Source organism: Ahaetulla prasina, chromosome 7, assembly GCF_028640845.1.
Source record: "Ahaetulla prasina isolate Xishuangbanna chromosome 7, ASM2864084v1, whole genome shotgun sequence".
NCBI classification, from domain to species: Eukaryota; Metazoa; Chordata; class Lepidosauria; order Squamata; family Colubridae; genus Ahaetulla; species Ahaetulla prasina.
In genome coordinates this window covers 66048925-66186471 of record NC_080545.1, presented here as the reverse complement: position 1 = coordinate 66186471, position 137547 = coordinate 66048925, and the positions used below count along the sequence as shown (strand labels likewise).

Sequence of the window (137547 nt, the reverse complement as noted above, 5' to 3'; positions counted from 1 at the left end):
ATACAAACTTAAAGTGAACCGTTCCAAATTCAATTGCAGAAAATATGACTTCAGTAACAGAGTTGTTAATGCCTGGAATGTACTACCAGACTCTGTTGTCTCATCCCAAAACCCCCAAAATTTTAAACTAAGACTGTCTACTGTTGACTTCACCCCATTCCTAAGTGGCGTGCATAAGCGCACTAAGGTGCCTACCATCCTTATCCTAATGTTCCCTTTAATTGTATTCATTTTATGTATTCAGTTCATGCTTATATATATTATCTAATATGTAGTTGACAAAAACAAAAAAATTAAAAAAAAAAGTGATTGAGATCTTCTTCACCTGGTCTCATAATTGCTACTGACAAGGATAGTGATGATCTTGGTGGATTTGAAGAGAATCACAGAAGTATAGGTAGGATTGCCTATCTTCTAGCATCCTTCTAGAACCTAGCATTTCTTGCAGATGTTGGATTAGATAGATGAATGGATTCCAGGAGTTATGAAGATTTGGACAGGGAGTTTCATTCCCTGAATGGATGGTATTTTTATCATTGGAATCATTTTATATTTATTACTGTTTTAATTTTATAAACCCACCCAGAGTCACCTGGATTGAGGCAGTTTACAACTTCAATAAGCAAGTAAACAAATACATGTGGCAACACTCTAAGTCTATTCACCCAGTTTGGTTAACCAGAAAAAAGGCTGCATATATTTTACACAACAGTGCAATCCTGATGATTTAATCAAGAAAGCTGACTTTTAGCCTGAGATGCAAAATCTAGTTAAATTCTATCTGAAAACCAGACAGAAATATTGAAGGGGAATATTGGAGTCACAAATACATCTAGTACTGATATTTATGTTGCAATATAAATTGTTTATTATATTAAATATATAATAAGGCCATACGGGTCTGGATGGGGAGAAACAGGCTCAGGCTCAATCCCTCCAAAACCGAGTGGCTGTGGATGCCGGCAGCCCGGTACAGTCAGCTGATTCCATCGCTGACTGTTGGGGGCAAGTCGTTGGCCCCCATGGAGAGGGCTCGCAATCTGGGCGTCCCCTTGGATGCACGGCTGTCTTTAGAAGAACATATGACGGCCGTCGCTAGGGGAGCTTTTTATCAGGTTCGCCTGATACACCAGTTCTGGACTGGGTCTCCCTTTGCACGGTCACTCATGCCCTTGTTACATCCCGCCTGGACTACTGCAATGCGCTCTACATGGGGCTCCCCTTGAAGGGTACCCGGAAGCTCCAACTGGTCCAGAATGCGGCTGCGTGGGTGATAGAGGGAGCACCTCGTGGCTCCCATGTGACACCCCTCCTGCGCAGTCTGCACTGGCTTCCGGTGGTCTTCCGGGTCCAATTCAAGGTGCTGGTTATCACCTTTATAGCGCTCCATGGCTTAGGACCAGGTTACTTACGGGACCGCCTACTGCCACCAGTAGCCTCCCACCGACCTGTGCGCTCCCACAGAGAGGGCCTCCTCCCGGTACCATTGGCCAAACAATGTCGGCCCCCACAGAGAGCCTTCTCTGTGGGGGCTCCTGCCCTCTGGAATGAGCTACCTCCGGGGCTTCATCAACTCCCTGACCTCCGGACCTTTCGCCGCGAGCTGAAGACGCTTTTGTTTCAGCGTGCAGGGCTAGCTTAAATATAGTTTTAATTGGGGTTTTTAATTGGGGTTTTTTAAATGGTGTTTTAATTGTATTCAAATTTTTAGGCCATATATGGAATTAGTTTTTTATACTGTTTTTAACTTGTGTTATATGTATTTGTATTTTATTGGCTGTGAACCGCCCTGAGTCCTTCGGGAGAAGGGCGGCATACAAATTTAATAAATAAATAAATAAATAAATAAATAAATAAATAAATAAATAAATAAATAAATAAATAAATAAATAAATAAATAAATAAATAAAATATATAACAAATAGATAATACATTATATTACAACATAAGGGCCAAAGTTGTTCAATGAGGGAGATGAGCCTCTAAATATTTATATGTATGGCTAGGAGGGATGTAAGGGGTATATCTAATGAGGCACCATTGAGGCAGCATCCTAGATCCTAATTGGGTGCTGCCCAGAGTTGGCTGTTAGATAGATGGCTGCATAAATTTTTTAATAAATGAACAAATAAATGCTTGATTCCTGGGATAGAGAAAATTATTTTGTAACCAAAGTTCAATTTCTCCAAATATCATCAAGAGAACAGCCAAACATTTATGAAAAGGCGAAAGAGAAACACTAGAATGTAAATTCTGGAGCACAGATCTATATAAATCTGGGCTTGTTTGCATTGCAGAGGGAAAATTGTCTACTTTGTATAGGGCTTCATTGTTTGCAATAAAGATTCTAATATACCATTTCTGATAATCTTCTGCCATACTAAACCAATTTCTGAATAGGGCTTAAATGTTTGGAGAGCTGATATTTACTTCTATGTCCCCATGTGAAATTTGATAATGCATCTTCAGAAGGTCTTCTCTTGCATGTTCATTATGGGAAAAACCAGTCCCTTAGAAAATCTGGACAAAAACCATGTAGATCAGCACCAAAACCTTGAAACTATTCTTAGCAGACAACTGGCAACAGTACAGATCTTTCAATACAATCATCATGTGATTTCTGTTCCTTGCAACCTACCTATCTTACTTATTGCAATAAGTAAGACATTTTTCAAACATAGCTCCACATGATAAAGATCAGAGTAGTCAAGACAGAATGCCTTAAACAACTGGTGCTGTGTCTATCCCTAGGCTTAGGAAAGATCATAGCTGCCACACTAGTAGCGACTGTGCCAAATTTTACATTTCTTATATCATGTTTGTATTTTAACTCTTTTACTGTAAGAACGGAATGTAACTTGCTAAGAGTCCCATTGGACTGGAATGACATATGCATGGAAGGAAGGAAGGAAGGAAGGAAGGAAGGAAGGAAGGAAGGAAGGAAGGAAGGAAGGAAGGAAGGAAGGAATCATCGCTACTACCTGTCAATCAACTTATAGCTGAAGTCCATTCCTCTTTTGTAGACCTGCTCTTTCATGATGGGTACAGTCTTACCAAAACCAACTTTCTCATTGACTTCCCATATTCAACCCATTATTGGAGTTAAATGGTAAAGAGTAGTAGAATTGTATGTTATCAGTGCACTGGTGGCATCCAGGATCTCGCTTAGTAGCATGTAAATGTAAGAATAAAATAAGTCTTCACTGTGAGATTTCATAGGTCACTGGTGTAAGTGCTGAACAGTATTCCCTTAGTACTAAATTGTGATTGTAGCTCAGCAATGAAGATGAGACCTACTGCAAAATGCTGCCCCCAAAATCCAAACCCATCAGACAGTTCAGGAGGGATGTATGGTCAATGTTATTGAAAGCCAGTGGGATATATTGTAGAATTAGCAGATTACATTCCTCTAGTTTAATTTCCAGCAAAAGTTATCTATCAAGGCAATGAAAGCAGTTACATTAGGATAATCCATCCCTGACTGAAATAGGTCCAGAAAATCTCTTTCACCTCAGTACCTCTGGAACTGTTTCTTTTACAACTGCAGGGATGATGTAATCTCCTGGAGAATGGCTTCATGGATCTAGGAGAATGTTAGATCGGGCAATGGAGGAGGCATGAGACTAAGCTAGTGACAACAGCTCTTATATTTAGTGTGAGACTTCAGCAAAGAGTACTGGCAGAAGGTGCCCCTTTTATACACACCTGGCTCAGGTACCAGCCAATGAGATTTGAATGTTTTCCTGCCGAAATTCCCACCAATAGGATTGTACACAACACTCTTCCCCTGCCAGAAGGCATTGTCATGTCCCACTCCTCCGCTGACGACCGGGTCAGGGAAATCCGAATCAGGCGTGCCTCTGCAGCTCTGCCAAAGTCCTAGCAAAGTTCTCAAGGCAGGCAGGAGACCAGAAAGTGATTTCAGCAAGATAAGGTAGACTTTGCCTGACTCAGAGAATGCCAGAAAGCAGATCCTTTATATAGGCCATGGGGTGTGGCTCCATGACTCAGCACTTATCCAGGCCTGCCCCTCCTTTCCTTCTTTTGACGCCGTTTATCAATTCTCCTGAAGAGAGGGTCACTCCAGTCTGCAGCTGTTGGTAATTGACCTTCCTCAGGCTCACATGCTGTGGGGGAGGGGGAGGGGTCTAGTTGCTCCGTTTGCCTGGGCATGGAGCCAGGGCTGGGGCCGGGAGGCATGCTAGGACATTCCTCAGCATTCGGAAGCAGATAAGAAGGCCCCGGCTGCGGGGAAAGCGGACGAGGCACAACAGGCACTTCGCCCAGCTTATGCATTTTATTTGCATATGTAATCGTGCAAGTAGGCAGGGCGTTCCCTGTGCCTACTTGACTTGTGCAGTTCAGTTTTGGCGGGGAATGCATGCTGGTTGGAGGTGCTTTCTGTTCCTCCCAGCTCTTCCATTGGGGCCCTTTTTTGTGGATTATTTGCTGTTGGTTCTTCACTCCCTTGTGGATTACTTGCTGTTTGGTCATCGCAGGGAATTGTTGGCGGTTCCGAGCAGCGCTGGACACCGAAGTTTTCAGCCTCCGGTTCCCTCGGGCTTGAGCTAGCTGTCGGAAGGATTGGATTGTAGTTAGGGCCTGGCTTTTGTGGTGTTTGTGTTACTCTTTTGCAGAGTTGGTCCATGTGTTTCCTTTTGATTCTGCCTTTGCCCATGTCAACGGTATAGGACTTTGGCCCGGTTATCCCTGTCACCTTGCTGGCCACCCATGTGGTGCCCTTGGCGAAATTCTTTGTCAACACCGGTGCCCCTATTGGGAATTCCCTTGTGCCTTCCACTCCCCTTTGGTATTTGTCGGGAGAATTGTTGGGGTTAAGTTGATCCAGGGTACACTGCAGCTTACAACCCATCAAGAGTTTGGCTGGGCTTAGGCCCGTGGCCACGCAGGGTATCCCATGCTGGGCTGTCAAAAAAACATCGATCCGCTCCTGCCAATCTCCCGGGTCTAGGCATGCCATTGCTTCCTTTGTGGATCTAACAAATCTCTCTGCTAATCCATTCGTGGCCGGGTGATAGGGGGCAGAGAGAGCATGGCAGATCCCCAATTCAGCTAAGTAGCCTTCGAAAAAGTTAGCGGTAAATTGGGGGCCATTGTTGGACACCAAGGTGTCGGGAAGCCCGTGGTTGGAAAATAATTTCCGGAGCACCTTAATTACGGCTTCTGCAGTGGTCGATTTCATCAATATGACTTCCAGCCATTTGGAAAATGCATCTACCACAATTAAGAATGTTTGGCCATGAAAAGGGCCCACAAAATTCAACATATCCTGCTGCGCCGGTTGGAGGGATTGGGAGTGGGAGGCACCGTTTATCGGTGGTTCTCCTCCTATCTCTCCGACCGGTCGCAGTCTGTGTTGACAGGGGGGCAGAGGTCGGCTCTGAGGCGCCTCACTTGTGGGGTGCCGCAGGGGTCGATCCTCTCGCCCCTTCTGTTTAACATCTATATGAAGCCGCTGGGTGAGATCATCAGTGGTTTCGGTGTGAAGTACCAGCTGTATGCGGATGACACCCAGCTGTACTTTTCTACACCGGACCACCCCAACGAAGCTATCGAAGTGCTGTCCCGGTGTCTGGAGGCCGTACGGGTCTGGATGGGGAGAAACAGGCTCAAGCTCAATCCCGCCAAGACAGAGTGGCTGTGGATGCCGGCATCCCGGTACAGTCAGCTTAATCCGTGGCTGACCATCGGTGGCGAGTCATTGGCCCCGATGGAGAGGGTTCGCAACTTAGGCGTCCTCCTGGACGAACGGCTGTCTCTAGAAGACCATTTGACGGCCGTCTCCAGGAGAGCGTTTTACCAGGTTCGCCTGGTACGCCAGTTGCGTCCCTTTCTGGACCGGGATGCCCTATGCACGGTCACTCACGCACTCGTGACGTCTCGCCTGGATTACTGCAATGCTCTCTACATGGGGCTCCCCTTGAAGGGCATCCGGAGGCTGCAGTTAGTCCAGAATGCGGCTGCGTGGGTGATAGATGGAGCCCCTTGTGGCTCCCGTGTAACACCCATCCTGCGCAGGCTGCACTGGCTACCTGTGGCCTTCCGGGTGCGCTTCAAGGTCTTGGTGACCACCTTTAAAGCGCTCCATGGCATTGGGCCGGGTTATTTACGGGACCGCCTACTGCTACCGAATACCTCTCACCGACCCGTGCGCTCTCACAGAGAGGGTCTCCTCAGGGTGCCGTCAGTGAGGCAATGTCGTCTGGCGACGCCCAGGGGAAGGGCCTTCTCTGTGGGGGCTCCCACCCTTTGGAACGAACTACCCCCCGGACTCCGTCAGCTTCCGGACCTTCGGACCTTCCGCCGCGGGCTTAAAACGTACTTATTTAATTGTGCAGGACTGAGCTAGATTTTAAATTTATGGGTTTTAATTGGGTTTTATTTGTATATTTTAATTAACGGGCTTTAAAATAAGTTTTTTAATTGTTTTTATTCCGTATTTATGTGTTTTTTAATCGCCTGTGAACCGCCCTGAGTCCTTCGGGAGATAGGGCGGTATATAAATATGATTAATAAATAAATAAAATAAATAAACATGGATACGGGACCAGGGGCTTCGGGATCGGTCCCATTCCTGCACTGGGGCTGTGGGAGGGTTGGGTCTGGACTCCTGGCACTGAGGGCAACGGGCTACCCAGTTGCCTATATCCGTATCCATCTTTGGCCACCATACATAGCTCCTGGCCACACCCTTCATTCGAACAATCCCCAGGTGCCCTTCATGCAGCATTTTTAAAACCTTGGTATGCAAACAAATGGTACAACAACCCAATCGCCCTATAGCAAACAACCCCCTTGTGCAGACAGCTTGTTTTGCCTTGTTTCGAATTGTTTGAACTCCTCTGCCACCCATTCCCTGGGCCAACCCCTCTGAACCCAATCTAGTACGGTCCTAATAGTCCTGTCTCTTCATGAAGCCCTAGCCACCTCCGCTGACATTAGCGGCCCAGAGTTTAGAGAGTTAATCAGCAGCGCTGGTTTCCCCGGAGTTGGGTCCTGTACCAGCTTTGGGAGTGGGCACCTGCTCAGAGCATCGGCATGGCTCAAGTCTTTGCTGGGGCAGTGGACCGGGGTGTAATTGTACGGCGCCAGGAATAATGCCCATCTTGTCAACTTTGGTGACATGGCAATGGGTGTGGGTCAGTCCCCTGCCAACAATCCTAACAGTGGTTGGTGGTCATTGATGAGTTCGAATTTCCTCCCGAAAACGTATTTATGAATTTTTTTTACGCCTGCGACTGCAGCCAGGGCTTCCCTGTCCAGTTGGCTGTAGTTCCGTTCGGTGCTGGACAGGGTTCGGGAGAAATAGGCGACTGGCACTTCGGAGCCATTGGGCAGTCTGTGGCTTAGGACGGTGCCCACTCCGAAGGGGGAGGCATCGCAGACCAGGACAAGGGGGAGGGTGTGGTTGTATTGGATCAAGAGTCTATCTTCTGTCAGCAGTTTCTTGACCCCTGCGAATGCTGCGCTTTCTTCTTTTCCCCAGACCCAGGGAGCTTTCTTCCCCAACAGCCTATGGAATGGCTCTGCTATGGTGGCCTTTTGTTTGAGGAAGATGGCATAAATGTTCAGTAGTCCCAAGAATGCCTGTAGCTCGGTTTTGTCCTGTGGGGTGAGAGCCTCTCGTATTGCCCTGATCTTAGACTCAGTGGGGAGTATGCCTGCGTGGTCAATGCGGTAGCCCAAGAATTTGATGGGACTCCAATCTGGCATTTCCCTAGCTTAAGTTGCAGTCCTGCATTCCCAAAGATGGTTAGGACTTTGCGCAACCTGTCCTTTAGTTGCTGGTGGTTTTCAGCGGACACCAGGACATAGTCGAAGTAGGGCACCACCTCGGGGATCCCTTGTAGTAGCCTCTCCATTACGTTTTGGAATAATCCGGGGGCGACGCTGACCCCGAATTGAAGTCGGGTGCACTTAAAAGCCCCCCCCCCCCCCCGGTGTGTGACGATTGTTTTTGCCTCTGCAGTGGCATTGTTCACAGGCAACTATTGGTATGCCTGTGCTAGGTCCAGTTTTGCAAAAAAAATTCCGGATCCCAGGGAGTGCAGTAGATGCTGCACGATCGGCACCTGTTCTGTTTCCCTTCCCCCAAAACTCCCAGCAAAGAGTCAGTCAGAGGCCTCTTTTCTGATTTATTAACATATATATAAATGTCCTGGCTACGTCTACCCACGGGCCTGCCAAGTTTCTGGAGATAACAAGGAAATTACAGATAAGGCCAGAATTACTCACGAATATATTCTTTCCTCCGTTGATACAGATTGCCCGCGCAAATTCATTACTTTGTCCAAGACAAAAAACCAGGAAGTCCCGCCTCCTATTTATAGTCTCTGCAGATGTCACTGCATGACAATTATGACTTGGCTTTGTCCCAACTCTTCCGCTGCTGCGCACGCCGGTCACGTCTTCGTAATCTTGCATCACTCCAAAACTGTTCTTGGGGCGTTGCCAAATCAGAAGGAGGCTCCAAGGAATCAGGCTTTGCCGGCCCCTCCTCTTCCCTTTGAGTGGGTGCCAGGGAGGGAAAGGGCTCACGAGAAGCAGGGCTGGCCAGGTCTTCTCCTTCACTTTCTGAATCATCCGAGTCCAGGAGTCCGGGTCCAGGAACTTGGGTCACAACAGCACCGGATAGGCGCTCTTCTGTAGGCCCTTATTAAGGGTTGCTTTGTAGTCCACACAGATGTAGATGGATCCGTCGGATTTAATGGGGGTTACTATGGGGGTCTCCCATCTGGCGTGGTCGATGGGAATGAGGATCCCTTGCTGGACTTGTTTGTCCAGCTCCTTGTCTATTTTCGGCTTGAGGGCATAGGGAACCTGTCTGGCTTTTAGTCTTATAGGGGCTATCCCAGGGTCGAGGTTGAAGGTGATAGGGGTCCCCACGTACTTGCCCAGAGTTCCAGCGAAGACATCCTGGAATTTGCGCAGCAGGTCGTCCTTCATGCTCCCACAGCCAGTGCGAATCTCCCTGACTCCGTAGAGACCCATCCCCAGGGCTTGGATCCAGTCCCAGCCCAGGAGGCTCGGGAGATGTCCCCGGACAATGGTGACTGGTAGCTTCTTTTGGTAGGATCCGGACGTAGCGATGCCTTCCACTGGGACCCTGTTCCCTTGGAAATCACGTACTTGGAGTCGCTAGGGCTCCAGCTGTTTTTTTCGGATGTGCGGGAGTGACTCTTGGACTGTGTTCCAGGAGATGATCGTGATGGACAATCCGGTGTCAATCTCCATCTCGATCTGTTGTCCATCAATGCTGACCATCGTGAACATTTTGTCCTCGTGGCTTGTGTTTACCTGGCCGATCCTGACTTGGTTTGAATTTCCGCTCTTTTTGGGGCAGCCATTTTGGCTGCATCTGCGCAAAGATGGCTGCTGACTGGTTGGCTTCCCTTCTGCGTTGTCTCTCTGGAGGGAAGGTTGAATTGCTCTGCGCACACGGGCCAAGTGGCCCTTCTTCTCGCACCGGCAGCATATGGCGTTGCGGAAACGGCAGTTGTTCCAATGATGGTCACCCCCGCAGCTGGGACATTCGTTCTCGCTGTTGCAGCTGGACTGATCCGTCTGGAAAACTGCCTCTTCTCCGACCTCCTCGTCCCTGTCCCCAACTTGGGCGATCCCTTGGTGGATTGGCATTGCGATGGCTGGGGTGTTGTTTGCCCCTGGGCACTGCATAGTTTTGGCGGCCTTACTGGACAGTTCGTGCCCCTTGGCTTCATCGATTGCTGCTTGCCATGATAGATTGTGCTTGGAGAGCAGCTGCTGCAGCAGCTGGGTATCTTGTACCCCGCATATAAATTGTTCGAGTAGGGCATCGTCTAGGTGGTCCCGGTACTTGCAATGGGTAGCCGCTTTCCACAAGGCAGCAATGTAGGTGCAGATGGGTTCTCCCTTGCGCTGCAGCCGCTGGCGGAACTCGAACCGCTGGGTGAATTTGGATGGGTTGGCGCATAGTGAGCCTTGAGCATTTCCTTCAGGACGTTCCAGGGCACCGTTTGCACCGGGGTTGGATCGAAGAGTGATTTCGCCACGTTGAAAACAGCTGGCCTGCAGTGATGGAGAAAAACGGCTCTTTTCCGATTGTCTGGCAAACCGTGGAGGTCGTTAGCTTCAAGGAAACAATTGAATCTTGCCATGAACATTCCTCATTTCTAAGCAGCTGGGTCGAAAGGCGTTACGGAGTTGGTGGGGTTGGCCATTCTGTCAGTCTGTGCAGTCGTCGGTCTCTCATCGTTGGTTCGTTCAGCTTGCTCGTGCCGGCCTCAATCCCACCTTCGTTGCCAATGTTAGATCGGGCAATGGAGGAAGCACGAGACCAAGCTAGTGACAACAGCTCTTTTATTTAGTGTGAGACTTCAGCAAGGGGCACCAGCAGAAGGTGCCCCTTTTATACACACCTGGCTCAGGTACCAGCCAATGAGATAGAATAGAATAGAATAGAATAGAATAGAATAGAATAGAATTTTATTGGCCAAGTGTGATTGGACACGCAAGGAATTTGTTTTAGTGCATATGCTCTCAGTGTACATAAAAGAAAGAGAGAAAAAACCTTCATCAAAGATACAACATTTACAACACAAATGATGGTCATAGGTTGCAATTTAACCCTTAATGATAGCAACAAAAAGTTACAGTCATACAGTCATAAGTGGAAAGAGATTGGTGAAGGAAATGATGAGAAGATTAATAGTAGTGTAGATTTAGTAAATAGTTTGACATTGTTGAGGGAATTATTTGTTTAGCAGAGTGATGTCCTTCGGGAAAAAGCTGTTCTTGTGTCTAGTTGTTCTGGTGTTCAATGCTCTATAGCGTCGTTTTGATGGTAGGAGTTGAAACTGTTAGATTCTGGAAGTAACGAGGCTGGAGACCAGGGTAGTGACAACAGCTCTTTAATATAGGGTGAACCCAGCAACAGGCTGGGGGAAAAACCTCTCCTTTTATACAGTTCTACTGGAGGCTTCGTCCAATCAGCAACGTGCTGATTTCCCGCTCAAATATTTAAAGGTACAAACATGAATACATAACACTCCTCCCCTCCCAGAAAACACTTTGCCTCTATTTACATATTTATTTACATGTTATTTTTCGACGTAGTCACGCAAATAACCTGGGCGTCTCCTAGTTCTTTCTGACCTGCGCGGTTCAGTTCTGGGTGGTGTTTTGAGCTGGTCGGAGGGGCTGTTTTCTCCTCCCAGCTCTTTCTCTGAGCCAACGGGCTCCGGATTATTGGCCGACTCTTTTTCTTGGCCATCCGGCCTTGGATTACTTTTGAAACTTTCCCTGCTGTTTCCCTCGGGAACCTGATGGCGTCGCTGGAACTCTGGGACCTCAGCTAAGTCTTGCGCCTCCCCCGGGTCATTGTCAGCTGTGAATTCAAATTGGTATTGGTCATGATCTGTTTCATTTGGTTGGTTTGATCAGTTATTCGTTTCCTTATCTGATCTATGTGGCGCCTCCACACTCGGTTGTCTGGTAGCTCTACCACGTCGATTTTGGGCGGTTATCTTTATTATTTGTCCTGCGAACCAACTAGGGCCGTCCCCATAGTTTCGGCCCACACCCGTCGCCTATGCTCATTTCCTTGTCTTTTCTAGTTCCCCTTGTAACCCTCTGGTGTGTAATGGGGATTCAAACAGTCAAGTGGGCATCGGAGTTTCCGTCCCATTAGTAATTCGGCTGGGCTTTTCCCGGTGGCCGTGCTTGGGGTTCTGTGCTGAACGGCTAGGAAAAAGTCTATCTTTGTTTGCCAGTCACCTGGCTTGAGCCTGGACAATGCCTCCTTAGCGCTCCGGACGGAACGCTCTGCAAGGCCATTCGACGCAGGGTGGAAAGGCGCAGAGAGGGCATGTCGGATGCCCTCCTCTGCCAGGTATTCTTCAAACTGGGCTGCCGTGAATTGAGGCCCATTGTCGGACACCAGAGTGTCCGGCAACCCGTGAGTTGCGAATAGGTGGCGCAGGGCTGCGATTACTGCTTCGGCCGTGGTGGATTTCATGAGTATGATCTCCAACCATTTAGAGAATGCATCAACAACCACTAGGAACGTTTGGCGTGGAAAGGGCCAGCAAAATCAATGTGGATTCTTGACCAGGGCCCTTGGGGCTTTTCCCATTCCCTGACTGGGGCCGTTGGGGGTAGAGGTCTGGACTCTTGGCAAGCCTGGCATTTCCCTACCCTCTCAGCAATCTCTGCGTCCATGAGTGGCCACCACACATAGCTTCTAGCTAACCCCTTCATCCTTACGATCCCTGGGTGACCCTCGTGGAGGAGGTCCAATACCTTTCCCCTTAATTTATCAGGAATTATTACACGATCACCCCATAACAGGCACCCCCCTTGAGCCGAGAGCTCATCTCGTTTTTTAACAAATTCTTTGAACCGTTCGCCCGGCGCAGCGGGCCACCCTCTCTGTACCCAACTGAGTACAGTCCTTAACACAATGTCCCGGTATGATGCCCGAGCCACTTCCTTAGATGTGACTGGGCCAGAGTCCAAAGAGTCAATAAGTAGGATGGGCGTCCCCGGAGTGGGGTCTTCGGTCGCCCCTGGTAGTGGGCATCGGCTTAACGCGTCTGCATGCCCCACTTCTTTTCCTGGTCGATGCTGCAGCTTGTACGAATAAGCGGCTAAGAATATAGTCCATCGGGTCAAGCGTGGCGAAAGTGCCACAGGCGTTGGTGATCGCCAGCCAGTATCCCTAGTAGCGGTCTGTGGTCAGTCACGATTTCAAAATTCCGCCCAAAGACATATTCGTGGAATTTTTTAACCCCTGACACAATGGCTAGTGCTTCTTTATCTAATTGGCTGTAGTTTCTCTCTGGGAGGACATCGTTCTAGAGTAAAAGCTATAGGGGCTTCTGTGCCGTTTGGAAGTCTATGGCTGAGTACAGCCCCACCCCATAAGGAGGCATCGCAAACCAACACTAGGGGTAATGAGTTGTGATATTGTATGAGCAGGCTATCACTTGAGAGCAGGTTCTTTACTGCTTCGAAAGCCCTATTTTCTGTCTTTCCCCAAGACCAAACAGTATTTTTCCCTTAGAGCCTATGCAGCGGTTCCATAGCAGTTGCTTTGTTCTTTAAAAGACCGCATAGAAATTCACCAACCCCAGGAATGCCTGCAGCTCTGCTTTATTTTTAGGCGCTGGAGCCTTCCTAATTGCCTTGACCTTGCTCTCAGTAGGGTGAATTCCTTTCTTGTCTATCCGGTAGCCCAAGAAATCGACGGATTCGACCCCTATCTGGCATTTGTTTGCCTTGACTTTTAATCCGCTGTCCGGAAAATCCCCAAAACCTTTCTTAACGCTCCCCAATTCCTCCATGTTTCCCGTGAAATTGGGACGTCATCAAAGTAGGGGACTACCCCTGGGAGCCCCTGCAGTAGTCGTTCCATTAGGTTTTGGAACAACCCTGGTGCCACACTGACCCCAAATTGCAATCGGGTGCACTTGAATGCCCCCCTGTGCGTTACAATCGTTTGGGCTTCGGCTGTGTGGGCGTCTACGGGCAGTTGCTGGTTGGCTTGGGCCAAGTCTAACTTCGCAAAGACTTGCCCTTGCCCCAAAGAGTGCAATAAGTGTTGCACCACGGAACCGGTAAGCGCTTTTCTGTAAGGCTTTGTTAAGCGTCGCCTTGTAGTCAGCGCAAATTCTAATTGACCCGTCCGACTTTATTGGGGTGACGATTGGCGTCTCCCACTTTGCGTGATCGACTGGCACCAAAATCCCCTGATTTATGAGCTTGTCCAGCTCCTTATCGATTTTTGGTTTTAGGGCAAAAGGGACTCTCCTCGCCTTAAGCCTAATGGGGGCTACCTGGGGGTCTAAGTTGAAGGAAATAGGGGTCCCCTTGTACTTGCCCAGGCAGTCCTTGAAGACATCTTCGAACTCGTTAAAGAGAATGTCTTTCAGGTTACAGTCACTTCTGTAGATGCCAGTCACTCCCATGCCCAGGGCACGAAACCAGTCTAGTCCCAACAGACTGGGCAGAGTTCCTTCGACGATCGTGATGGGCAGGGTCTTCTTGTGTGGACCGTACTCGACTCGGACGGAGGTGGTCCCTCGAACAGGGATGCGATTCCCCTGGTAGTCGTGGACTCGTAGCCGTTGTGCTTGCAGGTGGCGCTTCACGACGGACGGCAGTGACTTTGCCAAAGTGTCCCAGGACATGATGGTGATCGCTGATCCCGTGTCTACTTCAAGCCGGCACCGTACTCCCTCTATTTTTGGTTTGGTGAAGATCTTCTTCTCCACTTGGGTCGAGGCGCGGCCTATGACCACAGTTGTTTGGTTGGAATCCGCGCCTTTTTTGTTTGAGCCAATCGTGGGTCGCCTTGCCGATTCCGCGCTCTGATTGGCCGATTTGAATTTTCGGCGGGAAGGTTGGGCCGCTCGACAAACTTGAGCTAGGTGCCCTTTCTTCCCACACCGCCGACATGTCGCGTCTTTAAACTTGCAGCGTTGGCGCTGGTGTTGACCCCCGCAGCTTCCGCATTCGTCTCGGTCCCCTTTGTCGCGTTTCTCGGTGCGGCAGACCCCTTCCTCATCTTCACCGTCGGATTCGGTCTGAACCTCCTCCTGGTGCACCGGAGTTGCCTTCGCGCTCGCCTTTTGTGGGACCGGCTTCTGCAGTGTCTCTGCCGCTTGGGAGGACATTTCATGTGCTCTGGCTTCGTCCAGAGCGTTGGCCAGCGTTAGGTTGCTCTTTGCTAGCAGCCGTCGCCGCAAACGGATGTCTTTGACCCCTCGGATGAGTTGCTCGAGGAGCACCTCGTCTAGGTCACGGTATCCGCAGTCCTTGGACGCTTTTCTTAGGGCGGCCATGTAGTCACCGATGGATTCGCCCTCCATCTGCCTTCGCTCTCCGAATTCAAACCGCCGCACGTATTTGGACGGCGTTGGTGCGAAGTGGTTTTTCAGTAAAGTCTGTAAAGTTGGCCACGACACTGACTGCAACGGCGTTGGCTCTGCCAGGGCTTCCGCGATATCAATGACCTCCGGACCACAGTGGCTTAAAAAATAAGCCCTTTTTCGGTTATCTGGAACTCCTTGCAGTTCGTTGGCTTCTAGAAAGCTTTCGAAACGGGTCATATACGTTCCCCATTTCTCTTTAGCCGGGTCAAACGGTGCGGGCGGAGTGTAACTGGCCATCTCCGCTTTTCTGCCCTGGGTTTGCTGGGTTCGGGTCTATCGTGCTTCAGCTCGGTTCTGGTTCTCCTTAGCCTCGAGATCCCACCTTCGTCGCCAATGTTAGGTTCTGGAAGTAACGAGGCTGGAGACCAGGGTAGTGACAACAGCTCTTTAATATAGGGTGAACCCAGCAACAGGCTGGGGGAAAAACCTCTCCTTTTATACAGTTCTACTGGAGGCTTCGTCCAATCAGCAACGTGCTGATTTCCCGCTCAAATATTTAAAGGTACAAACATGAATACATAACAGAAACAGTTTATGTCCAGGATGTGAGGGATCTGTAAATATTTTCACAGCCCTCTTCTTGATTCGTGCAGTATACAGGTCCTCAATGGAAGGCAGGTCCTCAATGGAAGGCAGGCTGGTAGCAATTATTTTTTCTGCAGTTCTAATTATCCTCTGAAGTCTGTGTCTGTCTTGTTGGGTTGCAGAACCAAACCAGACAGTTATAGAGGTGCAAATGACAGACTCAATAATTCCTCTGTAGAACTGGATCAGCAGCTCCTTGGACAGTTTGAGCTTTCTGAGTTGGCGCAGAAAGAACATTCTTTGTTGTCCTTTTTTGATGATGTTTTTGATGTTAGCTGTCCATTTTAGATCTTGCGATATGATAGAACCTAGAAATTTGAAGGTTTTTACTGTTGATACTGTGTTGTTAAGTATTGTGAGAGGTGGAAGTAGGTTTCTCCTAAAGTCCACCACCATTTCTACAGTTTTGAGTGTGTTCAGTTCCAGATTGTTACGGTCGCACCACAAGGCTAGTCGTTCGACCTCACGTCTATTTGCGGATTCGTCATTGTCTCGAATGAGACCGATCACTGTTGTGTCATCTGCGAACTTCAGTAGTTTAACAGATGGATCATTGGATTTGAATGTTTTCCCGCTGAAATTCCCACCAATAGGATTGTACACAAGAGAGAAATTTAGGCGGTCTGAAAAAAGACTGGAAGAAATTTAGGGCCTGCAAAAAGACTATGTTACCCAAGCAGCAGTTGGTAAAGAGACTCTCAGATAGTTATACCCTATTTCCCGGTATTATAAAACCTCTCCATTCTGTCTCATGATGTCTGCCTAGAAAGACAACATTGTTTTCCTATAGCTTCTTTTACAGTGAATACTGTAAATCCCAGAAGACTATTATGCTTTAAGGCAGTGTTTCTCAACCTTAGCAATTCTAAGATGTGTGGACATTGACTCCCAGAATTCCCTAGCCAATATGTTCAGGAATTCTGAGAGTTAAAATCCACATATCTTAGAGTTGCTAAGGCTGACAGAGATATTGCTTTATGAGATAAACTTAGCTGGCTTTATTTAAAAAAAACAAATTACATATAAGAAACATAATACATCTAATTCTTTTGCTTATTTCTTTGGCTTTTTTGTTTCATATGTGACAAACACTTGCCCTTCATTTCTACAACACGATTTACAACATCTAGAAAAAAGGCAATACAAATGATATAACTAAAAACAAAACAAATCTGAAAAATTAATATTGACTAATTACCTATATGTAGTTCAGCGGTCCCCGACCCTTCTGGCACTAGGGACCGGTTTTGGAAGAAAAATTGTCTTCTGTGGACAGGGGCGGGGAGAATGTGCACAACCTAGATCCCATACATGTGCAGTTGAAGCTTCGCTTGTTTACCCGCCACTTGCAAGGCACAGTTCCAGGGGTTGGAGATTCCTGCTGTAGTTAGATGTAAGTTTTTCTATAAATAACTGAATAATATCTCCTACTGATTCCACAGTTTTTGAAATGTCAGAAATTGCTTTGGTTAAAAAAATGCAAAAATAAAATTTTTAAAAATCTTACAAAGGATACAGTACATTTATTTAAACCTGGTCATTATTCATTGGCTTTATTAACAAAAAAGTTTGCGATAGTATGATTCTTGCCTGAACTTGTTGTTTTGAACATATATTATTAAATGTAAATTTTAATGGTATTTTTTTAAGATCACCTATTTATTTATGTAATTTTTGAATTCTATAGCTGCCCAACTCAACAAGTGATTCTGGGCAGTGTACATCACAAAACTTAAAAACAATTAAATTAACATGTATTTAAGTAAAAATATACTGCTAATTTTAATTCTCTTTTTCCATTGCCCTTGATTCATTTCCTTTAACTCTCATATTTCTTTTCCCTTCTGTTTTGTTTTTCTTCTTCAATAATAATAATAATAATAATAATATATTATATTAATATAATGTAATGTAATATGACATAATGTAGTATAAAATAACACAATATAATATAATGTATAATATATATGTAAAACATAATAATATAAAGAAGACTAGAAGAATAATTTCTTATTTGAAATGCTGTTATAACCTGCTCTAATTTGCTCAGCATTGTTCAGTTTATACTGAATCCAATCTATTACATAATAAAGTAAAGCTTGTAGGAAGAAAATCTACAAGAAGGTCAATGATTCCCTTCCTTTTTTAAAATTAAAACAGTATTACATGTATATCACTTTGTGTGTGTATTTGTAGGCATTCCAATTTGTATAGAAAACTGATGCAATGTTTAGTTATCAAAAAGAGCACATCCATCACTTAAGCTTATGGCTTTCTGCTTACTGAACAACATAATTGCTTGAATATAAACACAATGGACAAGGATGACATGTGGAAAAAATAAGCACCTCTAATATTGACTGAGTGGTAAAGGCTTAGATGAGAAGATCTAACCGAATAAAGAAAAGTAATTAGTATGGAAAATTTACTGTTAATGCTATTATTTTACCCTGTTGAAGAACACTGGGCTTTGGGAATAGGTTAATTATTGACTTTTGTTTGTGCAAATACTGAGCAGTTATGAAGGCATGTGCTTCTCTTTTTAACAAGGTAAAGAGATGAAACAAGCATGAGCAACTTCAGATAGCTGGAAAAGCAGAAGGGCAGGCCAGCCTACAGAGAATTTTCTTTTGCTTGAAGTGAATCACAGCCTGCTATACAACACCTTTGCTTTGCTTTACTGCTGTGTTGCCCCGTATATAGGAGGATCGATTTGTTTTTTCAGATAAATAATTGTCAGGCACCAGACCACGTAAAATTATTTTCTTGGGAAGGGACAGCATGCAAGCTATGTGGTATTAGTTATGAGCAATTAACAACTGTTAAATGGTTTGCTTAAATGGTGATTAAAAATATTGATTAGGAGTATAATTGCTATTACAGGCTTAAAGATTGAGTTAACATAGTTTAGGAACAAAACTTTACTTGAGGTCATGTTTGTGGTGGAATCCAAAACGACTACTGCACTAGTGTACGTTTGTAGAAACAGGTTTGAAACCTGTAAGTGATTTGAAATGCTGATTTCTGAAAATCTAAAGTAATAAAATTCATACATTTAGGCAATGCATTCATTTCTGTAAGCTTAATATATTGTTATTGAATTTATTAAGCAGAATTTTCTGGGGGAGGAAAAGGGGAGACAAATCATAAACATAGCATTGTGTCCTCATGATCTAAGTTTGCCTCTTTTGTGCACACACACAAACACAGACATGTACATACCGTATGCACACACATACACAAATACACATGCATTCAGTGCATACAGATAACAGGATCGAGCTAGCATTGTGATGGCACAATACTGCTTTCCCCGTTTTGACAAAAGCTTGCAAACATTTTTGTTCTCAATAATAATTTAGTTGTGGCTATTTCTACTTCCATCATCTAATGCAGGGTTGTCAAACTCTATTTCATTGAGGGACGCATCAGGGTTGTATTTGACCTCAGGGGGCTGGGGTGGGCACGGCCAGGGCTCCCAAGCTCTGTTTTCAGTTGCAATGTTCTCCTGCAACTCTCTGCCAGTGAAAATGGAGCTTGGGAGGGCCGCACAAGCTGGTCCTATGCTGTTTCCAGGTCAGCCCCAAGGGCCAGATCTAAGCACCCTGTGGGCCCAATCCACCCCCCCCCCCGGGCCTTGAGTTTGACATCCCTGCTCTAATGTCTATGACTCACATTTATTCTGAAGTGCTATTGGATTGTATGCGATTCAGCCATATCAGTGGTATATCTTCAATAGGTCATAGTGTATTAATGGAAGAGCTACATATTTTGTTATGATTTACTTTTAAAGTTAGTATTATAGGTGAATTTACCCTTCACTAAGCTAGTGAATCATCTGCAGGAATCATTTGGCTCCTGGTCAGCAAGAGCTAAGAGTGCAGAGAATGGTCAGTGCAGTTCTTTGTGCAAAGAACAGATCCTTGAGAGGAATACAAGCATTGTCAGACAATTAGTTTATAGCTAAATAAGAATGCAGATAGAGTTCTCCAAGGATTTTTGTCCCTGTGTTCAGGATAACAACATTCTGTATTCTTGGGGCCCATTTATCAAAAACAAAAATGGTCATTTATTACTGTTAGATAATTAATTGCCATTTATTACTATTTTAAAGTCTGACCTTCATCCCACCTCAAAGAGGGGAAGCTGTAAAGATATTAATTATGTGCATTCTTGAAGAGGTTACAGTAGTGAAAACATGTAGTTTCTAAATCAAAGCCCTATATGATTTTGGGTGAATTTATTTATTTATGTATTTATTTTGTCGAGTACGTATTAGATAATATATATAAGTATAAGCATGAACTGAATACATAAAATGAATACAATTAAAGGAAACATTAGGACAGGGACGGTAGGCACACTAGTGTGCTTATGCACGCCCCCTACAGACCTCTTAGGAATGGGGTAAGGTCAACAATAGCTAGTCTAAGGTTAAAATTGTGGTGGGGGGTTTGGGGATGAAATCACAGAGTCAGATAGTGCATTCCAGGCATCGACCACTCTGTTGCTGAAGTCATATTTTCTGCAATCGAGTTTGGAGCGGTTCATTTTAAGTTTGTATCTATTGTGTGCTCATGTATTGTTGTGGTTGAAATTGAAGTAGTAATTGACAGGTAAGACATTGTAGCAGATGATTTTATGAGCTATGCTTAGGTCATACCAAAGGCGGTGTAGTTCTAAGTTTTCTAAGCCCAAATTTCAAGTCTGGTGGCATAAGGTATTTTGTTGTGAGCAAAGGAGTGGAGGACTCTTCTTGTGAAATATTTCTGGACACATTCAATTGTATTAATGTCCAATATCTGGTTCTAGACAGATGAGCTGTATTCGAGAATTGGTCTAGGAAATGTTTTGTATGCTCTGGTTAGTAGTGTAATATTACCGGAGATGAAGCTATGCAATATTAGGTTTACAACCGTTAATGCCTTTTTGGCGATGTTGTTACAGTGGGTTTTGGCACTTAGATCATTTTATATGAGTACTCCAAAGTCCTTGACAGTGTGAGAGTCATCTGCAAGGTCAGCTTGTATTTTGTGTTCTGATTCTTTTTACCAATGTGTAAGACAGAGCATTTGTTGGTTGAGATTTGGAGTTGCCAATTTTTTAACCATTCTGACACAAAGTCAAGGTCTTTTTGAAGGATAGCAGCATTGTTGGTGGTGTTAAATAGTTTTACATCATCGGTGAAGAGAATGCAGTTACTTATAATATGATCACAAAGGTCATTTATGTATAGTATGAAGAGTGTTGGTCCTAGAACGCTGCCTTGGGGGAGACCGCTATTAACAGGTGCAGTATTTGATAGAGCGCTCCCTATTTTGACCACTTGTTGTTTGTTTGACAGGAATGCAGTTATCCAATTTTGGAGGGGTCCGGAGATGCCATAGGATTTTAGTTTTAGAAGTTATTTGTCATGTACCACTGAATCAAAGGCTTTACAGAAGTCTATATAAATTGCATCTATTGCTTTGCCCTGATCAAGATTTGTAGTCCATATGTTTTTGCAGTGTAGAAGTTGTAGATTACAGGATAATTTTTTTCTGAAACCAAATTGTTTATTAGAGAGTAGGTTGTTTCTAGGTGGAGGGTAATGTATTGGTTGATGACTGATTCCATGACTTTGCAGGTGATGAAGCATAAAGAGATTGGTCTGTAATTTTTGACTAGGCTGGGATCTCCCTTTTTGAAGATAGGGATGACTGTGACTAGTGACCATAGCTTGGGCAGGGAGCTGGTCCTGAAAGATTTTTCAAAGATTATGCTTAGGGGTTCTGCTATAGCAGTGGAAAGCTTTTTTAAGAAGTATGCACATAGTCCATCAGGTCCAATAGATAGAGATGGTTTCAGTCTACAAAGTGCCTTTTCAACGTTATCTTCTGTGAAATCTATTTGTGTTAGATCATTGTAGTTATTAGTGGTACAACTAGGGAATGTTGGGCATAAGCCATTGCTGTTTACAAAGACTGAGCCAAAGAATGTGTTAAAGAGGTTTGCTTTAACTGCTTCATCATTGCATTCTTTACTGTTAGGTCCTTTTAAGGGTGGGATGGATCTCAAGTCTTTAAGTTTATTGTTTACAAAACTATAGAAGGTAGGGTTGGATTTTGTGCACAGAAGGTTTTCTTGTTTGAAGTGGTAATTGGTGCATTTAGTCTTTATTTGGCGGCATATATTTTTGTAGCGGCTTTTAAAGTTAGCTACATAGCCAGTTTTGTCTTTTCGCTAAAGGGATTTTTTTTTTTGATTGGAGCTTTTTTATTGATATGGGTAATTTGTTTTTCCTGGTTTGGTGGTGATTAGTGGTACATATCGTTTAATAATTCTATTGACTTCGAGCAAGAAAATGTTATAATGGTCTTCGGCAGTGTTACAGTCAGAGAATAGAATTTGCCAATCAAGAGATGAGAGGTCGGTGTCTATGAGATCATAGTTGGCTTTTTTGAAGTTGTAGTTGGGTATCCCATTATTATGCTGATTTTTGTAAGGGCGTATATTGAGACAAAAGTCAATCATGCTGTGGTCACTGTTGGAAAAGGGTTCTTTTATTTGTAGTCCATAAATTGAGTTTAAGCTGTTGCAGAAGATGAGGTCGAGGTAGTTGTTGAATCTAATGTTGCGAGTTACTGGTTGATCTAGACCTAGATTCATAACAGCATTATATAGGATTGTATGGATGGATTCAGTTGTACATTTGTTTATTGTCCAACTAATAAGAGGTAGGTTGAGGTCACCAAGAAGGATGAGAGGGTATGGGCAAGAGTTACTCATGTTAGTAGTGTGGTTAACTTGTTCACATGTGCAATGTCATGGTCAGGGGCTCTGTAACATAGTAAAAAGCAAAGTGTGGTGTTTAAGGACAGTTCGCAGACAATAGTTTCTGGAAGATTGAATATTTTTTAGGTGTAGTGACTTTTTGTAGAAGATAGCCACTCCACCACTTCTGCGAGTTTCGCGATCAGACTGGTAAACATGATATTCTCTTACTGTGATAATGGAGTCAGGGAGGGATGAGTTTAGCCATGTTTCAGAATCAAATATAATGTCAAATATAACAGTATTTAATAAGTGGAGGAGTTCGGGTATTTCATTTATGATGCTTCTTGTGTTTATTAGTTTACATTTAAGGTCTGTAGTGGTTGGTATTGAGGAAGTAAGGGGCGTGTGTACCTAGTTTTGGATGAAGGATGGTTGGATGTTCTGGATGATGGATGGTTGGATGTTTTAGGTGATGGGGGGTAGAATGTTGGGTGATTGATTGTAGGTTTTACTTTGACACAGTCAGCATGGTAGTCAACGTATAGGTTAGATTCGCCTTGGTCTTGGCGTCTTTTGAGTTCTGTGTGGATGCTTAATGTATACTTAATGTATGCTTAAATGAACTGGTTTTGAATGTATAGAAGGAGATTGTCACAATTAAATCTATTGTGATTGACCTCTCAGATATAGGAAATAGAAATAAATTTAGAATCTTAATAATAATAAATGGCATAAAAACATTAGGTGAACTAAAATATAAAATCACAACTTTGTCTCCACAGAACATCCCACAAATATATTATTTATGCTATGCCAATAATATGCTTTATAATTTAGATTATTCATTTTAAATCATCATAGATGGCCTGGAAGAAAAGAATCTTCTTGTAACAAGTGAGAATGAGTAATAAAATGATGGATTTACCTTCTATAACAGAGGTGTGACTAAATTAGAATTTACACTGGAACATCTTTCGTTTTTCAGTTCGTGCTATGCTATTTTTAACTTACAATTATTGCTCTGAAATTACATATTAATAAATACTATGCAGCAACATCCACTATTACACAATCAAGTACCATGCATGATGGCATAATATTGTATGAGAGAAGCAATAGCAATTTAATGTCACATACTCTGAGACCAAACAAGGAAGTCCATTGCAGAAGCCTTCACATGGTCCCAAAGAAAGGGCCATGATGGTCCAAGCTTTTGGTTCAGTCACTTGTGTTTTAGATGCATACTCTTCTGGAGATGTCAAAGCCTTCAGGGAAGGTGTATGTTTGGGTATCCAGGCTCTGGTGACTGCTTCTTTGAGAGAGGGGATAGTCTCGCCAGCTCTGAAAGAGGCATTGCTTGATCCCATACAAAACTGGACAGTTTTCATCCAGCCATTCAAATTTACCTTCTTGGTTATGGAGGAGATAGTTGGGTATAAGTTCCAAAGGATCCTGGAGTCATTGGAAATGAGCAGCATGCCCATTTTAACAAAGAATAACAACAATTATAAATCAACTTGAGCTCTCCTAGGTAAGTTTCAGACCAAGATAGATTTGCTTTTGCCTGTAAAGGACCTGTTTAGATGCAGGCACAGTGCATCTAAATTGATCTTCCTTGATCTTTCAGAAGCATTTGGTATCATTGATCTCGGTATCCTTTTGGGAAGTTTAAGAGTAGAAGGCATTGTTTTGCATTTTCCCCTTCCTCCAGGGTCAATTCCATTTAGAGATGATGATGGGTGAGTGGTCCAGTCCTAGACTCCTGCTTTACAGAGTACCTTAGTGTTCTTCACTCTTTCCTTTCTTTTTTACATCTAGATGAAGCCGCTGTAGGGACCTGGATGGGGAGGAACAGGTAACATCTGAACCCTTCCAAGGACATATGGTTGGGAGTTTGGTCAACAAATTCTAGAACTAGAGATATTTCATCTTTGATTCTGTGCAGGGTTACAGTACCCCACTCAAACAGAGTGCATAGTACTAACAAGAATAATATTCACTGGAATATCTGTCAAAATTATTATGTGCCAGTAATTCAAAATTGAAGGTAACATTTAGTTGAAAAAGTAATAAAAATGAGGAGGTTAAAATATTATGGAGTTTCAGAATACAAAGTGATAAAATCTTGGCACATAACAATCCAGATTTAACTGTTGCTCAAAAGAAGAAAATGTGGATAATTTAGGTGGCAATACCAGGAGTTAGTAGAATAGGGTAGTCCTTGACCACAACTAGGGCTGGAATTTTGGTTTGCTAAGCAATGTCATAAAATGAAACTTCATGTAACCACGTTGCTTAGTGACAGCAATACCACAATCCCTGTTGTCATTCTTAAGCAAATTTTACCAGTTGTTAGCCAAGAACCCATCCTAATCCAAGCCATTCTGGACTTGTTTTCTCTCAACCTCAAGTCTCAGTAAGGTAAGTGACTGTCTCCAAATTACCCCATCCACCTATTGTTATGTATTTATTTATTTATTTATTTATTGTTTATATTTATATACCGCCCTATCTCCCAAAGGACTCAGGGCGGTTTACAGGCATTTAAAAGCAAGAAATACAATAAATACAATTCTAAAAACAATTAAAAAACTTATTCAAAAGCCTTAATTAAAAATATAAAAATTAAAACCCAAGATAAAACCCATAAACTAAAATCTAACTCAGTCCTGCGCAATTAAATAGATATGTTTTAAGCTCGCGGCGGAAGGTCCGAAGGTCCGGAAGCTGACGAAGTCCTGGGGGCAGTTCATTCCAGAGGGTGGGAGCCCCCACAGAGAAGGCCCTTCCCCTGGGCGCCGCCAGACGACATTGCCTCGCTGACGGCACCCTGAGGAGTCCCTCTCTGTGAGAGCGCACGGGTCGGTGAGAGGTATTCGGTAGCAGCAGGCGGTCCCGTAGATAACCCGGCCCTATGCCATGGAGCGCTTTAAAGGTGGTCACCAAAACCTTGAAGCGCACCCGAAGGCCACAGGCAGCCAGTGCAGTCTGCGCAGGATAGGTGTTATCACGGAGCCACGAGGGCTCCTCTATCACCCGCGCAGCCGCATTCTGGACTAACTGCAGCCTCGGATGCCCTTCAAGGGAGCCCCATGTGAGAGCATTGCAGTAATCCAGGCGAGGCGTCACGAGTGCGTGGGTGACTGTGCACAGGGCATCCCGGTCCAGAAAGGCGCAACTGGCGCACCAGGCGAACCTGGTAAACCCTCTCCTGGAGCCGGCCGTCAAATGATCTTCCAAAGACAGCCGTTCATCCAGGAGGACGCCTAAGTTGCGCACCCCCTCCATCGGGGCCAATGACTCGCCACCGATGGTCAGCCGCGGATTTAGCTGACTGTACCGGGATGCCGCATCCACAGCCACTCTGTCTTGGAGGATTGAGCTTGAGCCTGTTTCTCCCCATCCAGACCCGTACAGCCTCCAGACACCGGGACAGCACTTGATAGCTTCGTTGGGGTGGTCCGGTGTGAAAGGTACAGCTGGGTGTCATCCGCATACAGCTGATACCTCACGCGAAACCACTGATGATCTCACCCAGCGGCTTCATGTAGATGTTAAACAGAAGGCGAGAGGATCGACCCTGCGGCACCCCACAAGTGAGGCGCCTCGGGGTCGACCTCTGCCCCCCTGTCAACACCGACTGCGACCGGTCGGAGAGATAGGAGGAGAACCACCGATAAACGGTGCCTCCCACTCCCAATCCCTCCAGCCGGCGCAGCAGGATACCATGGTCGATGGTATCGAAAGCCGCTGAGAGGTCTAATAGGACCAGGGCAGAGGAACAACCCCTATCCCTGGCCCTCCAGAGATCATCCACCAACGCGACCAAAGCCGTCTCTGTGCTGTAACCGGGCCGGAAACCGGACTGGAACGGGTCTAGATAGACGGTTTCATCCAGGTGCAGGGGAAACTGATATGCCACCATACTCTCTACAACCTTCGCCGCGAAGCGAAGGTTGGAGACTGGACGATAATTACCTAAAACAGCCGGGTCCAGGGAAGGCTTCTTAAGGAGGGGTCTCACCACCGCCTCTTTCAAGGCGGCCGGAAAGACACCCTCCACCAAAGAAGCGATCGTAATCGCCTGGAGCCAGCCTCGTGTCACCTCCTGAGTGGCCAGCACCAGCCAGGAGGGGCACGGGTCCAGTAAACACGTGGTGGCATTCAGTCTACTCAACAACCTGTCCATGTCCTCGGGAGCCACAGGGTCAAACTCATCCCAGACAATGTCACCAAGACCACCCTCGGACGCCTCACCTGAGTCACTGCAATCTTGGTCCAACCCGTCCCGGAGCTGAACGATTTTATCGTATAGATAACCGTTAAACTCCTCAGCACGTCCCTGCAGCGGGTCATCCCGCTCCCCCTGGTGAAGAAGGGCAGGTCACCCGGAACAGGGCGGCTGGGCGGTTATCTGCCGACGCAATGAGGGAGGAGGCGAGCAACGCCGCTTCCTCAATGCCACTAGGTAAGTCCTTGTATAGGACTTCACTAGTGTCCGATCAGCCTCTGAACGGCTAGACCTCCAGGAACTCTCTAGGCGTCTTCTCCGGCGCTTCATCCCCCTCAGCTCCTCGGAGAACCAGGGAGCCGGTTGGGACCTGCGCCGGGTCAGAGGCCGCAAAGGCACGACACGATCTAAGGCCCCCGCCGCGGCCCGTTCCCAGGCCGCAACAAGTTCCTCAGACGTGCCGTGAGCCAGACCCTCAGGGAATGGCCCAAGCTCCGTCCGGAACCTCTCCGGGTCCATCAGGCGCCTGGGACGGAACCAACGCATCGGCTCCGTCTCCCTGCGGTGTTGGGTGGCGGTCAGAAAGTCTAGGCGAAGGAGAGAGTGATCTGACCATGACAAAGGTTCGGTGACTATTTCCTTTAAGTCCAGATCTCTCGACCACTGACCAGAGACAAAAATCAAATCGAGTGTACCACCCCCGGTGTGGGTAGGGCCATCAACTACTTGCGTCAGGTCTAAGGCCGTCATGGAAGCCATGAACTCCCGAGCTGCTGTCGATGACGAGCCGGAAGAAGGCAAGTTAAAGTCCCCCATGACTAAAAGTCTGGGGGTTTCAACTGCCACCCCAGCAAGCACCTCCAGGAGCTCGGGCAGGGCAGCTGTCACGTAGCAAGGAGCCAGGTGCGACCAGCAAGCCCATCTGACATCTATGGCCCCACTTCACAAGGAGGGATTCACACCCGACAATCTGAGGTACAGTGGTCTCCCTCGGCTCCAGACTCTCTCTAATCACAACCGCCACCCCCCCACCCCTACCCCGGGCTCTCCGCTGGTGGAATGCACGGAAACCTGGTGGGCACATCTGCACCAGGGGCACGCCCCCTTCTGCGCCCAACCAGGTTTCCGTAATGCCTATAAAGTCCGCGGCACCCCCCTGAATAAGGTCGTAAATTAGGGGGGCCTTATTGGCCACGGACCGTGCATTACATAACATCAGCCGAAGGCCCAGGCTCTGAGGGTCTTGGCTATCCGGGGAACGGGAGAAGTCTGGGGGCTCGGGGCGCGCGATCGCCTGCAAATATCGAGCGCGTGCCCCCTTAACACGATCCGAGCCCCCGCTTCCGCCAAATCTGCCCCTCCCCCAAACCGTGCAAATAACGCCACCCTCCACCAATGGAACCTGAACTCCCCCCATAACCTTCGGACCTATTAGCTCACCGCCACGAGCATGCGCAGGAACTGATACCCCACCCGGCGGGTTTCCCCCAACACCCGCCCTACCCCTCCCACCCCTTAAAAATGCCCTATCTAAAAACCCCCAAAGGCTCTTCCTCTTCGCATGCCACCTCTGTGGATCCCAAGATCCGTCATTGAGGCCGGCCCTTGGTAATAAAACGGGCCATTCCTGCGAGGCGGGGGCACCTCGCAGGCGCAAGAGTTCCTGTACTGAATAACATAGGCGAATCGTGAAATAATACTACTTCGCTAGGGGAAAACAGTCGCCGGGAGATGATCATTGTCCAGGATGGCAGAATATTAGTCCATAGTGCTTCACACGGATACCCATCGTCCGATGGTGGCTAATAATGATAATAAATAGGCTAAAGATGGAAAGATGGAAAAAATAGCCCAGTCCAAAAATCCATGGGGGAAAACGAGGTGGGTGGGTAGATCTTCTACCACCCTCGGCACTGTCTACAGCTGTTCCTGGGTATATCCACTGCTAGATCTCAACTCGGTCTCCAAGTCTCTTCCACAATAATTCCAAAGAGCAATCCTGGCCAAGGTCCCAAAAGGCCAGATAAGTGCAGATGACAGTGCACAAATAATAGTGAGAGAAACAGGTCTCAAATGGTCGAGACACCTCCCATAATCACCACGCCAATTCCCTTCATTAAGATGGTTCCCTTCGTTAGGATGGTTAAGATGGTTAAGATGGTTCAAAGATAAAAATCCTCAGGCAAGCCCCAGGCGAGCCCCACATTCCAAAGGCCTGGCCACTCCTCAGATCCAGGGCCTTTCCCAGAAACCGGGCCAGGCCCCTCTGAGGAAGGCCGGCCAGATGTAATAGGCCGTAAATCCCGGATACGGCATAAGTGGGGTAAAAACGTCCTCAGAGCCCCTCCCTGCAGGAAGGCAGTGGGAAAGCCGCAACGGAAAAGCCGGTAGTGGAGAAGCCGGTGAAGTCATAACCCCCTTCGTCCCGAAATAACCAGGCTGGGGGGAGAAAACGTACCCAAAGTAGCCAGCGCTCAGCAATCGCAGTCCACAGGCCATGATGGACTGACAGGCCTACGATCCGCGACTGCGGCCTCGCCCCGCACCACGGCCCAGGAAATGGCCGCCGTTCGCCGCTCCCTCACCCGGCCTCGCTCTCGGCAGCCGTGTCACCGAAAAGGCCCGCAGACCTCTCCCACGGCTGCCGAGAAGCTGGCAAAGCGGGCCGGGGGGTACAGGCGGCTCGGCTAGCCGTCTGGGTAATGCCATCCCGCGTCGATCATCCCGTCGGCGGCTCCGTTCACCTAGCGAGCCGCCATCTTGCGCATGCGCAGAGCCATTCCCCCGCAGTTTGCACTTCAGTATTGAATGCATATAGTTGTGTTAAGCCCTGCTAAAGTGAAACTAATCTTTAGATGACCCTAACCGTTAACATCAACTGTTTTGGAGGGAAACTTAGAATATTCATATTTGGCTGGGGTTTTTCAGATATTATGATTGGTTGAGGCCCTGTGGGCCTCGAGTACAGGAATTTGCCTGTTGTTTGGCATTAGTTCTAGTTGTGTCAATAAATGCTGTTTTATCTATGCTGTCTGTTCTTGCCTACCACAGCCCACAACATAATAGTGGTGACGAAGATGGGATACTGTAGAGGAGAGAGCTGCTGCTAACCAAGAGACTGAACAGACCAGGTAAAGAGCTCTGGTGGGACCATGCTCCCCACTCTGCCTGCCAGTAAGACACACTGGAGGCACAGACGTACCTGAGGTACCCATCTCCAGGACTCCTAAGTGCAGCTCAGTTCCAACCACAATTGTATAGGCATTACCAGTACCATAGGGGCCTTCTCAAAATGGTTAAACTGGGAAGGCTAAACAAGTTCGACATTACCTACCTGGAACAGTGGAACTCATATGTCTCCTGCGTAGACAACTATCTCAGGGCTAACCAGGTCACGGACGACAGCCTGAAAGTGGCAACCCTACTATGTGTCTGTGGACAAGCCACGTTTGACATTGCTGAAAACTTGATAGCATGGGCAAGCGTAGAGACAGTGGCCTATGCAGACCTCAAGAAAAAATTAAGCGAACATTTTGAGCCCAAACTCTTGGTCATCCCCCGGCGCTATGCATTCAAGCAACATGAACAGAAATCCAGGGAATCTGCACAAGAGTTTGTGGCAGGCCTTCACCAAGTGTTGCACCAATGTGAGTTCCCACATCTGGAAGACTGTCTCAGAAACAGGCTTGTTTGCAGCCTGCATAATAGTGAATTACAGCAGCACCTATTTGCAAAGAAGAAAGTGACCTGCCAAGACACATTGAAGGAACTCATGGCAAATGAGGCTGCGGAGGGGCCATGAAGACTCTCTGGCCACAAAATACATACACTTGCCCCCCAGCAATCCACCAAGAAACCACCAAAGGCTCGGAAAAGGTCAGTGAGATCGAAGAAATTGATTGATTGAGAAGAGAGCCACCCAGAAGGCCACTCTCCACAGAGCAAGCAACTCCCTCACAGAGCTGTGCAAACTGCGGGGGAACAACATGAAAGAGTGCAGATTCTGCACAGCAGTATGCTGTGGCTGTGGAAAGCAAGGGCACATTGCTGGAGTTTGCAGAAGTCATCAGTGGAAAATGAAACCTGTGACACAGCAGCACAATGGGAAAAGGCCCCCAGGACAGAACATAGTTGAATACTGTTCAGGAAGTATCCAACACATAGACACCCCACCAAAGAAAAGATAAGACTACACTAAAACTTTAAGGGGTCCCATGCTCCATGAAGCTAGATATTGGATCGGCCCTATCAATTATCTCCTCCATGACTTTCGACCACATTCACAAATGTAGCCGACAACAGATCCCGCTTAAATCATTGAGCTTAGTGCTAACAGATTTTCAAAATTGCTCTGTTCCTGTAAGGGGCAAAGCTACCATTAGGGTAGTTCAGAGAGTTCGAGGGTTCCCTCAGAGTAGTGGTCATAGAGGGGCCGCACCCAGCCTCATAGGACTGGACTGGTTTGAGGCCCTGGGCATCAGGGTACCAGGCATCCATCAAACCCAAATAGCCAATCTAGAAGCAATATGCCAACAATACGCTGCCTTTTTCAGCACTGAACTGGGACAATACAAAGGGGCACCCATTGCACTCAACCTTGATCCAGCAGTAACCCTAATCCGATTAAAACCATGCAGGGTTCCCTTTGCATTGAAAATTGATGCAGAAGTAGACAAGCAGGATACAGCAGAAGTAGACAACCTGGTACAGCAGGGAGTGCTCCAACCCACACTGTAGTTGTTGGGAGACTTCCATTTTGACCCCAGTTAAGCCTAACAGGAACGTTCACATTTGCGCAGACTACAAGTGCACCATAAATAAGGCACTACAGCGGCATACTTACCCTGAACCAGTGGTAAGCCACATCCTCGCCTCACTCCAGAGAGGCCAAATCTTTGCTAAGCTAGACCTTGCCCAGGCCTACCTGCAGCTACTGGTAGACGATGCTACCACAGAAGCACAAATAATATTCACACACAGAGGTTCATTCCGAGTGCACCGAGTGCAGTTTGGGGCAACCAAAGTATTATGGAAGGAACACTGAAGAACATTCCCAGTGTCTGCCTGTACTTTGATGATGTCCTGATCAAGGGCCGGATCAAAGGGCCGGATAGCTCAAGCTGGTAATAGCCTGTTATTAAGAACACCGAAGCCTGCAATTATTGCAGGTTCGAGCCCGGCCCAAGGTTGACTCAGCCTTCCATCCTTTATAAGGTAGGTAAAATGAGGACCCAGATTGTTGGGGGGGCAATAAGTTGACTTTGTAAAAAAATATACAAATAGAATGAGACTATTGCCTTATACACTGTAAGCCGCCCTGAGTCTTCGGAGAAGGGCGGGGTATAAATGTAAACAAAAAAAAAAAAAAATCAAGGGGAAATCAATGGCAGTCCTGGCAGAACATCTCCATGCAGTACTCCAATGCTTCCATGAGGCAGGCCTAAAACTCAAGAGGGAAAAGTGCCAGATCAGCATGGAAACCACAGAATTCCTGGGTTTCCGCATTGTTGCTGCCAGAATCCATCCATCTGAAGCAAAGCTAAAGGCAATTCAGCAAGCCCTCCCCCCTCCAAAATCCAAGGGGGAGCTCCAAGCATTCCTGGACTTGCTCAATTTTTACCACTCCTTCTTACCGCATAAGGCTGCCCTGGCAGAACTGCTACACTGTCTACTGGACAAACAAGCACCCTGGGTCTGGTCGAGCACTCAAGACAAAGCATTCAAGGTGGTAAAATCATTGCTATCCTCTGACTCTGTTCTTGCTCATTTCAACGAAACCCTACCAGTAACACTAGCCTGTGATGCTTCTCCATATGGCATTGGGGCAGTACTAAGCCACAGGATGCCAGATGGTACTGAGGCTTCCATCGCATACTATTCTTGAGCGTTATCACTGGCTGAAAGGAACTATGCCCATATAGACAAGGTCATAGTGGCTGGCATTAAGAAGCTTCACAACTTTTTATATGGATGAACCTTCACCATCTTTACAGACCATAAACCTTGGTTTGGTCTCTTCGCTGCTGACAGACACCACAGATCCTATTGCCGCAAATGTTACAATGGTTCATTGTATGGTTCATGGTTCATGGTTCATGGTTCATCATGGCCACATATTCATACTGGCTAGTCCACAAGCCGGGCAAGGAAATGAGCCACGCTGACACTTTTAGCCAAGTGCCTCTACTGCAGACTGAGCTGGATCCAGTCCCAGCTTGTCGTATTCTGGAGATCCAGGACTTGTCTGATGCACCCCTGTATGCAGGGATGTTGCAGCAGAAAGCTCCATGGACAGAACACTTAGCCGCATTCTCAACTGGGTATTAAGGGGATGGCCAGAGACCTGGCAGGCTCTGAGTTCCAACACTACGCTTCTCAAAAAAATGAACTGTCGGCCCACAAAAGATGTGTGTTGTGGGGCAGCAGGGTCATTATTCCACCCAGTCTTTGCTCCAAGGTGCTGGATTCCCTATATGAGAGGCACCCAGGAATTCTTCGGATTAAGGCTCTAGCCAGGAGCTACTTGTAGTGGCTAGGCCTGGACAAAGATATAGAGAATCAAGTAAGGAGTTGCCAGGTCTGCCAAGAAACCTGACCAGAGATGCCACAAGCACCAGTGCACCACTGGGAGATCACACATACCCCATCGTCTTGCATGCATGAGGTGTTCCTGATAGTAGTGGATAGTTATTCCAAGTGGTTGGAAGTGATACCGGTCTCATTGATGACAATGACCAGGATCATCCGAGAGTTGTGTCAGCTACCAGATGTAATTGTGTCCGACAATGAGGCACAATTCACAGCAGCAGAGTTTCAGTCATTCCTCAACGCCAACATGATTCAGCATGTAACATCTGCTCCATTCCACCCTGCAACCAACGGTCAGATTGAACAAATGGTGAGGATCACAAAGGAGGCACTCAAGTGGATGACAAATGGGGACCACCTGGCAAATTTCCTCCTGTGTCAACACACAACACCTAGTATAGCAACAGGTCGCAGCCTAGTGGAGCTGAGGTGGGGCCGCCGGCTCATAACAAAGCTCGACTGACTTCACCCAGACAGAATAGCGGTGGAGACGGCTCAGCCAAATCCCCCCCACCCCCAGGAACCTACAGCCAGGTGAATTGGTCTGGGCCAGGAACTATGGGAGTGGGGCACCTTGGGTGGCAGCCAGGGTAACTAAGGTAACAGGCCCATTGTCATACAAGGCTACTCAGGGGGATGACCGTACAATCAGACACCACATTGATCAGTTAAAGTATTTGCAGGCCGGATAAGTGCCGGTTGAGGATCCCAAGGCTTTATCAGACCTACTAGAGAACTGTTTTCCTCCAAGTTTGCCAACACCACCCATGGCCATCTCCGGAGAAACGGAGGTACCAAGGGCCGTAGAGCCACCGCCACTCAAGGGCAACCAAAACGGCCATCAAGACTCTATCCAAATGGAGATGGACAATACTCCTCTTAAACAGGACTCTCCAGTAACCTTACGGCGGTTCACCAGGAACTGGGGCCCCCCAGCCTATCTTAAAGATAATGAATATTGAACAGATTGAGGGTAAGAACTATCATAGGGGGGAGGGATGTTATCAGGGGTGAAATCTACTTACCTTCCTTACCGGTTCAGAAGTGCACACACTGCACGTGACACAAGTGCATGCGCACCTTTTGCACATGCGCAAAACCTTCTGTGCATGCACAGAAGGTAAAAAACATTACTTCCTGGTTAAAACCACCCGGCCAGGTGGGAGGAGCTTTCCTCCGCCACTGCTACTGGATTGCTAAACCATTGACCACAATCGCTACCGGATCACTAGATCCGGTCAGAACCGTGGGCCGTGGTGGCTCAGGCTGTAAGATAGCCTATTATTAAAACACAGCAACCTGCAATTACTGCAGGCTCGAATCCCACCAGGCCCAAGGTTGAGACAGCCTTCCATCCTTTATAAGGTAGGTAAAATGAGGACCCAGATTGTTGGGGGGGCAATAAGTTGACTTTGTAAATATACAAATAGAATGAGACTATTGCCTTACACACTGTAAGCCGCCCTGAGTCTTCGGAGAAGGGCGGGATATACATGTAAATAAATAAAAAAAAAACAACCCGGGAGTATTTCACCCCTGGGTGTTATTATTAAATATATATAGTTGTGTTAAGCCCTGCTAAAGTGAAACTAACTTTTAAATGACCCTAACTGTTAACGTCAACTGTTTTGAAGGGAAACTTAGAACATTCATATCTGAGTGGGCTTTTTCAAGTATTATTATTGGTTGATGCCCTGTGGGCCCAGAATATAAATTATAGGAATTTGCCTGTTGTTCGGCAACAGTTCTAGTTGAGTCAATAAATGCTGTTGTATCTATGCTGTCTGTTCTTGCCTACCGCAACTCATAACATAATACCTATCTCTCCCCATCTTTGGCCTTTTAGCCTCCCAGCACCCTGCCTTGTGGGTGCAGCCCCAAAACCATGCAGCTCTGGGACTGTTTGCCGTACCTTGGAAGTTGTAACCACCCATCCCAATCCCAGTCACCCTTGCCACTCAGAGACTCACCACTGCCCCAAGGTGACATTTGTGACCATCTTCTTGCTCCTGCTGCTGACAAGGTATCAGCAAAAAAAAAAAGGGGGGGGGAAGCATGCAGCTTAAAGAGGACGGCATGCACCACAACATCACTTTACACTTTGCTCCTAGGGCATTGGTAATTGATTTGCACTGCAAAAAAAGGGGGGAAAGTGCAAAGCAGCCACTCTCTGTGTCAAGGTATGCCAAAACACCCCTTTTTGTCATACCTCTGAGTCAGATAGGCTGGCTATGTGCTATAAAAAAAAAAAGGAGGGGTAGCAAAAAGCAGCCCTTCCCTGAGCCAGAGTGTGCCCAAACACCTTTTTCTCATTGTGCTCCTGGGCCATATAAGGCTGTTTTTTTGCTGTGAAAAATGGGGGGGAAGCTAAAAGCAGCCTTTCTTCTCTTTTTCACAGAGCAAAGCCAGTGCTGTTTTTGTTCAGGAGCTCTTTGCAAACTTTGGCCATGACTTGCAGGCCTTTACAACAGTGGTTAAACCTGTCATTTTCCCTGGACATTTATAAATAGTTATAATAACTTTTAGTCTTGATTGTCATTTAATTGTTTTAGTTTGCTTAGTAGTGTACGTCATTCTTCTTTTGTATTTTTGTTTAATGATTTTGTATACTGCCCAATGCAGCATAGTTTGAGTTGGATGGTCAAATAAATGTTCTAAATAAATAAATGAAGAAATAACTATTTTTCTGCAACTGCTGGGAAATGCTTCTCTTTTATAAGGTCAACAAGACCTTTCAAACTTTTTCTATTTCTCCTGTAATTACAAAACCATGTGTGTATTCGTTGGTGCAATGCTTCAAGCCGTTTTGTAAAGAATTATAAAGCATGCATATGCTGCCATCTTACTCTTTCTGTCATACATGCTAAGAAAGGGCAAATCAGGTTTATTAGGCAACTCAGATCATATGCAGAGATTGCTCTAGAAGTGGACAAACTTCTTTTGCCCAGGTTCCCATAATGGATGGTGCCTCCAATTTTGGCACAATATCAGCAAATGGAAAAAAGGTAGTTGAAGGATCTGCTTTCCCTTAGTTAGGCAGCCAGCTGCACCAATGTATTTGCATATAACAGTTTGTAGAGCCTATTTTTAGTAAGAAAATTTTCAGTCAATAGATTAGTGATGACCTCAATTGATAATAAAATTGAAAAAGACCAACATTATGATGGTTTTATTGAGGACTTTTCACCCAAAAGGTTTAACTTCAATAAATTCTAGCTATGTCATAAAGTCAACAATTTGTATTTCTTATATCAGAGGAAGGTATATGAAGGTGGAATGAATTCATCATATATACGTACAGGTAATCCTTGACTTACAACTATTCGTTAAGTGACCATATGAGGTTATGACAGCATTGAAAAGAGCGACTTATGATTATTTTTCACATTTATGACCATCACATTTTATGATCAAAATTTGGACACTTGGCAACTGGCATGTATTTATGATGGCTACAATGTCCCAGGATCATGTGATCCTTTTGTGACCTTCTAACAAGCAAAGTCAATGGTGAAGCCAGATACACTTAACAATTGTGTTAGTAATTTAACAACTGCAGTGATTCACTTAACAACTGTGGCAAGAAAGGTCATAAAATAAAGAATTCACTTAACATTTCTCTTGCCTAGCAGTGGAAATTTTGAGCTCAATTGTATTCATAAGTCAAGACTACCTGTAATAAAGAACAGAATTTAGGTTGTTTGGTTTCATTTATGAATTAAAATAACTGTTTTTTTACAGCTTCATCAAAGTTGATAAAATACCACTGATAAGCTGTTGAAGTGTTATAGAAACCATTGGGGAGTTGGAAAGAATTACATTTTTAGCTAGAATCCCAGAAATTTAATGGCCATCACTAAGTATGTACTGTTTTGAATTGGTGGAAATAAACCTTAAATTGTATTTGGCATAGCACAATTTGTAGAAATATATGTGATATAGAAATCTTAGAGAAACTTGTTTTGAAAGTAAAAATAGAAATTATGCTAATAGTAAATACTAAAAGAAAAGATGTCAATCTATGTGTCAACAAACATACAAATGAAATTCAAGAAAGCACAGGCAGTAGATAGTTCTGTTTTCTTTGGCTTGAGAACAAATCTCTTATATTTAGTATTAGAAATATTGGCCTTGTCAATTGCTGTCATGTCATATAAGCAGTTGGAATTGCAATTAATATGGGCTATCTTATTGATAAATTATGAACATTTAAACAAAAACATTTAAACAAAAATCTGTACTGTATTATCAATACAAAAGTTTAATAAATTGTCAGCTTATTCAGCTAACTGTGGTAAATTTCATATGCTTCTTATAGGCTCTAATGTTTCTCTGGATATCTGTAAAATGTAAGACTTGGTGTTTGAATTCTTTAGGCTTGGAAAAATGATCCCAAGAATAACATCTTTATTTTTAAGTGTAAATATTTTAAATTATTTACCTCAGATTAATATTGCTATAAAAATATGATTATTAACATGTCTAGGAAAACAAAATTTTTGAAAAATGAATATTACTTCATGTCTGTGTGTATATAGGTGAAGGACAGACAGACAGACAATTTATGGTAGGGATTTGCATGCCAATTTCTTTAAGGCATTTTTTAAATTATTAAAATCAATGGGAATAGTTACCATACAGTTATAGGATTTTAAATATTTCCTGACTTTCCTGCATGTAGACTTTATTTCTACAGTATATGAATCTAAAAAATCAATTCCAAACCCTATTATGCATACAGTTCACAATTATTATATGATCTCTCTGTTATCATGGCAGGGACATAGTTGTTTTTTTAGACATAATTTCATATATTTCTAGAATGAAAGGCTGCAAGATATATTTGAAAGATTTAAAAAGAAAATGAAATTTTAATCCTTATTTATATGATAAATTTATCTTTAGACATAATTTCAATTTGAAAATAGCATTTAAAACAGGGGTGAAATGCTACCGGTTTGGACTGATTCAGGTGAACCGGCAGCAGAGATTGGGGATGGTTTGCTGAACTGGTAGCAACCGCTGGCTGGCCATGCCCCTGAACTGCTCCATGGCCCGCAATCCTGCCATGCTTCCCTGCCTTCCACGCAGCCTTCCTGGCATCCCCATGGCCAGCTTGCGAAGGGAGGCAAGTGAAGGCCATGTGGAAGGCAGGCAAGCATGGTAGGGCTGCGGGGAAGGGAACTAGCAGCCTACTCCCCCTCCTTTGGGCGACTTCCGTCCACTTGCTTTTCCCTCTGCCTTGGGTCCCATTGCCTGCATTCTGCCCATGATGGGGGACATGTTGCCTCTGGGCTAGGCCGCCCGCCCTCCCGGAGTACTTTCTTCCTTCTCCCACAGCAGCCACTGCTCAGACCAGGTGTGTGTGTGTGTGTGTGTGAGAGAGAGAGAGAGAGAGAGAGAGAGAGAGAGAGAGAGTCTGTGTGTGTGTGTGAGAGAGAGAGAGAGAGCGAGAGCGAGAAAAGAAAGAGAAGGTGGCCTCTAGTGGCTCAACAGACTAATGCAGTCTGTTATTAACAGCAGCTGCTTGCAATTACTGCAGGTTCAAGTCCCACCAGGCCCAAGGTTGACTCAGCCTTCCATCCTTTATAAGGTAGGTAAAATGAGGACCCAGATTGTTGGGGGCAATAAGTTGACTTGGTATATAATATACAAATGGATGAAGACTATTGCTTGACATAGTGTAAGCTGCCCTGAGTCTTCGGAGAAGGGCGGGATATAAATGCAAATAAAAAAGAAAGAAAGAAAGAAAGAAAGAAAGAAAGAAAGAAAGAAAGAGGAAGGGAGAGAGAGAGAGAGAGAAGAAAGAGTGACGTGAGTGACGTCATGTTGGCCATGCCCACCCCGTCACATGACTGTCAAGCCACGTCCACTAAGCCACCCCCACAGAACCGGTGGTGAAAATTTTTAGAGTTCACCACTGGCATTTGTTTTTTTTTAAATTTTGGGCTAATGGGATATTAATATTTTAAATCAACTTATTGCCAATCAATTTTTTTAAACATATTGGGATTTTGGATTGTCTAAAACTGTGGAATGGCAGTATTATATGTCCAAGTAAAACATATTTTCATTTTAGAATCTGGCCTAGACCCATCTAAGTTAAAGAAAGGCCTGTTGGACTTTAGAATTCCACTTAAAGGGAATCACAATGTAACCAATGCAATGAAATTAGGAATATATGTTAAAAATTGACACAGCTTCCAAACCTTTGGGAGTAGTATGGGAACTTCCAGGTCAGTTTACAGTCCACTATAGCTGGATCCATCTGAAATTCTTTTAAGAAAATATGCTGCCTAATAGTCTAACCCAAGAAGGTCAAAATCACATTTTTCTAGCCTATCTTGATGAAGAATTGATTGAATCTAATCGTCATGAAGAAAAGGATCACTACAAGAAATCAGTATCAAGAACATGTTCAGAACATTATGAAAATATTCAAAATCTTTTGAAATGTCACGGGGCTGTTCTCAAATACAAGTAGTACCAGACTTTCCATAGAGAGAATCAAAGCAGTTAAACATTCGTGTCTTTCTGTCCATCATACCAAGCATAGCAATAAATCTCAGCCCTCCAGATATTTAACTTTGTATTTAAGAACTTGCTTACAAAAGAAGCTTACAGATTTGACGTGGCTAAATTAGTTATTTTATTGCAGATGAGAATGAAGCAATAGGTTACTTTTTCATAGTTTTGATATTGGAAGACATACCTGATCATTGTTTATACTGTTTCTGTTTTGTCTGGGAAAGGCTAGTTACTGTCTTGCCATATTAATTCCTTAAATAGTACCTCAGCCAGGGGTGGGATTCTGCTGGTTTGGACCAGCTCCGATGATCAGCTGAGAGACGATCAGCTGGGCCTGCCTGCCCACCTCTGCACTATACCTATCTTTATTTCCTTTGTTTGAAGTCCAGCTGATCAGCGTGGCAGCATGAATTGCTGCACCCCAGCTGTTTTATTCACCAGAGCTGCAGTAGAAGGTGCTGTTTTCAAATGTACTGCACATACATGGATTGCCCATTTGGCACACATGAAGCGCATGCGAAGCGAACTGGTTGTTACATTGGTTGAATCCCACCACTGCCTCTAGCAGATACCATATTCCTCCATTTTAAACCATCAGCATTAGTTGCCACTTGCTTTCCAAGTCCAATTCAAAATGTTCACTTTGGTATAAAACTTTACCTGGCTTAGGAACAAATTACGGTACTTGAATCCAGCAGAGTCTGTCTCACATTGTTAGGTCCTGAATGGGGCACCTTTTGTAGGTTTATTGATAGAACCATTAGCTTAGGAAAGCAAAACAATGTATAAATAAATAAACAAGTGGAAAGAAAGGAAAACAGGTAAGTTGCATATCTCTGTTATTCAGAGAAAAGGGAAGAATCTAATAGAACTGAATTAAGGTAGTGTGGGTTTTCTGAAGGAACAGTGATGAATATAAGCATGGCACTAAAAGTATGTGTTTTGCTATGAATTAAGTGGTAAAAATTTATATCACAAAGTGTTGCATTTTGAATTGTGGTAGAGGCATAGGAACATGAGAATTTTAGGTTAGTGATAGTTAGATATGATGCTCTAGCAAATGATGATAATAAAGACCATGGTTGAGTTTTAGGGGAAATTGTGTAACATACCTAAATGAATTTGACCAGGAGGAAAAATATTTTGTTAGGTGACATGAATATGGGAACAAAGAGACCCAAGGATGAATGAAAATGGTATTTGATCAGTATCTGATTAGAAAAATGATGGCTTGTTTTTGAACTTGAGATTTAAAAAGACAAAGTAATTAAAACCATGACTGTTTTGATTATAAGTGATGAAAGACTAACAAAAGATACAAGTCTGAGGAAAGATCATGAATATGGACCAGACTTTAAGTGTAAATCATGGGGGGAAAGAACTTGAAAATAGCAAAAATAGAATAACTGCAGAAATAAAAAATATTAGTCTATATGAAAAAACATGTCATCTCATCCCAGAATGAATAGAAAGTGGACATAAGAAAGCAGATGTGGAATCATCCTGGATCAGAGTGACAACAATTATTTTTGAGTATGTGAAATAGAAATATGTGAAGTTATACTACTGTAGTGGGAAGTATGAAAAATAATACTAGGCAGAATGAAGTGAAAAAAGTTATGGGTTAGAAAACAACCTGTACACACAAAACAATGGTTTATGGAAAAAATGTGGACAAGAGAAATACATTGTATAACTGTAGAGAAAAAAGAGTTGAATGTATTCCAAAGCAGTAATTAAGATTAGGTAGAGGCAGAGAAATGGCAGAATGGTGTTAATGGAAATATAATAAAATAAATGCCTTTGGAAGTGTGCAAAACCTGCTGAAGAAGGGCCTCCAACAGAATGAATGGAATTAAAAATAAAAATAATCAAATGATTTGTGATGAGAGAATACTTGAAGGAATATTTTAAAGGTTTGTATGGGAATCATAGGGGTAGATTGAAGAGAGGAACTGAAATTAATGAATGCTTTAAACATCAATGTCTAGGAAAAGAAAGGATGAAAAAGTTAATACTATGAGTGGATCAAAATGGTTAGCCTGAAAGCATACATGTGATGAGAGATATGTTAATATATAGATATGAAATAATTTAACATGTCCTTAGAGATTGAGATGGGTAGTTTCTAATTTGATAAATAAATGTGCATAAGGACTATAAAAATGATTAAGAATGACTTACAAAGGAAAAAATAAGGAGGATGAATGCAAGCATTACAGTGAAAATTTGTTGAAAACCCTTGAGTTAGTATTCTGCAGAATTCTGTCTGAAAGGGTAAGAGAGGTAATAAATAAAATTTAGGATATGTAGTGCAGCATTATGCTGAATAGCAAATTGTGTATATTTTTGTTTTTTAGTAAGTTATTGAAAAAATGATGTGTGAGAAAGCAAAGTATTTTATGTTGTTGATTTAGATAAAGTGCAATAAAATAAATTGACCAATTATGGAAAATGTTGCACAAACATGGAAGTTGGTTACAGAGTATGATAAGGGAGATATATGATGTAAATACAGCATGAAAGAAAATGGAATACTTGGCAAATAATCATTAAGCAGGGAGGAAGCTGAGGATGCATCTATGATTACTATGATTACTTCCTGATTATGTTACAGATTTATAAGATCTGAAGAGAAATCCAAATCATACAAATCTGTAACATCTCAACCTTTTGGTTAAGATCAAGTGCAGATATGATGAATACTTTGATTGGAGGTATGAATATGTATATTTTTATATGCAGTGAACTCATTTTATTGGTCGAGAAGCCAAATATCTTATACCGAATGTTAAATATAATTTATAATATAAAAAGATAGGTAAATTAATATATTGATAATCGATATAACTTTGTTGGACAGAAAAGATAGAGAAAACAATTGCAAATTGTACATAAACACTATGAAACACTAGAGCATATAGATGAATTTGTGTAGCTAGAGGAATGTGTATTAAAAATAAAAAATGGAGAAATTTTGAAACAAACAAAAACTCTTCGAAAGTTAGAAGGTTTGCAAAATAAGACTATGTTGAGAGAAATAGAAATGTCTAAACAGAAATGTGCTTCTGTTCATTTTGTTACCTGGATGTGAGAATTAGATATGCCAGGAGAAATATAAGAGTAAGCTGTATTTAGAGGGAATAGTATTTAGTAAATAGTATTTACATGGTAAAACTAAAATAGGGTAAAAATGAATAGTGCTGAATGAATGTGGTTTGAAATCAGATTTGAATGAATAGTATGAAAGTAAATTGAGATAGTTTGGTGATAGAAAGAATCAAATTGTAAAAATATATATGAAGGAAGGCTGAGTAGGAGAAGAAAAAGAGAGAGAAAACAAAGACTGAGAAAATTGGAATTGGGTGGAATTCATGAGATCTTCCAAAAGAGAATTTAAACAACAAAAGGCAATGTATGTATGAAGTAATAAATTGCCCTAATGAAAGGACTGATTGACAAATATGAAGCTTTATAGTGTTGGCCTAAACTATGTTTAGCTTTCATTTTCTGGTTTAATCTCAGGCTTTTAATTTATTTTGCATAAAAGTGTTTACCCTGAAAAGGAATAATAGCATGATGTTAGAATGTAAAATTAATACATAGTCATGTATCTGGATACTCTGTATCCATTGTATGATGTAAAAGTCAAAGCATTCTAATGCATCCAGAACAGTATTCTTAAAAAGTGTTTGGTTAAAAACAAGAATTTGAAAAAGTAATAGATGCCGAATGAATGTGAACATAAAGAGTGAATGACCAATGAGAAAGACTTTTATATAGTTTAGACATAGAAAATGAGAAACAAATCACAAAATGAAAATATGTAGGAAGAATGGAAAAGACTGAAAAAACTCTGATTGGATGGAGTTGAAAAGATTCTCAAAAGAAAGAAATGAGACCTTTAAAGAACAAAAGGTAATGCAGAATCAGTGAATAATATACATAATGGAAGCAAGGATGATTGGAAAAGAAAATTTACATAAATATAATTTACACAAATTACTAGATGTCTCTGTACAGTAGAGATATCTTGAATTGCATTTGTACAAACTAGGTTTTTGTAGATTTCTTTTATTCTCTTTTATTTATTCTCACCACCACTTTATACCTTTTCTAGTCTTTGCCCAGCTTTGCTTAGCCTGAAAGTGAATATCAATGAAGGGTAATAGGTACGTTCAAATGACCAGGCAGTTTTAATTACTGACTAGAAGGAGGCCACGTAGCCTACAGTTTAATGAACTGGTTCCTCATCTCCCGTGATAAGGATCTAGGAGAGAAACAGTGGAATCCTCACGTTTCACAAATACAAATGTACGGCAGGGGAAAGGGCTGCTATTTATGCTTAGGGGCTTCCCAAGAGAACGGTCCGTTCACAGAGAACTGAAGGGCAAGTGGCAAGCATTGCTTATCTATATACATCCCGCCACTCCACGGAGGGTTCCACAGAGCCCGATTTTTGTAGGAAGTCGCGGGCACCGAGAGAGCAGTTCGGCTCATGGCACTACAGGAAACGCACATCAATTCAGCCACAACCAAGTCCCACGTCCTCCTGCGTAATAAAAACCTCTTCTTCGCTCAGCTGAGTTTCCTTTTCCTTTGGGAGCGTCAGACATTGATTTTGACAGGAAAGCGACCATTCCGTGTTGGGCAACGCGGATTGTTCGATAAAAGTCCTTCCCAACCCCGCCTTGAGCCCGTATCTTGACTGGGGTCTCTCGGCCATACTATCATACGGAACGGCTAACAGTAACGATTTATACATTGGCGGACACAGGCGCACAGCGGCGGCGTCCTCTGTATATTTGTGTATACGTGAGAAACTGTCTGGCTGACCAAATCGTTGGCCACTACGTCTAGGTTGAGGTGTTAAGGCAAGTGGGTAAAGGAGAGGAGGAGGCCCCGCTTCACACAAATAGCGTCTGATGCGCATTTCGGCCACGGTCGGTTCCAGGATACACAACCTCTCCCCCCCCCACCTTTGGGTTATAATAGGACTGGCCTAAGGAACAACCTCACGGCACATTTTGGCCGACTGAAAAACAGTAAGGAGAGGAGGAAAAAAAAAGACAAGTTCTCCTGCCCCTTTAAGAAATCTAGGCGAGAGAGTTTGCGGAAGGGATCACTTAAGGATCGCAAGCCGAATGGGTGAGCTAGTCTCGTGATCGGAGCTGGCCCCGCCTCGGGATCTCCCCCCCTCCTAGCCCTCCGCGTTCCATTGTGTGTGCGAGCTGCGTGCGTCCCCGCCTCTCCTTTTCTGGACACGCCCTTTTTTCTCTTGGCTCATTTCCGGCGCGGCCGCTCGCTTCCCTCTGAGGAATCGGGAGAGTGAAGAAACAACAGCCGCCATTTTGTTGGTGTGTGAGCGATTGAGGGGAGGGAGCGAACGAAAAGCACCGAGCTAGGCGGGTACAGCCCTGGAGGTGGAAAACAGCGGCAGAGACCTTCGGCAACTCAGGGCCCCCGGCCGGCCAGACCCGAGACAACCTGAAACCTCCGTGATATACCCACTGTACTAGCCTCGTAGCCAGTAGGGGAGTACGCACTCCCGGTTTCGGCTAGAAACTCGGGACCCCGGGTGGACTCCACCCCAATTCCTTCTGGCAATTGAGCACGTTCGCGGGTCTAGGAGACCGTTTCGCCTCGATTTGGAGAGCTGCTGCTTCTTCTCTGAACATCTCCTTTCCTGTGGGTCTATATGGTGGAGAGGAGACGGGGCCGCTGCTGAAACGCCTGAGGCACGGCGTCTCCAGTGCCGAGGAGAGCCTTATCCTTTCCATAGATCAAGCGCTCGTAACCATCCGTATCCTCCGGGGAGGGGGGAGAGGCTGAGAGAAGGGGGGAGGGGCCGCTCCTGCCGCTTCCTCCTCCTCCTCCTCCTCTCCTTGCTTTGGGATCGATCCCGTCGTCTCACCAGAAAGGGGTACCCTGCCGGAGAGAGAGAAAGAAAGGAAAGAAAAGGAGGGGTGGCAGGCGCGCGTCCTGAAGCCCACCCTCTCCAGCTCCCATCCCGGGATCTCTGCTGCCTCCATCGGGACAACAAATCTCTCCTCCGCCTCCTTGTTCCTGCACAACAAGATGTGAAGCGGAGACTCCTGGGACTTAGCTTCATCCTCCTCCTCCTCCACGGCTCCCTTTTCTGCAGCCATTAGTGATTAGCAGGGACGGCGCAGGGGGAGTTGGGGGGACCCTCGGTACGTTCCGTCTGCTATCCCCTTCCCCAGCCCCTTGTTCACCAGTGTAGGCATTTTCCTCCGTTGCAGGCTGGTTTTGGAAGGAGTAGGAAAGAACGAGCAAAGAAAAACGATTCTTTCTCTCTTCGCCTCTCCTCCTTCGCCCGCCTCCTTGTGGCGATGAGGAGGAGGAGGACGACGCCGAGGAGGAAGAGGTTGATGGCGGCGAAGAGGCAGCAGCAGGAGGAAAAGACGACGACCCCCCGGAGGATGAAGATGGTGGTATTGGCGGCGGCGGCGAGGAAGCACCAACTGTTCTACGGCCGGATTTAATTCGATTTGTAAATTTACCGAGCCCCTTTAATTGATTTTAGGAAGGGTTTGTTCTGTTCTTTTCATCCTTGTTTTTCCCTGTGGCCCGGAGAAAAGACTGCTTCCACACCCTGTTTCCCATCTCTGTTCCCCCTTACTCACTGCTATCCAACAGAAATCGATCTCGAGGAGCGGAAAAAGAGGAACTTTGTCTATTTCTTCAGTCCATTTCCATACTGCTCTTCGGTTGATTTTGGATCACAGAAAACGGCTGAGGGCATTGGGGATCCCCATCTTCAATTTGGGCTCTGTTTGTCTAAAAAGAATTAAAAATGGCCGAGAATGTGGTGGAGTCGGGCCCGCCTTCAGCCAAGAGGCCTAAACTCTCTTCACCGGCGCTCTCTGTCTCTGCAAGCGATGGCACAGGTCAGTCTTGGGCATAGATCCCTTAATTTTACCTTATCACAAATGGACTCTCTTTTTGGGCAGTCTTTTTGCCAGTCTGATATATTTATTTCCCCTGTCTATCTACTTGTTTTTAGCCTATATTTTGAAATATTACTTTGGATATTTAATTGACATTAAGCTTTCTTTCTTTTGAAGAGGCTGTAAATGAGTTGATGCTTACCTCTGAGTGCTTGCAGCTCTTGAAATCTTGTGAAAAGTGATCTTTATTGCATAGTTATTATCTGTATGTTGATATAGAGTCTTTTCTTTAAATCTTAAACTCATTTAATCTGAAGAGTCCTTATTTTTCATCTTACCAGTGTTCTGATGGCTAAGTTTTAATTGCCTTTATTTCCATCAATTATTTAATACTAATATTGTTTCATAAAGAGGTGATTACAGTTGCTGATAGAATTCATTTTGATGCTTTTGTTAAGACAGCTTCATTAGATCAATACTGAATATAGACTTGGTCATCTGCTTTTGTTCAGAGACTAAAATGTCTGAATTTCTCCTGAAGTCATGCCTTATTTGTAAAGATGAGTACAGTAACACTTGTTTACATATTTATTTATTTATTGAACAAATCAACTAGATAGAAATACTACAACTCTTTTGAAATTAGGGATGCATGTTACAGGTGTTCATTTGGTAACAACTGTTTATAGGTTCTGTTGGAAGTTCAGGCAACTGTACCCCTGTAAAGAATTAATTCGCTGCAAAAGAAAAAATGTGTTTCCTGAGATTTCTGATTAGTATAGGATTAGTCTGTGCAATAATTATTTTAATTCATCTTATTAGAATAAATAAACTGGAATCCTTCAGCCAAAAATATAGACATTCTGAATATTAATGGTAGCTAGACTTGTTCATTGAATTTGTTTCGTACTGCATATATAAATGCAAGGGAAAATGGCTGATTGTATTTGATAGATAGGCTGTGTGTGTGTGTGTGTGTGTGTGTGTGTGTGTGTTTGTCTGAATAGTGACTGTTTAGATACATTAGGTAATTTGGAATGCTGCTTGTGTTTAGTATTTACTTCCGAACAATGTTTCTATTTGAATCTGCAGTCTATCTTGGTATCTCCTGCAACTTTAAAGATATTTGCTACCAAGAGCATTAGTTTCACTATTTGTAGGCCTAATATAATGCTTACCTGAAAATCAACAAGTTCCATTTTGCTAATAGGAAAGCAAAATTGGAATCTGCCTTCAGAATTCTTTGGGATATACCAAACAAATGCTAGAAAATAATACTTACTTTTTCAGATTTATGCTATAGAATAACCCTTATTAACATTGTACTCCTTTCCTATGCAGACAATTGAAAATAGGCATCCTGATTTAAAGTTGCAAGTCTGTGCACTTTTCTGAGACTATAGTCCATTGAATGAATTCATAGTCATATAAGTATATTGTGAATAAATACAACCCAATGTATATATACTCAGATATAAATTTTACTGGATTCAATGAACTTTTTCAATGAATGCTTCTTTTGCCAATGAAAATGGTACAATTTTATTCTCCTCAAAAAACCATAGTCTTTGCCTTTATAAACCATTACATCTTTCCAATTTAGAAATATAAATCAAATTAAGTTTGTTGTATTGACTGTTTTAATTTGTTACCATCATTTCCAAATAGTTGCTAAATGTTTCTACCATCACTATGAATACAAATTTTATTTTTGTTGGTTGAATCCTCTTTGAAATAATAGAGATTTTAAAATATAGTAAGCTTATAAATATTAAATTCTTTCAATATATTGCAACTAGTGAATTGCTAGTTTGACTTTGTTTTAATATTCAGTTTTCTAAAGGTGTGAAGATATCTGTGATTTAGTGTGTTCTGATAAAAGCTATGCAGAAAAATGTTACATATGTAAGAATAGTAAACCTCATAGTTGCAACAAATTACATCTTTCCCATAATGCTGTGTCACAGTGCTGCATCTTTTTTCTAGCTATTACATGCTCTAGATTCATTTTTCTGTTCTGTTGTAGTTTTTTTGTTTACTCTAGTTCTCTATAATATGCACAGGTGTAAATGCTAAATTTATTTGGGAGCTATGGGAAAAGAGCCAGGAATCCATATCTGTTGGCAAATTGGAAATGCATCTACATTATGTAATTACAATAAAAATTATTGTTCAGTCACTAAGTCAGGCCCGACTCTTCGGGACCCCATGGACCACAGCATGCCAAACCCCCTGTCCTTCACTCCTCCACTGTCTCCTGGAGTTTCCCCAAATTCATTTTCATTGTGTTGATGACACTAACTATCTCATTCTCTGCCATGCCATTTTTCTTTTGCCTTCAATACCAGAAAAATAAGGAAGATTAATAGATATAATTCTGTCTTTATCCCCAAAAGTAGCTTTATTCCTTAGAATTTCTACAGATGATTGTCTATTAATACAGTTCTCCCTGGAACATTTTGCCATAGTTATCAAGAATACCTTGTATACTGAGCATTTTTCATGTGGGATTTTAATGTTTCATTGTTTGAAGATAACCAAGCTCACTCCAAATGAACTAAAGGAGAGGCAAAAAAATTATCTGCTTAACAACATAAGCATGAAGTGAATCAAAGAACACAGCTATAGTTATTTACTGAGGTAGTGTTTTTTGCTTATAATCCTGCTCACAATATTTTGAATCTGTTTTTTCACATAGATTTTTGACTAAAGTCATCTTAGAATGCATTTCATTTTAGTTGTATTTCTGCAGCTAAGGTATGCAAGTCCTCTTATGCCTGATAGTAAACTGTAGTTGTTCTTCAGTTTAATGATACTACATGTACAAGTTCTTTTTTTCCTTTCCAGAAATGAGTTATTTTTGTCATCTTGCCTATTTTGTGACTACAGAAAAACCTGTAAATATGTGTACTGTATACTAAACAGCTTGGCAGGTACCAAATTATTTGGACTCAATAAGTAAGGTCTAGGAATTCTGAAAGGAGTATTTGACTGTTTCCTCTATCCTTCAAGCATATGTTTTAAAGTCATCACAGTTTTGAATCATTGTACTTGTTTCAGAATTTTGAAATTCCTCTATTTTTGACAAAATTTATTCCAAATGTCGGAAGAATTATAATATTTGATATGTATATATAAAGTCTGAAATAGAGTTTCTACAAAAATGAGAATATTACATTAATAGTTTAGCATTTTATATAGGCATTTATAAAAAATAATGATGTGAGTGGAACTTACTATCTTTCGGTGTACGTAAGGAAAAAGGTAGTTGAAGTAAGAAACTCTTACAATGCTCCTTGTTTCTGGTTTGTCATTTCATGGCAGAAGTGATTATCACTTTCCTAGGATTCAGAAACACGAAGGAAGTGGTAGCAGGTGTTTTTGCTTTGATGTACTATAGGATCCTGTGGATCTCAGATCCCAGAGGGAGTTCTGGCAAAGAAGCATGCCAAAGAAGTTTCCATCTGTGTTTTATACGTGGTTGCCATTGGCTCTTTAAGAAGCCATAAGATAAACTTCTGAGAGTGTGTAGAATATATAGTCTCTTGTTTTTTCCTTCCATAGAGAAGAAGTTTGTTCAAATTCTCACTTACAGCAGTTATTACTTATAGCAGTTATGTCATCTGCTGTAATTGTATTTTAGGCAAGTTTTAATAAACATATAATATAGCGGTAGGTGCTTGCTTTTCTGCAATCTCTATCAAAATGCTTTCTCCATCAACTAATGCCAATAGCTTCTGATTTTTAAAATAGAAATTACTTATTGAAAAATATATTTCTTAAAAGATCATTAAATGAAGTTTGTTTTGTATGTCAGATTTTAATTTCCAATGAACATGCAAACTAAATTTCAAAAGTTATCTTTGAAGTGGAAATATACTTACTGCTTTAATAGTTGTAGATAAATTACATGGCCTTAAAATTGGAAAAGTGAAAGTTCTGAAAAGTATTCAGTTACATATGTATACATGATATCTCTGAATACCAGCCAATGTAATGTAGTTGTTAAACAATATGCAATAATATTAGTGTTAGTTCCAAAGGTGTGCTCTGTACAATTCTGAATTGAATAATCCCATGAAAGAAGGGGATGATTATGTTGATTCACCTTTCTGTAATACAGCTTGTTAAATTCCCCCAAATGTGCTCTGTTAATGAGCTGTGTGAGGAGGTAGCAATAAATTGATTCCCTGCCTCCTTTCTCTAAGAGGAAGAGGACATGTTGAATTTTTGTAGCTTTCAACAATACAGAGTACACGTTGGTATACCTCTGGAACCATTATGAAGGCTTTACTTGCAAGTAAATACAATGATTATACTATCAAATGATAACTGAATTTAAGAACTTAACTGTCAAATTTAGCTCCTCTTTAAGGAGTAAATCATAAAATTAGATGAAAACTACATTAATAGCCTATTAATATTTATGCTTACCATTAATATCTGCACCATCAGAATATTTTCTTCAAATAAGTTGAAAATTGTTCATTTATATTACTTAAGTGTATAGAGTCAACCGTGTGGCATCATGCACCTTTTTCCACATATAATAGTGGCAAAGAATATCATTTTTTAAATAGGTATAGTTCTTGATTGCCAGGTTGTTTTATCAACTGTCCTAGAAATACTTTAGTTTTGAAAAATGGCACATATCTGATTTAAAAATAGCAACAAATATTGAATGTCTTGAATATTTTGCTAAAATCCACTGTTTTGATCTGATCTGCCTTGTCACTAGAAGAAGCTGCTACATTTGTTTGCAAATGTTATGTTTGAGGTATATTAACACACTTTAAAGTAGTATGGTAAGCTATTAAACTTGTTGGATAGGAGAATTTGTGCCTCTTGGAGCGATATTTTATTAATAATTTTAAAAATAAAGTCACCTTAGAATTTTTGAAACTAATTTTAAGAGAAACTGCTTATAGGCATTGGTAGTCTTCCTTTAGGTTTTTCCTTCAGCAGGTCTTAAAGCTGTCTTGGGGGAGGCGGGGGTTGTGGGGGAGATTCTGGAATTTTAGAAAGCTGTTAAAGCAGTTCAAGACTTCATTGCAGGAAGCTTCTGAAAGGCAAATAGTATAAAATCCAAAGGACTTGGCTCAGTTTTGTATTTCTTTTATGATTTTTATTGAATATCTTGAAATAAAAACTGTAGAATTAGAAAAATTCATCTTTCTAGCATATTGTGTCTGGGCTATATTATGTTCACACATTGAATAAATTGGGCAATAGAACCAAAATGAGATTGCAGTTGACTTTTTTGATCATTCAGAAACATGGAATAAGTTGATCTCATATTTCTATATCTTCTAATTACACAATCTTACTTGTAAATTTTGTAGGGCAGTTTCAGCAAAATAGAACAATTTGGCTATTTAGTTTTCACCTGGTAAACTTTCCTAACTAAATGTGATGGATCATGTTAGCTGACAAGTTATAGAATTAATATAAAAATTAGGCAAGTAAAGAATTGAATTGCTGAATTGTGTTTAGATAACATATGTTAATGTTATCTATTTCCCAGCAAAGTCTTGCTGAAACAATGGTGTATAGGCATGTGCACTGATTTGCTGCTCTTAGTTTTTAAAGCACTGAGGTTAGTAGCAACTGTAAGATGTCACATTTAACATTTGAGAGATATTTAAAAGCTTATAAACCTGGAACTAATGTGAGTTAATTGATAGTGTTGCACAGCTGAACTGGGTATATTAAAAATATTATTTAACAAAATTTGAGAGGGTTGTTGAGGTGACATTTTATTTTTTAAAAAAATAGTCTAAAGCAAATTAGATCGATATTGAAGAAAAATCATTCAGCTGAAATATTTGCTGAAGTGCTCTAAATCATTTTTTTTTACCTTTCTCTCCAGATTTTGGATCTCTTTTTGATTTGGAACATGACCTACCAGATGAACTTATCAGCTCTACGGAACTGGGACTTACTAATGGTGGTGACATTAATCAACTGCAGACTAGCCTTGGTATGGCACAAGATGCTGCTTCTAAACACAAACAGTTGTCAGAACTGCTACGAGCTGGCAGCTCGCCAAACCTTAATATGGGAGTTGCTGGGCCAGCACAAAATATGGCCAGTCAACCACAACAGAACAATCCTGGAATGGGAATCTTAAACAGTATGGTCAAAAGTCCCATGGCACAGGCTGCACTGACATCTCCAAATTTGGGGATGGGTACAGGTGGGCCAAATCAAGGTCCATCAACTCAGTCCACTGCAGGAATGATGCCAACAGTAAATAGTCCAGTAAATCAGCCCGGAATGGGAATGAATGCAGGAATAAATGCTGGCATGAATCCTGGTATGTTGTCTGCAGGAAATGGGCAAGGAATGATGCAAGGACAAGTTATGAACGGTTCAATTGGAGCTGGAAGAGGACGTTCCAATATGTCATATCCAAACCCAGGAATGGGAAATGCTGGTACTCTAATTGCAGAGACATTACAGCAAGGTTCTCCTCAAATGGGAGGGCAGGCAAGCCTGAGAGGTCCACAGCCTGGAGCAATGAACAAGGTATGTCAACCATTTTATTTTGAATATTGACAATGAAAAATACAGTTTCAAAGTGCCACCCTTTAGGGATTTTTGGGGTGTTTTGCCAGATGCCTCCAACATGTTTGCAGATGAAACATACATATAACACAAACATATACATAATCTTACCAATATCTATTAAGGATAAATTTTAATGGATGTGAACTGTATAATAACCATGGAGTCTATTGGAGTCTAGGTATAGTACATTATTCAAAACAGTTGCTTGAATTTATAAATATTGGAAGGTTTTCCATATGTAGAGTGATTGTGCATGACATAATAAGTTAATAATTTTTCTAATTGCAAGTGTTAAAAACTACTCCAAAAGCTAATAATTACCATTCTTAAGAATAGCATTAATAATAGATTATGTGAGAGAAAATTATATTGGCTTTGTGCCTTGAATTTGAAATGCTACTTTTCAAGACCCAGATGATCACATTGAATGTAAAATATTTATTTTGCAGATTAAAAATGAAGTTTTCAATCATTTTGAAAGTGTTTTGAATGAAAAGAGCAATTTTAAACTTGAAATGGCATTTTGAATTCAAATTAGTTCAAATTCAAAACATTTTGCATGCCACTACTTCAAGGGGTATGTTATTGTATATTCCTTTGTTGAAAAGTGGTCAGAAAAATAAAATTTTCAAGTATTTTCTCTTTTCATGTGAATGATGGCTTTCATACACTGGTTATACAATCCTTGTGGGAACATTCATGAACTATTTCTAGAAACTAGAAATGGCTGGGGTTAAATTTGAATTTATAGATTAATTGAATAAACTGTTAATATAAAATAAGTAATAAAATGATTGAGTTCAAACTTGTTAAATCAGAAATTATTTTAATCCAGTTTGATGGATAAACCATAGTAGACAGGTTATTACTATAGAAACCCGTTTCCAAATTACAGTGGCTGAGTTTACGCATCACATCACATAACTTTGATACAAAGCATATTATATTGTCCTCTGTTTGTCTCTCTGATGAAACACAGGATGGGCTTATGCTAAAGCATAGTGATATGTTTAATTTTGATTTTTCAGACAATTCTAATATGGTATATTCAATGAACCATGGTTAAAACTAACTGTGATTTAGTAATTCAACATGCTAATTTTTTCATTGGTGAAATCAGAGGAAGAGGGACAAATATTGAATAAAATGTATATTGATAATGCTAGCTTACCACTCTAATTGGGAATGGCAGCACCATGTGACTGGTCATTAAGCAAATGAGCCATGGTCGTTAATAAAGATATCACATGACCAAAACGTAACTTCCTGGGATTCCCCATTGACTTTGCTTTTCAGAAGCCCTCTGGGATGGTTGCAAATGGTGGTCATGTGATCATTGTAAATGCACAGTGGTTAACAAACATCTGAATTGCAATCATGTGGCCGCAGGAATGATCTTAAATGTGTACATCACTTTTCTCATTGTTCTGTATATCTGCTATTGACAGCTATTCTAGCAGGTAGAACATACTATGGGAACAGTGCAATAAAAAGAATCTGTAACATGAACAGTGGGAGCAGAGTAACTCTTGGTTTTTTTGTGGAATTCGGCTGTTTCTGGATGCATTTTAGCAGAATAACAAAATACTAATTTAAATTCTTAATATGTTTGGTATATTTAAAGTACATTTAAGATGCTTTCAGATTGCTTTTTAGTGTTTAACTGAAACCATCTCAAAAATAGCAGTATCAAAATTTGTTTAATTATCTATTAAACAAAGCAGATAGCATATTTCAGAACATTAAAACTTTAAAAAGTTTCAAAAATCATTGGTAATACATAAGCTGGTTCATATAGTGCATTACACCAAAACTGGTTTCTGACTTAATGTCTTCTATAAACGCAATTGTTGTAGTTGATTTAGTATATAATGTTTAAAAGCTATGTTATAGCACTTACAAAGCCTATAGGTGGCTTGATTTCCATTAATTCTTAGATAATATTAAATTCTCTCGGTAAAATATTAGATATGAAATTATGTATTAGGATATTTTATTCTGTATGATCATGATATTTGTCTAGCCAAGGGGAAAAGATTACAGTAGATCGGGGTTAACATGGGTATGGATGAATATTAATTTTATTTTTTTCTCTATTCAAAGATAGTATTAATCTAACCTGATTTATTAAGTACCAGAAAGACCCTGGGATCATTTTTATTTTGAGTAGGTGTTTAATTGTAACATTTCTGATTTTAGTTAGCTTAAATTTGGGTATGTGAGTAATGTACTTTTTGTTATCATATTGCTTTAATTGCTCTGCCCACAGTTATCTTCCCAAATCCTAGCTGTTTTATGAAAAATAACTCGAGAATTTTTAAATGAGAGTGCAATATTATTGAATAAATTTTGTTCGTTCTACCTATAGAATAGAAGATACGTTCATCAAGAATCATAAGATACAACACTTAATGATAGTCATGGTGTAAAAAAATAAGCAATCAGGAAACAATATCAATATAAGTCGTAAGGATACTATCAGAGTTTTTAAAGAACATGGCTCTGATATGGAAACATACTCCTGAATTCAACCATTATATTGTGAGGTTGTGTTACTAATTATACAGTTTACTGGTTTAGAGAAAAGTTATTTGCCTTAAGTTTCCAGTTTTTTTGAACCAAGAAAATAAATCATTTTGTAATGAAGATTTGTTCTAATTTTTTCAGATGTTGCTTTTATATTTCTAAGTATCACAACTGCAGATACAGTATGTTAGTTATCTGTATGGCAAATAAGATTGCTACAGAATGCTGCAAAATTGAATAATTCAAACCTGCAATTTTAGAAATATTACCTAAATTACCAGAATTGTTAGGAATAACTTGGATCACATATTCTAGTAAAATTAATTTGCCTTTGTAAATCTATAAGATTGCAGGGGGAAAAAAACCTTAATTATCACTGCTTTCAAATAAATTATATGAGTGTAATTTGTCACAGGTTAATTTGGAAGATTTATTTAATAAAGTTATTTCTCAAATATATCAGCAAAATTGTATTATTTACTCAGTTTTGTCAGTTTCTGAATTGTCTTATTATTAACTTAAGATGAGGATTTTTGCTAACATTGTTGGCAGTGTCTTAAATTGTATTATCAAAGGTACTTTTGAAAAAATAATCAGTGTTCTATCAGTTATATAAATCTCATTGTCTAATTAATCTATGAATAAGAATCTCTTGATTCATCAAAATCTAGCATCCTTGTAGGCGTTATTTTGTAAGAATAATATAATGGACACCACTCTTACTGTAGTTGCTGGAAGTGGATGATATGTGATTACCCCCCCCCCCCAAAAAAAAAAAAAAAGGCCTCATGGCTATTCTTATATAAAGTTTCTGCTTTCTTCTCAGAGAATAAAAAAATGACTAAACAACTGAGCAGTGTTTGGATTCTGAAAAAGTGATATAAAATAAATTCAGACTAAGCTACCATGAAAAATGGCATTGTGTAAAAAAGTATCCTAGACCATAAGGGTGAATCTAGGAAGATTCTTAGAGAAAGAAAGAAAATTATTTTTTGTTTGAAATAACAAAGTTAAGGATATTGTAGAATTCGTTTATGATGGAATTATGAGCTTAACTGATACTGAAGCCCATGAATGGCTCTAGTTAGTGTAGTGAAATCTTTATTTCACTATACCTAGATCAGTTTGGGGAAGAGAGTCTGTTTCTCTAATGTCCAATAAATATAAATAATGACATTTTACTTTATTAAGCAAATAAAGTAAAATGATTTACTGTATTTGCTTAATACGTTCATGATGCTGTTAATGTCATTTATCATTTGTATATAATATGAATTTAACTACTTTGTAATATAAGTTATTTGTGGGAGAGACTTAAGTTTCATTGTACTTGGATGAATTTGACACAACTGTATCTAATCATAGTTAGGCAAATTAAATATTCAATTCAGTTCAATTTCACTTTTGAATTCCAAGGTATTGGTTAATCTGGGCCAAAAAATCTCAAAAGGGCATACCAAACCTTTTCCATAATAATTCTAAGAAAACTATATGAGCATATAGTTGCCAGAAATTTAGACTAGTCACTTTAAAAGAATTTGATGGGTGGTGGCATCTTGCCATTTGACTGATTTGGAAAATTAAGCATTGTGTTTATTTCAGAGCTATATGTCAAAAAATTTCCTGCAAGAAGCTAAAGGCAAGCCTCTGTAAGGCTGCTGAAAGATTGTATAGGAATGGTCCAAGAGTGACTTTTATTTTAGCTGTGATGCCATCTCTGTTTATGGTGGCTAGGCTATGTTTTGGAAATGGTTGCGAATTACATTTGATTGAATTGGATAGACCAATGAAGGCTAATCTTTTTGCCATTGCATGCCAGGAGGGCAGGGTGCGGGAGGGTCGCACACATGCGTGCCTACACCTATAATCCTATGTGCCCTGCCCCCGTGCATGTGCATGTGAGCCCCCTCCCCCCGCTCCTGGCACGTGATGGCCCAGTAGGCCCGTTTTTCTCTCTCACCTGGCTCCAGAGCCTCTCTATAAGTCTGGGGAGAGTGAAAATGGACTTCCCCATCTCCCCCCTCGGCTCCCTGGAGGCCAGAAATGGCCCATTTCCCAACTTCTGGCTCGAGAGGAAGTTATGTTTTTTGCTGTCCCCAGCTCCAGGGACTCCTAGAGAGGCTCTGGAGGCTGGGGACAGCAAAAAACATAACTTCCTCTCGAGCCAGAAGTTGGGAAATGGGCCATTTCTGGCCTCCAGAGGGCCTCGGGGAGTGTGTGGGGAAGGCCATTTTTGCCCTCCTCAGACTCCTAGAGAGGCTCTGGAACCAGGCAAAAGAAAAACGGCCCTTCCCCACCCCCACCAGCCCCTCCGGAGGCAGGAAACAGCCTGTTTCCCTTCTACTGGTGGGCCCAGAAGACCCGAAAATCAGCTGGCTGGTACGCACCGGAGCTGAGCTTGCGTGCCCACTGGCTATGTGTGCCATAGGATCGCCATCACGGGAATAGATCTTTTGCAAAAAACTTAACATTTGACAGTTAAATGTAAATTTGCAGTTGGAAGTAAAGGAAACAAGGATGGTTACAAAGTTTCATCTCATCAGTAATAGTTCAGTAAGAGTTTACTAAGTATCATTGGGAAACTATAGAATTTTTTTTTTTATTGGCCAAGTGTGATTGGACACACAAGGAATTTGTCTTGGTGCATATGCTCTCAGTGTACATAAAAGAAAAGATACGTTCATCAAAGTACAACATTTACAACACAATTGATGGTCAATATATCAATATAAATCATAAGGATTGCCAGCAACAAGTTATAGTCATACAGTCATAAGTGGAAAGAGATTGGTGATGGGAACTATGAGAAGATTAATAGTAGTGCAGATTCAGTAAATAGTTTGACAGTGTTGATGGAATTATTTGTTTAGCAGAGTGATGGCCTTCGGGAAAAAACTGTTCTTGTGTCTAGTTGTTCTGGTGTGCAGTGCTCTATAATATATTAATGAATCAGGAAACAAATATTTCATGGGTCAAAAAAAGCACTGTCCCTTGAAGGCCTCCTTTAAATGAGAATGGATTAATTAATGCAATAATTAGTAGTGGTTATACTATAATTTTTTGTCTTCATTATACTGCCAAAATGTAAACTTGTTAGCATGTTTCTGGCTAGAGGATGGTAGTCTTTTGTTTGACAGATTCCCCCAGTGCACTTATGCACCAGATAACCCATAGATGTTCTCTGTTCTTCAACTTCTGAAAATTCTGAGTTTTCAGCAGCATAAGGGAAATTACTTTATGAAAAACTTATAGCTTCAGAACAATGCATTAATATAATTTGGGCATCCAACTGCAAATGCATAGGTTCTTTTTTTATATATAGTTACTGGAATATTTATTTTTTTTGGTATTCTCTTTAGGATATGAGCAAAGCCTGGAGTTTTATAATTTAAGTAAATATGTGCCCTAATGTTTAGGACCAACTTTTTTGGAAGGTTAGGTTGATTTGGAGTTTCATGAAAATCAGGGTTATTTTAATTCAGACATAGGTTAATACAGGCAAAAATTGCTAGTTTTATAAATTATCTGATTTTTTAACACCTCACTGAGTTGTAAACTTAATGAATACTTAAGTACAGATAGTCCTTGACTTACATCCACAATTGGGACTGGATTTTCCGTCTTAAGTCATTGCAATCGTATCAGATTTTATGACGGTTGTTATGACAGTCATTAAGCAAATCACTGCAGTAAAAAGGATCCAGTTTCCCTAATGGATGGGACTTTTTTTTTTTTTTTGCCAGAAATCAGAAAAAAAGGTTGCATTGCAAAGCATCATTCCATGACCAACTATAAGACTGCAATTTGTCAAAAATTTAAATCAGTTTCCAATTGCCAAAATTGTAATCCCATGACTGCGGGGCTATTGCAATAGTTCCAAATGCAAGTACAGGTCATAAGTCACTTTTTCCAAGGTTGTTGTAACTTTGAACGATTGTTAAACAAATGATCGTAAATTGTGGACTATCTCTATATCTTCTGATGGAGATTAGTGAAATGAGTAGATGTTATCTAGCTTAACTTGAAAATGCTGGATACAAATAGGTTTTTAATATATATTTCACTATGTAAAATGTAGTAACCAATGATACTGTGAATTGTAAACCAAGAGTAGTAAATGAATAAAACAACCTGAACTTAAGCATTTGATGAAATATAGTTCAGACTTCATTTCAGGACCCGAGCAAGTTATTTTGAAAGTTTATTATCTTAAAGCACTATATTAGGTAGATAAACTAAGATACACTAAACTTGCTGTTCTGATGACAAACATAATCTGGCCCATACTCTTGGTTCATCTTAAACCAACATATCTGGAATACCAAAAGCTGTGCTTTCAGCTTCAGTAAAGTAACTTCCAGAAAAATCATTAAATTATCCCAGATGATTTTGTAATGGTGTATTATATATACTAGCATGGTCTGAAGAATAGTCTCCAGAACACTCCAACCCGCATCTGAGTATTTTAGCCCATTGTAAATTATATAAACTATTTGAATTAATTCTTTACTACAAAATTCTGTTACAATGCAAAATATAACATGAGAATTTATAAACTGTAAAAATTATAAAGTATAAAATCTATATAGTCTGAGGAATATCCAGCTGTTTTTTGTCAGTTTCCTAACACATTTTGTAAAATTGCAAGCTTTTTATGAACAGTTTGTGGGAAAACATTACAGATTACAGCTTCTTTGTCAAGAGTAAGCAATTAGCGTCTTCTGAGATTACACCAAGTAAAAAAGATGTATAAAGAAACTAAAATGAATTATAGTTCTGTTCTTTTTTTTAGATGTATTAATCTGGTTTTGCTTTTTACTCAAAATTTCCATTGAACAAAGTAGAATATACTGCTTGTTTTGATAATTACAGTGTGTATTATTATTATCTGACATTTTTTAAATAGTCAAGGATGCTTATTTTGGAATAACAGTAATTTATTAGGATTCTTTTTAGTTTTTATGTTGCATGCAAAAAAAAAAAGAAAAGGTTGATTTTCCCTTATGTCACTTAGATAAACATCAATCCTTTACATTAACTATATGTGAGACTGCACCTTTAGGCCTGCCTTAGGTATGAACGCCACACATTTTGTTTTCAGATTTCTAATTAGCCCCTTAACTGTAAAATGCTTAGAAATTTGAAATAAAATGTGTTTATAGGCTACTGCAATCAAAATATTCTATTGAGTGGCGTACAATTCCATAATCTATGAATTAAAATAAAAATGAAATAACCAAAGAATCCAGTTTTGGTCACCATGATGTTGAAATTCTAGACAGAATGCAGAGAAGAGCAACAAAGATGATTAGGGGACTGGAGGCTAAAACATATGAAGAATGGTTGCAGGAACTGGGTATGTCTAGTTTAATGAAAAAAAGGACTAGGGGTGACATGATAGCAGTGTTCCAATATCTCAGGGGTTTCCACAAAGAAGAGGGAGTCAAGCTAATCTCCAAAGCACCTGAGGGCAGGACAAGAAGCAATGGGTGGAAACTAATCAAGGAGAGAAGCAACCTAGAACTAAACAGAAATTTCCTGACAGAACAATTATTCAATAGAATAACTTGCCTCCAGAAGTTGTGAATGATCCAACACTGGAAGTTTTTAAGAAGATATTGGATATCATTTGTCTGAGGTGGTGTAGGGTTTCCTGCCTAAGCAGGGGGTTGGACTAGAAGACCTCCAAGGTCTCTTCCAGTAAATATTCCATCAATATAGAGTGAATAATGACTTATTTAGCCATTACATACCATATTTTTCAGTCTATAAGACACACTTTTTTCCACCCCAAAAGTGGGTGGAAATGTCTGTGTGTCTTATACAGGGAATGTTGCTGAAGCCCTGTCACCCACTGGCCCCCACTTTTCAACTGTTTTTGGCCTCTCTGCGCCGTGTTTTCGGCCCATTCCAGGCAACGGGGATAGATGGTGGTAGCGGCAATCTGCAACGGGCCAAAAACAGGGACGCATGGAGGCCAAAAATGGAGCGCGTAGAGGCCAAAAACGGGATGCATGGAGGCGGTGGTAGGCGGCGGCGATCCCTGCAGCCTGGAACAGCTGATCAGCGTTAAATGAACAGTCTGAATTGAGCTGAACAGTCACTAGATGAACTGTTGTAAATCGAAGACTACCTGTATATATTCTCACTGAAAAGCTAGGTAAATATTCAGTAGGTATCAAACAATCTGTCCAAGTGCTCTCCTTTAGGTCTGGATAGGGAGAACAGGCTAAGATTGAATCCTAGCAAATGGAGCAGCTCTTGGTTCAAAGGCCTGTGGTTTCCAGAGATACATGTTTAGTTCTGAAAGGAGTTGCACTTCTGTTTACAGATGGTCCTCTTGGACTCAACTCTTGTTCAAGGAGCAGGTAGCTGTGGCCAAGAGGCCTTTGCACAGTTCCATATTGTGTGCCACTCATATTTTTTGAAATATAACAACAGAATTAACAACAGTAACAGAGTTGGAAGGCACCTTGGAGGTCATCTGGTCCAAACCCCTGCTTATGCAGGAGACCTATACTAGAGATTCAAGCCGACCTTTCTGATTGACAAGCTCAACGTCTTAGCCACTGAGCCACCTAGCCAGGCCATATGAAAATATGAAGCTTTACTTGCTGTCATTCATACATTAGCCACTTTTTGATGGGCTACTCCAATATGTTTTACATGGGATTGCCATGAAAAGCACTTGGAAACTATAGCTGGTCAAAAATGCAGTAGCTCAAGAGGTTATAGGCACACTACTTGGGGTGTCCATATAACACTTCTTCTTGAAGTGCTGCATTAGTTGCTGTTGACTTCCAGGTGCAACTCAGTGTGCTGATTACTAGTTTTCTGTTGGATTGCCTTCTCTCAAAAATACCTTGCTACTTGGTAAGATCAAATAGGGTGGATTCTTTATGTATTCACTCAGAGATTGCCAGCTAAAGGGGCCTGAAACGTATCTTTTTAGTTGTTGTCTCCATCTTCTGGAATGCTGTAGCCCAGCCATTTAGATAAGCCCCTTCCTCCTGACCTTCAAAATGTCAGTAAAGATTTGGCTAAACAGACACAGGTTTACTATGACTCTCTCTCTGGATAAGTAATTATTATTGTGTTAAAAGGATTATTGATTCCCAATATAAATTGATATTTTATAATATATGGACTTGATTTTAATCTTTAGTTATTTTATTTTTATTTTAACTCATAGATTGGGAAATTGTATGCCACTCAGTAGAATATTTTGATTGGATAGCCTGTAAACTCAGTAAAGTAAATGGGCACATGTTGAATTGAACTTAAACTTTAAATCTCTAAAACTGTTACACAGCTGTCAAAGTGATCTGTGTTTATTTGCATGCTTGACTATTTAATATAGTGTATTATAAAAAAACAGTTTATAAACAGTTTTCAATACCTTATATACGTAAAATTAGTGCTTCTTAAATCATTAACTGTATTTCTTAGATTCAGCTTGTAGTTTATTATTTAGTTTATTTACATTTAGTAAGTTGTCATTCTCTGAGAAATTGAACATTTTTACTGAATTGAATGAAATAGTAATTCTGAAGGGTCCTGAGGCACCGGTACGTAAACAAACTGATGAAGTGAAAAAACTTGCTGAAAGAATTCTATAAAACTTGGGGCACAGTAAGTCCAAATGCCAGCACATTTACTTGGTTCCAGCACAATAAAATAATAATTGCACAAAAGACAAACTGAAAAAGTATAGATATGTGATATGTGATGCACAGAAACTGCAGATATGTGTATACAGAGGAAGAAACACGAAATCACAAACTGTCAAGTTGCTCCTTAAAACTTTCTGTTTTAGGATTCTTCCTGCCACTTTCTTGATTCACTATCTCTAACTTATGCATTCTTTGGTTTCTGAGATGGCTGAACATGATTCAAAACAGAAAGCTATCCTCTGCCGCATGCCATTTTTATAGTTTCATCCTAGCTCTGAGGCTTAGAGGCATTTTCGAAATAAAATAGGCAATGGAAATCAGCAGTGTGATTTATAACATCACAGTTAAATTATAGACAGTAATAAGTATTGGACCAGTCTTTTGACTTGGAATATGTGAGCCTCCTTTATTTCATACTTTTTACTATTTAAACAATACACATAAATTCAATTAATGCTTTTATTTAGTTGTGTTAAATAGAACTTTTTTCTTAAATTGATGCACATTGACTGAGAAACTGAAAAATATCTGGAAGATCTATTTTCAGCTGCTTCTGCCTTTCAGAAGGCAGGCAAAATTGGAGCTAACTTAAGTTCAGCAGAAAACCATTCCAATGGACTGGGAATACTACAAAAAACAGTGCCTCTGTCCCTCAGCCTCCCACACTAGTAAAAGTGGTAAACTATTAACTGCTTTCTCTGAGCAAGATTGAATATGTTGGGCCAATTCTAGTGGGTGAATGAAGTCCTGAATACCAAACCATAAAGAGCTTTGTAGATTAACACTACTAGGACTAAATACTACTAGGAAGTTAGTGCAGGGTCCATAACACAGATATAATGTGCTGCCCCTGACAATATACTAATTGGGCTGCTCTATTTTTGACTAACTGAGACTCCCAAGTAGTCTTGAAAGTGATAGCAAAAGACTTATTAATATGGTATTAACATGCAGTTATGCTTGAATAAATATGGTTACAGTTGTGAATCAAACATATAATTTGATCTTCACAAAAGGGAAGCAATTATTGTTAATCTTATAATCAGGCAACAAGTTATATAATATGTGCATGCTTGAAAAGTGTTCATAAAAGTGCATTTGTACACATTGTACTGTCTTTTTGCGGTTAGGGAATACTTTTTTCAGTTCGATTATATTGGAATAGTGATGGAAAAAATTTTATATAAACTTTTGTTTCATTTGATTTTAATATTAAAAAATAGAGGAGTCTACATTTCCATGTTTTAAGAATCACGTAACAATATAGTTGGCTGCCTTCTAAAACATTTGAATTCTACTTTGTTGTTTGTCGTTAAATTTAAAGCTTTTCACCAATGGTGGTCATGCCCTTGCTGTGATTACAGTTGTACATTTTACTTCCAACAAATTTCCAGGTCCCATCTGTTCTTCTGAGGTAGTGGATTAGTAAGTCACTCCTGAATTTACACTGTTCTTTGGGAGGGTTCTCAGTAATCTTGCAAAATGCAGTACAACTGCAGGAATGCTCCCTTTCTAGAAATCTTAAACAAAATGAAATCTCAAAAGTAAATTTGCAAATTATCTATTATGCAGAACTTTTCATAATTTATGATGAAATATTGGATAACAAAACTGCTTTATTTTTGGGATTTGGGGTATAATTAATTTCTATTGTAATAGTACAATTATCCTTGCCACTCAATAGCATCTGTTGCTGCACCTGCCCTCTTTCATGTTGTGAGTTGATTATTCCTTGTAATCTTTCTATTGTTTCTGTAACAGCAGCCTATCTCTATAATATCAAGGATAAAAAAATGCCAAAGAGCACCTTAATCTATCACACTAGAAACTGTAAAGTATGTTTTATGGATCATAATTTGGTCTGTAAAAATAATTGTTTGGGCAAATAGGGATAAGATCTAAAGATCGTGCATTATATTCCATTTATATACTGGAGCTTTCCTGATGTTCTCTCTGCTACTCTGCTGCTGCAGATGTTCATGCTTCTTCCATTTGCTTCTGAAAGTGGATGGCAGGATTGAGCATGATGCCAAAAGTTGTAGTAAAATTTAACTTGACAATCTTTTCTTATTTATTCATGCAGTTATCTACTTGCTCTGGTTGTGAACAGAGCTATAGTATTTTAGCTATTTTGCCTTCATCCATGAGAGCTATTTTAGCCCCATCTATTATCAAATAATATTTTATCTTATTTAATTTGTTTAAGAAATTTATATGGTCATACAACTCACTTTCAGTGATTCTGGATGGCTTACAAAGATAAAAATCTCATATAAAAACAATAAAAAGTGATACCCCACCCCTGTGACAACATAAGCAGTCATACAAGCCACTTAATTGGTTCCTCAGGCCTGCTAGCAAAACCAAGTCTTCAGGGCCTTGCAGAAGAGTGTCAAAATGGGGGCCAATCTTATTTCTGTGGGGATGATGTTCCACAGAAAGAGAGTTGCCACAGAGAAAGCCATTCTTGGTCTCACTAGATTTACTCTTTATGAGAGGAGACCATCAACATTCCTTGCCTTCTCTCTCTGATAGTCCTTCAAATAACCTGGTCCCAAGCCATGTAGGACTTTCAAGGTGCAAATAGCACCTTGAATTGGATCTGGAAGGAAATCAACAGCCAGTGCACATGTGTCATCGTGTTTCCCCAAAAATAAGACCCTGTTTTATATTTTTTGAACCCCAAAATAAAGGCTTGGCCTTATTATTGGGGGTCTTATTATTTTGGGGGTGAAGGAGGCAGCGAGCGTGGCCACCTCATGGCTGCTGCTGTGTTGTGCTGCTGTGGCAGCTCAACACAGCCACTCATCAGCTGTTTGCTGGGGCAATCAAAGGTGGGAATCTCCCCGGTGTTCTTGGCATTCGCTCACCTTCCATCCATCCATCCATCCCCCTTGCCTGCAAACTCCCAACCCGGTCCTGCCTTTCTGCCGGGTGACCCCCGGCAGCCTCAAACTCAAAGCCTGCACCTGCCCGGCTCCCTTTTCCACAGCACCTGGCTCTTTATCAAGGGGGGGGTGGCATGTGGGGTGGGGGAGAAGCAAGACGTGGAGTGTGATGGGGCTCCTTGTGCCATCTCTTCTCCCCCTCTCGCCGGGCATGGCATCCAATTTGGGGGTGGCAGGTGGGAGGAGTGGGGCTGGGGAGACACCAATGTCAGCTGGCGACCCCCAGGGGAAGAGCGTTCTCTGTGGGGGCCCCGGCTCTGTGGAACGAGCTGCCGGTGGGACTCCGTCTTCTCCCTGATCTTCGGACCTTTAAATGCGAGCTCAAGACTTTCTTTTTTCACCAAGCGGGGCTGGCCTGATTGATTTTAATATTTGGGGATTTTAGCGGGTTTTTTAACAGGGGTTTTTATCTTTTGTATTTTTTACCTAATAGTTTTAAGTATACAGCAGTTTAATTAGATTTTTAATTTTGTTATGGTATTTTAAATGGTTTTTGGATTATTGTCGTTTTACTTGCTGTACACCGCCCTGAGTCTTCGGAGAAGGGCGGTATAAAAATGTGAATGAATGAATGAATAAATAAATAAACAAACAAACAAGATGCATGTCTTACTTGCCTTGCAGTTGGTAGGGTAAAAACAAACTTCTTGCGAGTTTGATTGAACTCACAAGATTTTTTTACCCTATAACGTGTCTGCCTGCAAATAACAGCAAGACACACGATAGAAGCCCTGCCATGCCTGGCGAGAGGGGGGAGAAGAGGGGGCAAGAGGACTGAGCCCTGTCTCGCTCCATGCATCTCGCTTCTCCCCCACCCCACCTGCCACCCCGCCTTGATAAAGAGCTGGGAACTGTGGAAAAGGGAGCCACGTGGGTTTTGGGGGTCTGGGGCTGCCAGGAGTCGCCCAGTGGAGAGGAGGGAGTTTGCAAGCAATCACTTCCCCTTTGCCTTCTCTCCCAAAAGCGTTCCTCGGGTGCAACCACTTCTGCAGCAGGAGACTTGCGCCGGCCTTCCGAATGGTATTGTAGCAGCAGTTATCCACAATTTTTTTACCTTTATTTCGTCCCAACCCATGTGGCCCAGTACGGTTGGGACGAAATAAGGGTAAAAAAATTGTGGATAGCAGCTGTTACAGTACCCTTTGGAAGGCTGACGCAAGGCACATGGAGCACATTGCTTGGCCTCCTGCTGCAGAAGTGGCTGCAATTGATGGTAAAAACAGCGGAGCTTGTTGGAGGCACTGGCTGGAGTGGCACCCATGAGGCAGCTGAGGAATTGCCTGCTGTGACTGTCGCTATTAGGTAAGAAAGGGTGCAAGGCATGTGGGATACATCGCTTAGCCTATGGCTTCTTTTGCAGCCGCAATTGACTGCAAAAGTGGCTGTGGTTGCTGGAGACAGCGGCCTGAGTGTCACCTGTGAATTAGCTGTGAATGGTGGCCTGAGCGGCTCAGCTGATCCGATTAAGAGGCCAAGAAGCCCTGAGGTGACTGAGGATGGGAAGGGCTGCCTCCTTTGCTGGCCACACCTACCTCATCACTAGGGCTTATTTTTGGGGGAGGGCATATATTTAAACCCACCCCAAAAATCAGGCTTGGCCTTATTTTAAAGACATATCCTATTTTCGGTCTCTCCTGCAGGAGCTGCATTGGGTGTTGATTTACTTCCAGACACAATTCAGGGTGTTAGTTATCATCTTTAAAAGTCCTAAAGTTTACATATTCCTTAAATTATAGGAACTAGAAAGTATAAATCAATGTATTAATTTAATTTAATTTAAATTATAAGGTGCCCATCTTGCTATCCCAAGTGACGCCATGCAATGCAAATGTTAAAAAATTGGCTTTAAGTCATTTTTTTTACTTCTGGTGACTACTCCCTTCAGTTTCCTTGACACTGGTTTTATAAGTGGCTTGTTAGTTCCTTTTCTATTAAGGCAGAGAGAAATGACTGACCCAAGGCCCGCCAGCTATCTATGTGCCCAAGATGGAACTACAACTCACAATCTTCTCTGGTTTCTATTTTGATGACTTGGCTTCTATACCAAATTACCTCTATTTATATGCACTTAAGAAGGTTTTTTTTATTTTTTATTTTTTTATTTACATTTATATCCCTCCCTTCTCCGAAGACTCAGGGCAGCTTACAGTGTGTAAGGCAATAGTCTCATTCTATTTGTATATTTACGAAGTCAACTTATTGCCCCCCCAATAATCTGGGTCCTCGTTTTACCTACCTTATAAAGGATGGAAGGCTGAGTCAACCTTGGGCCTGGTGGGATTCGAGCCTGCAGTAATTGCAGGCTGCTGTGTTTTAATAACAGGCTATCTTACAGCCTGAGCCACCACGGCTAGTCACTGTTAACAAATAATCGCAAACACTCCTTTCTAAGCTTTTGCTTTGAGGGAGAGGGGAGGATTTGATATTGTAATGAACTGTGAACATAATGAAAGTTATAGGACCGTGATGGTGAACCTATGGCACACGTGCCACAGGTGGCACACGTAGCCATATCGGTGGGCACACGAGCTCAGCTCTGGTGTGCCTGAGCCTGCATGCCAGCTGATTTTTGGGCTTTCTGGACCCACTGAAAGTAGGGAAATAGGCTGTTTCCTGCCTCTGGAGGGCCTTGGTGGGCCCAGTAGGCCTGTTTTTCTCTCTCCCCAGGCTCCAGAGCCTTTGTAGGAGCTTGGGGAGGATGAAAATGGCCTTCCTCATCACCATCACCCCCGAGACCCTCCGGGACTGGAAGTTGGCTAACGGACCATTTCTGGGGGCCACCATGCCATTGCATGCCAGGAGTAAGGGCAGGGGTGAAATCTAAAAATTTTCCCTACCGTGTTGTGTCTTGCCCGCTCTCACAGCCTCCGGGGCCTTCTTATCTGCTCCCAAACATGGAGGAATGTATGCCTCCCGGCCCCAGTCCTGGCTCCATGCCCAGACAAGCTGAAGAGGAGGGGGCACCTCCCGGTCCCAGCCCTGACTCCATGCCCAAGCAGGCTGCAGAGGAGGGAGCACCCCCCGGCCCCAGCCCTGGCTCCATGCCCAGGCAAACGGAGCAGCTAGACCCCTCCCCCTCCTCCGCAGCATGTGAGCCTGAGGAAGGTTTATTTCCAACAGCTGCTGATTGGAGTGACCCTCGCATCAGAAGACTGGATAGGCGGAGGCAACAGAAGGAAGGGAGGGGCAGGCCTTAATGAGTGCTGAGTCATGGAGCCACACCCCATGGCCTATATAAAGGATCTGCTTTCTGGCAGTCTCTGAGTCAGGCAAAGTCGAACTTATCTTGCTGAAGTCACTTTCTGGTCTCCTGTCTGCTCTGAGGACTTTGCTAGGACTTTGGGCAAAGCTGCAGAGGCAAGCCTGATTCGGATTTCCCTGACCCGGCCGTCAGCGGAGGAGTGGGACACGACATACCGGTTCTGTGGGTGTGGCTTAATTGGTGGGTGTGGCTTGGTGGTCAGGTGACTGAATGGGCATGGATAATAATAATAAATAATAAAAATAATAAAGTATACAAAACTTGGGAGCGCACCGGTCTACCTTCTTTAAAAATAGAGGCACTCGTCTACTAATCGCCTCTTTTTGGGAGGCACTGGTCTACCTTCTTTAAAAATAGAGGCACCGGTCTGCTAGCTGCCTACAGCGCTGTAGTGCAGCCCTTTGAAGCTCCGTGGCAGTCATTTAAGGCCGTTTGAAGCTATATCACCACTGAGAGCTTCAGGAACAGCAAGGCGTGGACGGGGGGGTGGGGTGGGCAGGGATTTTTGCTACCGGTTCTCCGAACTACCCGCCCCCATTGCTACCGGATCATGCCGTCCGGTCTGAACCGGGAGCATTTCACCCCTGAGTAAGGGGGTCACGTGGGGGCAGGATGCATAGAATTATGGGTGTGGGCATGTGTGCCTGTGACCCCCGCTCCCTGCTCCTGGCATGCAATGGCAAAAAGGTTATCCATCACTGTCATAGGATGTCTTAATGTGTAATCATTTTAAACATTTTATGGAGTCTAAGCTAGATATTGAAATCTGAAAGCTATGAAATTTGAAATTTGTATTCAATTAATAGAATCTGACTTTAGTTAAAGAGTATAACAAACTGAAGCACATTCAAATACATGTTAGTTATGAACTCTTTAAATTCAATGTGAATAGTACCAATTAAAATTATATTTAATAAGTTTAATTATCTGGGGAAAACTTGTCAGAATGAACTAAAAATGAATTATATTACCATTAATAGTAATGAATGGTTTTCCTTTTTTTTTTTTAAAAAAAAGAATTCCTTATTAGAATAGCATTCATGAAAGGTTGGGAAGGAGATTGAGATGCGGCTATCTAAGTATATTGCACTACATCAGGGGTGTCAAACTCAATTTCATTGAGGGCCACACCAGAGTTGTGTTTGACCTCGGGGGGGGGGGGGGGCGTCGCCAGTTCGATGTCACTCGTGTCAGCCTGAGTACTCTGCCAACGAAAATGGGCTCCCGAGCTCCGTTTTTGGCTGCGATGGCCTCCTGCAACCTTCTGCCAGCAAAAATGGAGCTCGGGAGGGCCGCCCCAACCCACTTGAGCTCCATTTTCATCTGCAATGGCTTCCTGCAACCCTCTGCCAATGAAAATAACATACTGCAACCCTCTGCCAGTGAAAATGGAGCTCAGGAGGGCCGCCTCTGTTTGCACTGGCAGAGGCACTGCAGGCCAGTCCTTTACTGTTTCCAGAGCAGCCCCACAGACCAGATCCAAGCATCCTGTGGGATAGATCTGGACCCTGGGCCTTGAGTTTTACACCTCTGCACTACATCACGATAGTTTTTGATATTAAAATATTCATGCTTGCTTTATAATTCCATGAAAGTCAAAATTAAAAATCCTTACCTGATCTATCACTTTTTACTTAATTTTTAGATGGGAATGATGAACAACCCCAGTCCTTATGTCCCGCCATATAACCAAAACACTGGGCAGCCAATTGGAGCCAGTGGACTTGGTCCCCAGATGCAAAATAAGCCGGTATTACCTAACAGTTTGCCACAATTTCCAATGGACAAGAAACCAGTGCCTGCTCCTGTTATGCCTAACATGGTAAGTAGTAATTTTAGTAGAAAATTCTTTTACAATTAATTCGGAATATTGCAGTAGTTCTGTGCTAATGTTTCATCATTTAATTGTCTGAAACTACAGTGGGAAAAGCTGTTTTATAGTGGGGGAGTAAATTATCCTTGAAGTCTAACTAGAAAGAAGTTATTGGATCTAGAAGAAGGAATGTTTCAACTGAATTATCATTTCTTCTGGGTAGTTTTCCTGATATCTCTATCTTCTGCCATATTTTTGTCATACAATTTTATTGCACCATTGAATCACAGGTGACGCTGCTGGAAGTTATCATTAAACATCATTGGAAGTCACAAGTCTCTATTCTGATTTAAAGCAGAGTTAGTTTTCTTTTTCTGGTTGACATTCTGGAAGCTGAGAGAAGAAAAACAATCTGTAACTGTTTTGAAGTAGTGGCCATATAGTTAAAGTAGTAATGATTTAGGAATATATAAATGATGTTAAAAACTTTGTATTATTAAAACTATGTTTACTATTATTCAGATTACTATGCTAAAAATTAGTTTAAAATGTACATAATTGTTGTAGAACAATATAACATTCATCTCTTTATCTTCAAGTAGAAAAGATGCTGGATTAATGTGCATACATACCACTTGCCATAAATTTCATTGTTAATTGAAACTGGCTATGGAGATGGTGTTATACTCTGTGAGAAGATGTTTATAAAGTAGAGTGATGGTGATTCTTAAAATATAAGGAATAGAAACTTTTCCAGAATAGCAGAAAGTGAAAGAGAACTGAGTGACCTTCACTGGAGAAAATGAACAGAGGAAAGATTTATAGTTGGAGAAATATAATATGTATGGTATTTTTAGAATAAAATTGAGGCAGTAAATTATTAGGAAATTTGAAGAATGTGATAGCAGTAGCCTGGGAGAAAGGGGAAAAATGATAGCAACCATAAGAACAATGTGTTGAGTGAATATGAAAGGCCATTAATGGTGATAAAATGAATATAAAGGACTAGTTGTGAAAAATTGCTATAGGGACCCTATAAGAAAAGCCTAACTTGATTTTTAATTTAAAAAATCATGCTTCCCCATAAAATAAATCATTGCAAGCTTTATATATTTTGGGGTAGGAGGGAAAAGATACCAGTTCGGACAATATGTTTTTGTGTATAGCTTGTTAGTGTTTATTTTAAAGGCTCTTACCCTAAGATCCTCCAGAAATATAATTTGAGAATGTGGAGAGTTGTGACCTGTACACTAATGATCTTCATAGGTGTAAATGGCTGTATTATGTTATTCATAATTTCAGATTCTTTTGCAATTGCATTCACATTTCTTTGTTAATAAATTATGACACAATCTGTTGTCATCAATCCTCTGTTTGCCAGATCTATTTAACCAACTCTATTCTCTACTTACAATTTTAGAATTGTTTTAAATTCCAATGCAACATCTAAATCAGAACTGATGTAAGGCTTTTAATATTATTTGAGATTATTGACCACATTGGTTTTATTTTTTAAAAAAATATTTTGTCTTCTGTACTTAGTGGAATTTTATGGAACAGCACCTTTTACTTTAGCTTTTGGTCCATTATATAAAGGAGATGGTTCCTATTCTCCAGTGTGCCGAGTCAAGAATCCAAGGAATGGGTTAATTCTGCTCAGAGACTGAGTCAGTCAATCTTTTGGTCATGCCTCCTTTGCCTGCGCATGCCCAGTTTTGACTCAGTCTTGGCTCAGAAGAGACACTTGGAAGATTGTTCCTCAGGAGACTCAAAACTTAGAGCAAAAGGATAGAGATTCAGTCCTTGGATTCTTGACTTCTCATGGTAAGGTCTTGTGGCACTGGGTTAGCCTTTGCAATTCAGTGAATGGCTCGGCTGGCTCCCCCAGTCCATCCGGCATAGCCGCCTCGCTTTGAACTGCTTGCTGGCTCTCTGCCCCATCTGGCAAAGCTGCATTCAACTAGGCTGGCTCCCCTGGTCTGTCCAGCATAGCCACAGTCAACCCAGCTGGCTCCCCGGTCTGTCCGGTGTAGCTGCCTTGTTCCAACTTCAGTGGATAAAACCGAGGTCCCTCATTTCTATCCGCAAAAGAATAGAGGGGACTGGAGTCATTGCCCTGTCAATTCCAGGTGCATACTCTGCAGCGGCTTGGCAGGAAAAGCCGCGGCAGCAAAGTTCCCAGCTGGAAAAAAGCCTGCCTGCCTTGGCCAGGAGGCCCAAAAAGACTTGAAGTGGCTGACCCTGAAGCCTCAGGAATGCCAGAAATGAGTGGGGAGGACCAGGGCTCCCCAGTCCAGTCCCAGATTCTCCAGAAAGGCTCCTTAACGCCAAAGTTGGCAGTTAAAGGAGCACCTGCCAAAATAAGAGCAAAAGATATTTCGAAGTTTCTAAAGCTTAGAAGTACCCTGGAGGCATGAAAAGGCCCTGGACAAAAGATTTGGCCAGGCTGAGAGGGAAGCTGAACAAAGGAGAGGAGAAAATCCCTCTAGGGGGAAAGAATTGTCATTTCCCTAAATTATTTAAATGATGCAAGGTAACAGATGGCACTGTGCTCTCAGACCTGGTCACCAGATGGCGCCAGAGAGCAATCCTCTCAGCCACCTCTTACGTCAGGCTGCAATCAGAACTCCTTTGCTCCACTGTCAAGCCTGCTGCCAGCAGAAAGACACTGGGAGCCTCCTCCAAAGAGGTTAAATCTGGTGACAGAGGCCACCTTTACACCCACAATGGCGGGGCTCCACCCAGGGGACAGCCAGGGGCCTGAAAACTCTGATTAAGTGAGAATTCTGATTTCAGAAGCCATAGCACAGGGGATTGCTGCAGACTTACTGCAAGGACATCAGACTGCTTCAGTGGCATCTGACACCCTTCTACATAAGGGATAACATCTAGTACCTCAGTCTCAAAGAGACTTGACGGCCTTTCAAGGACCTCACTCACCCACTTCATCCATTCAGAGCAGGGAATCTCTCTCAGGAGATGGAGACCAAAGGGACCTGGTGCTTTTAGAGGATGAGGGGATGGCCCCAGACCCTCCGGTCTTTGCAGGGCTTTTTTGCCCGGTGCTCTTCAAATCCCTACTGTACAAGGCCAAAGCCACATCCCACCCAACTAAACCAGAGTCAGCATTGGGCCTAATGGACCTAAGCGAGTTGCTCTTTTCAGAGCCAACCATGGAGAATGAAGGAATTCCCTCACCTAAGTTTTTCCTGGACGTAGTCCAGAGGCAATGGGCCCAACCAGAGACATACCCACCCCCAAGTGGGAACAACAAAAAGTTTTATAATGTGGCCCCGAACCTCACAGAGGCACTACAACCATCAATGATAGATGGCCCAGTAGCGGCCTTAACATCCTCCATCATCTTATCTAACTACACAGAGGACGCCCTGAAGACGGAGGATAGGAAGGCAGAGCTCACCCTCTGCAAGGCACATCAGGCACCTTGCTCTGGCTCCAACAATAACTAAGGCAGAGTATCAGCAAATAGCCCGAGCCTGTAAAGATGAAGTGAGGAAAGCTAAGGCTCACAATGAACAAAGGCTAGTGACAAAAGTAAAAAATAACAAAAAAAGCTTCTTCCAACATGTTAAAAACAAGAAAAAAGTCAAGGAAACAATTGGCCCATTGCTGGGAGAAAGTGGCAAGAAGGTGACAAGCAATAGGGAGAAAGCAGATCTACTTAACTCATTTTTTGCATCTGTCTTTACACAAAAGGAAAAAACAATCCAACCTATCAAAAACAGCACCACAAAAAACAGATTAGAAACACAAGTTAAAATAGGAAAGAAAATGGTAAGTGAACACCTGTCTACCCTAGACGAGTTCAAATCACCAGGACCGGATGGATTACACCCCAAGGTTCTGAAGGAACTGGCAGACGTGATCTCAGAACCACTGAACTATATCTTTCAAAGATCCTGGAGCACAGGGGAGCTGCCAGAGGACTGGAAAAGAGCTGATGTAGTTCCCATCTTCAAAAAAGGAAAAAAAAAAAACAAATCCAGGAAACTACAGACCTATCAGCCTGACCTCAATATCAGGGAAGATTCTGGAAAAGATAAGCAACGAATCACCGAACACCTAGAAGCAAACAAAGTAATAACCAAAAGCCAACATGGGTTTGTCAAAAACAGATCATGCCAGACAAATCTTACTGCATTCTTTGACAAAATGACAAAATTAGTAGACCAGAGGAATGCTGTCGATATAATTTACTTGGACTTCAGTAAAGCATTTGATAAAGTAGACCATAACCTACTACTAGATAAAGTAGAAAAATGTGGGTTAGACAGCAGCATCACCAGATGGATTCCTAACTGGCTGACCAACCGCACTCAACGTGTAGTCGGAACTACATCCACATGGAGGGAAGTATGCAGTGGAGTACCCCAAGGCTCTGTTTTAGGCCCAATACTCTTCAACATCTTCATCAATGACTTGGACGAGGGGATAGATGGGGAACTCATTAAATTTGCAGATGACACCAAGCTGGCAGGAATAGCCAACACTCCAGAAGATAGGCTCAAGTTACAGAAAGATCTTGACAGACTTGAACATTGGGCGCTATCTAACAAAATGAAATTCAACAGTAAAAAAAGTAAGGTTCTACATTTAGGCAAAAAAAAATAAAATGCACAGGTACCGTATATGTGGTACCTTGCTTAATAGTAGTACCTGTGAGAGGGATCTTGGAGTCCTAGTGGACAACCATTTAGATATGAGCCAGCAGTGTACAGCAGCTGCTAAAAAAGCCAACACAGTTCTGGGCTGCATAAACAGAGGGATAGAATCAAGATCACGTGAAGTGTTAGTGCCACTTTATAATGCCTTGGTAAGGCCACACTTGGAATATTGCATCCAGTTTTGGTCGCCACGATGTAAAAAAGATGTTGAGACTCTAGAAAGAGTTCAGAGAAGAGCAACAAAGATGATTAGGGGACTGGAGGCTAAAACATACGAAGAATGGTTGCAGGAACCTGGGTGTGTCTAGTTTAATAAAAAGAAGGACTAGAGGAGACATGATAGCAGTGTTCCAATATCTCAGGGGTTGCCACAAAGAAGAGGGAGTCGGGCTGTTCTCCAAAGCACCTGAGGATAGAACAAGAAGCAATGGGTGGAAACTGATCAAAGAAAGAAGCAACTTAGAACTAAGGAGAAATTTCCTGACAGTTAGAACAATTAATAAGTGGAACGACTTTCCTGCAGAAGTTGTGAATGCTCCAACACTGGAAATTTTTAAGAAAAGGTTGGATAACCATCTGACTGAGATGGTGTAGGGTTTCCTGCCTGGGCAGGGGGTTGGACTAGAAGGCCTCCAAGGTCCCTTCCAACTCTGTTGTTATATATTATATTATATTATATTATAAGAGAGAGTTCCGCATGATGACCTTCTCATACACCATGACATTAATAAGCTGGTAGCGGCAACAGAATTCTCAGCTGAAGCCATCTTGAATTCCACCAAATTTGCTTCCTGGGCCATCGCCTCCTTGGTGACAGCCTGCTGCTTGCTGTGGCTTCATCACTGGCAGGAGGACATGAAGTATAAATAGAAGCTAGCCTCTGCTTCCTTCAAGGGTAACAAGCTGTTTGGAGACGCCTTCGAGTCCATCCTGATGAAAACTAGAGACAGGAGAAAGTTCCTGCCTTCTCTATACAACCGAGCTGACAGCCGTCCCTCGCCTTATTTTTGTAGGCCCCCATTCTGGCCTATAGAGACCGGCTTTGACACTCCTCACATCCAGATGGCATACTCCCATAGACAGGACTGCCAACCAGACAGATCCGGATTTAGGGATAGGAGCAGAGAACAATTCTAGGCCAAACAGCCATTTCGTGGATCAGGAAGTCACCCCTTTCATCACTCCAGATGTCTGTGAGGCCAGTCCTCCCATTGGTGGCCGCCTAAGTCTATTTGCAGACCAATGGGACGCAACCACGACAGATACTTAGGTCCTGAACACGGTGAGACTAGGCCTCACCCTTGAATTTCACCCTAACCCTGAAGAGATTAAACATCCACCTGGTTTACAGGAGATTCAAGATGCAGTCCCTCCAGTCCATACTGTACAGCAGTGGTTTTCAACCTTTATAGTGCTGTGACCCCTTTAATACAATTCCCCATGATGTGGCGACCCCTTTAATACAATTCCCCATGATGTGGCGACCCCCAACCGTAAAATTATTTTTGTTTTTAATTTATCACACCTGAAGCCATATTGGCTAGTGATCTGAACAGCTTGCGATTGCCTTGAGGACGGAGGCATTAAAAGCGGAGACTCCTCCCCTATTAAGTTTATAGCGCCTGAAGCCAGATTAGGCTAGCGATTGGGAGTGATTGCAGCTGGCTTGAGAGGGAGACATCAGAGCAAAGATTTCTCTCTTTTTTAATTCATCGCGCCTGAAGCCGAATTCGGCTAGCGATCTGAAGAGCCTGCAGCTGGCTTGTGAAGTCAATCATTGGAGCGCGATTCTTCAACTCGCAAGTATACTTCCCATATTTCCGATGGTCTTAGGTGACCCCTGGCAAATCGTCATTCGACCCCCAATGGGGTCCCGACCCAAAGGTTGAGAACTGCTGCTGTACAGCATCCGAGAGGGTGAATTCCTGACCTCCACTGACTAATGGAGGCATACCTCCATGTACCTGTCCTACCATACCAGCGGCGGTTCCAGAGCTATTATGCTATTATGCGGGCTGACACTATCAGTACAAGGCCCTACCATTTGGCCTGTCCTCAGTGCCCAGGACTTTCACCAAATCACTGGCAGCACACCTCAGGGCAATTCCCATGTCCAATGTTACCTGGATGATATATTGATCCAGTCCTTCTCTCACCTCCAGGCAACAAATGACCTGCAAGTCACGATCCAGGTCCTCCAGGATCACGGATTTTCCGTCAATTTCGAGAAGTGCAGTCTGGCTCCTACCAACCGACTGCTACACTGGAGTGCAGTCATAGATAAAAGGTCGTGCGAGGCCTCCATATCCCGTCACGTCAGTATAAAGGCCTTGGCAAGTTGGGTCCGAGCGGACCAAACAATGTCCCTGGCCCGCCTCTTGAACTCCTGGGCAAGATGGTGTCCTGCATATCAATTGTCCCTTCGGCACACCTGCATGCCAGAACCTTACAGTGGTTTCTCCTGCTCTACCAAGGCCCAATAGGAGCAAGTCAAATGCCTGGGTTCAGGTTCCACCAAAGGTACTTCAATCCTTCCAAGGGTGGATGTCCCAGGCCATAACCAAGGGATATGCTTTCAAGGAACCCAGCCGCCTGACCATCACCACAGACACAAGCCTGTTTGGCTGGGGCGCCCACTTCCAGTCCCAGATGGCACAAGGGCAGTGGACTCAGGAAGATCTGAGGAACAATATTGACTGGCTGGAGCTCAAGGCAGCCCACTTGACCCTCAAATGATTCCAGAACACGATCTCTGGACACCACGTACTCATTCTGATGGGCAATGTGGCCACCAAAGCCCATATCAACCACCAAGGAGGCACCCACTCCACATCCCTCATGCAAGAGGCCGAGCAATTGGGCCTCTGGGCAGAGAGACGCTTCTCCATCAGAGCAGAACACATCCCAGGGACATCGAATGTACAGGTGGACTGGTTCAGCAGAACCACGGTCAACCACTCAGACTGGCACCTACACCAGACCTATTCGAGCAGGGGTCACCAACCTTTCAGACCTCAGGGACCACTAATTTCATAATTTTAAATCCCACGGACCACTAATATGATCTGCCTAAAGACTGGCTGGGTGGGCGTGGTTAGGTGGTCATGTGACTGGGTGGGCGTGACAATGGCACTCACGTGGAGGGGCGCCTTGCCAGCCTCTACTCTCCCATCCCTTCCCAGCCACTCCTCCCCTCCCTGCCCAGGCTCCTTAGGGCCCCAACAGGAAGCAGTTGTTGGAGCTAAGCAGCCACCACAAGAAAAGGTTGGCAAAACAGCTCAGTTCAAATTGGATCTGACCGAGAAGGAGGCTCAGTAGAAGCACCTCACTGAGGACTAGGAGCATAGGCTTTCCAAGCAGAGGGAAGACCTGCGGGAGTGCAAGGTGAGGTGCTGATGCCTGAAGACTCAGCGGGCTGAGATGGCCAGCCAGTTCCAGGCCATGATGCAGTCCCACTGAAACGAGGCCCTCCGACTCTTTGCCACCAGTGGCCCTTCCCTCCAGCCTTTGGCCAAAGCTTCACACCAGGAGGCTGAAGCAGACCCCAAGTCGGAATTTCTGCCCCCCTCCGACCTACACAAAAAAAAATCCCAAAGGTGGAGACTCTCTGCAGCAACACAAACGTTCATTGCACGTATCTGTCCCAGGGGCTGTAGTTTGAGGACCCCTGATTTAGTGCAATATAAAAAATGCCAATCATTTTTCTGCGGACCACCCACATTTTCTCGCAGACCACCAGTGGTCCATGGACCACCAGTGGTGACCGCTATACTCAAGAATCTCTCAGAAAGCTTTCTCCCCCCGCCCCGGATCCTGGATCTGTTTGCCTCCCCATCAAACACCCAGCTGTTGTGGTCCGTCAGCAGTCTATGGAGCTGGCAACAGAGTCGGACAACGATGAGGCTAAGGTGAGGCCAGGGCCATCGGGAAGTGTGGTGCAGACTCCAGAGACTCCAGAGACTGATAGTAGTGAGGCAGAGGAACAGGAGGAGTCTGTTCCTAGTGCACGCATGAGAAGAGCTGCCAGAAGGCAAGAGCAGCTCAAGCAAAGAGGACAACTTGTGAGTAGGGCCAAGAGATGATTGGCCCCTCCCATAAGGCTAAAAACAGACCAGCACCGGCGTTTGGCCTTTGCCGGAAAACAACGTTGTAGCTGTGTCTTCTGTTTCATCTTCTGCTTCGTTTGTGTCTTTGTTTTTGTGGCTTCTGGACATTTGCCAGGAAGGGTCTTTGGCAGTTTGTCTAATTGGACTAAGGTTTGTGAGATCTGAGGAATTTGTGTTGGGAGGCATTTGTTTTACTTTGAGTTGAACGACGCTGGGAATGAAGTAATTTCCAGCTGTTCGAATAAAGTTTGTTTTTCCATGAACTAAGTTTATTACTACCTATTTGGGCCTGGGTCACAACCCCAGCTACCCAGGTTTTACACCAGGTTTGCAACACTGGGGGCGGAAGGAGCCAATGCACTCTGCAGTCCGTGGCCCCGAGGGCTACTATATGCCTTTCCTCCTCTTCCCCCTCATTCCAGGGGTAATCAGGAAGGTCCTGGCAGAGAAGGCAGAGATCCTGCTTTTAGCTCCCCACTGGCCCAGATGTCGTTGGTATGCAGCCTGTTGGTATCCAAGTCCTGGAGGATCTCTCAGGATAGAATCTCCCTCAGTCAGGGGGCCTTAGTTCATCCGGAACCATAATGGCTCTGATGGTCTGGCATTTGAGCAGAGAGTTCTGAGGCAGATCAATTTCTCCAAACCGACGATGCAGGCTTTTAGGAGGCCTTTGACCAACAGAATCTATGACTCAACTTGGAGGATCTTTTGTGGCTGGTGCTCCAAGGGTCACATCGATCCCACCTCTGTATCAGTGGCCCAGATCCTGGAACTTCTTCAGGAGGGGTTGGACAAGGACCTGTCCCCTAATACCATATGCAGGCAAGCAGTAGTCTGGCCTTGGTGTTATCCTGCAGGGTTAACCCTAACCATTTAGAGTTGCAATAGCACTGAAAAAGGGTAACATGATCATTCTTCATACTTATGATGGTTGCACCATCCCCATGGTCATATTATCAAAATTTGGACTCTTTGCAATGTTCTGGGATCATGTGATCACATTTTGCAAGCTTCTGATAAGCAAAGTCATTGGGGAAGCCAGATTCACTTAACAACTGCAATGAGTTACTGAACAACTGTGGCAAGAAAGTCATAAAGTTGGACAAAATGTACTTAACAGTCTCACTTAGCAACTTAAATTTTGGGCTCAATTATGGTCATAAATCAAGGACTGTATCACTTTGATATTTATAGCTTCAAATAAACTCAAGTAGAAGTGCACAGAATCTCTACCCAGAATAATAATCTGAAGTCACCCACAGAAATCTTTCAAATAGTTTTATCTTTTGTGGTAAACTGCATCAAAGAAGGAAGTTGTATACTGTGAATGTCCTTCACAGGGACCCTCATTTGCCACCTTCTCTCTTTCAATATTGAAGGATCCCTGGGAGTTGAGTGACATATACATTTAATAAATAAATATCTTATTTTAATTCTTTAACTTCTTTTGTCTTCTTTGTTATTGTAATGTATTTGTGCTGGCTTGATAAATTTATTAAAGTCTCATCTCATATTTGGTGTTGAAGCATCCTGGAATGCCCATGCAGGGATTTGGGGCTGCCATAACAACCATGGATCTGTCTCATTGTATTTCTGGCTAGCACACATTGCATATCGCTTCATTCATTCGTTCGCTTACTCACTCATTCATTCATTGATTCATTCATTGTACTTGGGCAATTGGAAGGTGGTCTGAAAGGAAAGGATTTTATAGCCCTTCCCCTCTCCTGATGAATCTACTTTCTATTTAGATTAGACTTGCAGCAGCTATCCCTCTTTGCAAAAAAAAAAAGCATGTCTTTTTTAAGGAGGCACAGAGAACATTGCCACCTGATACCAAGCATTTTTCCCACTTTGGATCAGAACAGCTGCATTCTGTCCACAAATATTCCTGATGTCTGTTTCAGAACACTTGCAATTATCTTTAGTAGGGATTTTTCCTTTCTAAATTTCTAACAGTTTCAGCCTACATTGATTCACTTAACATTTATATTTCATAAATATGAGTTACCTAAATTAGGGGTCTCCAACCTTGGTCACTTTAAGACTTGCGGACTTCAACTTGGCGGGGGAATTCTGGGAGTTGAAGTCCAGAAATCTTGGAAGTGGCCAAGGTTGGAGAGCCCTGATCTAAATTAGTCACATATTGAACTGTGTGGAAATTGAAAAGACTAGTGATATCACCTGTATAGTGTATGCAGTTCAACTTCTTTATTTCAGATTCCATGATATTTTTGTCAAGTAATTTATTTTTATTTTGGAGAGGGTGTAACAGTTAAGCTGCCATGCTAGAAACCAGGATATTGTGAATTCTAGTCCTGTCTTAAATATAAAGCCACCTGGGTGACCTTGGGCCAGTCATTCTCTTAGTCCTAGGAAGTAACAATGGCAAACCATTTCCAAGAATCCTTCGTTAAGAAAACTGCATCTCAGTCAAAAACTGACTCAATGGCCAACACAGTTTATTTATTTGAACTGTGTAAACCTGTTGCTGTCCTGCTTTACTCAGTTATTCATTGCTAAGCACTTCTGAATGTATTGTTCTATGAACTTAAATCTTTCTTGGTGTTCATCTGTAAAAAAAATTATACATTTAGGTTGCGTGCTACCTCACATCATGCTGATTAAAAGAATGGCCTACACATTATGTATAAAAATTGTGGGGTTTTTTGTTTTTTATTATTCTATCATAGAAAATAAAACAGTAAAACAAACAAAATGAAACAAAACAAAAGCATACATTCAACCCTAAAAACAACAAAAATGGAAAAAGTGTATAAAAAAGAAGAAAAAGTTATCAATTACAATTTAACATGTAGAATCCACGTTGGCTGAGTGCTAAAAGAAAAGCAAAGCAGTAAATTGTATAAAAAATTGTTAAATTAATGATATTAAATGCACTGTATTCAAGGCTTATCTTCAGAAATTGATGGGGGATAGTAATTTGGAGGATCCAGAAGATTTTATGCTGTTCGCTTGGATAATCTTCAATTAAAAAATTAAGACCAACAAGTCAAATCCCACTCAATGCAGGATTCAAACTAAAATATCAACTGATGCCTGACTTTTTAAAATTACCTAACTGATCTAAAAGGTTATTGAAAACAATTTCATTATGATATGCTCTGGTCTTCCCTGATATTGTTATTTGATAAATTTATATAGCCAGCCATCTCACCTGAGGAGCATACAAAATTTACAAAACACAATGCAACAAAATAAAACAATTAAAAACATAATTTGCAGGAAAGTGCATGTGATTTCCTTAGCAATTCAGCCACTTTGCAGGCTCTATACCCATGTTACTGATCCCCAGGCCAGACAGCAAAACCATGTTTTCAGGTCTTTCTGGAATCCCAGCTGGTTAAGGGCCAATCTCATCTAAGCAGGAATGATGTTGCAAAAGATGGAAGCCACTGTGGAAAATTGTTGTGTAATTGTATTGCTTTTTTTTGGGGGGGGGGATCTGTCTTCAGTTACTTCAAACAGATTTAGGATAATTAATGTCTTTAGTTTTGTTGGGTTTTTTGAAAGATCTAGCCTTTGTTCATCTTTCCTTTGATTTGGCAAACAAGTTGGATGCCTGAGTACTGACTATAAGATATAAATATATATAAAGCCAAGGGTAATCCATTATTGATTTTGGTGGGTATGTGTGAGCAAGCTTGAGTCAGGGAAAAGCAAAGCAGGATACTGTAGAATACATGTCTATTTTTTTTTTCTTTTGTCTTATGGAGATTGTTTCCTTTCAGGTAACTCTGAACAGGCATAAGAGTTAATATCTTTGCATGTTTGTATGTGTGTGTGTAAATAGGTTGCTTTGACTTCATTAAGTTACCAATTTATCTTAAAAGGAAAGTCTACGACTTCATTTCCTAAAGTGCAGCCGACATTTATCTATTTGACTAACCAAATTGATTTCAACTGAAAGATTTTTTTAGAATAACTGAATTTCTTTTTCAACCATTTTTTTTTGTTCTTCACAGTTTTTAACAGTGGTTGTAGTGCTTGAAGAAATCATGCGTAGTGATTTCAAGAGTTGATATTGCACTATGACCACTTTTTACTCCTCTGGTTTATTTTGTATACTTCAGATAGTTCAGGGTGAACGTTGGAAAAATTCCCCTGTTTATGTTCTGAACTCAAGGAAAAAATTCTTACTGATCTGTGCTTAATCCTTAAGATTGATAGTAAAAGTTAAAAATATCCTTAAGATTGGTAGTAAAAGCTGCACAAAAATTATACAGGCTAGTGCTGAACTGATGTTTTCTATAGTCAGTTATATAGTCAGTTAGTATCTTAGAGGTTTTGTGGGGGTGCAAATAATTGTGAGCTTTATCTAAGGGATTATATGTAGTGGGGGAATTCAAAACAAAATAGTTTCAATCTTGTAGAACTTGAGAAACTTAATTTCTTTCTGATTTATGTTTAAAATAATAGTTATGGTTCCTCCAAGCTAAGCCCAGGAAGAAGCTTTAAAAAAATCATTTTTCTAATTTTTGCTGAACTCAAAAATGCTTTGTCTCCTTTTGATAGTGTCAGCAGCAGCAGACTCCTTCAGTTCAGCAGGCTAGTATGGTATCAACTGCTATGGGATCTGGAGCACCTACAGCAGACCCAGAAAAACGCAAGCTTATACAGCAGCAACTTGTTCTCCTCTTGCATGCTCACAAATGTCAACGGAGGGAGCAAGCAAATGGAGAAGTACGACAGTGTAACCTCCCTCACTGTCGAACCATGAAGAATGTCCTCAACCACATGACACATTGCCAGGCTGGAAAATCCTGTCAGGGTAAGTACAACATTTGATTTTCTATATACTTGTGATCATGTTCTGTACAGCAGAGATTGGCCGAAATTAGATCTTGATCTAATGTTAGTACTTTGGATGATTTGTTGGAAGTTAGCAAGGATTTATGTTAAACTTATTTAACACGAGCAACAATAAAACTACTTGCCTTTGCTCAGACTATATTATACTGCTGAAATGAAAACTGGTTTGTAGTTCTAATATTTAATAGAATGATGAATTTGAGATCAGATTTATTGATTTATTTAGCATATGGTGTTTGTACATTGAGAGCCAGTGAGTCTCCAATGTTAGTACAGAATAGTTTGGCTGCCTAAGATTGCTAGTTTGTTTAGTTCATCCAGGATACACTATAGGGGGTGAACTAGCTCCACCCGCAGTGTTCCGCGCAAGCGTCATCTGGAGCTTTTCGCCACTAAATTTGCCTCGCATTCAGGCAGTCCAGAGTTAGTTGGTTTCTTGCTATTTCACAAAGCGCCATTAGCTTCCCATCAGAGTGGTACCTATTTATCTACTTGTATTTTGCATGATTTTGAACTGCTATGTTGATAGAAGCTGAGGCAAATGACAAGACCTCACTCCATCACACAGTGCTAGGGCTCAAACTGCTGGAGTACAAAGAGAGATGACCTTTTCCACCTGGCAAATCCAGCATCTTTAAGAGGCCACAGTGCCTCTTGAGATCAGAGTTATAAATGCACTGAAAGTTTAGTAAGCATCTTGATTTCTACTATGCAAAAAAAAAAAAAAGAATGATCTAAACGATTTATTACAATATGTCCAGAAACTATAACCTGTGCTTGGCTGGAGTGAATCCACAAGTATTTTAATGGTCACAACAGGGATAGGCTTTCTAATTCTAGGAACCTACATGTTTTAAAAGTTGAAATTATATTGTACCAACTGTTTTATTTCTAGGAATAAACAGCAGATTTAAATTTGTATAAATAGTTCATAAAATGTTTTTTTACTTTGTTAGTGGCTCATTGTGCATCTTCACGACAAATCATATCTCACTGGAAGAATTGTACCCGGCATGATTGTCCTGTGTGTCTTCCTCTTAAAAATGCTGGGGATAAAAGAAATCAACAATGTAAGAAGTTCTTTCCATCCTTTATATTTATTGTTATAATATCATTGTTAGGTTATTAACAAAATCAGAATCTTATACTTATGTAAACTGTAATTTCATAGGTTTTTTTTTACAATGTTATGCAAGGGTGAGACTGACAATCCTTTATAGCAGGGGTGTCAAACTCAAGGCTTGTGGGCCGCCTGGCCTGGAAATAGCAAAGGACCGGCCTGCAGTGCAGTGCCTCTGGCAGCCAAAAAAGGACACTGTTTGGCTGGCAGGGTGCTGCAGGAGGTGACATCCCGTCTCCCCCACCCCACCCCCCAATGGCCCATGGAGGAGAACTACAATGCTGATTCGGCCCTTGAAGAAATCCAGTTTGACACCCCTGCTTTATAGGACAAACAGTGTATCAAAAGATGTATTTCTGTTTATTGCATTAATTTATGTGCTGCCTCCTGGGACATTAAGCACTTAGAATGTAATAAAGATGCCTGCTCATTTTTAGTTTTCTTCTGCTCATCTTTAGTGTACTTTCATCCATGTATTGCAGCCTTTGCTATCCTGTCTTTACAGAAGTTATAACACATAGAAAAGTCCTCAAAAGCTTTCAGAACAAAAATCCCTAAAATGAGTTCCTCAATTACAATTGCAGTAGTTTAATTAATAAAACTTTACTTGGATGAGAACAGTCAGTATGCTAGGTTATGTTAGGTCAGGTTAAGAAAGTAACACATTTAACTTTTTCAGTGCCTGCAGGAGTGACATTTTAGTAAATCAATATTTCTTCATTGATGAAAGCTACATACCATGCTTTCCCCATAGTTGTGCCTTTATTTTTATATTTTTCCTTGCCTCTCCTCTACATAACTCTTGACAAGCTGAATAATTGGCAAAAATGACCAAGACATATTGTGTATGTAATAATTTTTGTTTATAAAATGATTATAAAATGAGCACAAAATTACTTTATGAAAACTTAATTATAATGAGTTTAACACTTAGACATTAATGTTGTTGCATTCATTGAGGGGGGGGGAGCCTTTAACAGCTACAATGATTAGCATTTCCTGATTTCATGGTTATTTTGGGGGGCACAGGTGTTCCATCTTTTTCACTTGCCATGTCAGCAGGTCTAATGAATCCTATTACAGAGACCAAAATTTCTGTCATATGAATGGGCTTTTTAGAGAGCTCTTTTGACTAGGCTAATTCTGTAATTTGATCAATGTAATAAAATCAGGGAAAAAATTCTCACTTGAGTCTGAAATCCTGATTAATGACAAAAAAAAAAAAAATCCAAAAAATTTATGTTTCTCATCAAGAACTTTAAATAGAGTATTTATCTCAACTATTTTTTGATGTCCTGATTCTGCCCAAAATACAGGTAGCCCTTGACTTACAACAGTTCATTTAGTGACCGTTCAAAGTTACAACATCACTGAAAAAAGTGACTTGTGACCATTTTTCACACTTACAACCGTTGTAGCATCCCTGTGGTCACATGATTTACATTCAGATTCTTGACAACTGACTCACATTTATGACAGTTGCAGTGTCCTGGAGTCGTTTGAACCCCTTTTGCAACCTTCTGACAAGCAAAGTCAGTGGGGAAACCAGATTCACTTAACAACCATGTTACTAATTTAAGAACTGCAGTGATTCACTTAACAAATGTGGTGAGAAAAGTCATAAAATGGAGCAAACTCATTTAATTTTCTCACTTAACAACATAACTTTTGGGCTCAATTGTGGTCATAGGTTGACTACCTGTATAATGTGGCATATTTGATTTTGATGTAATATGCTATATGGTTTTTGATGTTTATTTAAAAATATGGATTACTGTCAATCCAGCTAGGTTTTTTAAATCACTTCTCCATCTTTGTGTTTTCATTGCTTCTAGCATTATTAGGTGGTGCTGCAGTAGGAATTGGAAATTCTGGTTCTGTCGGAGTTGGGCAGCAGACAACACCCAACATAAATGCTACTAACCAGATTGACCCCAGCTCTATTGAAAGGGCTTATGCAGCTCTGGGGCTGACATATCAAGGGAATCAGATGCCAACGCAGACACAGGCTCAAGTGAAAAGTCAGCAGCAAGGACAGTCACCACAGGGACTTCGCCCCATGAATCCCTCAGGTAAGTTCACAGAAGACAAAATATGTCTCCTATCCAATATATAGTTTGCCATTTATATATAACATTGTCTTTATCTTATTAATGAGCATTTCTCTCTGAAGTGCCAAAAGAAATTTAAATTATTACAAAAAAATTGAAATTTTTGATTAAAAAATTGATATATATATATTTTAAAACTTAATTATTGGTACTTATTCCTATGGGGGTGGGGAGCATCTTGGAAGTGTGGCTGTAATTTTTGTTTGATGTGCCTGTGGTCTCAGCAATTTAGTAGGTCTCCCTTAAAAATCCTACTGTATTTTCTCATGAAGGAGATTTCTCTAGTAATATAAATTATTTGATGCAAATGTGACAAACTTTGAATATGTTTAAGTTATAAAATCAGGAATGGAGTGGAATCTTACATTGTACAGGTATAATACAAACTAACACACATTAAGGCCGTGCTTTTTGTAAAACAACATAGTAAAGATTTAATTAAGATGTTTGGGTTTTGTTTTGTTTTTCCTATATAGGTGCTAATCCTATGGGAGTGAATGGAGGAGTTGGAGTTCAAGCCCAGAATCTGCTACCAGATGCAATGTTGCATTCAGCTGTAAATTCTCAAAAGTAAGATTACTTTCATTTAACTCATAACGTATAAAATTAGCAAAGATGGGTGGTTGCTGTAGTTGAAAGATTTCAGGTAACTTAGCACCAATAAAAAACCTACAGATTGATTCCAACATCCTAACCTGGGCCTGGAAATGCATTGATTAATGCTGCCCATCCACTACTTGTTAAATTATCCATACCATTTAAAAATCACTAAGACTGGGAACAGCATTTTGTACCAGCTGAATTTTCATTACTACATTACACTACATTACCCTATGCAGTAGTAATTCAGACTGGATATTACTATTACTGAGATTGGAGGCTTTTTTTGTTCTTTTTCTGGTAAAGCTACAGCTGGTATACATTCTAAATTAGTTAATTCCTAAATATAGCATGATCTGTCTTGGATGATGCCAAGTAAAGGAAAACATCCAAGTAGTGCATTTGAAATGCAGTCCTATATAAAACCAGTTATAATCCTCATTCGAGGCAGTTCCTTAGTTTTTTTACAATAGCTCCATAGATTAGATCTGCATTAGATCTTCTCAAGGAAAGAAGGGGCAGGAATAAAATATTGTAAACACAAAAGTATTGAAATTTATTTGATTTTGAATGTTCTCATGTGAAGGTTATCATAACATCTAGAAATTCTAGAAAATTTCATGTTTAAAAAGAACAGCAGGATTCCATGTTTTCCAGTGCACTGCTCAGACAGTTCATAGATGGGTATTCACTTTGTTCTTATTGGTTGAGACTGAGTGTAAACTTTTTTTTCTTATTCCCTTGACCACACCTCCTGCCCTTGATTTCCTGTCTTTTCACTCAAGTCTTATTAATGAGACTTGAGTTAGTTTTCTGTGGCTTTTGTGTGCCAGAAAATTTCATTTTTAAAAAGAGCAGCAGGATTCCATGTTTCCTTTCTCAGTAAAAAAATAATTGTATTGGGGTATTGAAAAAAGTTTGACCATAGTCACTAAAAAGATCAGAGTATTGGATGTAAAAGTAGATATGATTGAGTTGAATGAAGTAGATATCTCCATTAGAAGTTAATATAAAGTATGAATAAATACTTACACTTGTTTTTCTGCATTTTTTCTTAATTCATTGCATTTTAAGACAGGTGGAAATCAAATGTATTTCATTTTATCAGGCAGTCCTCGATATAAAGCCACAATTGAGCTCAAAATTTCCATTGCTAAGCAACACAATTGTTTTCCTCCATTTTACACTTAACTTGCCACCGTTAAGTAAATACTGCAGTTGTTAAGTCAGTGACACAATTGTAAAATGAATCTGGCTTTCTTATTGATTTTATTGTCAGAAGGTCACAAAAGATGATCACATGATCCCAAGATACTGCAACCATCATAAATATGAGTCGGTTGCCCAGAGGCCAAATTTTGATCACATGACCATGGGGATGCTACAACAGTCATCAGTGTGGAAAATGTCATTTTTTCAGTGCCATTATAACGTCAAACAATTACTAAATGAAAGGTTATAAGTTGAGGACTACCTGTATATTGAGATAATTGAACATGAGTTTATATTTCTTTATAATTGATTTAAAGTAAGAGAATATAAATTACTAATAAAAACCATTTAAAAAATAATTGATCAAGTATTGTAGTTGGAAATGCATACGTTTTCTGAAGAAACACATATTCAGAAGTACAGCATTGATAACAGAAGACTTAGTAACTATGATGACTTGCTGGATTTTTATTCCCAATATTAAACACATAACGTAATTCTTAAATGCTTCTTTATTTCCCCAAATAAAACTTTCAGAGGTATATAAGAATATTATTAGTTCTTTTTCTAATTTTTGTTTGATTTTAATCTTGATAATTTTGACAAGAGATATTGAAGTTCACATTTAGGAAATAAAAATCATTTTGGGGAAAACACAAAGATTTATCTGCCTAAGATAACATACAACACACCTGATCATGCAGAACAGGAAACTTCTTATAAATATAAGAGGGCTACACCAATAAAATAAACTATCTTGTCTTCTATATAAGGTATTACTAACCTTTGTTTTATGGTGCCTCATAAGTTTCCACTTTGTTTTCAGTCCTATGTTGAATGAAAATGCAAATGTTGCTGGTCTGGGGACTATGCCAACTGCAACACATCCTTCTGGTATTGGAATTCGAAAACCATGGCATGAAGATATTACTCAGGATCTCAGAAACCACCTTGTTCATAAACTGTATGTACTGATAAAATATTCAGACTTCTAAACAATTCTTATAAATAAAACAATTAATATAATGAGAATTGTAAACATAGTACCATTCTTTGTTACTATAGAATGGTAACAAAGTATAAATCTGTAATGTTTTTTCACAATGTGTGATAGCAGTTATTGATTTCTTTTTTACTTGGGTAACTGTTGAAACTGTCTTTATAGCATGTGGAACTAGATAGAGGGCAAGAATCTAAAGTTAAGGCCATACGTTTCTAATGAAAAGAGAAATTGATCATATGCCCAAATACTGTAAGAAATACTCATAATTTGCTGCATTACATTATTTCCAGGACTAAAACATTGGTGCATAGCAGCAACATAGTATAGTTGAAAAATTGTATCATTTTATATGCATGCACACCCATATGTATTATGCTTAATACATAAGCAGTATTATGAAAGCAAAGAAAAAAAGTGAAATAAATTTATTTTTATTGTTTATATTTATATACCGCCCTATCTCCCAAAGGACTCAGGGCGGTTTACAGGCATTTAAAAGCAAGAAATACAATAAATACAATTCTAAAAACAATTAAAAAACTTATTCAAAAGCCTTAATTAAAAATATAAAAATTAAAACCCAAGATAAAACCCATAAACTAAAATCTAACTCAGTCCTGCGCAATTAAATAGATATGTTTTAAGCTCATGGCGGAAGGTCCAAGGTCCGGAAGCTGACGAAGTCCTGGGGCAGTTCATTCCAGAGGGTGGGAGCCCCACAGAGAAGGCCCTTCCTGGGCGCCGCCAGACGACATTGCCTCGCTGACGGCACCCTGAGGAGTCCCTCTGTGAGAGCGCACGGGTCGGTGAGAGGTATTCGGTAGCAGCAGGCGGTCCCGTGATAACCCGGCCCTATGCCATGGAGCGCTTTAAAGGTGGTCACCAAAACCTTGAAGCGCACCGGAAGGCCACAGGCAGCCAGTGCAGTCTGCGCAGGATAGGTGTTATACGGGAGCCACGAGGGCTCCTCTATCACCCGCAGCCGCATTCTGGACTAACTGCAGCCTCCGGATGCCCTTCAAGGGAGCCCCATGTAGAGAGCATTGCAGTAATCCAGGCGAGACGTCACGAGTGCGTGGGTGACTGTGCACAGGGCATCCCGGTCCAGAAAGGCGCAACTGGCGCACCAGGCGAACCTGGTAAAACGCTCTCCTGGAGACGGCCGTCAAATGATCTTCCAAAGACAGCCGCTCATCCAGGAGGACGCTGTTGCGCACCCTCCATCGGGGCCAATGACTCGCCACCGATGGTCAGCCGCGGATTTAGCTGACTGTACCGGGATGCCGGCATCCACAGCCACTCTGTCTTGGAGGGATTGAGCTTGAGCCTGTTTCTCCCCATCCAGACCCGTACAGCCTCCAGACACCGGGACAGCACTTCGATAGCTTCGTTGGGGGGGTCCGCGTGAAAGGTACAGCTGGGTGTCATCCGCATACAGCTGATACCTCACGCGAAACCACTGATGATCTCACCCAGCGGCTTCATGTAGATGTTAAACAGAAGGCGAGAGGATCGACCCCGCGGCACCCCACAAGTGAGGCGCCTCGGCCCACCTCTGCCCCCCTGCCAACACCGACTGCGACCGGTCGGAGAGATAGGAGGAGAACCACCGATAAACGGTGCCTCCCACTCCCAATCCCTCCAGCCGGCGCAGCAGGATACCATGGTCGATGGTATCGAAAGCCGCTGAGAGGTCTAATAGGACCAGGGCAGAGGAACAACCCCTATCCCTGGCCCTCCAGAGGTCATCCACCAACGCGACCAAAGCCGCCTCTGTGCTGTAACCGGGCCGGAAACCGGACTGAACGGGTCTAGATAGACGGTTTCATCCAGGTGCAGGGAAACTGATATGCCACCATATTTCTACAACCTTCGCCGCGGCGGGTTGAGACTGGACGATAATTACCTAAAACAGCCGGGTCCAGGAAGGCTTCTTAAGGAGGGTCTCACCACCGCCTCTTTCAAGGCGGCCGGAAAGACACCTCCACCAAAGAAGCGATCGTAATCGCCTGGAGCCAGCCTCGTGTCACCTCCTGAGTGGCCAGCACCAGCCAGGAGGGGCACGGGTCCAGTAAACACGTGGTGGCATTCAGTCTACTCAACAACCTGTCCATGTCCTCGGGAGCCACAGGGTCAAACTCATCCCAGACAATGTCACCAAGACCACCTCGGACGCCTCACCTGAGTCACTGCAATCTTGGTCCAACCCGTCCCGGAGCTGAACGATTTTACCGTATAGATAACCGTTAAACTCCTCAGCACGCCCCTGCAGCGGGTCATCCCGTTCCCCCTGGTGAAGAAGGGAACGAGTCACCCGGAACAGGGCGGCTGGGCGGTTATCTGCCGACGCAATGAGGGAGGAGGCGAGCAACGCCGCTTCCTCAATGCCACTAGGTAAGTCCTTGTATAGGACTTCACTAGTGTCCGATCAGCCTCTGAACGGCTAGACCTCCAGGAACTCTCTAGGCGTCTTCTCCGGCGCTTCATCCCCCTCAGCTCCTCGGAGAACCAGGGAGCCGGTTGGGACCTGCGCCGGGTCAGAGGCCACAAAGGCACGACACGATCTAAGGCCCCCGCCGCGGCCCGTTCCCAGGCCGCAACAAGTTCCTCAGACGTGCCGTGAGCCAGACCCTCAGGGAATGGCCCAAGCTCCGTCCGGAACCTCTCCGGGTCCATCAGGCGCCTGGGACGGAACCAACGCATCGGCTCCGTCTCCCTGCGGTGTTGGGTGGCGGTCAGAAAGTCTAGGCGAAGGAGAGAGTGATCTGACCATGACAAAGGTTCGGTGACTATTTCCTTTAAGTCCAGATCTCTCGACCACTGACCAGAGACAAAAATCAAATCGAGTGTACCATTTTTTAAATAAAACCATTCACTATATCTCCCCAGGATTTTCTTTCCTTTCATGCTGGCCATGCTTCCACCATAGCAATACACTATGCATTGTCTTTTGTTCTTTAAAGTTTTCACCTGTCTCTTTTTGAAACCTTATCAACTTCAACTAACTTCAATTTTCTTGATTTTCCCTCTCCTCTTAACTAATTTTGTCTTCCTGTGTGACCAATCCATTTCAGTATACCCTGTTTCCCCCAAAATAAGACATCTCCTGATAATAAGCCCAATTGGGCTTTTGAGTGCATGGCAATAAGGCCAAGCGCTTATTTCAGGGTTCAAAAAATATAAGACAGGGTCTTATTTTCGGGGAAACATGGTATTGTTTTTGTATAACTTTTATATTCAGTCCATTTTATTTTCAAATGTATAGTGTTTTTTTCTCTCAGATTTCTACATTTGGACTGTATACAGTCTTACTTGGCATTAATCCATGTCACACTTCCCAAATTTTGCTCATTTTCACTTCCCTCTCAATCATAATTTTACCCAACACAATCCCACACTTTATAATAAATCTCTCTGTAGATTTTGCATTCATTGTTGTATCTTCCCTTTGTATAAAGGAACTATAATGTCATTATTCCAATTGCCATAGATAGATATAGTCTTTGCACACATACTAAAAAGGTTACATAGCCAACCTGTCACAATCCTATAAATTCCTACTTTCATATATACCAACAGTAGAAGCAGATCATCATAAAAAGAAAATATACAGTATCTAGTAGTTGAGAGCTGACATGAACTAGATGGCACCTGATCAATCAGTTTAAATTAAACCAATTTCTACCCTCTTTACGTCATATATTTTAACTTTTCCATTCATAATTTTATGTATTCAAGGTCTTAGATAATTAACATGCCAAGTTTGGAGTTGTAACCCTGGAAAAAGTGGACAGGATCCTCAGATTTGCTAACTTGGTTACCTGTCTATTTGATCGTTACACCTTGTGGCTCATGAAGACTGCTTGGAGAAGATATAAAATTGGACCCATATAGCAGTATTTGTTTTGTTGAAGGAGTGGATAGTTTCGGCCATCATTGGAGTTACTGATTCTGGACAGTTTTTGTCCAGGTTCCATGGTATCCCCCAACCATGTTTTATGAGCTGCATTGATTAACAGCAGGAGTCTGGATGCAATTCAAGGCACCTGTTATTACCTCTAAAGCCATTTATGGTATAGGGTCTGGTTATCTGAAGGGCCATCTATCCTTCATAATTTCTGCTATTCTTTATGATCAGGCAGAGTCAGCACACTTCAAGTGCCATCCATTGAACAGTGTTATCTGATGGGACCTAGGAAGCATGCCTTTCTATAGCCTAAGCCTGCCATCTGGAACAGCCCCTTAGCGATTATTCAGAGGCACTCTTAAAACCTGACACTCCCCTCCAGCCTTCAGGCTATAGCTATAGTATTGTAGTGTTATATGGCTCTTTTTTAAAGCTTGGGGTGGGTGTCATTTGTTTTATGGATGTCCGATCTTCAGTTTGTATTTCTAAATTATTTTAATATTGTATGTGGCCCACAATGGCTGTAGAATTGAATGGCCTTATAAATATAATTATAAAATTCCCTCTATTCCTTATAATCAGACAATTTTAATTTTAATATAATATATCCTTTCCTTTTCTCCTAGTCTATCATATACCATGGTTGTCAACTTTTGGGGTTATGGATACATGGCCCAGATATTGGGTTTTAAGTTTCTGTTGACTAAAATAAAATACATTGATAAAAAGCTATTATAACTTCAGTAATAATTAGCAATGTTTTTATTATTTTATTTATTATTCAGAATGTCTATAAATAGTTAACAATATATTGCAATATTTGCAATATATTATTCTGCCTGTAGAAAGTTATCTTAATTTTCCTTTGCAGAGGAACAGTTTCTCCTTTTTATAAGGGAGCTAAAAATAAACCAAATAGATTTTTTTAATGGGACACCCATTGGTCCCCAGGATTTAGGATTCTGTAGGGCCTATTTGATCTAGATGGATGTTGTGTCAAATAGCAGCTACTTACAAGGCATATGTATATCAGTGGCAAGAAAAAAGTGCCTCATCAGTAGAGAAACTAGCAAGAAAAAAAGTTTAGTATGGTTCCATTGGATTGGAGTTAAACCAAGAAGAACTTGATTCTTCCTTTCTATATTAGTTGGGAAACAAAGTAGCTTGTTTTATGCCTAAATTTGAAAATCAAATAATGATTTTAAGTTACAGGAATACAGATTTCACTTTAGTGTTAGGACATTCAAAACAGTTAAGGGAAGTAGAGAGTTTACTTTCACTGTATGTTTGTGAGTAGAGGCTGGAACTCCCTTGTTGAAAGTTCTTTAATTTGGCATTACCCACGGTTATAGACTTGATGGTGGAAAATTATCAAGCAAAAAAAAAAAAGCATGCACAGAGATATAGGAACAGTTTACAAAGTAACAAAGCAAGCTAGTTAAAGACATGGTTGTTGTAATGATGAAAAGAAAGGTACTTTGTCCATACTCTGCACATTGTCAGTCATCTTTTTCAAACAGTTTCCATACCTCTAATTGCTAAAAATCCTTTGGGCCTAGACTTCAGCAGCTATGATCTACTGGCTCTTGTGGTAAACCACTGAAAGAGTCAGCTATAATTTTCTATCATAGCTACAGTATGAAAGCTACAAAGTAATTCCAGAAACCCAAGTAATCCAGTGTTTTCTGTTGATCTGATAGGGCTGAAAAAGGTTGCATTGACTGTGTAGCAGTCAACACGATCTTTTGTGCCTGGCTGTATTCTGTGTTGTATTGAATTACAATTCCTGTTACTTCCAGGTAGCATGGGCAATGAAAGCTTTGGTCTGGCACATTTTGGAGGGGTCCTGAGTCAAGGAAGGCTGTTCAGTTAGATATCCTTTATTTCCATATTACAAGAAGTTGTGCTGCTGTGATTTGGCAAGACTGTTTTGTATTAAACTTAAATAAGGCTGGGTGTACAAGCTTTCAGTAAGTTTTTTTTTTTATTGTTTGGGTGCCAACATAACTACAGAGTTTCTATATGCTTCTCACCTATAGCAGAAAGATAAAATATGCGTGGGCTAAATAAATCCCTACTCGCTCTTATTTTGATGTGGATAAATTAAAATTACTTGAATTGCTTCTCTCCCTTCTTGGCGCTGATATTTTAGTTCATAATGGTAACATTTTCTGGATTTCTAAACATACTGGGCAGTGTGAGATCAAATTTGGGTCAGTCACCTAGACCAGAGATTTACTCTTCCCAACTTTTTGACTCATGCTGGAACCCATCTTCAGAGAACTTCTCTCTACTAGAATATGTGCTTTGGGCTGTTCTGTGAGTTGTGTTTATGTGGTGCCTTCCTATTGGTGGCTGTTGTTTCTTTATGCTGCCAAGCCCTCAGTTGCTAAGCCAATAGAGAGAAGCTCCCTGAATATGGGCTCCAGCATGAGTCCAAGAGCTCAGAAGAGTAAATCTCTGGTCCTGATGACTACAAATTTGACCTTGCATCATTATCCTGGGACATGTATATTTGCCTTCATATTGGGAAATATTGAGGATTGTTTTGATTTATCAGCCAACCAACTACTTTTTATTCCTAAAGGAAATATGAATGCCATATTGAAGTGGAGCATGGTGGTACTATGTAATACAAAGTTTCAAAATTTTTGATTTGGTTGCTTATAAAACAGTAGGTAATTATTTGATTTGAGGGTCCAGATTTAATATTTTTTTCCTTATATTCTTCTAGAGTACAAGCCATATTTCCAACTCCTGACCCTGCAGCATTGAAAGATAGGCGTATGGCAAATCTTGTCTCCTATGCTCGGAAAGTTGAAGGGGACATGTATGAATCTGCAAATAGCAGGGTATGCTGTTTTCTGGAGTCCTATTTCTCTCACACATTTCTAAACAGCTGATCCTTATATTTTTCTATGTACATACTGCTAAATGTGTATTCTTCTCTACCGTTGTGAGATCTGTCTAGAACAAAGAATATAGGCTACTTCAGTGATGTCAGTGAATCATTATGTGTATATAGTTGGATTTCAAAGTCAATTACAGTCATTTAAACTCATTTGTCGTGTTCAATGAACAAAATTCAAACCAAACCAATGTAGGTAAATGTAATTTTCATGGTGCTCTAGCATAACTGGATAGATCCTAACAGTAAGGAGTAGTCTTCTACTCATTCTTGTGGTAAGATATTGCATTAGATGCAGTGTTGCAGATTTGCCTTAGAATGAAGATTAAAATCAAACGAATTTTGTGTATATGTTTTATATGGCCTTGAGGTTACATGTAATATCAAACCTCATATTACACTCCTGATGGTACTGCAGTCTAGTGCCCCAGTTTGTAATGCAGATTTCTGATGGCAGTAGAGAGAAACCTGATTATCTTGGCACTTACTATAGTCTAACTTCTAGGTATTCTTAGCTCCCACCTACCTATCCAACCAAGCCACATCACTACATTGTTTAGCTTTCTATATGCAAAACATGTATTACAGTGATAGCTCTTTTACTAGTGTTGAATAAACATCAAATTCTAAGGCGTAAAATCCATATTATATACCTTGAAGTTTAAAATTAGCAAATAAGTATCATTAATCTTTATTTAATATACATCTTTCCCATTACAGGCAGAGTACTATCACTTATTAGCGGAAAAAATTTATAAAATCCAGAAGGAATTGGAGGAAAAGAGAAGGACCAGATTACAGAGGCAAAATATGATACCAAATGCCCCAGTTTTGCCACCAGCTCCTATGAGTCAAGGACCCATGGGGCAGCCACAGCCTGGAATGACAGCAAGTAAGTGTTTACATTAACCTGTGTAATTAATATTTGAAAAATTTAATCCTTAGCCAGCAAAGAATCAAAATTACAATTGTGATATCTTAGAAATGGACTCATCAGTTTATTTAGAATTTATAAATGTCATAGTTATTCTAACAAAATGAATATAGTGGTGCCATGGTCGGAGAGGCAAGTAAGAAAATATCTTATGGTAAATGTCTGAAGAAATTCCCCATCATCTTAAGCCTAGCTTTTCTTTTTTTTCTTTTCTTTCTTTTTTAAAGAAGATGGGCAAGCTCGAGTATTATGCTGCAGTGTCCAAAAGCATTTTTGTAAATAAAAATAAGCTTGAGGCTGGCAGTTTTAGTCTATGCATGCCATCATGTATATTATTAGGAGGAAACTGACAGTAGATAAGGTCCCACTTAAAACAGAGCACGTACAGATAGTTTAATGTAAATTCTTCCAGTCTACAAAATTCACTAAATATGCTGACATAATTAATTTTGCCCCATCAAGCCAGTTTCATTTGCTTTGTTACCAAGGCGAGCAAGTAATGCTTTGTTGATAATTTCCATATGGAACAAGTTGGCAAAAATGATTGTTCAATTTCCTACCAGTAGGGAAAAATTCACCAACTGCTCTCCATAACATGGACTAGCACTGGGGGGAAAAATAGATTTTGAAGATGTTTAGGTTTAGTAATCTATCAGAATTTGATTTGTGGGACAGATTTCCATCTTTTCTGCTTTACATTCTTGTCGTTTCCTTTCTATTGCTCACACTAGCCCTTTCTTACTTATTCAGTCTTGCTTGTTTTTCTCATCTGGTAAACACTGAGCAAAAATTACACACTGGTACCTGGTTTCTCCTTTCTAAGCCAAGATGGCCATACATTGAAATCACCAATATCAGAAGGAAAAAGGTATGCCCAATAGTCAGAAACAGCCAATAGCTCCTGCTATACCATTAGCATGGTTGTACCAAGCCATCACAAATACTACATATAGTAAGGCTTGTGATAGAAGATGAAGCACAACAGTTGGATCAGATCAATATCCCCAGCTTTGGGTTGGGGATCAAACAAAGGCTGCATTATTTATTTATTTGTTAGATTTATTTGCTGCCCATCTTGCCATGGGGCTACTCTGGGTGGCTTACAACAATAAAATGAAAAGAAATAAAAATTTAAAAATGTAAACAGAACAATAGCAAAGGAATAAAACAATATACAATTATATGTGGGGTACCAGGAAGCTGGAGGAGGAGGGGTCATCTAATTAATCCAATAGCTGCTTCCAGTGATGTTCTCCCCAGTAGGATCCCAGACATGAGAACATATATATAAAAAATCATTTACCAAGCATCCTAGGAGCATAATTGGAGGGCTATGTGAATGAGTCCTTATAAAGTGCCTAGGATTTGTGAAAAAATATTAATTTAATTTTTGGGATTTTATCTACATTACAGATGGTCCTCTTCCTGACCCAAACATGATTCGGTCCAATGTGCCAAACCAAATGGTAAATCGCATGCAGACACCACCAGGTGAGACTTTAAGACTTCTCATATGACATTTATCATTAGATTCAGGAAATTTTGTAGTTAGGTTGTGTATTCATTCTGCCTTAACAATTTCTTACTACTATGACTGGCTTTCCACATTCAGTATTTTAGTTCTAGAATATATCTCCTCTTGTTTTGCCACTTCATACTTTTTCTCAATAGATAGAGGTTATGTATCTCTGTCATATTATTGCTTTTTCTTATGTGACACAATCCACCGGCATTACACTTTCAGTGTAACCAAGCAGAGCAAGTTTTCCTTGTCCTTCAGATGAATGCTTTCTGTTCTAGGCAAAGAAGTTTCCTTTATCTCAAAGGGGCATATACCATACACCGTTTTCCTTTTTATCAAACAATTGTCAACATTTTTGCAAATTTTTAATTTTTAACCCAGCTTTTTCTGTTAGTTGGATTTTCAGGTCTTGCTAATGGAAACAATATAGGGCTTTATCTAGGCCAACATTAGTAATTACACATAGACTCTTGCTTTGTTCTTTTTATCTTTGTATTTTTATATTAGCCTCTAGCTGTGTTACAAAATACCTATATTAAATGGCTTCTCAAATAACACAATAAAGCCTTTGCTTCAGTTTAACTTAAAGCTTTATACATGTAACAATTTAAAAATCATTGCTTTTCCATTGTTTCCTTCAAATGTTGTCAGGTCAAAGCTTTTTCTAAATGATTATTTATTGATTGCTGATATTCATTCATTCATTCATTCATTTATCAATCCATCCATCCATCCATCCATTGTTTTTTCCTTATTTTTTCACTAGTATTGAGTTGCTCCAACAGCTTTCTTTTTTGTACCTTTTTTTAAAAAATGTAACACATCAATGTTCTAGTGAACACTGTAATTTTTATTTAATCATGAACATTCACAGGAATGAATCAGTTTGGCCCAATAACCATGTCAATGCCATCAGTTGGACCCCGGCAAACCCCTCCCCTTCCACACCCGGGACAGCTAAACCAGACTGGGAATATAAATCAGGTTGGTTGATTCTTCTATCTGTTATTAGTTGTGATTTCTATGCTTTCTAATAAATTAGCTGGTAAAGCTAAATCTTCTGCTAAGTGTGGTGTTTTGTCCATATTTTAATGGACAGATTCAAGTTCTATGCATTCTTCAGAGAGTTGATTTACTGAGCAATTGGTGGAAAATCTAAAGATAGTCACATAAATATTTCTTACAATTTAGAAGGGAATATTTTAAAACACCTTTTTATTGGACTGTTAGGTAATATGGAAATTAATGGCATTATACAATATTTCTATTCATTGATGTTTTCTTATAGATTGGATTTTCCCCACGTATGCAACCTCAAGGGGTTGGTCAGTCTTCTGGTCAAAGTCAATTTGTACCACAGAACCAATTTCCTGCATTGTCCCCTGGAATGAATCCAGCTAGCACACCTATGACTCAACCTGCCAATCAGACTCCAGCTTCTCAAGTATGTGAAGATATTTTAATCTCTGATTACAGACCTGTCTATAGCTAATGTAGATAAATGAAATGTAGAAAAGTGAAACAAGGTTCTTCATATAAGCTTGTCAGTGGCATCGTCAGTTTTCTTTTTATTTGTAACTTAATCTTTGCTTAATTCTTTCTATCTTTTTTCCTTTTCATCTTAATTAATTGACCGTAGCTTGTTTTTCTATGAGTGTGGGAAGCAATAGGCCAGGGTTATGCTCATTTCCCATAGAGTTTACCAGAACGTCCAATTACTATTGCTTTCTCAGCATGCCTTGTTTTTGTGATAATAGCTGAAGGAGGGATGGGAAGCTTTTAGTCCTTATGGAGTGAATTTGGACCCCAAATTTCCAAATACAGTATATTCAGAACCGTTTTTTAAAATTTGCAGGCACAAATGACCAACTCTTCATGTCCTGTAACATCTCCAGCAGTGGCTCCTGGCTCTCAAGGGGGTCATATTCATTGTCCCCCCATTCCACAGTCTGCATTGCATCGTAACTCTCCTTCTCCAGTACCAAGTCGTACTCCTACACCTCATCATACGCCCCCAGGATTGGTTTCCCAGCAGCAGCAGCAGCAGCAGCAGCAGCAGCAGCAGCAGCAACAACAACCACCTGCACCACAACAGGCAACTATTGCCTCTGCCCCTGCTGCTGTTTCTCAAATACCACCTTCTGGGCCCCAGTCGCAAACTATGCACCCCTCTCAGAGGCAGACTCCAACACCCCCACAGGCTCAGTTGACTCCTCAAGTGCAACCTCCAGTTTCTGTTACCCCTTCTGCAGAGCAGCAGTTGCCACAGCAACCTCTTTCACAACAGAGCACAACTGCATCTGTACCTACCCCAACAGCGACACTGCAACCTCAACACCCTACAACACCTGTAAGAAAACTTTTACTCTTCTAATATTATTTTTCAAAACTGCAAATTCAAACAAAAAACTTTTGGAGTGTACATGTCGTGAGGGAATACAACTTGAACTGTAGCAAATTTTGAAACTTGCCCTTTCTTTTCCTCAGTGGTATTTTAGTGGAATTTAATATTATGAAAAACAATTGTCATCAGCTTAATTTTAATGACCTGTGTTTGGAGAAACAAACAGCTGTAAAAAAATGGGATGCTTCTATGGAGGATAAGTATAAGCTAATGTTAAATTTATTGTGCAACATCTCTTTTGTGCAGGTAGAAAGCGATGCCAGAGCTAATATAATTTACAAACACGAAAGCAAAAAATAAATTTGGTAAAGTCATGTGGCTTCATTTTTTATATTCTGGTTTTATTGTGTTTTTTTTCTAGCTTTCACAGCCAGGTGCAAATATTGATGGGCAGGTATCAAATCCACCATCCACCAGCAGTGCAGATGTAAACATTCAGCAAGCTGCCTCTGAGCAGCAGCAGCAGCAGCAGCAAACTTTACCTGAAATTAAAATGGAGGTTAAAATGGAGGAGGAGGACTCTGAACACACAGATCATCAAATAGATGAGAAACCAGAGGTGACTAAAGGATGATAAAGTTAGGCATATCTGGAAATCAGTAGTTTGGGAGAGGATGCTTTACTCATTCACCATTCTGGCCAGTTGGCTAATAAATAAAATTAAAATGCTTCATAAACTGAAAGACTCGATGGGCAGGTTTTCTTTATTACAGGTTTTCTTTGTGTCTCTTGCTGATGTTAGGTCCAGTACCAGCAACAGGATCATGAGTAGTTATGTAGATACATTGAAATGAAAACATGCCATCATGCAGGAAAGTGGTTTTCTCCTTTTAATATAACCTAATTCTGTATTCAGAATATGAGTGTCTTGGAAAAAGTACTTTAGGCAAGGAGAACAAATGAAAAATAAGGAAGAGATAATGGTGATCTAACTAAATTTAAATTACCTATAATATTGGGTAGGGCAAAAGGTTATATCCCCAGATACTTTGGGTCTCATGTTTCATCAGCCATAGTCACCATAGCCTATGGCAAAGTATTGTAATCCATAATACATGGGAGACACAATGCTGCACACCCCTAGCCTACACATATTATAAAGGCTGCATTTGATTGTGGCCAGATCTTTGCATGTATCATGGCCATACATGCAGTTTATGTGTTTTCTATGCCCTTTCCTAAAGATTCAGAGGAAACATATATCAATATTGACAGTACAAAAATATTTATACAGGAGAGAAGTAATCTCTTAAAGTGCTATAGATAGAAAATATATGTAATGTTAAATTCACAAACTGTTTTCCAGATTAAAGTAGAACCCTTAGCGGATGAATGTAAATCTGAACCAATGCAACAGGAGGAAAAGAAACCAGAAATGAAGCAAGAAGTAAAGGAAGAGGAGGAAAGGCCTACTACTCCAGGTACCCAGTCTTCACCAGCTTCTGGGCAGTCAAAGAGAAAAAGTAAGTCAGGTTGTTTGTTGTTGTTGTTTGCCATCATCATATGGAGGCAAAGTCATTTATTTCAACTGAGATTTGAATTTATGTTTAACATTTTGGTACCAGAAATACTTTTCAAGAAATGTCTTATCTGTTAGAAGAAATACCTGTGAAATACAGCTGTTTAATATTAGAAAAACAGAATACATTGCAGAAATGAATATTACAATAAGCCTAATCCTAATATCAAAGTCTAGATCAATAAATTCTGTCTAGCATTGGACACTGAATAGTGACACTGCATTTAAAAGCATTGCTTAGATGTTAAAATAGGTAAATAATCTGGTTGGTATGTCGCCTTCAATCTTCCATAACTTTTTTCAAAGTTTTCAAGCCAGAAGAGTTGAGACAGGCACTTATGCCAACTTTGGAGGCGCTGTATCGCCAGGACCCAGAGTCCCTTCCTTTCCGGCAGCCTGTGGATCCTCAACTACTAGGAATTCCTGTAAGTGCATTTTTTTAAAAAACCTTTTTGTATTAGCATGTCATTATGTTGCCAAACCTTACATAGTAGTCCTCGCTTAATCCTAACTGGGACTTGAATTTCCATCACTAAGCAATGCATTCATTAGGCAAAATATTGCTTAGCAGTGGCAGTAGTCACAGTTTAAAGCCCCATCTTCTCCTGCCCTGCCAGTCTGACCTCCACTTCAGCTTCCCCCACTCACCTATTACCACCGATCTCTGTCCACCTTGCAGTCCATCACTGCCCACTGCCTTCAGCTGGTGGTCATATGCAGTCTTCCTGAAGCCTCATGTGGCCAGCAGCTGTCTTGCAAAGGACCTGGCTGGGTCTTCCTTATTAACAGTAAGAGGAAGAAGACAGCTGGGGTGATGAGATGCAGGATGGCAGGGACAGTGGCCAAAACGGCACAGATTATGCAAGCTGAGATAGGTGGATGGGGGAACTTGAAGCACAGCCTATGGTCATAAGATCATTCTGTGGTAGCAAAGGTAGGTAGGCTGCCAAGTGCCCAAATTTTGAACACATTACCATGAGGATACCACATTGGTTGTAACTTTGATGACTGATTGACAATATCATTGTGAGCCCAAATAGAATATGCAGTGTTGGTAGCAAAAAGGAATTTATCAGCTATTATGATTTTCTCCCCTCACAAATAGGGGAGTGAAGAGGTACCACCAGCCATTATACTATGTTGGGCAAAATCAGCAGTGCAGGCAGTTTTTGTTGTTTCTTTTTAACTTCTATACCCAGCACTCTACAAGTTGCACTGACTCACAGGAAGCTTTAGGTGCAATTCAAGGTGCTGGTTATCTTCTACAAAGTCCTCTGTGGCATATGGCAAGGCTGCCTTTTTTCCTTCTGCTCACCCTACCAGACCTAGTAAAGTTGCTCCATGTCCCTTCTATGAAGCAGTGCCATCTTTTTGAAACCAGGAGTTGTGTCTTCTTAATGGTTGTTTCTGTCCTGTGGAACAGGATCCTCCTCAAAGATTTGGATGAGCCCAATCCAGTTAGCCTCTCACAAGATAATGAAAATCTGGCTGTTTTCTCAGGAAATTAGTTCAGGTGGTTAGATGTACTCTGCTGTTGTCAATGTTATTGTTTATACTTAACTGTCTAAGATCAGATTGTTGATTTTTAAAAATGTTTTAATCCTTGGAATTTGTGTTAGATGGGCAGCTATATCAATCAGTCACTCACTAGTACAACATTTCTGTAGTACATAGCTTGGCCTTTATTGCAACTATAAGTTCTTTGAATTTGGGCAACATAGGTTCCTTAGAGCAATCTGTCAGCTAATCATAACTTAAAACTTTTATTATATCTGTCTTGATGCAGTTTTACACTGTACAATTTATGTAAATACATACAAGTGCATGTAGATATTATACATATGTATATACGTACGTATCTTAATGATTATGCTTATTGTCTTTGATAGATTGGTGTAATTGGTAATAAGTAATTTACTATTTTTCTATTTTAATATTACAAAGCGTTCAGTTTGGGCAATAAAAGTGTAATCTATGAAGTTTTCCATAGGGTGGTGTGGTTTATAATTTAGGATAAATTATAGAAGTCTCTTACAGCATAAGATTATTTCTTTTCAGCTAATGAAGTGGTGATTTGAAATAAGAACTTTGCATTATTTTGTTGGAAACAAACTAAGTAGTTCCTGAGAAAGACAGGCAATTCCTTGAGGTTTGAGGATAGGTTTGTTTGGCTGAGGAATGAATTATTGATATTTATTTTATTCTATTTATAGCCACTTGATAAGTGATTGGGCAGGTAGTAAAGGATTAAAAAGGTCAAAATACATACAAAAATGATTAAAAGCTCAGGCACAGCACCAGAGACAGTAATTCACATACTTCATAGTAAAGCAAGTTCACATAGCAACCTGGCCCAGTGCCAGCAAGAAGAACCAAGTCTTCAGGGCCTTCAAAATTAGTAGGGTCAGGAGCATCCAGATTTTAGGTGTAGGTGAAGCTGCTGCTCCAAGAGAAGGCATACCTCCTGGATCCCATAAAGTGACACTATAGAGTAGTAAACCTTCTTCATGTCAAACTAATCTGATCTTGTTGAAAGAACAGAGATACAGGTAGTCCTTGACTTACGATCACAATTGAGCCCAACATTTCTGTTGTTAAGTGAGACATTTGTTAAGCGAGTTTTGCCCCATTTTACAACCTTACCATAGTTATTAAGTGAATCATTGCAGTTGGTAATTTAATAATCTGGTTGTTAAGTGAGTCACATTTTTCAGTGCCCTTGTAACTTTGAACAGTCACTAAATGAACTGTTGTAAGTTTAGGACTACCTGTAATTGGAGAGAGACAGTCTCACAAATATTCAGGCCCTGTGCCATGTAGAGCTTTATGGTAATTATTTATGCTGCTTGATCTGGATTAGCTGTAGCTTCTCAAAGGACCTCAACAACAACCCGGTATACAGTGCTTTGAATTGTCAAAAAATGAGAAATTAAAGGGGGAAATGAAATCCAATATTAGGATTGAAGATTGAAGATTCAGAAGCATAATTTATCAGTGTCTTGTCTTGGCAGGATTACTTTGATATAGTAAAGAACCCCATGGATCTTTCTACTATCAAGAGAAAGCTTGATACAGGACAGTACCAGGAACCTTGGCAATATGTGGATGATATTTGGCTTATGTTCAATAATGCCTGGCTTTACAATCGTAAAACATCTAGAGTATACAAGTATTGTTCCAAGTTGGCAGAGGTTTTTGAGCAGGAAATTGATCCAGTTATGCAGAGCCTCGGCTACTGCTGTGGACGAAAGGTAAGGAAGAAGCTAATAAGTGAGAAAATATAACAGTTATTAAGATAACTGAATACCTGGTTCTAAGCATTGTGCTTATATTGATTGTAAATATAAATATCCAGTCATTGCATTCTGCAAATGTCTCTTCCCTATAACTTTGTTTTTATTTTCAGCTTTTAATCTACAATTTTAAAAAGTGAATTTTAAAATGTTTATCTTATAACTTATAATAACAATTATAACTTGAATATTGTTCAGTAACCACAAGATTAAATTACTGTAAAGTAGTAATTAAATATGGTTATGGACAATACTCAAGTTCATATACTAGGTACACAAAACAAAATTTAAGTAAAATTGGGTAACATAATAAGTAAACAAAAGAATATTTTAAAGGTAATTTAAATTGTATTCTGTACCAGAGAATTGATTTACCTGGAAATGAATATCCATCGAAGATTTAAGAGCCTACGGAGAGCATTACACAAAATCTTCCAAAGCAATTTGGTTGAAGCGGTTTGGTGCAAAACAATGCCCCTCTTTGTGTTTGTCCCACTGGTTGTGGTCTTTGTCTTCCCACTTAATTTCAGTCTGCAATACTAATTGTACTTGATATTCTTATAAATTTCACGTTATTAAGCAAACTATCCCCCTCTCTTTGCAGTTGGAATTTTCACCACAAACTTTATGTTGTTATGGCAAACAATTATGCACAATTCCACGAGATGCTACATATTACAGTTATCAAAACAGGTAAGAAAATAAAAGTGCACCTACTCACAGTTTTTTTGCTTTTCTGTTTAAATCAGTGTTGTCACATTCACAACAGCAAAAATGAATCTCTGTGGTTTAAAAATAAATTGAAAGTAGATGCTTATTATATCACAGTTCAGTTTTCATAATTTAAGATAATTAAGACATAACTAATGTATGTCAAATACTGTTGCTTTACAACTGGATTAGTCCAAGGTTCACCTGGTTTGGAGTTCCAGCAATCACAAGATGTTGTATACTCTACTGCTGCACCTTCAGTAATATGTGTGTGTGAATGGGTATGTGTATGTGTATATGTCTGTTGTTGCGATGATTTAATGACTTTTGAAATGCAAGAGATCAAGATTTTCTCTTCTGTTAAACCGAAGGATTGTCATCTATTTTGGGTTTCTTAGAGAAATGAAGAATTTTTGTTTCAAACATAAAAAATATTTAATGTATTTTTGCAGCTATATACTTTCAGTTAATACCGTATATACTCGAGTATAAGCCGAGTTTTTCAGCACGTTTTTTGTGCTGAAAAACGTCCCCTCGGCTTATACTCAAGTATATACGGCTTATACTCGAGTTTTTTTTTTTTTCCTTTTTTTCACATTATACCGGCCGGCGCGAACTTGGCGGGCTTTTGCTTTAGCGCGGGGAAGCCCTGCCGGTGCAGTGAGAGGGCGGGGCGGGGGAGCCGCCAGCCTTCTCGGCCGAGGGAGGGAGGGTTTCGCCGACCGGTAGCTGCCTCATTTCCCACCCTCGGCTTATACTCGAGTCCCCAGTTTACCCCAGTTTTTTGGGGTAAAATTGGGGACCTCGGCTTATACTCGGATCGGCTTATATTCGAGTATATACGGTAAGTCAGTTTTGTTACTTCAAGGAAAAGTTATTTTTAAACTTTTAATCTGCATGCCATATTCAGACTTTACTTGTAATAAAGAGTTGCTGTTCAAAGCCAAAAAATTTTAGTAAACGGTACTTCATGTCCTCATTTTCTGAATGTCCAAACTGATAATATAGCATTACCAATGTACATGATTTCCTTTTATTACACACTAGAAAAAAAGCAGTGGGGGAAGTGACTTGTATGATTCATTCCTTAGTAATTACAGATCTGATAGTGTTGTTTTTGTTTTGCTTTAAAATCTTGTCATAATTTTGGGGGGTTTGTGTAGTTGTTTGGTTTTGGTTTTCCTTTGTGTTTGTGCACCCTTCCTGAAGCAATAGAGAGACAGCAGTTTCTATACACTCTGGAACGTAATTCAAACCCAAATCAAATGAAGATGGAATCCTCATAATACAACAACTATTCCAGACATCCAAATCCATCTTCTAAGAATGTACAATATGCAGCTGCTTGTTATTGCATCTAACATTTCAACAAATCATGAATAATTGGATAAAAATTATTCAAATAACTCCTATAAAGAGTTATTGCAAACAAATATTTAAGTATATGCTCCATAAACATTTAAGCATTTGCAGGATTGTTTATTTTCATGCCTATCCTGCTCTTTCATATTAGATGTGAAGAAAGTTGCTAACTTGATGCAGCTGCCAGAGCAGCAGTTGCACTTATTCTTCTTTTTTCTTCATTTTGATTGGTAATTGAGCATGGGTATACTTAACCAAATACATTTTGTTTGCTATAATTTGCTGCTTGTAATCCCATTTGAGAGATTTAATGCTAATCTGTGCTTTGCCTTGGCTTTCTGCTTTGTGTTGTCCTGTCTTGCTTCTGTGTTTTTGTTTTTTGTCCTGAAAACCCCATTTCTTTGTTTGTATGTATATTTTTATTTCTTCTTCATGCTTGTCGTTGTCTGCACTTGGCTTTGATTGCAAAAAAACAACCCAAAACAAAAACAAAAAACAAAAAACAAAACAACCAATATCAAACTCTGGGTCCCATAAATCTTCATCATTGAATGTCCCTGTCGTCGTTGATGACCTGCTCTCTGCTCCCGCCCCCCTCCTTGGCCTGCTGTGATTGGTGACTTCGTTGCTTGGCTTGGGCTGTGTTGTGTGGACGGAACAGTTCACCCAAATATGGCCTTCTTGCCGACAGGTATCATTTCTGTGAGAAGTGCTTCAACGAAATCCAAGGGGAAAGCGTTTCTTTGGGGGATGATCCATCACAACCACAAACGTGAGTAATTGTGTCCTCTTTAATAATATTTAACTCTCAGAAGCTATAATTATGTTATTAGCAAATGTATTATGATATACATTCTATATCAGGGGTGTCAAACTCGCGGCCCACTGGCCATGCCCACCCCTGGTTTAGCGAAGGGGGGGAAAGTCGTGATACATCACTTGACAACAACGTGACATGGCGAGTTTGATACCCCTGTTTTATATTTTTTTGACAAAGCCATTTTTCAGTAAAAGGTTTTACTTAAGAAGATAAACCTTCAAGTGAGGTATTTGAAAACAAATTATTTTAAAATTTCAGAACAAGGTGGAATAAGAATTTTCATTAAGTATATATGGAAAGTGCATAAATTATATCATTATATTTTGTTTAAATTATCTCATTTTTAAAAATATTGATCTACAAGTTCTAAAGTTAGGGCATCATTCTTAAAGTTTCAAGTGCTATATTTCTACTCGTTTTGTCATAATAAATTTCTTAGTTACTGAGCAACGATGTTCTGCAAAGCATTAGTGTCAAGATTTCTAGTGTACTATGAATTTTCCATAGGTGGTGTCTTGAAATAACTATCTTTTGCAATATTATGTTTATAAAAAAAATTAAAATGATATAATCAACTTTAAATGTTAAGAAATTGATGGGACTGTAAATTCTTTAATCTTTTATTTTGCTGGAGAAAATGAAAACAGCTGCAATAAATATTTAGCAAGGTGTATATTTCTCTTCCGACAAATGAATTATTCCTTTATGTAATTTTTCAGTTCATAGAAAGTGCTAAACTCTTATCGCTGTGTTGCCTAAAAGCTATTTTATTATATTTTTGTAACTATACCAAATTTAGCAGACATAATTGTAAACTAGGTTGAATTCTGAAATGGTAGCTATTTTCCAGAAAATGAGTTTACCAATGTCAAAAGGTGATAGGAAACTAACCAGACAATCCTGCTGAGGCAACTATTGTATAATCTGAGGTTTTACTGCCTGCTAGAAGTCCTGATTTTGGAGGAACTTATTTGTTAGAAAGAACTTGCAACATTTTTTCAGATAGCTTTTATTTTAGGCCATAGAAGTTTAGCCACTGGTTCAAATTGTGCTTGTTACTAGTTAGCTCTCTAGTCTTAGTTATAATTATTTCTATGTGACGTTAATCATGAGAAATTCTGGATCTGCTGGAATTTCTGAACCTCACATAGTTAGTTACTTTGTACTAATGTTGTATAAAAAATTTAAAAGTATAAATTATGGCATTCCTGGCTTAGTTTGTTTATCTAAGAAATTAACTTGAGATGTGTATGGATAACTGTGTCCTGACCTCTCTGTCAAGAAATGAGAACTAATAAAGAAGTCTGATTGATGTAACCAATAGGTTGTGTTAAGCAACTAAACATGTTTGAAAATGAATGTGTTCTATACCTCCTGTATGATCCTCTCCCTGCCATGAGATAGGTAGTTTTCAAACATAGGTGGTTTTTATGCCTGATTAGGAAGAAATCTTCTGGAGCTTCTTGCCAGATTGTTAAATGATGTAAGTACCTTCTCAGGTCGGAACCATAGAACTTCCAGTGTCTAAATCCACCAGTTGTTTCTTTGAAAGTATTAGCTTGGGATACTATATCATCTTGTTTAATTCATACCTTTCCTTTATTCTCAAAACATTCTTAAAAAGCAATATGTTTAGAAAATCCTGCTTAAATGTAGTTGTATCTGCTGCAGATCTAAAATTGTTTTATTATGCTAATGTCCATCTTCGTACAAGTAAAATTGCCCATTTCTCTCCTCAGCACAATAAATAAAGATCAGTTTTCAAAAAGAAAAAATGATACACTGGATCCAGAACAGTAAGTGATACTTGAGCAGCTAAATTTGTATTTTTAGAGTAAAACAAATGTGTTATCATTTTGTTGTTCGTTTATTTTTGCTTTGGGACTGAAAACTATTGACTGCTTTATTCATATTTGATAATACAGGTAGTCCTTAGTTAATTACTGGCCTATTTAGTAACTGATCATAGTTACAGCAGTTTGAATACCCTGTCTTCAAACTTAAAGCCATTGCAGTGTCCTGCACTTATATGATCGCCATTTGGACGCTTTGTAGTCAGTACAAATTTATAACCCATTTCACCATCCTATATGAACTTCATAGCTGGCTTGTGACAAGCAATCAATGGAGAAATCAGCATTAAAATCCCAAATTGTGATCACATGTCTCACCAATCATGGGTGATTGCTTACAAAGGAACTGATATAAATCTGGCATGGTGATGTTTTCTTAGTTATTAACATCTTTTAGGAATGGCATTTGCAGTCCTAATTCTGGTTGTTAAGGGAGGATCCATTTTTGAAACTTTCCTTTCATCTTAAACATCTAATTTTTTTAAAAAAGACTGATTCACCTTTCCCTCTCCTGTTATATATGTAAGTAGGTAGATACTGTGTGTGTACTTGTAAACATACTGTATAAAGGTATGTTGGAGCTTGAGGTACATTTTTTAATGACACAATGTAGAATTCACATCTCAAAACTCGGTTAGTATATGTGAGATAGCAATTCAGTTTGAAATGATATTTTGTACTTCAAGATACATTTTATATATTTCTGATTAAAGATACATTTACAGAACTCTCTAGGTTTAAAGAATAAATAGATTTTGCCACATTGCATAATTTCTTTATCTCTGAAACATTTTTTTTAAATAACAATAGTTATTTTTTGAGTGCTTATGGTTCTTTTCTGTTCTAGATTTGTTGAATGTATTGAATGTGGAAGAAAGATGCATCAGATTTGTGTACTTCACAATGAAATAATCTGGCCATCTGGGTACGCTGCTTTTCCTTTTGTGTTTGTTTACAATTGTAAAAATTACAAATGATATTTGAAAAGATGCAAATGGTAAAATGTATTGTAGTTCCATGTGATCTTTGATAACCATTTAAATAGATTAACAAAACTGTGATGTAATTTTATTTATTTAAAACTTTTATATAGCTGCCATCTTACATCAAACTCTGGGCAGCTCCCAATCAAAAATTAAAACAACATCAATAATAAAACCACATAATGCATGTCTCTGTTAAAGCCATAAACAAAAAATCTGGTACCAAAGTTAAGCTTCTCCATCAGGTTCATTATCAAACCCTCTTATCTACTTCACCCTGTTCCAGAATCTGGGTGAATAGTCAAGTCTTAAGTGTTTTTTTGGAAGGGAGGGAGGTGCTTGCCAAACTTCAAGGGGAAGGATTTTTCATAGAGCAGGGACTGCCATGGAAAAGATACGCTTCCTAGATCCCACAAGATGCCATTGTTTAAGGGAAGGGGCTAGTGTGCTCACACTATTTGATCTGATAGAATGGGTAGATGTCCTTAGGTAGAGACAGTCACACTGATAATTTGGTCCTATGCAATATGGGACTTTAAAGATAATAACCAGCACCTTGAATTGTATTCAGAAAGAAACCAGGAGCCAATGCAGCTTGCACAACAAAGGGGCATCTATCATTGCGTGTGTAGCCACATTCTGGACCAGTTGTAACTTTCAATTGATCTTAAACTGCAACCCTAAATAGAGGACATTGCAATAATCCAAACAGGAACTGACCAAGGCATCAGTGAGCGACCATGAGCAAGATATTAGTATGGCTATTTAATTTAGTTTCAGTTTCCATGCACAATTTTTTAAAAATTCCAGTGGGGAGAAGGTGTGCCCGGCCTGGCATTTTATGAGGTAGTTGCTGTCCCTGTGAGAACATCTACGTACTGCAAGGAAATCCCCATGCACAATCTGGGGAAGAAAGCCTTACAGGGTCACCAGCTGCTTTGCAAAGGGCCAGGCCAGACAGGCTTGGTCAAGAGCAGAGACGAGAAGTCGGCAAAGATCAACTAAGGCAGCAAGGACCTTGTTGTGCAGGGGGCCACAAGGACATAGATGGGAGGGTGATGTGCGGGGAGAGTTGAAATGCCCCTGTGGTAAGTGCAGGTGGGCTGCAACGATTTTTGACTAAGTGACCGCAGGGGCACTGCAGTGGGTGTAGTTTTAGGGACTAGTTGTAAGTCACTTTGTTTAGCCCCACTATGACTTCAAAGAGTCATTGAACGAATAGTCATTATGTCAATGACAACCTGTAGTGATGTTATATATTGTTACATCAGATGAAATTAGGTGTTCTGCTCAGATTGTGATATACTGGAGCAAGTCTGATTTAGGCTGTTCAGTAATAGGTTGCAATCCATGTTTAATAATTAGTATCATATACTAGAAAATGCAGGGGAGATATTTTTATAGAAATATTTTAATAATTATATTAGGAATTTAAATTATTTTCTTCTGTTTTTAGCTTTGTCTGTGATGGCTGCCTAAAAAAATCAGGACGAACTCGAAGAGAGAACAAATTTTCTGCCAGAAGTAAGTAGAGATTGGTGCATTTCTCATATTTATTTCTATTTGCTTTTTTAAATGGATGTATTTATTTAAAATGTTTTTATTCCTTCTATTAATGCCAAAGCAGTTTAAGGATAAGATAAAAACAATGATAATAAAACCAATAAAAAAAATCAAAGTAGAAAAGTAGAATAAAAATAATGTTCTGTAGGAGCCAAATAAAACTAATTCTAGCAAGCCTGAAGTAGTATTTCCCAAAACCTTTTTTAAGAAGAGTTTCACTCAGGAGAGAGTTCTGTGATCTGGCAGAGACTTCAGATGTTTGACATACAGAAAAATATCCACTGTTCTAAATAGATAGCTAGATTTTCAGAAGTTGCAGGTAGTTCTTAACATATAACCATAATTGAGCCTGGAATTATGATCATAAGTCATTGTGGTCATAAATCAAGGTACCCGCATGGCCAGCAGTAATTTTCCATCCTTTTTTTGTGACGGTTGTTAAGTGAGGTGGTTCATTTCAGTGGGGTGTTTTTTGCCTGGCAAAAACTATCACAAATGTGGGTCATGTGATTTTGGAATGCCATGAATGGTCATAAAGCTGACCCCACCTAACATGCAATCTTATAACTGTGGGGGAAGGGCAGCATGACCAATTTATAACAGCCAGCGATGCTTTGCCAGCATAAAGCGTCATTCTGTGGTCCTTGTAACTTCAAATAATTGTAAAATGAACAGTCATTAAGCAAGGATAGTTTGTACTGTTTGGGAGTTAATACCATTGTTTTCAATGAATTCTATTAACAAATTATGTTTTACGGCTTTCATCCTTACTAACTTTATATGGCATAAGCATTATCCATCCTTTTTATAACATACACTGAAGAAAAAGAATTGCAGTATGATCATCTGATCAACAATTCCAAAACTGAATCCCAGCAGTATTTCTCTTTGAGGAATATATATCTTTAATAAATTGGGGATTTATTGTCGATCATTTTATAATTAAAAAACCTGACAAACGTAATTTTTTTTGATTTTTGATAACCTGCCATGACAAGATATATTTGGAAACTTAGTTCTTGAAAAATGTAAAATATGAACTTTAAGATAACAATCCAGGGAAGTTTATTTTTCAACTCCATTTTTCTCCATTCAGATGACTCCCACTCACTGACCCCAATCTGATTGTTCTGGTTTCAACATCTTCCTGAATTTGGGCTAGAACAAACTTACTTTTCTTGCTATATATTCTAGATGACTTTCCTTTCTTTGCTTAGGAAGTAATGCATGTCAGATCTCCTTTGGCAACAGCTTGGACATGCCTTATCTTTGATTTTAGTTTTTATGACCTGGACTTCATCCCTAGGGTTTTCTGGTGCAGCATTTTCCTAGCTAAGTAAAGAATGACCCAGTTTAGCTTTTTTTAAAATGAGGCTGTCTTAATTGAAACCCATTACTGGTGTAATTTCAGTGTACTTTTAAAGTTGTAAATTAATACAAAATGTAAATTTTACTTGCTCAGCAAGGCAAATACTTGTAACTTTCTAACCTAGGAGCCACAAGTTCAGAGCATCATTTTTAAAGCTATTTTGTTGCTAGAGTAATGATAAACAATTAAGCAATCTTCATTTTTGTAGGATTACCAACCACTAGACTTGGTACCTTTTTGGAAAACAGAGTGAATGAGTTCCTGAGACGGCAGAATCATCCTGAGTCGGGCGAAGTCATTGTTAGGGTGGTTCATACCTCAGAGAAAACTGTAGAAGTTAAACCTGGAATGAAAGCAAGGTAATTTTCCTTAAACCTTTGAATGGCATGATTTTTTTTCTTTTTGAATATTAAGTTGTGTTATTGATACATTTGTCTAAACAATAAAATGTTATTTTGTTAGTCAAAAGAACTTGCAATATAACATTTGATAGTTTCATTTTTAAACATTTTGAGTGATTAGTGCAATTTATTGCATATTTTGAGCTGTTTCCATACAGATTATTATTGATTTAAAAGAAGAGATTTGGAAGTAGATGGCAAAAAATTAGGCTTTGGAAGATCAGATAACAAGTTTACTTAAAAAATGGACCAATAAACATTATTTTTACTTACTTACTTGTTTGTTTGGTTGGTTGGTTGATTTATATTCTGCCAGATTGCTACAATGCTCTGTACTTTTGAATGGCTTTAGTTAAGTTTGATTTATTTATTTATATGTTGTTTTACTATAAATGATTCCCATAGAGAGAGTTAAAATATAGCAGAACAAACTAGATAAAAGTGAATAAATTATTAAAATAAAATGTTAAAATAGTATGTTTGGGCAGCTTCCATATTATAGCAACCCAAAATGCATGAGAGTATTAAATTTGCTAGCATTGTTTTACATTATGCCTTTTAATTTTGCAGATTTGTAGATAGTGGAGAGATGGCAGAACAATTCCCTTACCGAACAAAAGCACTCTTTGCTTTTGAGGAGATCGATGGCGTAGATTTATGCTTTTTTGGCATGCATGTTCAGGAGTATGGGTCTGATTGCCCTCAACCCAACCAGAGGTATTAAAAATTCTTTAATTTTTTAAAATAATTCTTAAAATTAGATTATTGCTACATAAATGCCTAAGAAATTGATATTTTTGTAACTGGATCAGGTATATACCCTTTACTACATCTCCCCCCTCCCTCTTTTTCCTGTATTATTTGTCTTTCTCCAAGATTGAATCATTCCCACATATTTAACAGGAAGATTTGATTTAACACTATTTACTTTATGGAATTATTTAGAAGCATTTGCTTTTTTAAAGACAATTTTGTTTCACAATTTTTAATAAGCTATTTCTCTCAAAAAATCATTGGAATGCTTTTGCTAAACAGAAAATCCACCTTTTGAAGTAAAATAAAATAAAATAATTGACTTCTAATTTGAATTAATGCTTGATAAAGAAGCTCAGAAAGAAGTTGAAGAATTTCTTTCCTTGGTCTCTACTTCTTTTTGCAGAAGATAAAGTTATCTTCTGCAAAAGATGGAAGAATACTGATATTGAATTATGATCTGCACAGTACTACTGCTTAGCAACTATGTAAAATAATCAGAACAAGAAAAAAATGATTAAAATTTCTTTATAAATGGGGAAATGCTAGGAGAAAGTGTAATTTACACTCTTTAGAAAGCTCAACGTACAGTCATGGCCGAAATTGTTGGCACCCCAGAAATTTTTCCAGAAAATCAAGTATTTTTCACAGAAAAGTACTGCATTAACACATGTTTTGCTATACATATGTTTATTCCCTTTGTGTGTATTGGAACAAAACAAAAAAAGGCAGGAAAAAAAGCAAATTGGACATAATGTCACACAAAACTCCAAAAATGGGCTGGACAAAATTATTGGCACCCTTTCAAAATTGTGGATAAATAAGATTGTTTGAAGCACGTGATGCTCCTTTAAATTCACCTGGGGCAAGTAACAGGTGTGGGCAATATAAAAATCACATCTGAAAGCAGATAAAAAAGAGAGTAGTTCACTTAGTCTTTGCATTGTTTGTGTGTGCCACACTAAGCATGGACAACAGAAAGAGGAGAAGAGAACTGTCTGAGGACTTGAGAACCAAAATTGTGGAAAAATATCAACAATCTCAAGGTTACAAGTCCATCTCCAGAGATCTAGATTTGCCTTTGTCCACAATGTGCAACATTATCAAGAAGTTTGCAACCCATGGCACTGTAGCTAATCTCCCTGGGCGTGGACAGAAAAGAAAAATTGATGAAAGGTTGCAACGTAGGATTGTCTGGATGGTGGATAAGCAGCCCCAAACAAGTTCCAAAGAAATTCAAGATGTCCTGCAGGCTCAGGGAGCATCAGTGTCAGCGCGAACTATCCGTCGATATTCAAATGAAATGAAACGCTATGGCAGGAGACCCAGGAGGACCCCACTGCTGACACAGAGACATAAAAAAGCAAGACTACAGTTTGCCAAAATGTACTTGAGTAAACCAAAATCCTTCTAGGAAAACGTCTTGTGGACAGATGAGACCAAGATAGAGCTTTTTGGTAAAGCACATCATTCTACTGTTTACCAAAAACAGAATGAGGCCTACAAAGAAAAGAACACAGTACCTACAGTGAAATATGGTGGAGGTTCAATGTTGTTTTGAGGTTGTTTTGCTGCCTTTGGCACTGGGTGCCTTAACTGTGTGCAAGGCATCATGAAATCTGAGGATTACCAAAGGATTTTGGGTCGCACTGTAGAGCCCAGTGCCAGAAAGCTGGGTTTGCATCCGAGATCTTGGGTCTTCCAGCAGGACAATGATCCCAAACATACGTCAAAAAGCACCCAGAAATGGATGGCAACAAAGCGCTGGAGAGTTCTGAAGTGGCCAGCAATGAGAAATACTTGATTTTCTGGAGAAATTTCTGGGGTGCTAACAATTTCGGCCATGACTGTACTAGAAAATACTAGAATAAGAGAGTTGGAAGGGACCTTGGAGTCTTCTAGTTCAACACTCTGCTTAGGCAGGAAACCCTACACCACATATTTACATTAGTTTTCCATCTGTATGGAAATAGTTTTTGGGAACTTTTAACCAAGCAATAGCAAGTATGATGGTATATTTTAATGGGAAGATGCATATTGTTGATATTGAGCAAAATTGCAAATGCAGTTTTTGGAGCTGTCTATACACAAACTACCTATCACAGTTTGCTGCTAGAACAGTACATTTTGAATAAACTCTGGAGTTGAAACTATTCTTCTCCAGTTACCCATATTGGTTTTTTCCTGCTTGAAGTCAAGCTATCATTTGCTGTTTTGGCCGATGGGCAACTGATTTGATTTAGGTTAAAAACCAAGATTGGTAACCAATTTGTAAACTAAGTAGATACCACAGTCTTCTAATTCAAGCAAAATGATAAACTGGCTTAGTTCAGGTACAAGATATATCACAATATGTAGCCTCTAATTCCTTGAAAGTTCATTTTTTTAGGGCCAAACATGATTTGAACTTTTCAGAATCACACCTCTATTTATTTGATTGATTGATATGCCATCCAAATTCCAGCTGCTCTGGCAGTTTACAATTGTGAAAAACATTTAAAAATAAAGAACATTATAAAAACAAAGACAAAAAATGAAGATGGTGAAGGAAAATAAATCTGGAGGGAAACAAGGAAAAGGAAAAAATAGGTTTCAGTCATTCTTGCCAAAGCATTGGGCATAGAACTAAATCATGAGTGTAGGATGTTAAAATCTTGGGGAGCAGGAAGGGGGGGGGGAGAATCTCATTCCAGAGATCAAGCACATTTCCAAGGTTCTGATAGGTGGCATTGTTTAAACAATGGAACTTGGAGTATGTCAACCTTCAGATACTCTGAGAGATAGGTGGTCCCTCAAGTAACCCAACCCAGTGCCAATCCCAAGCTTTGTAAGTCATGACCAGCAACTTGAATTACTCCAAAAGCAAACTGGCAATTATTGAAGTTTGCATGGCAGACTCTACCACGAGAATTACATTATTCCAGAGCTGTGTGTGTTAATAGCTTAAAAATCTTATATGAGAAATAAGTAAACATAGTTAGATTAAGGCACTAGTTTTTAAAAGAGGCTATGAAAGGTGAAGTTAAGGCAAATTTCTTAATGAAAGAAAAAGGAAATAATTGAATACTGCAAAATGCTTCTGGTTATAGCTTATGAACTTTCTCTCTTCTTTAGGCGAGTATACATATCTTACCTTGACAGTGTTCATTTCTTCCGCCCTAAATGCCTGAGGACTGCTGTCTATCATGAAATTCTGATAGGTTATCTAGAGTATGTTAAGAAGTTAGGGTAAGTTTCCTATTTTATTATATTGTATGCTATTGTCTATTGCAACTTATAAAAGAAACATGGAATCTTTTAGGATTAGTGAATAGATTTAAAATTGCAAAGTCAATTATATTGAGGTCAAGTAGACAGAAAATTTGTTGAACACCAAATAAGATGTTTCTAGACCATGTTGCCAATCCCTTCTCTGTAGCAGCCAGAAGATAAGTATATTTTCAGCATGTACTTTAAAATCTTGGGCATAGATATGCTTTGATTAGTACACTACTAGTAGCAAATAAGAATGTATTTTGTTTCTTCACCGAAGAATGTGCATATGAAAGTCCCAAGTGAGGATTGTGTTAGAGAAAAATAAAATGAAAGAATTCCTGAAATACTATCATGAAGAAAGTTAATTTATGTTAATATTATAAAGATCAACTGTAACTTAGATGGATCACACCTGAGAGTAGTATGGGGGTCTTAATTTACATTAGAATACTGGTAGCATTTTATTAAAAGCTTCATTAATGCTTTAATTGTTTTGGAAGAGAAATTTAAGGCTAAATTATGTGTGATACCTTGTTAGGCTAGTTTTAATCTAAATTGAAAATTAGGAAAGGAAAATAATTTAAAGAAAAGGCAGCATATAAAAAAGTGTTATTCTTATAAAAGGGAATTCTGATTATGCTTGCATCATTATGGTGTTTTTCTGTGCACCTGTGAGCAGACAGACATGCAGTTAATTGTATTCATTGCTTCTTTTCTTGGTTTATCTCAATCATAACTAATTTTGATTTTGGAAAAATAACTTTTCAGTGGCAAGTTAAGCATGTCTTGTGTTGAGTGTGTCTATGTATTTATGAACAGGATTTTTATATGATTCTAAAAATAGAAGATGTGGAAGATGTGCTTTAAATGTTCATAATCGTTAATATAAATTAAAGCAGAAATTATTTGGTAAACATACAGAAAAGATGGTGTGAATAATTTCCAAGGGAAGAGACTTATTACTAGTCTTATTACTAGTTCTATCTGCTCATCAGACTGTAGAGTCCTATATGATCACAGGTAGTCCTCAAATACAATCATAATTGAGTTCAAAATTACAATCATAAGTCATTAAGCAATTCTGCATGTGACTGCTCAACTTTATAATTTTCTTTGCAGCAATCGTTAAGTAAACCCATTTTCACGATTGGACATTTTTTCCTAGAAACCGGAAGTAAACCCTGGAAGTCCTCTCTCTCCCCCCCCCCCCAATACACACAAAAAGCATAAAAATTTCAGTCACGTTGCAGATGGGCACACATGGAACTCAGTTGCCAAGTGCCCAAAATGCAATAACATGAGAGGGAATGAGAGAGAAAGCAAGTGCAGCTGTTGGAAATTTGAAAACAGGTCATAAGTAGCTCTGGGGAGGTCCCCAGATTCATTTCTACATCAGAAAGTGTTTTAGTCTATAAAGCTTCTGAAGCCCTTTTTATTTATTACTTCTGAGTTTTTCAGATATGACATAGTTAGAATATTTCAGAGTCAGCTATCTTGTGGAGTACATTCTTGGTTTGAAAAGGTAACAAATGATTTTAGAAAGTATATTTGAAATAATGTATAATAGAACTAATAACTTATTTCTTCCCTAATAGCTATACAACTGGACATATCTGGGCCTGCCCACCTAGTGAAGGAGATGATTATATTTTCCATTGCCATCCTCCTGATCAAAAAATTCCCAAACCAAAACGACTGCAAGAGTGGTATAAAAAGATGTTGGATAAATCCGTGACAGAGCGCATAGTCCATGATTATAAGGTTGGTTGGGCATTAATTAAAGTATCATATTTGTTTACCTGTTTATTCCTAAGTCATAATACTTCAGAAAAGTATAAAAATATCTTTGAAAAGCAATTTTGCATATCTAGTTTCGATATTTATAAAGCCTATTTGAGATTGTCAAATAGGGGTGGTAGAAATAACATTTCATCTTTCTGCATCTCCAAGTGTGCATTAAATAAGGGGGGGAAAATCTAAAAGATACATGATGTAGATTGTGAAGGCTTAAGAAACTGGACCTTCTATCATTACAGCAACAAATACCTACTGTTATATATTTATCTAATGCAAAATATGCAAGCATATATATTTATATAGCTATTTTGGGTTTTTTTTAAAACTACTGTATTTTTTATAAATGAAACTCATATTTAATTATATTTGTCCATATAAAGTCTACCTCTATAATCTTCACATAGATTGCACGTGTAATCAGGTCTTTAATCCAGTGATCCCCAACCTTTCTGGTTTTGCGGGCCAATGGGAAAGGGAGAGAGGAGATGGTTCTACATGAGAAACAGGCATGCACATATGTGTGCAACTCCATTTGCGTGAGTAGTGGGCATGCACACCTGTATTTCGCATAATTGGAGCTGCACGCATGCCCGCTGCTCACAGGAGTGACACTGCGCACATACTCGCCCACTGCTTCCACAGCCCAGTTCCAAATGGGCCACAATAGTGGGTCATGGCTTGGGGATTGAGGATCTCTGCTTCAATCCATTGAGAGAATGGGAACATACAATCATCTTTCTAATGTTGGATATTAGTTTTTTAGCCATAATAAGGGCAGAGAGAATCCTTTTACACTGTCCAATTGTCAAATTCCATGTAATAGATATATAGTTTAAAAGAATATTATCCTTTGAAAATTTTAGCTTTTTCACAGTATCACAGTTATATGGTTCATTACTTTCTCCAAAAATTTTAGTAATTATAGAACATTATAAAAACAGATGTTTTAAAGAATTGTTGTCATTATATCTCCAACAAAATGCTTTCTTAGATAGTTCCTATCTACACAATTATAATGGAGTCTAATAAATTCTAAATATTATTCAGAATTATAAGTCATAGTTCAAGGTACATCAACGCTCTTTATATAGAAATGAAGACACTCTTCCATTGTCTAGGCCAGGGATCCCCAACATCTGGGTCACAGACTGGTACCAGTCCATGGTCTAGTAGGAACCAGTCCATACAAGTGAGCAAAGCTTCATATGTACATGTGTGGGATCTAGGTGACACTTGAAACAACACCCCCCTCGGTCTATGGAAATTTCCACACACACACACATAGAACTGGTCCCTGACATCCAGAATGTTAAGGGGCCACTGGGTGAGGCAATGTAGGGATCTCTTAATTCTATATTCAACTCATCTCTTAATGTCTGCATATCAAATTGACTTATTGATAACAATTATTGATTAAAACCAGAAATAGGATTCTTTTCAAAACTTTAAAAGATTTAAAAAGTTGTTCTGGTATCTCAGGTTTCAGTATTTCAGAACCTGAAAATGCTGCAGGTCCAAACCGTTTGTGTCTAGGTGTATGTAAGAGAGAGGGGGTTTTTTTTGTTTTGTTTTTTTCTGTTGCGTTTTTTCAGTTATTTTTTAAGGATTTGTTATGCATTTGTTTTACAATGTCTGTATCTTTTTGTTTTGTTCCTTTTTGTTTTTGCTTTTTCTATTATTTTAAAAGTAATAAAAATTAAAAATTAACAACTATTTTATTGTTAAATGTGTGCTGAAAAATATTTTCTGTTGCAGGATATTTTTAAGCAAGCAACAGAAGACCGTCTAACAAGTGCAAAAGAGCTGCCCTACTTTGAAGGAGATTTCTGGCCAAATGTTCTAGAAGAGAGCATTAAGGAATTAGAGCAAGAGGAAGAAGAGAGGAAAAGGGAAGAGAACACTAGCAATGAGAGCACTGATGTAAGAAAATAGCTTCTATCAAAAATTCATCTCTGACATTTTAAAATATAGAAGTAGAGAAAATAAATGATATATTTTGCTCCAGAAATGTTGCTAAATTAATTGATGCAGAGGAGTAAGTGAGTCAGGCTCAACCAGAGGCACTTTATTTTAATTCAGGAATAACATTAAAATGGCTAGAAGGATGTTCCATGTGCCGTCGTTCCCAATCCTGTTGTAGTGAGATTAAAACATGGCTATAAATCTTTTTTGGCTCTTTCAGAAGATCTGGGCTGAATTAATGAAGGTTTTCTTGAACCTATTCTTCATTTCTTCTGAGAAGGATAAGATTTTAAATAAAATTTAAAATTTGCCACTCTCAAACTTCACTATGTTCATTTTCAGGTTAGCAAAGGAGATAGTAAAAATGCCAAAAAGAAAAACAACAAGAAGACCAGTAAAAATAAAAGCAGTTTAAGTCGTGGTAACAAAAAGAAGCCAGGCATGCCCAATGTCTCCAATGATCTTTCCCAGAAACTCTATGCCACTATGGAAAAGCACAAAGAGGTAAGAGTGAAGTAAACCCTTCTGGGGCCTCCTAAAATGAGTTTGGAAGGGAGCGGTTGGTGAAGGAAATGTAAGACAAAGTTGGCAAGTGAGACTAAAAAGACAATGAAACATGCTCTTGAGCTTGGAAATGACAAAGCAAGAAGAGTATCATTGGCTTTTTAGAAACTAATAACTTTGCATGGCTTTTTAAAGCACTATTATGTGTATCTAAGATACTGACCATTTTTGCCAAATTGTAGGATGGGAGTGCAGTATGAAATACATGCATGGGCTTCCAGTCTAAAGCACATACAAGAAAAAAGTGTGTGAGATATATAATGGAGGAAAACAGTCTATCTCACAATTCATTCAATCAGATTAAAATAACCCGTTAATAAAGTCACCAAAATAGTCTAATGGTTGTGAATTGATTATGGTCAGAAAATAAAATTATCTGTTTTATGTAAATAACAGATATTGTTTGACACATACTTCCCTCTTAACTGTAATGAAATGTTGCCTGGATTCACACAGTGTAAAGTTGTAAAATGACATTTTTTGACTCTGATTTACTCTATACAAATTCAACCAATAATTTACCATTTCCAGGTAAGATGAAATAAAATCATGTTTTAGCTAAGCCCTCATTCACTTGTACTACCACCTACCTGCCATTGATTATAACTGGATCACTAAAGAAAACTAAATGACTGCATTTCAGTGTTTAGTTAGCACATGGTAGAAGAATTGCTACAAATTATATTACTACTCTAATAAGCACTTGATGAAACTGAAAAAAATTAAAGCTTCTGTCTGATACCTGTAACCTATAAAAACATTTAACACTAACATTAAAAGCATAAACTATAAAGCATTCTATATTCAAAGAATGTGGCTTAGACGAGAACCTAAAATAGGCCTGTCTCTTTTACAGGTATTCTTTGTGATCCGTCTCATTGCTGGTCCTCAAGCCAACTCTCTGCCTCCCATCACTGAACCTGACCCACTTATTCCATGTGACTTAATGGATGGGCGTGATGCCTTCCTTACCCTTGCTAGAGACAAACATCTTGAGTTTTCTTCACTACGAAGAGCAATGTGGTCAACTATGTGTATGCTAGTAGAGCTGCATACACAGAGCCAGGACCGTTTTGTGTACACCTGCAATGAGTGCAAGCACCATGTGGAGACAAGATGGCATTGCACTGTTTGTGAGGTATGCCTAACCTATAGTGAAGCAGCTGGTTAAACTTGCATTTCAGAAATTTCTGATTCCTGCTAGTTTCCCTTGTACGTGCTTAATCATTGGATAATAAATATATAGGTACCTCTCTCATCTCAATATAGGTCCTCTCTTCTTAATAACTTTATAATATGACAGAGATGCAGTGGTTAGAGTGCAGTACTGCAGGCTATCTCTGCTGACTGCCGGCTGCCTGCAATTTGGCAGTTCAGATTTCACCAGGCTCAAGGTTGACTCAACCTTCCATCCTTCCGAGGTGGGTAAAATGAGAACCCAAATTGTTGGCAATATGCTGACTCTGTAAACCACTTAGAGAGGACTGTAAAGTACTGTAAAGTGGTATATAAGTCTAAGTGCTATTGCTATTGCTAGTATTTACCCGAGAATTCCATGGGCTTATGCATAAGACTACATCAATATGAAATAGGAGAAAGTCTTTGATTTGTGATTCTTTGTATATTAGTATCAATATATTACTTTCTGTGATCTTCACTGTATAGTTTTGATATTCTATTAACTCTGGTAAGCATTTGGTTAACTTGGCCAGCTTTTTACTTTTGCCTATTTTAATAAGTTTTTCTGTTAGGGTTAGGATGCAAAGATGCTTATGTGCATAAAGCATAAGATTTTTTTCTTAGATAATTTTACTATTACCATATTGAAATTGTTAGAACATAAATAATGTAGTCTTAAATTAATACTGTTATTTAGAGTTGATAAACTAATTAACTTCTGTTGGTCTAAAGTTCCAAGTAACTGACTATAATAATTTCTGTGTTTAGGATTATGACTTGTGCATTACCTGCTATAACACTAAAAACCATGAGCACAAGATGGAGAAACTGGGCCTTGGAATTGATGATGAGAGCAACAACCAACAGACAGCCACCACTCAGAGTCCTGGTGATTCACGTCGCCTGAGTATACAGCGCTGCATCCAGTCTTTAGTTCATGCCTGCCAGTGTCGCAATGCCAACTGTTCACTGCCATCTTGTCAAAAGATGAAGAGAGTTGTCCAGCACACCAAAGGTTGTAAACGCAAAACCAATGGAGGGTGTCCAATTTGCAAACAACTCATTGCTCTTTGCTGCTACCATGCTAAGCACTGCCAGGAGAACAAGTGCCCAGTGCCATTTTGCCTAAATATCAAACATAAACTTCGTCAGCAACAGCTTCAGCATCGCCTACAACAGGCCCAGATGCTCCGGAGGAGGATGGCAAGCATGCAGAGGACAGGCATAGTAGGACAACAGCAAGGGTTGCCTTCACCTACACCAGCCACACCAACTACTCCAACAGGCCAGCAGCCACCAACTCCTCAAACACCACAGCCTCAGCCTCCACCACAGCCTGCTTCGCAACCACAATCTGCACCTCCTAATAACATGCCTCCATATAGCATTGCAAGAACTCAACCTCCTGGTGCTGTGTCTCAAGGCAAGGCAGGTGGCCAGGTAACTCCTCCAACAACTCCTCAGACTGTTCAGCCACCTATCCAAGGTCCTCCTGCAGCTGCTGTGGAAATAGCCATGCAGATACAACGAGTAGCAGATCACCAGCGGCAGATGGCTCATGTTCCAATCTTCCAGAGGCCTATTCAACACCCGATGCCTCAAATTAATCCAATACAGCCTATGAGTGTAACACCACCTCAGATGGCCAGAGGTCCTGGTGGGCACATAGACCAAGGGATGGGATCAACCGGAATACAGCAGCAGCCAGCATGGGCTCAAGGTGGGTTGCCACAACCTCAGCAACTGCAGCCAGGAATGCAAAGACCAACTATGATGTCAATGGCCCAATCTGGACAGCCAATGAATATGTCACCGCAACCAGGAATGGGTCAGGTACCTGGTACAGCTCCATCAAAACCAGGTTCTCTGCCTCAGGCAGCCTTACAAAACCTGCTGCGGACTCTCAGGTCTCCCAGCTCTCCCATGCAGCAGCAGCAGGTGCTTAACATCTTGCATTCAAACCCTCAGTTGTTAGCTGCTTTCATTAAGCAACGAGCTGCCAAGTATGCAGTTAACCCGAATCCGCAAGGCATGCCGGGACAGCCTGGAATGCCTCAGGGCCAGCCAGGTCTTCAGCAGCAGCAGCAGCAACAGCAGCAAGTCATGCCAGGACAACAAGGTGTTCACTCAAATCCAGCCATGCAGAACATGAATCCAATGCAAGCAGGTGTTCAGAGGCCTAGCATGCCTCAGCAGTCACCGCCTCAGCAGCCTCCACCCCAACAAGCCATGGGTGGGATGAATCCTCAGGCACAGCCAATGAACATGAATCATTCGGGGATATCTCCCCAGTTCCGGGATCTCCTCCTAAGACGACAGATGATTGAACAACAGCGGCAGCAGCAGCAGCAGCAGCAGCAACAAGGAACAGGACCCAATTTAGGTCCTGGCATAGCCAATCATAACCAGTTCCAACAGCCTCAAGGAGTTGGGTATCAGCAGCAGCAGCAGCAACAGCAGCAGCGAATGCAGCATCATATGCAGCAGTTGCAGCAAGGAAATATGGGACAGATGAGCCAGCTTCCTCAGGCCATGACTGCAGACACAGGATCAAATTTGCAGCAGGCTTACCAACAGCGATTACTGCAACAGCAAATTGGATCCCCAGCGCAGCCGAATCCTATGAGTCCTCAGCAACACATGCTTCCTAATCAGGCCCAGTCCCCACACTTACAAGGTCAACAGATTCCATCATCGCTTACCAATCAAGTTCGTTCTCCACAGCCTGTCCCTTCACCACGCCCCCAATCCCAGCCACCCCACTCCAGCCCTTCCCCTAGGATGCAGCCTCAACCTTCTCCACATCACGTCTCCCCACAGACCAGCTCCCCACATCCAGGACTGGTAGCTGCCCAGGCTAACCCCATGGATCAAGGGCACTTTGCCAGCTCGGACCAGAGTGCAATGCTTTCTCAGCTTGCTAATAATCCAGGCATGGCAGGGCTCCATGGTGCAGGTGCCACAGAACTGGGACTCAGCTCAGATAATTCAGACTTAAATTCAAATCTTTCACAGAGTACACTAGACATACGCTAAGATTCATTGTAGCATTTTGGGAGCAAAAAAAAAAAAAAACTTATTTTCGCAAGACGTTTTGTACTGAAGACAATTTTTTGAATCTTTCTTAGCAGAACATATTCCCTGGAATACACCTGAAATCTGCAACAGTAGTTTGTGGTTTTAAAAACAAACAAAAAAATCCCCAACTGAAATGGGGGACAATGGAATACAAAGAAAATATATTTTTGTTATGGCTGGGACTGTAACCAGTCCTTTTTTTGTTTTTGTTTTTTTGTTTTCCCTTCGCGTGCGTTGGGGAGGTGCTTGGGAGTGGATAGTTGTTTGGCTGCTGACCAAATGACTTCCTTCACTAGCCTCCAATAGGTTTTATTTTTTTTAAATTAATGAAAATATGTAATATTGATAGTTATAATTTACTGAGGCAAATGGTTAACTTTTCCCTATTCTGGTTTTCCTCTTGTCTACTGCAAAAACAACAACAAAAACAAAACAAAACAAAGAACATTACCTAAACTGGAGGACAAAAAGGTGAATGTTGCTTTAAAATTACAGTGCATATATATATATATAAATATATATATAAATATATATTAAAGATAAATACCAATTTTCTTCCTTGGTTGGAAAGATGTCAAATCTTTTAAAAACTGTAAAAAAAATATTAAGAAATCCAGTCTCCTCTCCGAAGTCTACTTTTGTCCTCCAAGAATTTTCTATACCAGAGTCTGAGCTTAAACTTCAAGTATTAAAATTTGTACATGTAGAAAAGAAAACTTTTTTGCAAATATATGGGGGCAGCTGCCAAATGGATGTAGTATATATATTGTGGTTTGTTTTCCTGAAAGATTTTTTGTTATTTTTACATCTAACAAAGGAAAAAACTAAAGAGGGTAAGAAACTATTCCAAGGGTAAAATTTTAACCTGAGTGAAAATCCCTGGGGTTTCTTCTTTATGCTTGCTTTCTCTTTCCCTTCCTTCCCTTTTTCTCCTCTTCCATTTTCTGTAAAACTTGAAAATAGAAAGCAAAAAACCCTCAAATGTTGTAAATCATGCAATTAAAGTTGATTACTTATAAATATGAACTTTCGATCACTGTATAGACTGTTAATTGATTTCTTATTACCTATTGTTAAATAAACTGTGTGAGACAGACTGGTTTTTTATGCTTCCCTTCTTCTTTTCCCTACGGTTGGTGCTTATTTTACAGTGGGGAAAGAAGATGGTATGCTTTTACAGACAACCTATGAAAATCCAATCCGTGTAAATATACTTGTGTTTGGTCTTTTTTAAAGGTGGGTATTTTAGACTGTAATGAAGATGATGAATGTCCATTTTGGTGTGCCTTTGTATGTGCTTTTATTTGTGCTTTGAAAAGTACAGACAGTTTTAATACCCAGGTGGGATGCTAATTGCATAATTGACTTGGTTGCACTTCAGTCTCGAGCAAACATGTTCAGTGTGCAGATTTTTGAGCTGTGCAGGCTTACTCTTCTGTGATCCCGGAAGTTGCTTTGCACTCTGATTCAAGAGTATTGAAAGTAATGAAAACTTCAGGCACATTTTGACGACTCCAGCAGTTACAAATTTTAATTATAAAAATGCTTTGATACATCTTTCACCAAGAACAGGAGTTTTCTATTTTGAAGCTTTTCACGCCCACTCACTTAAATGGAGAAAATAATTCTTAGCTACACATCTGTTATACAAGGAATCTAAAGATACATCTTGATTTCGTCTGATGTAGACGGATCTGAGAATCTGAGGAAGTTTTTGCATTGTCATGTATTAACATATGGAAATTCTGTCATCTTGATGTCAACATGTGCTGGTAAAGATAAGGTCTTCTAAATTATATATGGTGTCTTGTATCCATTTCTAGATTGGCTCAAAACTATGGTCAGGCTCTTATTTTGGGTGTCATCTTGGCCAATGTCATCTTGGATTAGCAAATTAGAGCATTAATGATTGAATATTAAGTAAAGATAAAGGTATACAGATAAGTTTAATATGGAAATACTAGCAGAAAAGAGAAAAACAGGAATATACAATTCTAGTACAAATATAATTCACAAAGGATATGTTAAATTGTACCCCTGCAATGGTCTGTAGTATCAAAATCCAATTTAAGTTGAAATGGTACTCAGTATAACTTGGATGAATAACTATTTTTGCCAAATTTATATTTTTTATTTGTTAGAATAGATTTCTATTCATTACGCATTATAGCCCCACCTCCAAGGTACTTATGACCTGAATTTGCAGTTCTGTTGGTCAGTCCCTGTCCCCTTGCAGTCAGGTGATGATCACACTTTTGGTACTCTGCAGCCAGTCCACATTAGCAGCTGTCTTCAGCATCCTGCAGTCGTGACCACCTTTCTACATTTTTTTGCCAGAAACCAGCATTTACTTAGTTTCTGCCAAAAAAAATGTCCATTGTGGAAAATGGGTTCTCTTAACAACTGCTACAAAAAAATGTAAAATCAAGGTTGATCATATGGGTGCCAAAACTTAACAATTGCCATGACATACAACAGAAATGCCAGACTTCGTTAGTCATAATTCAGGGACTACCTATAAATTATTGCTTCATTTTTATATAAATTCCTTCCTTTTGCATGCTTTATTTGGAAGCGTTATCTAGTAGCTACATAAACTGACCTCACTGGTTCCATATTTTTAAAAGGGTTTATAGTAATCTTAATCTGTTCTGTCAATGGATGTAGGTTTTATATCATGCTACTTTTTAGGCTTTAATTACAATTAGCAATGAGAAACGTTCCCCGAGAAGAATTAAATATGTGGCACTTCTTAGTTCAACTGGACTAAACTTTAATTACGTTTTTGGCTAGTATAGAAAAATGGAGATACTCCTGTCTGAAGGCCCCATTCTTTTTCATGGTAACATCTAAACTCAAAAACTTACTTCTTAGACATCTTTAGGTTGAATTATTCTTTTGTCTTGCAGAAGCATCATAGACATGTATTTTTTACAAAAGTGTTTACATTTCCTTCAAAAATGTTTAGCATATCATTGTAAAGTAATTTGTATATTTCCCAGCTAAGAGCTATACAAAAAGTTACATCTATTTTGTTACGATACACAAAATCAGATATTTTTGTTTGTTATGAAATCATAGCACATGTAGAGCTATCTCTAAATCAAGATTAGTGATAATATTAAATCAATAATTAATTTAATAGGTGCCTAGGATGCATTGTTGAGTTGAAAAACAAGATACATGTGAATTACATGCCTTTGAGGTATTGGATGATAACCTCATCAAATGTCAATCTGTGTTGGGATTATCAAAAAAATGATTTCCAAATACACTTTGTATATTAGGAAGATAGATCGTTAAAGAGGATGTAACTACAGCTGCCCCATTTACTAAGATCTACAATTAAATATTACGATCAATATCTAGGAATTACTCATATTGATACTTTTTATTTTATTTTAATTTATTGGCTGCCCAACTCTAATAAACCATAAATCATAAACTAAATAAACTTACAAAATAATGAAGCTTCCCCCTTATCTGTGGAACTTGGCTCTAAAATTCAGTAAAAGATATTGAAAGTAGAAGACAAAAATAAAGGGTGTTGAATACTGCAATTGCAAATCTACACAAATATCATGTCTGGATTGGTACCTATTCTAACATCTTTTTTGTCTTCTCGGTATCTTGAGATAATCCAAGTAAGGTATGAGTAGATACTTCTGAATTATATAAAAGATTATACCTTACTCCAGGTAAAAAAAATAGCACAACTTTGAGGACTGTTGCCTCTGCCTGCTTGGGAGTGTTCATGACCTTTAATTGCTCTGACACATTGAGGTAGAAATAGAATATAACCACTACTGGAAGGAAGAGTTGGAAATAACCTGCCAATATGGAATTTGGACTCTGTTAGTATGAATAAAAATTAATACTGCCAAATAACTAGATGTGATTTCTTGGGAGCATACGCTGAAAGAATGCATTTTAATTCCTAAAGGTTTATTACTCTTGGTGAAAACAACTAAGCCAGCTGAGTTCTGATTTGCAAATCAGATTGTATCCAGACAATGTATCTAATCATGAAGTTGTTCCTAAAGAACTAATTGTTTCTAAAGATAGGGGAACTACTGTATCCTCCCACTCTTCTACAAAATCAATGAAAGCATTACCATCATATTGGTAAAGTATTTTCGGCATTTTGGCATCTGACAAGCTAACTTGGTAGGCAAAAAGTAGATTATTATGAAGATTTAAACTTGGATGCCATCTGATTCTCAATGACTGAGCAATTTGCTATAAACTAAAATTTACAATAAAACAAAAAGGATGGCAAGTGCAATGAAGTAAAAGGTCTGCCAAAAGTCTTAGTGAAGTGCTGGGTCTTTATAACTTTTCTAAACAACAGTGGAATGAGAATGGAAGATGATAACAGTGTATCAAGTCATAGATGAGTGTTATTAATGTTAAAGTACTTAGGAGTCCTCCATATGTCATATGGCAACCAGTTTGCATATTTAATGTAATATAATAAATTGTCTGGTCCTGATTTTTGGATCGTCCTTTATATGTACTGGTAGATCTTTTGAGGGACTTGGCAATGACTCACATTTCATATTCCCAATTACAGCAGCAATAGATTGATGTCCCCGGGCTTGTGATGCAGCCGACATTTAAAGCTTTGTATTAAAAGACATTCTTTTTGACTACTCAAAATTTATTCCAAATAGAAAACATTTAAATAATTTCAACAGAACACTCCATATGGTGGATCTTGGCTAATAGCTCCTATTAGCTGTAAATCTGCTGCCTCTTTATTTGAATTTTTAAATGAGGCAAGATGATAATCTTTAGTTTAGTTTTTATATATAATCTGCTATCCTTTGTATATAAATTATTTTCAGAGAAAAATTGAATTGAATTGAAAAGACCTAATATAGAAATCGTAATCACTTCCATGACAATTTTGAATTAAACATCCCTTTGGTAGTTTTGGCCGGCTCTTCAAAAAGAAGTATATTATCTTGCACTTCAGTTATGCAATCATTTTATATAGTTATGCATAAGGAGAAGAAATAAGGATTTCTTACTGCCACGTTCTTTGTGTCTCCAACTATCCCCTTGAGCCTTAAAATAGCCTACCAAGTGTATAAGATTCTTATTTTAAACCTGTCCTAATATTTTTAACAACAGCATCATTGGTAAAAGCTATGTATCTAAAATTTTCCTGCCTTTAGGGATGGAAGTGTCAGCAAGTCCATTGTAAAGATTACAAGTTTTTCCTTACTTAATTGTGAAAAAGCACTTCTAATATTTTATCCTAAAACTGTTTTGAAGTAGTTATGAAAATTACTATATTTGCAGAAAGCACTTAATAGAAATAAAGATGCCAAATATTAAATATTAAACTACCCTTGCAGAGTAAGGCAGTAAATAAATTCAATAAATATAGTCATTTAGCTGAAGATAATATATCCTTTATAACATGTACAGCTTCACCTAATAATTCCACTTTACAAGCTTTAATTAAAGCCTAGATAGTCTTGCAAAATAGACGATACTTGTGCATTTCTTCCAACTTTAAAGTTACATGATTACAGCAAATCTTTACTGCCAAGTGAAATCAGTGAGATTAGGCATAAGAAATCAGAGATCTGAATTAAGACAATATTGCATTTATCTTCAAAATGTAGATCTTAATGGAGACTCTCATGATATTAGTATCTCTAGTGCCTTTTTTTTCTTTTATTATATACATTTATGCTTTTAATGGTATGGTATGCGTTATACCATACCATTCTCTTCTCATGTTTACATTTCTGCTACAGTTTTCCTCTAAATTTTATTGGCTGTAATGTACTTTTTATATGATGCTATCAATAATGTAATGGTTACCTTAAAAACGAGGATATTTCTGCCCTGAATAACTTAAAACTAGAAATCAGAGCAGCCTTCATACTTTTGGTAGGAGAGTTCTCTACATATGTGAATTTAACAAGGCAGGATAGTGAAAGATGAGAGAGAGACACTGCTATATTCAAAGCAAGTGGTCAGCCATGTAAGAAACAAATAGAAAAAAGGTTGCAATGTTTATCAAACAGATGTCACATGATTTGATAATTATTGGGGACAAAGGAGTGCAAGATAAAGATTATTCAGTGTAATGGATAGTGATATTATGTAATAAGTGCATGAGGTTTGGAAGGAATACTGTAGGTTGGCCTCAGACGTATCAGCCCATGGTATCCTTCTGAAGCATCTGGCAAGATCTGGCCTTCAAAATAATGTTTCCTAGTGATTTCCAATCTGCCTGTGAGGTGATGTTAATGTCAAGTGATTTCTGTTTGGAGCCTTAGGCCATTGATCTGTGATGTCTTATAAGGTTCCATCTTGTTTCCCATGCTTTTTAACAAATGTGTGAAGCTTATGATAGAGTTTTGAGATGGTATGAAATATGTTCTCTTAAATTCAACCTTTCCACATCTTGTTACATACTATCTTGATTCCTGCAATATACCCAGAAGTTGCAATTGGTGAGAACAGCAAATAGCTTGCTACTATACAGGGAACAAAAATAATAGGACATAGCAATAATTTGTATTAATCCTTTTTTCCCAGGCACAATTTAGTGTATTGATACTGACCTTTAAATCCTAAATTATTTTGGCCTGTCTAAAGGATTCTCCCAATATAATTCTGTCTGGGCTGTTAAAATAGAGGTTGTTAAGATGCATCTGTTTTGCCACATTTTTTTTTTAATGAAATGATTACCTACCTGGAATGCTTACCAAAATAGAAAGGCAAAGAGGCAAAGTTTTCAAGTTAGTTTGTCAAAAGAACACTTAGAGATGCTGTGCTACATGGATTGAAAATTACTTCCAGAGTAGAGAAAGATGTCCTTGGTGCAAAGGTGATACGAAAAGCTGTTATATGTCAGATTAAGAACATTTGTATGGTCCTTCTATATACATCATGTATATACAGCAGAAATTGGAATTGTGCTGCTATGTTCCCATAGTCCTTGGATTCTGCTGTTAAGTTGATTAACGTCTACTCTAGATCATCTGCAATACAGAAGGAACCAGCAAAAACAATTCCAGAGCTAATGTTGGAACAACAACAACAACAAAAAATAGCAGAATTGCTAACAGGAATTCTTGCTTTGTTCTAATTTAGTTAGTTAGAGTAAGGCAAGAAAACAAGCAAGCTCAGAGAGCACCAAGGATCCCTCATTTAACCCTGAGCTACAAATATTCTCCTTTATTGTCCTTATTTATCTAAATATTTATGTGGCCACAAACTCCATCTAAGTGACTCTGGGCAATTTACACAGAATCTAACAGAAAATATACAAAACCACAGTACAATGACCAGAAAATAATAAAATGGTAATCCAAGAAGAAATGACACCTTTATCCAGTTGGGGTTTTAAGGCCTGTGGAAAGGCTTTCTCCATTTGCCTTGCCATCATTTTGTAGCATTTTTTAAATTGAAGGACAGTTCCCATTCTATTAGGGAAGGAGTGCTAATAAACATCTGGAAACTTTTTTGCATCTTCAAGTGATCATCTAGAAGACATTAGAACAATAGTGAAGACATAGCTCAAGTGATGTAAAATGTTTCTGAAGTTTTGGGGGTGAAGCTGTTGATCATTGAAATGCCTCAAGAATTGGTAGGAGAATGAGAAAAATGAGACTTGGGGGATTCCAATCAAAAAACAATTAAAAAGTCTCACAAAATGAAAATATTAGCTATTGGAGAACAAAAGATCACAGGAAGATTACAAAAATCTTAGCCAAAGAGAATCAAGAAAAAAGAAATACTGAGGTAAATCAAAAGGAGCAGTGATTTTGAACATTACAGATGTTCCTCTTATTGTCTAATCCTTGAAATAGCTGCACTTCTAATGGGTTCCTAATCCTAATAAATTGGGTTTGTTTTTCGTCAGAATGGAGAATATGATAATCTAATAGATCTGCAAGGCAAAATTTAGGGCAGTACATCAGGACAGAAATTGAGAGTTCAAACACAGTACAGTAGGATCTTCATTCCCCATTTTGAAACATGAAACAATCTAAAAGGTAGGGGCTAGAAATATTCTTAAATTTCAATCTATAGAATTACTGGTAAAAGTAACTGCAAAATGATTAGGACACACATCTATAAACCTATCTAATTAGTGCAATTTACCGGTATTTTTGAGCAAATATTCAAAAGTAGCAATAGATGGCACCTTAAGCAGTGATTAGCCACATCCAATGATACTTGAGGAAAGAAAAGAGCTATGCCCTCTTAATGCTCAAAGATGAGTGATAGCAAATGGGAAATATGGCTGCCGGTGCCGAGGCGCGATTAGAATTGGCAGATGGCTGGCGAAAAGAGGTTCTGTTTCGTGTACAGTTTCGGAGCTCCGCTCAAGACATTCTTTAGACATTTGGGCTGAAGCGCTGACACAGTGTCACCTGCTGTTTTC

General features: G+C 40.2%; 1 protein-coding gene across 1 annotated transcript; it reads left to right on the top strand.

The window, feature by feature from the left end:
- Window positions 1-44922: 44922 nt before the first annotated feature.
- EP300 (E1A binding protein p300) lies at window positions 44923-130227 on the top strand. The gene is made up of 31 exons (XM_058190067.1): window positions 44923-46532; window positions 52402-53060; window positions 71157-71333; window positions 84652-84907; window positions 85905-86018; window positions 87904-88140; window positions 88656-88749; window positions 90818-90955; window positions 97636-97753; window positions 98530-98701; window positions 100157-100234; window positions 101140-101249; window positions 101554-101709; window positions 102121-102615; window positions 103031-103228; window positions 103976-104132; window positions 104495-104613; window positions 107200-107439; window positions 108086-108174; window positions 110246-110326; window positions 112114-112170; window positions 113075-113152; window positions 114667-114734; window positions 116351-116501; window positions 117114-117260; window positions 120411-120524; window positions 122147-122312; window positions 124104-124268; window positions 124653-124814; window positions 125731-126012; window positions 126822-130227. Exons 1-31 carry the CDS (start codon window positions 46439-46441, stop codon window positions 129087-129089), a joined length of 7440 nt encoding a protein of 2479 aa, XP_058046050.1. The 5' UTR covers window positions 44923-46438; the 3' UTR covers window positions 129090-130227.
- The last annotated feature ends 7320 nt before the right edge of the window (window positions 130228-137547 follow it).

Bases quoted from the DNA above. Each gene is read 5' to 3' on its own strand.
- EP300 (XM_058190067.1), top strand. From the start codon at position 46,439: ATGGCCGAGAATGTGGTGGAGTCGGGCCCGCCTTCAGCCAAGAGGCCT. The intron at 98,702-100,156 runs GTAAGTGTTTAC...TCTACATTACAG, and splicing joins ACAGCCTGGAATGACAGCAA to ATGGTCCTCTTCCTGACCCA. The intron at 116,502-117,113 runs GTAATTTTCCTT...TTAATTTTGCAG, and splicing joins AAACCTGGAATGAAAGCAAG to ATTTGTAGATAGTGGAGAGA.